General features: G+C 44.9%; 2 protein-coding genes and 1 non-coding gene across 4 annotated transcripts; 2 read left to right on the forward strand and 1 right to left on the reverse strand.

The window, feature by feature from the left end:
- The first annotated feature begins 48,625 nt into the window (after positions 1 to 48,625).
- Positions 48,626 to 48,696, forward strand: TRNAG-CCC (transfer RNA glycine (anticodon CCC)). Its single transcript has one exon. It is a non-coding gene; the product is annotated as a tRNA-Gly (tRNA).
- Positions 48,697 to 58,507: 9,811 nt separating this feature from the next.
- On the reverse strand, positions 58,508 to 83,400 carry GLRX3 (glutaredoxin 3). Its single transcript, XM_075717661.1, has 11 exons — positions 83,330 to 83,400; positions 77,496 to 77,604; positions 74,442 to 74,516; positions 73,651 to 73,852; positions 66,495 to 66,667; positions 66,338 to 66,399; positions 63,570 to 63,627; positions 61,631 to 61,683; positions 60,405 to 60,444; positions 60,230 to 60,322; positions 58,508 to 58,777 (listed from the first exon to the last, which is right to left on the reverse strand). The coding sequence occupies exons 1-11, from the start codon at positions 83,398 to 83,400 to the stop codon at positions 58,727 to 58,729; spliced, it is 987 nt and encodes a 328-aa protein (XP_075573776.1). The 3' UTR covers positions 58,508 to 58,726.
- Positions 83,401 to 93,793: 10,393 nt separating this feature from the next.
- C10H10orf143 (chromosome 10 C10orf143 homolog) lies at positions 93,794 to 104,412 on the forward strand. Of its 2 annotated transcripts, none has more exons than XM_075717505.1 (4): positions 93,794 to 93,874; positions 99,233 to 99,373; positions 99,504 to 99,569; positions 104,032 to 104,412. In XM_075717505.1, the coding sequence occupies exons 1-4, from the start codon at positions 93,794 to 93,796 to the stop codon at positions 104,059 to 104,061; spliced, it is 318 nt and encodes a 105-aa protein (XP_075573620.1). In that variant the 3' UTR covers positions 104,062 to 104,412. The 2 variants fall into 2 exon arrangements, with proteins under 2 accessions (XP_075573620.1, XP_075573621.1); XM_075717506.1 differs by lacking the exon at positions 104,032 to 104,412 and adding an exon at positions 102,854 to 102,947.
- The last annotated feature ends 39,767 nt before the right edge of the window (positions 104,413 to 144,179 follow it).

Genomic DNA, 144,179 nt, shown 5'->3' on the forward strand with positions numbered 1-144,179 from the left:
TCCTCAAGCCTTTGAGTAGGTAAGCAGGGAAAATTTAGCTCTTAGAAGGTTTTTAGATATCATTTGATAGAAGCAGCCTGGGAGACATCTGACATCAGTTAGTTTTTTCAAGTTTCAGAAAGAAGCAGCGCCGCATTACCAGTCCTGTCTAGTGAATCAATGACATGTTCAATGCTGAGAAAGGTGCTTGTCCTGTAAGTCATAGCTCATCAGATAAAATACTCCTTTGGGATCAAAATGAAATTTAGACCTGGAAAGCACATTTGAAACCTATTTCTTCGACAGGGCAAAGATTACTTGTGCAGAACTACTATCTGAAACCAGAAATTAGTGTACTATCTCGCTCTACTGCGGGGCAATATTTCAAATAATAGCAAGCTCCTGAATGGGTTGTTTTTCCTGTGTAAACATTGGAATTTTCTCCTGTTACAGACTCACTACCACAACCCAGCTTCACTCCACCAGACATCTATTTGCTCAGCCATTTGGAATTCTGGTGTCACAGGACTGACTTTCAGGAGTACCGTGCTCCCACATTTGTCGTCGCTATTTTAATTCTGGGAAAATTAAACAAAAAACCCCACCTGTTATACAGACACCCCAGACCCCACATTGCAACATTTCACTTCTGTCTGGTTTTGCAGCTGCTGCGTTTTCTGCTTTACTCGTGTCTTTCTGAGACCTACCCTTTACAGCAAGCACTGTACAAAGAAACCCTTACCAGGAATTATTGGGCTGTGTGCACGCATGTATGTGTGTGTATGTATGAGTACAGCATGTATGTGTATGTATGTATGCGTATATCTTAGAGCCCCAGGTTTCATCTAGAACAGGTTTTTCTTTATATACATTTTCTGAAAAGTCCTAATGTTCTAGGGCTTATCAAGCATAGTCCTGAAAACTCTTTCAGTCCTTCACGAGCTTTTCTTCCCATATATCTCACCAGAGATTCTGTTCTGAGTTTTGAGCGTGCTCAAGGTTTGGCACTTAAGGAACAGCTCTATGGAAAACCTCTTCTGACAAGCTGACACTTCTATGGGACGTCGGCATTCTCTTTCTCCCCCTCCTCTCCATTAGAGCTGCCAGCTGATCCAAGTTCACCTTCCAGATACCATCAGACCAGCCATGTTGGACAAACCAACACACCCATCTAACTCTAGCTGCTCAAAAATTCCCATGGATGACTTCTGATTCCAAAAGAGTGAAAAGAAAATAGCACATCCAACAGAAAGGATGCTGCCCTGAGAATTAGGAGACCTGTACTGAGGGTTTTTTTTTTTTGCTGTGCCATGTATCCCTTCTGTGGGACTTCAACAAACCACTTCAGCTGTTTGTTCCTTTTTCTGCTGCCACCTGTGGTGCAAGGAGATGGTGTTTGTTGGTAAGCCCAGACACAGGACCCCACAGACTGGGCAGGTGGACATCCATCCATGCTCATGGGTGAAATCATATCACCCCAAAGAAAACTGGCAGATCTCATGACCGACTGCCACCATGCAAACCCCGAGCAGCTCTGAGATGCAGCATACCAAAAGCAACAGGAAAACAGAATCTCACTGCATTGCCCCCAGACATCTTCCCAAAGATGAAAGGACCAGCACCGTAGCGATCACTGCTGTGTAAAGTAATGGCAAGGTCTCTTCTGAAGAGACTCCTTAATCCCCATCTACTGAACTGTGGCAGGGCCAGGCTCTGCAGCGAGAAGATGGACAGCAAGGAGACATTACCCACCCCTTCCAGTGACCTGCACATCCTGCCTTTTGCCCTATCAATACCAAGACACAGAGTTACTTCCCAACTTTGTGCTACTTAAGTTAACAATTATTACTGAAGTAATTTTCTAAGGTGTTGAGGTCAGCAAAGCACTAGGAAGAATCACGGCTAATGAGCAAGCCATCGCTACTGTAAAATGAAAAGTGCCATAAGGCAGTGGAGAGTATCATATTAAAATTGGCCATAAATTTGCAACTGCCAAATGGTATCTCTCCTTTCATTAAGGGTAGGTTTTTTGGTTTAGTAGTTTTGAAAAGACTAAAGGCATTCAGCTTTTGAATTTAGCCTAATCCCCTGCAAACACATTCTGAACTCACTGTCTTAGTAAAAAGAACAAAAGCAAAAAGAAGGGCTTATAGCTTCATTTTCCAACTTTCCTTGTACTTCTGGCTCTTAAATAATTTTGATAACTAGTTTCAGCGAGTTATGTACGTGTCTTAACTCTCAAACAATGATTTCTCAGAGAGAAATGTGTTGCACAAATAAGGGTTCAAGATAGGCAGTTTTGCAGTGCACATTCATAATTTCGCTTAAAAGCAAATTGTTACAGCCACGGCTGCTGTAATCCAAGAGTGGATCTGGACAAGGGAGAAAAGGAAAAATGTTTTTCACCGCCCGGAGACCTGGATCTGCTGGGCATTCACACCACCTCTGCAGCATTTGTGCTATTGCCTCACGAGCCCCTCGGGAGCCGTAGTCTCTCCACCCTAGCCCGGTGGTTGTGTGCTTGTCTGAATGAGGTGACGTCCCCATGGACATGCAAAAAGCAAAAAAACACCTTTTCTCCAAGTATAGTAAGTGATGATGTCAAGCAGGTGGTTCCAGTCCTTGCTCTGTTCCTACTACTTAAGTAAACACCCACAGCAGTTTACAGCCACTTCTAGAGCCAAGTCTTGAGTGCCACGAATTGAAAGCGCTTTCCTGATATTTTCAGCCCAGACTGTCTAGAGTCAATGCGCTTTAGTCCCAAAATGCTGCCCCTCTCCAACCAATATGACCCAAAACATAACCAGCCTGTTCCATGGAAAAAAATCAGCCAAGCAAGGATCTCATGATGCAGTTCGTCACTTCCATCAAAAATGCAAGTTCAGTTTGCGGCATCTAAAATGGTAAAAATAATAATAATAATACAGGCAGCAACACAACTGACATTTAAAAGAATCTGATTGATGCTAAAGCCTGGGAGGGAAAAAAATCATGGAGCTTCAGATGTGGTAGGAATGCTGCTCACTGAAATAAAGAATTTGAGACTTAAAGGTCTTAATCCTGGGGGGGGGGGGGGGAAGAGAAGAAAAAGATGAAAATACTTCCTAGGGCTTTTGTTCTACAGAACAACAACAAAAAAAAAAAAAAAAAACCAACAAAAAAAAGTAATGCTATTAAGGATGTACTTTCAACATGGTGAGAAGTCCTAAAAACCATAATACATTCTGGCTAGAAAACAAATTGTCTCCACAGTATTATAGGATTTAAAGCAAGCAGATTTTGTCAGTGGAGTTAGCATGATGAATCAGGTAAATTGGAGGCTGAATCATCACTATATCCCCAGGCATCTGCAGTGAAATAGAAAAGAAAGGAAAATAAAAAATTAGAGAAGCACCTAGAGGATGTTCAGGAAATCACAGGCACAGGCAATATTGAGTGGGGAAAAAATAACACTGATGTGGAATGTTTGCATCAGGCTTTTTAATGACAGGTAGCATTTGGGAGCTGTGCAGAGATAGAGCAGAGGGGCACCTGAACACCACGGAGCAGATGCCAAACCCAATGAGAATTGGACCACCACAAAGCAAACGCAAGAAAAACTGGAAGAACAGAAAGGACCGCTGTGTCAGCGATTAGATGGAGGTAACAAACTGAAATGTCTAGAAATTATGAAGGAGGAACCTGAACTAACGCCACCGGCAGCTGGAGGGCTGCACTTCATCGCCCCAGGCTTTAGGAGAGGTGAAGCCGTTGTTGCCTTCAGCACCAGAAAGCTTCCCAACCTGCGCAGAGGATGCTTTCATCCTGTTTGGAAACAGCCCAGCAGCAATTCCTTCTGCTGGCGTCCTCCCTCTGCCTCCAGAACACAACTCTGCTGCCGGATTTCAGGAGGCAGAAGTAAGAAACCAGCCCCACCGAGCTGGGTATCAGCCGCGCTTTTGAGGAACGGGGAAAGCTGTTCTGCTGGGCGGGTGCCGCGGGGATGTGATGGCAAACACGATGCTGTCCATGCTTGGTGTCTCTAGGAAGGCTTCTGTATTGGCAATATACACACCAAATACTCCTACTGCACTAAGTAAAGCTATGAAATTACGTGACTAAGGAGTTTACCAGTGGCTTTCATGAGCTTTCATAAATGACTTAAATTGCTTGCAACAACACGTAAAATTTAATAATAGAAAATGCCTTTTTTCCTTTTTCCTTTTTCCTTTCCTTTTTTTTTTTCCTTTTTTTTTTTCAGAAAACTTATGCCTGACCTGTATCAACCTAACAGGAAAAAAGATTTTTTTTTTTTTCCAATTGTTTATTTGTTCCCTTTTTTCCCCCCACAGACTAGCACCATCAAGATACACGTTACACTGATGGTAGAGACAAAAGCCGCTCCAGTAACGCAAACCAACAGCGCTCCCTCCTTGTGCTGCTCACCGGTCCCCTGCAGCTTCAGGCTGCTGGGGAGGGTGAAGGACAGAGAGTTGGCCAGAGCCTTTCCATCGCAGATGCCAAGAAAGCTCTCAGATCTCACTTCTGCACTTCAGCACTTGCAGGAATCATAGAATAGAATCATCGAATCATTTAGGTTGGAAAAGCCCTTTAAGATCACCCAGTCCAACCATTAACCTACACTACCAAGTCCACCACTAAACCAATTCAGGGCAGAGTAGCAATTTCATGTTTCCTGGCTTGGTGGCTGGATTATTTTTAATGAAAGTAAAAACTAGGAATCACTAAGGTTGGAAAGGAGCTCTAAGATCATCAGCCCAACCATCAACCCAACACCCCCATGCCCACTAAACCATGTCCCCAAGTGCCACCTCTGCCCGTTTTTTGAACGCTTCCTGGGATGGGGACTCCACCACCCCTCTGGGCAGCCTATTCCAATGCTTGACAACCCTTTCCATGAAGAAATGTTTCCCAATATCCAACCTAAACCTCCCCATTTCCTCTCGTCCTATCACTGGTTACTTGGGAGAAGAGCCCAACACCCCCTCCCTGCCCCCTCCTGCCAGGAGCTGCAGAGCGATCAGGTCTCCCCTCAGCCTCCTCTTCTCCAGGCTGAACACCCCCAGCTCCCTCAGCCGCTCCTCATAAGACTTGTAATTTTTTTTTTTCCTTTTGTTTCCTGACTGGGAATCGAAGCCAGGTCACAGCAGTGAGAGTGCCTGGACCACCAGGGAGTGCCGGGAAAGGCACAAGAGGACTTTTTCTTTCTGTCCATACAAAACCCAGCCTGCTAGCCGAGGAATGGATGACACCCATTGTAAAGGCTGATTGGTTTCCTCCAGCAAACTACAAAAGTCACTTTTAAGTGATATGCACGGCTCATCCTGCGCATTCTACAAGTGGCCAAACGGAAGTGCTACATGGCAGCAAGGCCCCAGGTAGCTCCCATTTTAGCTCTGACTCACTTAGCAAGTGCCTTGATATCTACTTGACAGTCACTTCAAATACTTGCCACTGGGATTTGTCATCTGCATTTTAGATCTGTACGTCCTCAATTCACCAAAACTCTTGTGCCCGGAATAGCACATCCAGGACTTCCAGTGACCCTCCGTGGGGAGGACTGCGATTGTTCCTTGCAATTCACGCGCAGCCAGGTTCACCTGTGCCTGTCCCCAGTGAGAACACGGAGCATCGGCTTCAAAAGCACCGGTCCCTAATTTCACAGATCTAACAGTCGAAGCACAGCTGCTGCGAAGCTGAAAACAAACAGAACGTAGGTTTGTGCCATTTACATAACAGAGAAAAAGCGGAGAGAAAACTTGCTCAGATCTCGTACGTTTGAAGGTGGACTTCAGCGCGACTCGCCGACAACGTGATCTAAGAGTGAAGCTGCGCTGAAGAAAGCAAAACAAGCTGAAAGCCCAAGCAGAGGTGTCCTTCGGCTTAGTCGCTAAAACAGGGTGACTGACGGGAGAGGAGACGTGTCCTCAGCCCACAGCCACCGCCCAGGTGAACTGCACGTGTCCACGGCGAAGCAGCAAAGACACACAAGCGCTTTGGTTTAAAACTTCTCCTGAGAAGCCTTTCAACCTTCAACCCAACATCAGCTCATTAGCAATAGGTCAAAGCCACATGGTATTTAACTTTGGATTAAATATCACTCTCATTCTCAGCGGGAAGCCAGGGCATTAACATATGTCTTGTCGTGTATTTTCCCTTCCTGTTACATCTGATTAATTATGCCTCTTTCTGAAGTCTTTTCTTAGATTTTATGTGAAATGAAAACCCATGTCAACGGGGAGAGGACAAGCCTCAGGACAGAGACGGCAGCAAGGGGAAAATAATTCTTCCTTCTCCCCAAAGCTCTGCCCTCTGTTTGGACTGCAGCGAAACCAAGGGAAGGATTTTCTCTTGGTTGAATGTACCTTTCATTTTCCTAAAGGCTTCACCGATTGCAAGACTCTGCTAATGCTAATACAGGCTAAAAAACACAGGTTGTTTCCGTATGGACTGGTACTGGTCTCACAGGCTGACAAAACATACCGCAGTAATGGTACATGTATATCATGACAGTGAAAATATAACGCCTATAGGTACTTCCACTTCTAACTGGCAAAATCAGTTCCCTAAATTTCCCGGTTTCTCAGCTTTGCCTCTTCCTTCTGCATTTTGCAATAAATATTGTTTTGCTTAGTGACGGGATCTTCCAAAGCTTTTAAAGCAAAACAAACTGGTTTATCATTCTTGTAGCACAGAAACAGTAAAGCTCTTTCACATTATCTTGGAAGCATTTGGACTAATATTTCAATGTTAAAGACATTGAGTTTTCTTCTAGAAAGTCAGCAATGTTGAGGCTGCAGCAGCCCATGTGCACACATGACACATTAATGGTCAACTTGATCAGAAGTTGTAACCTCAGCTTTTAAGTTGCAATAGCTTCCTAATGAAAACCTGTTGAATGATACAGATTTATGATTTAATTATTTTCATTATACCTATAGAAACATATCTGCGCGTTCAGTAATAGCTGAGTGGAGCTTTGTCGAGCAGATATAAATACTCTGTAGGTCATCCAAAAAGCACTCGGAGCTGGAGCTGTTCATTTTCATGTTAAAGTGATAAATACAGAGAGAGAAGTCAAACTCTATCCGAGAGAAACAAAAAAGCATTTCAAACAAAAAGCAAAGCAATGTCAGGAAGGTTGCAAGCAGCCACCGGCCATTCGCAAATTCACTCACATCTGCTCGCTCACATCCAGGCACAAACTGTTTCCACATTCGTATCTCCCGGAGGCTACAGAGGTTTTGCCTCCGCACCGTGCCGGTCCTTGGGGGGATGCTCCCTGTGCCACGTGCCACACAGAGCCTGCCATAAGTTATCGGAGAAATGCGTTGCGCTCACCTCCTGACTGGCAGAGCAGAGGTGTAGGGATTCGGTATGGAAAAAAAAAGAAAAAAGAAACGGAAAAAAACCACATGAAACTGGAAAAGAGCGCATGAAAATGGAATATATAATATATAAGGTAATATATATTGCTACTAATGATATGTTACTACAGTAATTAATGCTTTTCTAAATTATTATATTAGTTTAATAATATTATTATAGTATTGACAGTATGGTTTTATATATATATAAAATAATACATATTTTTATATATATATAATAATACCTATAGTATATGTATTATTGCATAAGCAAGGAGACAGAATTGGTGGCTGGCACAAAATCAGAAAAACATCGCCGGCCAAAAAAATCAATGGCAACTCTTCCACTATGCAAAGGGCGCGGTAGATTACACACCTTCACAGCCCCTTGCTCACCGTCCCCGTTCCGCCACAGGCGCCGTGCCGCCTCGCCTCGCCGTGCCCACGGCCGCTGGGTCAAAGGCTCCGTGCTGGTTGCGCGGCTGCACGCGCCGAGGCGAAGGCGGAACGCGAGACGACGGTTCCTCCGCCGTCGGTGTCGGAGGCAAGCCCTCAGCGTGGCCGCTTCCACGGGCGCAGCGATGCCCTGCCCGTGAACGTCCAGGATGTCGCGGGGGAAAGCGGTTTATGGAAGCGAAGGGTTTGTGCATTTTGCAGTGGGGCTTATTACTCCAGTAAACTGTCAAGCGCAGGAGTGCTACGGAGATAAAAGTGACTTTTAGGTTGTCAGGAAGTTATTTCAGTTTTTTTTCAAATAGCCTTTGAAGGAGTAGAGAGGTGTTCACAGCTGACTGGAGGAGGTAAGAGGGGATTTTCTCCCCACCGCACAAAATAATATTGAAATTCATAGATGTAAGAGGCTGTATTTTATACCAAGCCTCCCACAAAACCCAACTGCGCTTCAGGCTTCAAAAACATCCGAGAATGTTAAAGTTCCCCTTTTAACTTTGACTGCAAACAACCCTGGAAGTTCTCCCACTATATTAACGGCTCTCATCTATCACTGAAACAGAGTCGCTTTCTATCATTTCTGTGATCAGAGTGTAAATGATCCTGACAAAACAACTTTCTTTTTTTGATGTCTTTCTAATCATTTTGTTATTGCTGAGTTCTGGTTTCAGCGATAACTCTGTGATTTACAAGTTAAGGGTATATTATCTTACGCAGCAACCAGCGTAATTTAATGTCTATGGTGGTGCGTACACAGACACACCTATAGGTAGATGTACGTGTTTTATGAATGAGTGCTACCTGCTAAAAATGAACCTGTTCCTTAAGAAATCAGTTCCTCCAGGAAAAACACCTTTCCTTACCTGCCGGAGCCCCGGCGCCCTGGGGGGGTGCCCGCGGATCAAGGGTGTGCACAACATAAAGAGCGCAGGGGATGCTTTACAAACGTGCCTCCTTGTCCTGGTTTCGGCTGGGACAGAGTTAATTTTCTTCCCAGGAGCGGGCACAGTGCTGTGGTTTGGATTTAGGAGGAGAATAACGCTGATAACACGCTGATGGTTTAGTTGTTGCTCAGCGCTGCTTATGCCAGGCAAGGACTTTCCAGCTTCCCCTGCTCTGCCAGGGGCACAAGGAGCTGGGAGGGGGCACAGCCAGGAGAGCTGACCCCAACTGCCCCAAGGGCCATTCCATCCCATACGGCGTCATGGGCAGTATGGAAACTGGGGGGGTTGGCCGGGGAGCAGCGATCGCTGCTGGGAACTGGCTGGGCATCGGTCGGCGGGTGGGGAGCAACTGCATTGGGCAGCACTTCCTTTGGATATTATTATTATTACTATTATTATTATATTGTTATTATTATTATTTTACTTTATTTCAACTATTAAACTGTTCTTATGTCAGCCCAGGAGTGTTTCTCACTCTCACTCCTCCGATTCTCTCCCCCATCCCATGGGGGCAGGGGCAGTGAGCGATGGCCGCGTGGTGCTTAGTTGCTGGCTGGGGCTGAACCAGGACACTCCTGCACATTTCAGGCCCCTAACACACTAAAATAAAGTTATCACGAATAACGCAAAAGCCTAAAGACCAGAGGAGAAACTTTAATGACTGGGGCAAAACAGCCGACTGAGTTACAAAGCACCGCGGTATCACGGAATTGTTTAGGTGACTTTTTTCATTTTCACCTGAACTTTGCATTTCCGAAGGCGCTTCCAGGGGCAGAGACGGAAATTCTCGGTCCAGCAGCAGCTGTGCATGGGCAGCAGCAGAGCAAGCACAGCTCGGCCCCATCAGGCCTGGGTTACCTGAATAGCCAGCATTTGGCACCAGCCTGTTTTCTGCCTGCTGAAAACAAACAACATTTGTTTGAGGGAATTTTTTTTTCCCTAGCTATTAAAAGTTTCATGTGCAGAAAGCCAAAAACCACCCCCCCTCCCCACACCAAAAATAGGTTTTGAGGGCCCCTCTACAATCCAGGCTGCAGCATTTTGAGGTCTCTTCTTCCCATAACTCCCTTTTTTTTTTTTTTTTTCCTTTTTACTCATGTTTCTTAAATTCACAAGAAAATCCCTGAATTGTGAACCTCCTGGGGAATTTCATCACCACACAATTTGCGCACTGCTGCCAATACAGCCACGGAAATCACAAACTGTTGTGGAGCATAGGACGGACCAGATGGTTCCTACACCTAGATCACTCCTAGAAGATACTCATCCAAGCTGTGCTGGAAATCCCTTGCAGAGGGAAACCAGCAGGCAAGCAAAGACGACTCTCTGCTTCAGTTGCAGCTTTGTCATAAATACACAAAAATGGATCATTTTGCTCGCTACACACCAAGCCCTACGTTTCTCATCAGCTCCGGACAGCTTGCACAGCCCTCGCGCCGCCTGTGGTACCTTTCTCACCTCGCCTTGTCGGTGGGTCATCTTTGCCGCTGCCTTTCCACTGCTCGTGCACCGAGGAACCGCTCTCCCCCCAAGCCCCAGTCCTGCTGCAGGAGGGCGTCCCTGTGCAAGTCTATTTTTGAAACGCTAAAGAAGGCAGGAGAGTTGAACACGCGCCCAGCCTGCCTCAGATTGGATGCTTCTGCATCGTATATATGAGAGACAGTGGTAGCAGCTATATTATCTACGCCAGCTTTGAGTCTTACGAAGATAAATAATCTCGTCAAAAGATGATTTACTTAAAGAGAAAGATATTCCATAGGAGGAGGAAATGTCTTTTGGTTTGTGGCAGAACTATTTTGGGGGTCACTGATGTGATTTTGTAACACAGAACTAAGAAGCTTTCAACAAATAAATCGTCCTTCCCGTTCCCAAACCCACGAAACTCTGCACCCTTGAAAACATCTGCATTGAATACTGTGTGTTTTCCTGCGTTTCATTAATTATACATACACCGTAGGCAACACAGAGCCCTTTTTTCACCTTTTTTCATGGCAGTAAAACTTTCAGGACTACCACTGAACCTGGCAGCCTGGGAAAGGCTGCCTGCCCCACACAGCGGGATCCACCGCTCTCACGGATCCTCTTCTTACTGGTTTCAGCGGGAACGGGAATAACCAGCACCGCTGGCAGCCCTTCACCGCTTCTCGGCTCCTGCTCAGGTTTCTTTGCTAGAAAGAAGATGAAGTATTTGCTGAGGAGTGGGAAGCCCTGCAGCTCTTCACAGCAGCTTCCAGAGCCGTGCCCTCTGATGTGGCAGGTTACTTGGCAGCCAAGAGATTTTGGGCCATGAGGCAGCTCTGGAGCACAAGGACGATGAAAACAGCAGCTTCTCTAACTTAAATTTTGGGTTGAAGTGAGCTCTCCCCCTCTTCACTGTTTTCCAAACTGACTTCCAAGCATCTTTTTTTTTTTTCTTCTACATGCCAGCTCCTGCCCAAACAGTTTATCCAGACCCAGGAAATCTTTTCCCTAAGCTCATACTCTATATTTTCCAGAGAGCAATTTTATTTTTCACTCACATCTCCTGATTTACTCTGTATCCTCTTTAAGACCAGTTGTGCCTCATACAATGATCTCTGAATTTAAACGACCGCTTATCTCGCCCAGCGCAAGCTACAGAGATAAGTCATTTCAAAAGCCTGCTATTTTCATAGCACCCTCCAAAGCAGAGTGGCTTAAGACAGAAAGAAAATTGTTGCTGTAACTTTTTTTAGTGTCACTGCTTTCTAGATCTTCTAGATCTTTTTTTTTTTAGTTCCAAAAAAAGAAAAATGCTGTTGTGACCCTAATGCAGATTTCTCACGCAATGTTTTTACTAGGGAGATTAATGTCGACGCTCACACAGTTTCACTGCTTGTTGGAAAGTCAAGATTAGTTACTCCTCTAAAGCAACCGCATGCAACAAGTCCATCAGCATTGATACTCCACTGGCTGCAGCACTTTGGTGGGAAGACACTGACAGATTTTTCTGGATATTCTCTGTTTAACAGCTTACATAGCAGCAAACACTAAGAATTATGTAGATTTATAACATATTTTGCTACAGAGCACAACATGCTGGGTAAGTCAGCCCTGAGAAACCAGTAACCTTCCTCTACTCTCTGCACGGAGGGAAGAGCCACTGCTGTGAATGTGCTGTGTGACAGTTTATTAAAAATTAATCTCACACCTGGAGGAAGGCTATAAATGCTATTATCTCGTCACGCAAACAATTTTCAAAATTTTCTGTCAACAGTGTCAATTCTAATGACATCTTAGAAGCTGGCGGACAGCAAAGAGTAAAGTGTTGGGCTTGCTCTCATTAAAAAAAGGAAAAAAAAAAAATGCAAATCCCTGTGGGGCAATGGAAGAACCGTACCCTGTGCCACATCTGCAGATCCATGGCTGATCTTTATCAGCGTCAACGCCACACAGCCACGAGACAACCTTCCTCTGCGGGAAGCAGAGCAGCTGTCCTGGCTGCATCTGCACCAGGCTTTGGGCTGTCCCAGCGCCGTGCTGGGAGCACATCCTCGCTGATGTCGGCCCGGGGGATATGATGTTGAGCCTGGCCCAAGGAAGCAGCTGAGATGCACGTGAGAGTGCACATACACCCCTTGTAACCCTCCCGGCCCTTGAGAGGACAGCCAGCATGAGCAGAAGGTACAGCCAGGAAAATGAATTAGCACGCTGGGTTGAAAAAAAATAATAATAGTCACAGAAAGGGGATAAAAATAGAAAAAACACCAAATAATCCCCTATGTTTTTTTAAGGAATTCGAACACTCACAGTCCCTGGTGTTGCACCGCTGCTCTTCAACGCATCCCAGGACAAGGCTTCTCCATGGGGATGGCTGTTCCCCCGCTGGGCACGCTTCTCTTGGGCCTTCCACCTAAACAGAAGCTTGGAGACAGAGACCCTGCATAAAGCTGCGGGAATCTCTGGTCTCAGAGCAAAATTCCCTGAGCAGGGCCACCGCGGGCACAGCCCAGGTGTGGGTGCCACGGGGGGACGTCACCGCGGGCTGACCTGGCAGGGACGGCGTGAGGCTGGAGAGCAAAAATGGGCTTGAACTAGGCTTCTGTTCTTGGAAAGATAATAACTTCTTCCACAGATTTTCCTGAAATTAGGAACGCTCTGCCTGAGTAAACAGATGCCTTTATAGAAAAAGTAAGCAAAAAAATAAGTACTTTATCTTTTCATGGTTAGGGAAGCAATTTTATTATTGCAGGCTATTATAACTTTGAGGTTTCTATCAGAAACTTCTCTAAGGGAGATAAATATCACATTAAACTAACCACACAGTCCTAGAACTCCTACATTTTAAAATCACCCCGAAGGTCAGAGACTTACACAATCATCTCTACATCTTACACTCTCTTATGAACCTCTCTATCAAATGGGAATAGTCATTCTATTCAGGCCTGGTATGGCTTCAGGACAGACACAAAATTTTAGCAGGAAAGGTCTTGCAATAGAAATTGAGAGACAGGGATGGGGGTGTTTTGCAGATAGGAGTATCAGGGTTACATCTGATTTTTTAATGTGAATCCTATAGTTTCATATTCATCGTAAAATGCGTGTATTAGAAATACTGTTTCTATTTGTGCTAGTTGGATAGGATTAACCAAGCCTTGGTTTCAACTTAATTTATAATAAGCCACGTTAGATTGACCCCATCCTTCTTTGCGTACACAGTAAACCTTTAAGGACGAGAGAAGATGCTGAAGACTAAAGCACAGTGGGATTGCTTCTCCAAGAAGGACTTTAGGACAACAGGTAGTTAGTTGATTTACCTTCTCAAAGATCATCCAAAATAACTAGTATTTAAAAGATTCAGGAGTTACCCTCTTTTATTATGTATTATTTTAAGCAATGTAAAAATTAACTTTGTTAAAAAAAATTGGCCAAAAAAACACTTTTCCAGTTGGCTTATTCTCAAACCAAAAGTAATTTTTCCAATTACAACAAGCAGCTCCCTTCTGCTGATTTCAGTTCCCTGGAACAGCTGCAGAGCTAAGCCCATTTCTGCCAGAAGTCCTGCTTCTTTAAGATTCAACTCGTATGGGCTCACAGTGCTGGTTTTGTTGACATAACATGAATACAACGATCCTCTCATTCTCTCCTACAACAGGAGCAGAAAAATTCCACTTCTGATTGTGTAGTCTGCCATGCAAGTGTGTATAACTTGCATTTTCCCTTCATGCATATAAACAGCTTTGTGATTTGTCAGGAGTAATTGGAAAGATGATCATTCCTGTTGTTATCTCATAATTATTACACGCTCCTTGTGGTAAAGGTTCCTGACGAAATACCAGGGCACCATCTTCTGCAAACGCATTATATTTAGATCGCCCTAAAGAATGGGAGAGCTACGAGGTTTCCTTAGAAGTACGGGAGCATCCTTTTGCAGCCAAAGATGCACAGTTTATTCATTTATTCCTCCAGTATCTAATTTTCCAACATAGTAGGTGTATCTGCATGGATCCTTTGAGAGGTCTGAATTCTAGCCTGCATCATCACAATAAAGAGAAGAAAGCAGTGCAGAAATGGATTGCCTAGCCAGGTACGAGCGGCGGGCTAGGCATGAAAACAGCAAGCTAGACACAAATTAATTTATGCTTTCAGAGGGAGGAAAAAATTGCCCTCTGCAGATCTGCTGCAGTTAGACTGCCTCTAGCATCCAATTCTTTCCAGGTTTTGCTGAAGATTACAGGACAGAGTCTGGAGCTCTGGCTTCTAATTTCTGGTGGGTTTTGTTTGGGCTTGGGGTTTTTTTTTTCTTTTTTCTTCATTGAAACAATGTCCCATCTTTCAAGCCTGACATCAGCAAGTTCAGAGCATCCCCAAGTGCCGCAGCGGCCAGAGGAGGGAGAGAGCAAATGGTCCCACTGACACGGGGTCCTTATTTTTTTGACCTGTAACTCAGATTTAAATATAAAAGACAAAACACAAATAACAAAAGAATTCTTCAGTTAGCCACTGTGATCCTTATTTCACTCAGCTGAATTTCTCTGAAAAAGATTTCCCTGAAAGGGTTTTGCTCACTTTTGCAGCTGAGAGTAATTGGGAATACAAAGCTAACAACTTGCATTTGTACGAGGAGGAGTACTTTTCCTCATAATTCCAAGACTCTGCCCTACACTAGCTCATTAATTAGCACAGCTTTAGTAATCACTGCGGACACAACACCACAGATAAGAGATAAACCCAGCCCCTGCTTCCCGCAACAGGAGGTCAGCGCGCAACACACAAATACGGAACGAAGCCCTCTCTTTTTCCAGATCACTGTCGTGATCCTTTTATTAAACGCCGGTTGCTAGAACCGCCCAGGCAGGCAGGAGCCCTGGCGGGGGGCAGGGTGGAAGGGGTGTCCCCAAGCGGAGCCATGGCGAGGTTTGCGCCCAGGTCCCACCCAGAGCCCCCGGACCCGACGCCGCAGGGCAGGATGAGGGCACCTGCGCATCCCGGAGAAGCTGCTGTACGTGGAATGGACCGGCCAGGGCCAGCAGCCCCCAACGCCCCCGGTTTCAGAGGCAGCAAAGGCTCTACTGCTCCCACTCAATGCATTTTCGGTTCCCCGGGAACTAGGATTTTCGCCTACGTTTATCAACACCTGCTCAAAGACACACAGCTAAGCCAGTATCCTAGAAGCACGTATTGTTTATACACGCTTCTTTTCTTCGAAGAGCTTCAGAATTTAATTTTGCTTTTCATTCCAAGCCATACAGACGTGGTCCTGAGAGATTCATTAGCGGCACAGAGGAAGCTTTTACAGCACCCCGCTCTGCAGAAGACAGGTGGGGAATTTGTTTTTCAGTCCTGGCCCAGGGTCCATGCTCAGTGGCAACGTCTCATACAGACGCAGTGCTCCACTTGTAAGGATTATATTCAGGGGATTTGCTTATATTTTTGTTTACTCTTGCTTTACAAATTCAAAAAGCCATTTGAAATCTTAATACGATCCACTGTTAACTGCTCTTAACAATTTTTTCTATCACCAGATAGAAAATTCTCTATCACCAGATGACACACATTTCTATGCTTTTTTTTTTTCTTTTCATCGGTGTTTTCCAGGTTTAGTTTCTCATTGCATTTACAGGGGCAGTGTAATATCACACATTTCAGGGTGCACCATGGGTGCTCCTTGCACCAGTGCAGCACCAGCCCATGGTTCTCACCCATTCCACCACTGTGGGCCACTATGACAGAGCAAACTCTTCCCATCCCTTGCTCTTCATTTCTCCATCCCCAAATCTACACCTGTCTTGCAGACCTCCTGTCAGCTAAATGGAAATTCTCATCTCACTGATCGAGCACACCCTCAGTAAGTTTGCAGATGACACCAAGTTGGGCAGGAGTGTCGATCTGCTGGAGGGTAGGATGGCCCTGCAGAGGGACCTGGACAGGCTGGACCCATGGGCTGAGGCCAACTGTGTGAGGTTCAACAAGGCCAAGTGCCGGGTCCTGCACTTGGGTCACAACAACCCCATGCAACGCTGCAGGCTTGGGGAAGAGTGGCTGGAAGTTGCCTGGCCGAAAAGGACCTGGGGGTGTTGGTCAACAGCGGCTGAACATGAGCCAGCAGTGTGCCCAGGTGGCCAAGGAGGCCAACAGCATCCTGGCTTGTGTCAGGAATAGTGTGGCCAGCAGGAGCAGGGAGGTGATTGTGCCCCTGTGCTCGGCGCTGGTGAGGCCGCACCTGGAATGCTGTGTCCAGTTTTGGGCCCCTCAGCACAAGAAGGACATTGGGGTGCTGGGGCGTGTCCAGAGAAGGGCAGCGGAGCTGGGGCAGGGTCTGGAGCACAGGGCTGGTGGGGAGCGGCTGAGGGAGCTGGGGGTGTTCAGCCTGGAGAAGAGGAGGCTGAGGGGAGACCTCATCGCTCTGCAGCTCCTGGCAGGAGGGGGCAGGGAGGGGGGGGTTGGGCTCTTCTCCCAAGTAGTTAGCGATAGGACGAGAGGAAATGGGCTCAAGCTGCGCCAGGGGAGGTTTAGGTTGGAAATTAGGAAAAATTTCTTCATGGAAAGGGTGGTCAAGGATTGGAACAGGCTGCCCAGAGAGGTGGGGGAGTCCCCTTCCCTGGAAGTGTTCAAAAAACGGGCAGAGGTGGCACTTGGGGACATGGTTTAGTGGTGGACTTAGTAGTGTTAGGTTTATGGTGGGACTTGATGATTCTAAAGGTCTTTTCCAACCTAAAGAATTCTATGATTCTATGATCTCATGCAGGATTTTAAGCACATGAACTTTAATATAAAATAAGCTCACTGTAATATTAATTTTCCTGAAGTGCTTGTAGTTTTGGGGTGAGGTGCATTAGTGCTCCATACGAGCAGCAGAAAATATGAGTAACAGAACATCTCAACCACTGATTAATATATTCGCCACCAAATTTGCTAAAAAACTGAAAGCGCCTAAACCAGAGACCGGCTGCTCAGAAGCCTGGACGTGCCCACCTCGCACCAGCAGTCCCTCAGCGGGGAAGCCACCGGGTGACCAAAGGCTGCACGGGAGAGGTGTCCCCTCTGTTCAGCCATGCCCCAAGCTGTGCCTACAAGCTCTGGACCCTGACGCATGGAGGCGGGAGGGGTACAAGGGTATTTGGCTAACTAACCACCCCCCCAGCCACACACACAGCATCTTTTCCAGGGGACGGGGTACCCAGCACACACACTTTACGTGCCTGAAAGCAGATGGCATGGCAGTGCCCAAAGACATTACAATTTAAATTTTTAATTTATACTTTCAAGCCAACAGCACCCCATGCCATCTCAACAAAGATTATTTTTTATAACAAAGCTCAGCTTTTACTCAACAGATTTGCAGCAACTAAGTATCTTAACACTGGCACTTATTTTACATTTCTTACCTAGGGAAATGTCTTTTTTGACCAATATAGCGCCTGCTGTCTTATCAGATGGCCCTATAATGAAAGTGAAAAAGTATCGTTTAAATGATAAAATAATAAACTAGGTTGATTATTTACTGAGAGACTGTATTTTTCAAATTTAGTAATACTGAAAAAATATTTACATCAGAATTATAAAAACAGCAAACAGAATCACAATTTTTAAAAATTTACAAAACAGCCGTGATCTGCAATGCTATGCTGACTGTGGTACTTAAGCGATATTTTATTCTTTTATTTATCTTCTCCTGGAAGCATTAAGACATGAATCACTATGAGTTTTAGCAAAACATTGGAACACAGCAGAGACCCCCGGGGGGCTGGTAGGAGCTGGGGGGTCTCTGTCCCACCCTGCTCCCAGCAGGTCCCTCAGGGACCTCGCAGGCAGAGTTTGAGCATCTCCAAGGATGGAGATGCTACAACCTCTCAACACACATCCCTGTTTCAAGAGCTGAAGATCCTCAGAGAAATCACAGGTGATTCCAAGAACTAAACAGCAAACAGTGGGATGTAGTGCCTCACGATATCCCACTCCCACATCAGCAGTGCATTAAGCTCCATTCCTAGTAGACTGAAAATCTCCATTTTTGGAAATAGTGGTAAAATCCTGACATTTCTGTGCCTACATCCAGAATTTGTCCTGTCCCTGGAACCAGGTTCTACATTTTCAACCCAAACTAAATAAAGATTTCACAAGTACTCAGCTCCCCACAGCACAGCTCCCTCAGTTCGGTAGATGCTTACCCCACCTGTCGGTCCTTGGTGCACCTCTTTCCAGTGATCAATATTGAATATTTCATCAGCGCACAGGTGCTGGTGTTCCTTTTTTCTTTTTCTTTTAAATCTAAATCATTCCCCCTGTACTTCCACAACTCAGAAATAACAGGAACCATATGCTTGTTTGGGGTTTTCCCTTCAATTTTAAAATTACTCCTAAATTGTGACCTTGAACACCAAGATTTTGCCTAAAGCGAAGTTTTATTGCCATGTTATCAACTCCAGAAAATAAAGCCTTCACATTATAAAAAGAAACAGACCTTTAATTAACTGTAATGATAGTTCTGGGTACCATTATCACACATTTTAGCTACAATAAAAAGCTTTTAAGAGAGTTGACAGCAAGTTCAGCCCATATTTCTCTCTCCTTCCCAGCACCCAGACTTAAGGAAGGAGGCAAGCTCTCAGCTGCCTCTACAAAAAGCAAAATCCAGAAACATCTCAGACACTTAAGCAGTTGCACTGTGAGTGCTCTGTTGGACCCACGCAAGCTCATGGGCTGGGGTGATGGGACGGGCAGCTCCATGGCAAAACTGCTAAAAAACATGGAAGAGGTTGCCCAAAGGATCAAAAAAACCCAAAACCAAAAACCAAAATAATACAAAAGAACCCCAGATCAACAAAAAGCCCAACCCCTATGATAAACATTTCCCTCGGTATCCTGAAAAGAAAATGGCTTTGGGAAGGGTGGCCCCAGGCAAGCTCCTCTCCAGTTCACATCTCGGTTCTATTTTCTCTTCAATATTTTGCAATAATTCCAGTTCTTATTTCCTGTCCTTTTGGAACAAAAGGCTGGGTGGGAAGTCCCATCTCACGCCTTTCCGGTTACAACCTGAGGTGAAACAGGCAAAACTCTTGAAAGACCCTTTTCCGGAAAAGCGTTCTGACTTCAAGATTTGAGATTTTCACATAATCTGGACCGAGGGAATTTCTTGCCACTAGCTTTCAGCTTTTTAAACTCCCAGCCACGGTGGAGCTGGTTTCTCTCCTCCCTCTAACAAGACTGACTGGAAAGCATCGACCACATGGCCAAGTTACCACCTGGGAATGCAGCAGTCAGCGCGAACAATGACGGATCATCACTTTCCGCAGAATCACAGGCTGGAAGGGATCACTAGAGGTCATCTGGTCCAACCCAATTCCTTGACCGTGCAAAAGAAATTTCCTCGAAATAATTCCTGCAGAGAAGAACAACTTTTATGCACTTTAAATAAAGATTTGATACTCTCAAATTTTACTTTGATTATAGCCAACTGCATCACAGGGCGCTGGGTACCATCCCACCTATACCCACCTCAGTGGTTTTTCCAGGCATAGTACGCTGTAGTAGTAAGCATCAGCCACTTCCATACAGGAAAATCAAAATTTGCCCCGGATGGCAAAGCATTTTCTGAATTTTCTATTCTATCCTATCATCAAGATGGTTAGTATGCAAATTATAATTTGTGTCAACATTTTTGCAGGCTACAATTACATGGCACAAAATGTATTTACATGCTGTATGGAAGCAAACCGGCGGGACTAAAATTGCAGATCAGTCTCAGCATTTAATTGGACACAGTAAATTTAATGAATAAAAAGGACTAAGACGGCATCACAACGGCAACATTTAGCACATAAAAATTAGTATGCTGTGGAAAGAGAAACTGCTAGGAAGGGCTCTGTTAATGAAAAAATACTTGTTCACAAGTGAGCCATTAGAATAGCACAGGGCAGAGGAAACACCAAGTAACATAAAATAACTGTTTAGCTTTATGTCTCATTATCTGCACTTAAGATACACCAGGAATCTTTGCAGACACAAGGGAGCCAAACCCTCACCTGGAGGCCACAGCATCTGCAGAGTTATGAGCTGGACCTCACCTGGAGGCCACAGCATCTGCAGAGTTATGAGCTGGACCTCACCTGGAGGCCACATCATCTGCAGAGTTATGAGCTGGACCTCACCTGGAGACCACAGCATCTGCAGAGTTACCCAGGTTTGGGGTTCCTGCCTCGTGGGACCCACCTTTGCCGCAGCGTGCCTCCGAGGACTGCATTTTGTTGAGAGCATTTTTCCATACGTTGGTACTAGTGCGTAGTTTAAAACACAAATATTTAACAGCCAAACCCATTAAATCTCGTTTTGGTTCAAACTAATTCTTCAGCTACTTCGGCCCATAGGTAAGCAGTTTTTGCTAGGAAGTAATGTCAAAAGACCAAGGGAGAGGGAAGAAAGCCAAAAAGTCTGGTCTTCCCTGTCCCACTCCTCCATCACAGGAGGAGGTCCACGAGATTCTTCCATCTCACATGGATTTTCACCAAGTTTTCTAGATTCCTAAGGTATAGTCAAATCTTTCAGCGAGTATATTCTGGCTGAGACTGCTTCAAATTTTTACTAAACGTTGATACAGAAGCCATGTTGACTTCAAAAAGCATATCTTGTCCTTATATCCCCATTTTCTGTGATTTTGCTGGTTTGGGTAGAAGGAAACTTGCCCTTGTAGCTGATAATTAAAGGCACTAAGCAAGAAACCAATACTTGTTCTTACTGAAGCAAGAGATTCCCTACACTCTGGTAATTTGTTTTTAAATTAAAAGAAACTGTGGTTTAGAATATTGATGTATTTCTCAAGTTTGTTTTGGTTTTCCCAAGTTGCTCTATGCCATGCAATAATTATTACTTGTGTGCTTTTGTAATCAACTGGTCAAATAATCTACACAATAATCCCAGGTAGACGGTCACTGGAGGGATTTTAGCCTGGATTGCTTTGGTGCTCCCCAGACATTACAACCCCGGTCCTTGCCGTGTAACGCCTTTCACCGCGGGGCAGGACAGAGGTTACGTTACACTGTGCTGCCGCTCCTTCGGAGCTCGCCTCTCAGTTATTGCTGCCATCAGAGTAAGAAATATCAGCAGCAATTTATTTTCTTAATCTACACCAAAACCTTCCAAAACAGAAAGAATGAAATTAGATTTTTAGCACTCCAAGATTGTTCCAGCGTCAATAAGGACAAAACCCCTGCTACTCTTGGAATTAATATTTTCATTCTCTAGCAACCCCAGCGTCTCAGTTGGGGAAAATAACAGAGGCATTAATATAAAATACACTACTTGACCAGAAGGAAAGCATTTCAATATTATGTAGAAAAGTCTCTCAAAGGGTGCACTGTGATAAAATATATATATAGTTAAAAATGAATTGTACTTTAATATGTTAACCAGAAACAGAAAAATCAATAACAGCAATTTAAGTTTGCAACGAAGAGAAAAAGACATGGTTGAGTGAGTGTTCAGAATGCTCCACTTGCTGCTCAGAGTGCTTCATTAGGTATTTTCATATGCTTGATTTGAATAGATACAAGACACAGAATTTCAAATGGATGGTAAGAATCCAGAGCCATGCTGACCCCTTCGATCAACTTTGCTTAGCCCATAGCTACTCAACATCATTTTTTAAAGGTAAACAGTATACCAGACTAGGAGGTTTGGGGGTTTTTTTGTCATTTCTTTGATGTGACCTCATTTTACCACTTTTCAGAAGTGGACATGTTAAGATACTATGTTTCAGGTCTTCCTTTTTTTTTTTTAAACCAGTTAAAGAGTTTATACATATTTTTGTTTTAAATTCAGAATGGCAATAAAGGCCCTGTTCTCTTGTTTCTTGAGTACACTTAAGGTATTTCATTGCAACACAGAAATTATCAATTGCCTTCCCTCTTTTTGAGCCCTGTCACTTAAGGCAAAGAGATGCCTTCTTCATGGGAACCCCTGTCCATTTTCCTGCTGTCCCCAACCTTCAGCTCACTGTGTCTTCTTTAGACGTGTGCTGTCATTGTCACCTTCTCGCTGTATTTCATTGCCTTCCCCTGCCCTGGTTTTCACCTTGCTGTTTAATAGCGCTACTCGAGACAAATTTAGATCATGTTGCGCTGCTAGCATTTGCCTTCAACTTTTGAACCCAGACTACAGTTAGCATGTTCCATCAGAAAATAACCATAGCTTTTTCTTGATATCCAACACATCATTATTTTTTTAAACAGACTCAGAAAGCATTGCATGAAGTCAATTCTCCAAAGAGGCTGACAGGAACATAAAGATGATGTTACTTTTTCATGGGCTAGGCTGGGAAGAACTAATTCCTTTGTGACAGAAAGTTTCCAACCCTTGCAGAATATAAAGAAAGAGGTATTTCCATAATTAAACAGCACAAACACCAGCTGATACAGACACTATCCCTCAGCAGTCTGAAATAAATTCCTGCTAACCAAAGTAATCACCCCTGACTTCAGAGAAAGCCAAACACTTGGAGAAATAGCATGAAAGGTGGAGCTGATTTTCTTGTAAATGTTAATAAAACCAAGCCTCAAAGGGGAAGTTACTCACTGGGAACAATTACACTGTGTTGTTCGATTCCACAAAAAGGCACAGCAGCACTTGCAAGCTGAAAAGGCCAGATCAACAACGTGGAACAACTCAGACTACATTATTTGCTGAATATCTTAGAAGTGCACAAGAGAGAGAAGTGACAAATTCTAATACTTGCATTTCAAGGCATGAGTGGCAAGGCCATTGCTTCCTTACTCCCAGCATTTTCTAGTATCTTATAGCTTTCCTTAGCTGAAGTAAATGCTCTTCTCCAAAAGCACTAATAGAAGACGACTGAAAGCAAGTTTCTTAATACTGCTGTCACCTCATACACTTTCCAAGCCTTGTTAAAAACCAAGTGTTCCCCAAGCATCTTTGCCTAAGAGCAAAAAGAGCCGCTATTGATAGTATCTTTAATAACTTAAAACTATCCTGAAGCCCAAAAGTCGAAGCTGGAGCAGTACAAAGGAAACAGAAGTTAGCTAGGCACCATTAGCTGCGGTGAAGAAAGTTGCCATGAGTTAAAGGAGGATGGGCAGGACAAGGCTTCTGGTAATAACTTTGGCTGGCTCTGAGTCGGTAACTTATTCTGTGGGTTTTTTGGATTTATACCCGTATCACTGGCAGCTTGCAATGCCTGAAGACCTGCCTCTCAGACTTATTACATGTTATCATCTTAGCATGCTTGGTTCTGGGGTAGAGGAGCGGTCTACTCTTGCACACCTCCGTTGCTAAACACCAACGAAACAGCTTCAAAGATGCTAACTTTTTGCACTACGTGAAAACTTGCTTTCCCTTTTACTGCTGCTACAGTCAATTAGGACACAGCTAGGTCAACACGTGATCCACCGATCTCTGGCTGAAGCAGGTCTTTTCATCCAGCACTTTCTCAGCCTCACAACGCTCGTGATGAAATGCACTTCCATAAAACTCGATGGTGGAGGCCAACATTAGAAAAAGCGAAATGTCAGAAGGCCATCAGTGTGCTTTGTGAAAAATCAACAGCGTATTCCAAAGCCTGGTTTTGCAGGGAACAAGACAAACAGACATGCCAGAATGAGCTGAGCTGCCACAGAAAATAAAAGGCCAAGACAGGAGAAACAGTGCCTTTTAAATACCTTTATGAAACAGTGCTATGGGTTTTGAAATGGTATGCAGAAAAATGTTCGTAACGACTAGCTATAAAGCATTTAAGGAGATACAAAGGAAGAAAGAGCATCACGTGAAATGGAGTGGGCAGGGAGGAAACATTTAATTACTGCTGCAATAACAGAATGCACAATGATCCAAAGCATCTTCTAGGTCTACTCATTCAGCGGGGCTTTTTCATCTTTCTACTTGTATTTTGTACTTTTTTCTTTCTTTTTGTCATACCACCTGTGTTATCACAACTCCCTATGATGCATGTCTTGGTTTTAAAAAAGTCTGAGTTAAAGAATTAAGTACTACAGTACTCAAATATTCCTTCAGTAAACCTTCTTGGCAATTATGAAACAATGATCATAAGTTGAATACTTGCCTAAGTACTACCCATCTTGGGGAGAATTGCAGAATCAGCTACTAAGATTAGATTTTTAAAAGTACCCTTGCTTGGCTTTTAAAGGAGAAAACTGTCCAGAAGAACACTCTAGTAGAAATTCCCCAAAGTCACCTTACCTTCTCTTAGGAGAGGGCCAATTTCCAAACTTCTGTTTGGAACAAGTGACAGTTCTGGGATATCAATATGGGCCATTATTGCCCACAGCCTGACACGTTCCTCTTCTTCACAGTCTAAACTTCTCACAGAAGGGATCATATGTATCTCTCCTTTTGCAGAGACTCCTCATTAAAATCCTTAATTCTCTCTGTGACTTACTCATGTTACTGACAATTACTCCTGACAATTACACTTGTCCTGTTGACCTTGTGCACCAAGCAACAAGATATATTCTGCACATAAACAGCCTTCCAGTTCTCTAAGGTCATTACAAAGAGACTCTAGATAACCTGATCATGAATGGCAGACACCTCAAAGTGCCTGATCAACCCTACCAAGCTCAACGTTAAGCATTTGCCAATGTGGCAGCAGTTTTATGGCTGAAGGTGTCCCCCGGCAGCACAGCACTAGCAACGCAGTCACTTGTTCACATCTGCTGGGAGAAGAGTCCCTCAGTCACAGTCCTCTACTTTTTAGCAAATTCATTTAATCGCTGCTTTCTCTACAGATACTTTTTTCCCCAGAGATTCAAGTGAAGTTGCTGGTCAGAAGCACTGTCAATTCAAACCAAACTCTTTTCCATTCAAAACTTCCTTCTTGAGGAAATCTGTCCAGCTGAGTAATGCATCTTCCCCAACTGTCTTTACGGTAGGAACAATAAAAATGATCAGACGTCAGACATGTACTCTGTAGTACTTCACCTGCATTTCTACAGCTTTACCCAGTTTAAGAGGAAAGAAAAGCATTCAAGGACAACTCAATAGTCCTTGGTGGTACTCCAGAACCTACAAAGTCTAAAGCAAATTAAAAGTGATTTTTACATACTTGGGCACAACATGTTCTGAGCATGGTTATGTCTTACACTTGCCTGTACAGATGATCATTAAAAGAACCGAGATACTATGGTCATACAGAATTCAGTGATGTATAAAATAAGGATGGGGGTGAAACAGCGAGAGTTGTAGAGTTAAGCCTGTTCTCACTGAGCACCCATACTGCTGGGCAGTAGTAACACCTCTTTTCTGCAAACAGGCTCAACGGCAATAAGACCTGCATGTGTGGTTCACATTAATTTTATTGATGCCTTGGAGTGACAGCACATGGAAAAGTGCTCGATCCCAACCGCGGCCACCTCACACACACCCCTTTCAATCTGAGGACACCAACCTCGGTCAGGTGCCAGCTGGCAAGTACCACACTCCTCTCTATCAGCTTTTCTACGGGCACTTTTTTTTTTTTTTTAAAATAACCTTTGAAATGTTTTAAAGAAATACGTAAACACCATTTATAAAGTAACACACCCCCCGAATTTCATCTGCCTTTCATAGCAGTATTACTTACCAAAGCCTTTTGTTGCACACATCTTGACACATACACCTATGATTCAAGTATAATTAGCTTTTTTCTAAAAACAAACAGGTGTTTTTCAGTTTATTACTTCATGGCCTCCCACGCTACAGAATCTGACGTAGGAAAAGTTAGATTTATTATGTGCTCAGGAATTATTCCACTATATTAACTACCAATATAAAGTGATCTTGTTGGAGACTGTATTATCATACAAGCACATCTGCATGATGCAATGTATTCCAGGCCCTTAGAGAGGTAAATAATTGATAAGAAATGACTCGTTTTTCATCTTTGAAGCTTTTTTAAATCCTTTTTTAATGTACATCAGAGTATTCCTAGGACACCACAGTGCTAAAGGAGGCAAGTTTTGTTCAGCCAACTCACTAATCAGAGCTATGGCAAAAAACGTATCACACACTGGATATTTTGATGGGAGCTTAGCAACATGGTCACATCTAGCTTTATTATTATTATTATGGTATTTTCCAGAATTACTATGTATGCTAAAAAAGTGGGAAATTGAATATTAGGTACATATGCCAAATCGGGAAATTACTTGCAAAGCTCTTTGATGAGGGTAAGTCTACCGTCAACTAGGACACGGCATGAGTACCAAGACACGATATACAGCAAAAAGCAGGTCGTCTGGTTCGGGGCAATGTTGAGGTTCTGGAAGGCACTGAAAAACTTGCAATAATTGCAAAAAAATCAGAAAATGGTAAGATTTTCTTCTCATGCTTTCCCATTGCCTTTCTCTTTTGATGTTCTAAGCTTTGGTTAGTATGTAGCGAGTATTTGAAAGAAAAAAAAAACCAAACACAAAAAGCACAAAATAACAAACAACAAACCACTAGCACCACCACCACCCCCAACAGAAAAAGTGAAGAAAAATAAGGTAAAAGAAGAGGTAAGAGAAGAGCGAAGGCCATGTGAGAAACACAGAAGGAAGTGACTGATCAGATTTCCTTTGTGCTAGTTTTAGGGAGAGGAAAAAAAAAAGAAAAATAGTGTTGCATAAAGGATCAACCAGACTATCTGCACTTCTGATCAACCTACCCTTCAGAGAGACTGCAGAAAAAATCATGCCATTAACAATTCACTCTGTGCTCTGTAGGAAACCTAATTACATACGCTGCTCCAAAGCAAGCTCTCTCTCCACCCATCATAACCAACGAGCACTGAATCTTCTCCTTACGTGCAGCACGTTTTCTGGAAATTGGTGCGTGTGGCATGATTTACACTACACCCACAGTGACTTCCTGCGGCCCTTTGAAACGCATGTAAATCAGCTCAGCTTTCTTTCCTGTTTTCTTGCTTCAAGAGTAATAATTTAACTCCTATAAAGTTCACAAAATCTAATTGGAGGGGAAAAAAGGGCACCCACATCACCAAAATGTTGGCTTCTTGAATGGTAATTAGCGACCATTCATTAAAGTCCCATCTTGTTTACAGCCTAACACACACCTTGCCAATTAACTTGATCCGATAGAACTTTTTCATTATGGTTTCTCAGGACCCTCCTCCTGTTTCGGTTTCCATTTCTCTCCCATTTCCATTTTTTTCCTGAGTCTTTCCTGCTGCTGTGCAGCACTTTACAGGCCACTGAAGAGCCCCAGATCTCAAGGAATATTGCCTCTGTATTGCTGGTGCCATCCCAAGGCTTTGAATTGCTCAGGGTCTGACACACCACCATAATATCACTCTTGCCCAAGAGCTACTCAGCTCCCATCCAAGTATTTACAGCCCAGAAGGTATGCCCCTGCACATACACTTCCATCAGCTCTTTGCTGGGTGTTTCTGAGCAGAATGGATGCAGAAGAGTCAAACCCTTCTGACAAGTCCTCAGACCCTCCTGCCTGGTCCTACGGACAAGTTACAGCTACGGTCTCCTCCTCCAGCCCTTTCTGAGCTCCCCGGTGAGAAGGATGAGGACGTACGTACAGGTGAGGACAACTATGTTTCTTGTTACTCTGCCCTTCTCCATCCAGATAAGTAAAATGCCTTATCCCTAAAGCCCCTGGAGATCTTCAGAAGTCTCCAAGGGAGACATGCAGAGCAGTAAGAAATGGAGCAGGGGTCGAATACCAAAAAAGCCCCAAACTCACCGCTGCATGATTTTTTCATCATTCGTACCTGACACTCAGTTCCTTCACATTAAACACAAATGCGCATGGATCTCAGGAATTGCAGTAGCTCCCTGTGTCACTTTGCCTTCAACACAGAAGCTACGTAATTCTTCACTGGAAATTAAAATCAATTGAGGGACAGCAGACCATGAGGTATTTTTGTGTCTCCTTGAAGTTAGAGAGCTTAGTCCCTCTGAACAGAAATGAAGAATAAATACAACTGGAATTAAATCTCCTAGACTATTAGACAAATGAAATTCCTTTCTCTTCTGTCAGCTTCTCTGGCCTTTCATCAAGTACTGTCAAATACAGCAGCACACCTTGCATGCCTGATGCGAAGTCCCCACTGCTCAGAACGAACCTGAAGCAATGGAGAGGGGAAGCTGGGAGGTAAGGCTGGCTAGGTCTAGCTCACGGTATTCCTAGGACTTCTGTACCCTGCCATGAGGTCTAATTGCTTGTTTTCAACCCAAATGAGAAATTATACATCTGTCAGCTTTATGAATCAGAGCTACTATAGATAATTTATTTCATTCCCACAATACATCTTTCCTCTAAACAAGGAACTGTTCATCAGCCTACCTCTAAAATCAGATCTACTTCTCTCTGTATTGGAGAAAGAAGACAGATTACTCATAATGGTGTCTTGTATCCTGTTACAAAAGCCCCGGGAGACGTGAAATGAACAGAGCTATACGTAACCAAAGAATGCGTGGAGTAGGTTCACTAAGTTGAAAAGAATTATAGAGAGACTTCATGATTTATAAAATGATACGAGTGTAAGGCAAAAGAAGAAAGTTAAGGCATGAAATGAAGACACATGTACTTAGGATAAGTTTAATTTAACTTTCCCATCTTCTAATGATTGGGAATACCTAAACAGTCTTTGATACAGATGACACATCCCTCCAGCTAAGGAAAAAAGATGGGAAGGAAATGCAAAACAGAAATCAAGAGATGAAATCCAAACACACTGGGGTCAAGCACTCAGTGACAAGACATCCCCTGCCCCATAGGGCACACCCAGTTCAACCAGTGCTACCAGTTACAGGCACAGAGCAAGGCTGGCACTCACATCTCCAGATGCCTTTTTTCACCCACCTATACAGCATGAATCTGATCAAAGAATGTCAACTCATTGCCCTTCAAAAGCCAGAGGGAAAACTACTCATTTTAGTAACTGTTCCAACATTTGTAGTATGTTCAGAAATTACAAGGCTAGGATTCTTTTTAGATTTTTTTCTTTTCTGCAATAGCTTGTCCTTTGTTCTACCATTTTGCTTGCAGTTGAAAACAAACTATTGCCTATGCCTGCCCCTGCAAGGTAATAAAATACGTTTGAATCCCATTTGTGCATGTAACTGCAAACAGCAGCAGGGGTGCTTGCCGAGGCAAGGGTCCCTCTGCACCGGGGAAGGCACGAGCAGGACGTTACTGGTCAAAGTCAGGCTGTGTTTCAAGGGAGCAACAATTAAGAGCAAAAATAAAAGGAAACAGAATCAAAGCTGCGCCTCAAGAAACTGGCCTGAACAGGTTACATATACAGTATGGAATGAAAAAAAAAAGGTGGCTTTCAAGCCTGACTAAAAATAGTTTCTTCAAATGTCTTTATAATGCCTTTAAAGATAGGAAGTGACAGCGGAAATGAGAAATCAGGTTGCCCGTGCTCAAACCACAGGGCAGATGAGGCTGGAAAGGACCCGTGGAGATCACCTAGTCCAAGTCACAGCATCACAGTAATATTTTCTTCTACATCTCGGGTGAAGAGCTATTTTCTCTTTCCCTTATAATAACACTTCCAGCATCGGACTGTATCTGCAAACTGATTATTTCCCTCTACCCCCAATCCAGGCACATGTTGACTTTTCTTTACATGTTCCCCATAGGTGACTGAAGCTACGTTTGCTGTGGCATTTTAACATCTTAAGTATAGCTTAGAAACCTATACACTTCTTTTAACCGCCTCCTTCCTTTCATTGACTGTGCTTTGTTGTTCATTTATTATTGCAAGTTAAGCCTTCTCATATACATCTTATATTCATCTATTTAATAAAGTTTTGATCATGCCATTGTATCTAATAACTTCTCCCCCCCCCTCACGTTTTGGAACACTGCATTTTGGAGAGCTTCCTCAAATGTCTTTAACAACAAATGGACAGGAGATGGGTAGTATTCTGGTATCAAAGTTCAGCATTGGGGATAACTCCTGCAGCAACTCCAGCTCCATTTGCAGATCAGCATCACTCGAGACGGCAGATCCTTTTTTATGCCACGCAGGTGTGCTGGGGAGTCCCAAAGGTAAGTGGATTACAGCGAATGCCATAATCCCTATCCTGAATTAATGCAGTGTTTATCACTAGAAAGAACAGGGGGAACTCCAACTGTTTATGCGTTGCTTATCTCTAGCACGCTGCCTCGCAATATGTCAGTTTTCTTGCCAGTAAAACAAGTCATTGAACCGCGGAAGAGAATTCTGCGTCCGGGAACAACACAAACCCTCTTTGGTAGTCCACCTTCAGTCCCCACACAATGACAGTTAATTCTCACCAATAAAATGACTCTTTCTCAAGGAGGGGGTCTACCCAGGTTAAGGTTTGACAGCAGTTGCCCCAAAAAGTAAAACAAGCTCAGAAATGCTCCCCATAGTCCCAAAAGTTACATCTGACTCCAGCTGCCTCTACATTTCTGAGGAGAGGAAAAAAGACTGCTTATATTTGTCTCCGTTTTTCCAAAAGTACTGGTGTTCAGTTCCCTGCGGCCTGATCTCCACAATTACCAGATCCAGAGCCCTGCAGCTAAGCTTGCCCTGACCCTCCCCGCTCGGTGCTGGAAGGAGAAGCAAAGCACAAACCACACAGCAAGCTTGCATATGGGATCTTAGCTCTCCTCCCTCATTTCTAGGGAGATTTTGTGTCTTGGTTATTCAAATGGTAGGCGACTGTCTGTGTTTCTTGGAAACAGAAAAGTTTCTCAAAATAAGGAAGTTAAATCTTGGAGGTGGTTCTTGCCAACTGCAGAAGAAAAGCTTTCTATTGATCCTAATGCTGTCAGTGAAGGACTACTTCTTCATTGATTTCAATAGAATACCTAGAACTTACTAGAAACATACAAAAAACTTGAACTCTGCCTGAAACTTAAGACCACAACCTCTTCGAGGATCCTAGTGCATCTGAGGCGCCCAGCCCTACAGATGCACAATGTGTTAACGTTGGCCCTTGGAAAGGCTCACAGCTCCTCCCTGCTCGCCTTCCCGTGACATGCAAAGCCAACTGCTCGCAGCCTTGAAAGGCTTCTGCTGGATTTTGCTTTTCAGCAGGATTTTTACATAGGCAAGCGTTAAGCAGGGTATCCCCTCAGTTCAGTTTCCTTCTGCAGATAAAAAACGCCTAATGCCCAATATTATTTCAGTACAATATCTTCTGTTTACTTCCACTGTGAAGTATTAGCTCACTTCAACTGTAAATACGCAGCAACACAAATACGCCGAGAAACATTGCATCTTCCAGGCTAGTTTCAGTGAGTTGCCTAACAATATTGTTTCTCCTTTAAACATCTTTATGTTTTGGGAGACTGATAAAACCCCCCTTCATTTATTCAGTCATGTCGCATACATTCTGCTTTGTGCACTTCTGCATATTTGCAACTGCGCTAATCATCTCAGTCTATTCTCCTTTAGGCTTGAATGAGATGTACTACATTAATCAGTTGATTGTTATTAACCCAGTTACATTGTATCTTTGCATAATGCTGCTCCATCTCTAAATCCATAGTCTAATCAGGTATTATGACATACATTTAATTATACTACTTGTGTACTTCATAATAATCCTCTTATTAAGTGATTGGGGTTTTATGGTTTAAGCCTTATGAAATTTCAGCAAACCAAAGGATGGGAAGGCTGGTTTATGGGTCAGGATCGCGTACTAACAGATAAGGCTGCTCTGTATTGCAAAAAACCCTCATGTAGCATATTCCCAGAGGACAGACAAACACCGCTTCCTCAGTCGCTCCTATATCCAGGCCAGAAGAGGCAAATGTCCGCTTTGATTCTGCTGAAAACAAACATTCGGGGTTACTCACTTGAACAGCGGTCCAACCAACGCTGTCCCTGGTCAAAAACAAAGGCATAAACCTACACAGTCACCTGCTCAATCTACCCCTGCAACAAAAGGGACTGCGTGCCAGCGAGCCTGCCCTGCTCACGGCAAACACGTCAGGCTTTGGAGACGGAGACAAACCCCCAGGAGGGAAAGCCACCAGCAAGAGCCCAGAGCAAAGCCGTGCAAACCAGCGCGCCGCGAACTGGAAAGGGAGACGATGCAACAAGAGATCATCCTTTGAACGTAGAATGAGCGTATATTCATTCATCAACAAATGCACTTACTGCTGTCCAGAGGGGACTCCTCACCGCAATGGGACCAGAGGACAGGAGGACTCGGAGGATGCTGAAGGACCCAGGAGAGGTCCCATCGCGAGGCTGCTCTTGGCAGTCTCTCCAGGCTCACGGAGACCAGGGCAGAGACCCATGGCTGGAGAAAGGCAGATATTGCTTCATCCCCAAGCAGGGCAAAGCCCACCCCAGCCTCCGGGAAGACTGTGGATCTTCGAAGGTCCATGTGCCTGGAAATGGCATCTGCGAAAAGCAAGAAGGGAACTGGGATCACCTTACCGCGTACAAACTGTGCCCGATGCTCATCGGCTGCTGGGATGAGACGACTGGATCCACGGGCAAGGGAAAAGCAAGGTTGTCATTTACTTCGGTTTCATCAGCACTTTCAATGCAGCCTGGAGAAAAGGAGGTGAAGAAGGGATCTACCAGCTGCTGTAGAAGAGGGTCATGGAGAAAACTCATCCAAAGGTGCTCAGCGAAAGAGCAGGCAGCAGCAATGCCAAGGTGTAATGAGGCAAGCTCCACTGAGACAGAAGGGGGGAAAAAAAAAAAAAAATCGCAGTGAGGTTGGATAAGCACTGGATCAGGTTCCTCCATGCAACACACTGTGAAATCCCCATGCTTGGAGATGTCCGTGGTTCAACGAGGCAAAACCCTGAGATGTGATGATTGCGGCCACCTCCCTGACGACGAACGCAGCCTGTGGGTTATGTGGCTGCGGCTCCTGCTGCCCCTTATCCTTTTGGCAGCAGAGGAAACAAACACAGGTTTATTTTGCCGAGGTGGCAGAAAATCAGGTTTGTCTCTTCCAGGGCAAATCACTTACCGAGAGATGTTAAGAGCTAGGCTGTATCCATAAACAACAGTGCTTGCACTCGGGCAAGCTGGAACAAAAATACCAGTGCTAAAACAAATCCACGGCAAACTGGGAAGATAAGCCGTGTTGTTCACCAGCAAGCAGTGCCCTCCAGAAAGTGGCATGCCCTGGAAATGAATAAACACAAGAAAAATAATATAAACTGCAACTAAATCCTAAAGGAACAAAAAAACCCAGTTCATCCTCTTCCCACCACTGGAGTCTGGCCATAAACTACCCAGAAACACAAATAGTCCTGTTTAACTCGGCGGAGAGCTCAAATATTTGAAGACGTATAGTTGCCTAACTGCCGCCAAGATCAGGTTGTACGTGTATTATTCCTTCCCTTCTTTTATCTGCATTTTGATCTAATTATGTAAATTTTGAAGCACGTGTGCAACTGCAGTCAAATAAATGCCTCTATTGATTTGGATGGTTATTCCTCAGCACAAAGTTACGCATCCAAATATGTGTTTCTAGGGTCACAGTCTTAAATAATAAATTATTTGAGGCAAATAAACCTCCTCCTATACATCTTGCCACGGTATTCAGACATACTTGTGGAAAGCCCAAATTAAATTTGTAGTACGTTCACTTGTTTTGAAGAGCATAGCTTAAAATATGCACAGCTGTTTGCAGGATTTTGGCACATACAGACAGTCTTAATGTAGCAATATATTTTTGTATTTTATTCCTCGTACCACAGGGTAAAGTGAAAATATATTTAAACTGCCATCCCAATTTTTTTCTTTTTTTTTTTTTTTTTTAACTGTAGACATCCCACAAAGATCATTTATAGAAGCCGACTACTTTGTTAGCATGTGCTTTAAATATTTTGGTTTTCATTTTATTACCTGCAGGTCTAATCAGACTTTTCATAGTGTAGAGTCTGATAACAAATAATTTAGCTACCAGACTTCTTCAGTTCCACAAAATGATTTTAAGGAAGTGCGCAGTGTGACACATTAAAAATGTGCTTTACAGAAAAATTATCTTTATATGCTTTTTTTTTGTAAAGCATGCAGTCACTGTGAATACACAAAAAATGCGCTGTACTTGGAAAAAGGGTTTGTAGTATCTCCATGAACTTTCTTGGAATCATTAATATATTTTAATAACCACGCCCACATTAACCGTAGGCACACTATACAATGTAGATACTGCTTAATTATTAACATGTTTACAACAATTTTGCAAATAATGAGCTAATTACTACAATTATGTGTTTTTTGGTCATCTGAAATGGCTCAGCTCCACTTTAGGCAGGGAGGGGAGGTGCGCTCGCCTCGGCTGCACGCTCTGCACCTTGAGCGGGGGTTCGGCAGTGGGACCCGGGGTGCCACCCAGCCCCAGGGGCCACCGCGGGGCCACCTCGAGGGGCAGGGGGTCCCGCGACTGGGGCAGGTGGCAGGGGCTCGCTCAGACGCCCGGGAGAGCGGGCAGCTCCGCGGCGCCTTCGGGAGCAGGTCTGTGCTCACGTGCAATCCCGGCAAAAGCGGCGTCAAAGCCTCCAGTTCCCAGGCTGCCGTTTATTTTTGTTGGCTATTGATTTTATGCCAGAATTTAGTAGGATTCAATTTTACCTGGTAGCCTGGTCATTCATCCCGGCTTTAAATTATTAATGAGCACCGTGTCTCAGTCACCTGCTTGCAGTACTCCGATGCCTCGGTGACTGGCTTCAATACCTAAACACCTGAGCAGATGAACACAGGAGGTGAAATATTCCGCCGTCATGGCCCACTAAAACTTCTGCTACACCTGGAGTGTTGCAGCACGAAGAAACCCTGGGCTGCTATAAAGCAGCAAGGTACAGCACAGGTAGAGGTGGGGGGTCCCACCCTTCAAACCCTCTGCTCTTTTGTCCTGCAGGCTGCTGTGAAAAGGAGAGCGGTCACAATTTTTTTTTTGCATGGACTTAAAAATAGCAATAATAGTGTAAGGCTAGTCTGTAGCGAGCCAGGTGTAAGAGATCCTCCGCAGTCTTAAAGAGAAGCAGAAGAGAGATTTGATTCACAAATGATCATGATTACTCACTATTTACTGTTCCTTTTGCAGTGGGGGAAGAGGGTGTTAAGTCAAGCCGCTTTAGTGTAACAGCATTTACTGTCAAACCAAGCAGGAAAAATAAGCCTCAGGGATTTTGTACCAAATTTGGAATTATGTATAATTAATATAATGTGCTGAAGTCAATTATAACCGATGGCAATTGATTCTGTCCAAGTTAGTGCCTGCTTCACATTATATCCCCATGTGTATATACTACGGGCTGTATAGCGCACTATATACTATCTACATATATACACCTCCCCATAAGCTCGGTGAAGATACTCATCTAAAACTCCAAGTCTAAAACTCCAAGTCAAGAAGAGAGAGGTCCCCCGGCCTGAGGTGCTGGACTCACAAGCCTCTCCAGCTTTGGTGTTTATTTCTTCTAAGCAATCTGCTCTACTACACATCTGCTTTTCTTTCCTTTTTTTAGCTTAGGAATTAAAAAAAAAAAAAAAAATTACTCTTCATTAGCAACAGAGGGGAAGCAGGCTGTGTCAATGAAGAGAGTGACTAACGCCCATCCCTTGCAGGGTTAATGCAGTTTTAACACAGGTTCCTCACTCAGGTGTAGAGTTTACTTTAGGTCTCACCACTTGTCAGGAGCTCCTTTAGCACAAATCAAACAGAACAGAATGAAAGAGATGTGACTTTACACCCACCAAATGCTCCAAGTGGCCCTTTCCCCGTCCTGAAGCACACCAAGCCCAGACCACCCACAAGCTGCCCAAATCATCGCATCCAAGCAGAGGGGTGGGGAAAAAAAAAAAAAAAAAAAAAAATCTAAACTTTAACGTGAATCAGAACGACAACAGAAGGAACAATAGCATCTTCCTTTAGGAAGAAATGCTCATTTAAATTTAAGGAAGAAGAGTACGGCAGCACGGAAACCTGGCGTTGTCCTTTGGGCTCAGATGCCCAACAGGGCGATGACGCTGGAAGAGCACACTGCATCCAGCTGCCATCGAAATGCAGCACGGATCTCAGCTGAGAAGGTCTAGGCCTTCCAAAAACATCAACTTCAAGCATGCTGTAAGAACTACAAGCGTAAAACCAAATCCAGAGAAGGAAGAGAGCTATCACGTGCTCTTGCTCAGTAGCACAGAGCAAAAAGTCAGATCCAGCAAGTGCCAACACCTGGTGAGGACACGCTGCCCAACGCGGGCACAAAACTTGAGTGAGCTGACGCTAGGTGCTCAGGCAGAAGAAAAGATGAAAATCTCAGTAGAAAAGCATTCGTGGGACGGCCGTTAGGATTTGCTCTCAGGCTATTTCAAACTGATTCACTGAAGGAGAAGCACATTAAAAAAAAAACCTCCGGTAGATGACTCTGCTGTAAACAGCCCAGTAACATTTTATAATCTAGAACAAACTTATCAATTAAAAACCTGTAGAAATGTAGAAGATGAGGACTGTTTGAAAGCCTTACCATTAATATAAGTAGCATAGGAGACCTCTTGGACTGAGGAATCTCAAAAGATACAGAAGATGAGGTGTACTGCTTTTGGCTGGGGTAGAGTTAATTTTCTTCACAGTAGCTGCTACGGGGCTGCGTTTGGATTTGTGCTGGGAACAGCGCTGGCAAGACGGGGACGTTGGCGTCACGGCTGAGCAGTGCTGACACGCAGTCACGGCCTCTCCTGCTCCTCACCCCACCAGCGAGCAGGCGGGGGCACAAGAAGTTGGGAGAGAATGGGAGCTGATGGGAAGTAAGGAAGGAATTCCTTGGTTTGCTTTGCTTGCATGCGCAGCTTTTGCTTTCCCTGTTACACTGCCTTTCTCTCGACCCACCGGTTTTCTCACTTTTACCTTTCCCATTCTCTCCCCCATCCCACCGTGGGGGGGGAGCGAGCGGCTGCGTGGGGCTCCGTTGCCGGCTGGGGTTAAACCTTGACATGAGGTGACATTGGCCTGCTGAGGACTAAAAGATACTCTCCCATTTAACTCATTCCCATTGAGCATTTTCCAAAGAAAAGGAAGAACGAGGTAGAATACAGCACAGAAGGATAGAGGGGGTTACTGTACCAATTTATCCATGTGACCCTATAAAATCTTGTAGTAAAGTGTAAAGTAAATCTTTGCGGACCACAGGAGACGCAAAGAAACCCTCAGGTCTAAAAATTATATTTTCTTCTCGCCACTAAGATCAGTCCAGACTGACAACTTGATTTTGTCACATCCCATTCTCGATGGCTAAAGGGCCAGAAATCTTATTACAGAGATAATGACCAGGATTTTGCAAAGCTCTTGGGAAGAAAAAGGCTGGTAGATGCTGTAACTTAAAATACTGTTTGTAACAGGGGAAAAAAAACCCTTCTGTGACATAAGGATGCATCCTAATTACTGTTTACCCTTTTGAGGAAAGTAAGTAAATAAAAAGTTGGATGTAATAAACAACTTTTGCTCTCGGAACATGTAATCCGTTTTAGAAAAGCGAGCAAGGACGAGTCCAGAAGTTACTTACGTTTTCCTCCGAAACATCTGGCGCTGGCTGCTGCTGTGGGAAGGGTAAAGGGCCCAGGAGTCTGGTCCAGCAGGGTGGGACATACACACGTTCCCACTTGGGTACTTCTACATCTCCTTGGTAAGGTAACACTTGGGGAAAAAATATATTTCTATTCATTTATTGAAAAATCAGGTCTTTACGCAGTACTTATAGAGGCCACTTTTCTGTCCTGGCTCAGCCCCAGCCCCAGCTCAGCACCACGCAGCCATCGCTCACTGCCCCTGCCCCCATGGGATGGGGGAGAGAATCGGAGGGGTGAGAGTGAGAAACACTCCTGGGCTGACATAAGAACGGTTTAATCATTGAAATAAAGTAAAATAGTAATGATAATAGTAACAATACAATAATAATAATAATAACAATATCCAAAGCAAGTGCTGCCCAATGCAATTGCTCCCCACCCGCCGAGCGATGCCCAGCCAGTTCCCAGCAGCGATCGCTGCTCCCCGGCCAACCCCCCCAGTTTCTATACTGCCCATGATGCCGTATGGGATGGAATGGCCCTTGGGGCAGTTGGGGTCAGCTCTCCTGGCTGTGCCCCCTCCCAGCTCCTTGTGCCCCTGGCAGAGCAGGGGAAGCTGGAAAGTCCTTGCCTGGCATAAGCAGCGCTGAGCAACAACTAAACCATCAGCGTGTTATCAGCGTTATTCTCCTCCTAAATCCAAACCACAGCACTGTGCCTGCTCCTGCGAAGAACATTAACTCTATCCCAGCCCAAACCAGGACATTTTCCAAAAGAATTGGGATAAGGGACTTCAGAGATCAGAAATCTTTTGACCACGTTTCCAGCAGCAGCACACGATGCTGTTCCCTGCCCCCAGCCACTTAAACCTCCTTAGCCAGAAAATTTCCCAGAGCTTCCCCCCTTCCTCTCACTGCAGGAAACCGGCCCCTGCAGAAGCAACCCATCAGGAGGTCCCTGCCAGGGGCCAGGGGCGATTTGTGCCACCGGAGGTGTGGGACGTGGGGCAGCCCCAGAGCCAGCATTTAATGACAGATTACTTTCTACTGTCGAGAAGCTCATCGTGCCTTACAAGGAAACAGAATTAGCTGAGTGAGGGAAACAAATGGGAGGCATTTTCATTTCAGTGCAAGGAGATCTTAAAAACTTGGGTGGGTGGTAGGAAAAAAAAAAAAAAAAAAAAAAAAAATCAGTGGTGTGTCTCATGAAATTTAGAGATTGAATTCAAAGGGAGAACTGCTCTGGTACATGTCCGAGTCAGCTCCTATCACCAGGGCTATTTGTTAGAACACAGAATATTTAGTGGAACAGGAGTTTCAGTCTCCTTGTAGCATTGCAAGTTTCATAGCAACAGTTTGTGTCCAAAAAAAGAGCAGTAAACTGACTTCAGACCAGGAGCAGCCATTAGGAGCACGAGGTTAGGTAGTAAAAGGCTTCAGTTTTTGCATGAAAAATATCTTTACCCACAAATTGAAGTTAATAACAATGCCAAAAGCAAGAACTAGGAAGTGGGGTTTTGCCTAAGTAAATTTACTATTCTTATTGTTTTTATTAAGATGTACTGCAAAAAATATAGTTCAATCTAAAATAGGATTTTCATTAAATTCTCTGTTTCAATTGTCTTTAATGTTTAGGGCTAAATTCAGCAAATAGCCAGTAAGTAGGGTTTTTTGTCCTGTTTAAAGCCATTAAATGCAGCTTCATAAATTCCACAGAAAGCTCTAGATTTTGCTTTCAGGTGAAAAGATAAAAGCTGTCGCCACACAATTACGTTCTGTCTGGGCGCGAAAGTCAGGAAGAGAGTGAAACCACGCAGGCTGCGGTGGAGAGGGACAGACAGCAGATGCCATCCTCATGCGAGATGCAGATGGCAAATTGCCCATGAGCTGGACTTCACTGGGTGGGATGCTTTCTACACTTTTAATATATTTCACAGAAAGGGTGGTCAAGCACTGGAACAGGCTGCCCAGAGAGGTGGGGGAGTCCCCAGCCCTGGAGGGGTTCAAAAAACGGGCAGAGGTGGCACCTGGGGACATGGATTAGTGGGCATGGGGGTGTTGGGGTGATGGTTGGGCTGATGATCTTAGAGTGCCTTTCCAACCTTAGTGATTCCTGGTTTTTGCTTTCATTAAAAATAATCCAGCCACCAGGACAAGAAACATGAAATTAATTATTACTCTACCCTGAATTGGTTTAGTGATGGACTTGGTAATGTTGGGTTAATGGTTGGACTGGATGATCTTAAAGGGCTTCTCCAACCTGAACGATTCTATGATTCCATATTTAAATTGGGCTTTTCATAAATTCTTCCCGCTATGCTTGTTTGGAGCATAATAATAATAGATTATTAAATAATAAATAATAAATAAATAATAAAAGAAATAAGACTTTGACTTTGCTTAACGAACAACGGTAGTGCCAGGTTTCAAAAATGCAAACAAAGCATCCTTTGCCTTCCCTGCCTGTTTTGACACAAGGAACAGCACAGGAGGGTGAAGCCAACTCCCAGCTCTCAAGGAGAGCAGTAAACTGGCCATGCCCTTCTCTCTTAATGGACTACATGTTAAAAAAAAAAAAAACACCAAACCACATTGCCTACAGCGTTCCTATATAGGAATGAAACAGAATTTGTAGGGCCTCATCAAGCAAAGGCAACACACACAGCCTAATCTCTGACTTCTTGCAATGGGTTTCCTGCTAAGCACCAAGGAAAACAACGTTTGTGTTCGTTTCCCTAGCACATTAAATGTGCAAGCTTGAAGGGCGCTTGTGACCCCAGAAGATACTGGGAGACCTCTGGGGTCTGTTATCAGTTGGCACAGATGACACACGGCTCCGACTCGCGCTGTAAATCGCAGCGGGAAGGTGGTGGCCAGCATCCAGGGCACAGAGCGGAGCAACGTGTCCCCACATTTTGAAAGGAGACTCTTTCCATAACAAACAGTAAGGTTACTGAATATCAAATTTTAATACTAGTTCTGTGGATAGAACATGCTTACTCCTAATTCTTCACCCATCAAAGCTCAGAGTAAGCTATGAGAAGATGCAGTGTTTTCCAGGATCATCCGTCAGCAGGCGGATGGTAGATCTGCACACAGATTCTGACAGATTTGGTAAAAATATTGGGGCTTGAAATGAATGGCACCGAGCATTCTGCAAGCGTGAAGTTTATTACAGGCCCTGTAATTTTCTGGGATATTGTATTTTCCTCTGGCTAGAGAAAGTCCTGGTACATGAAGCAATTTGGCCCCAGGAACATTAATTGTTTAACATCAGATTTTAATGAGCTTTCAGCATCACAAAGAGAAAAATTCTGCCCCTAGAAGAAATAACTTTCTATTTACGGGAAATACACATTGCCAGAAGAGAGCTCTGAAGACTGAAATCATATTTCCTTAAGCCAGTAATTTCCTGAACTTTATGAACACAGTGCACAAGAGGATTTGTGGTGGTGTCTGCTATTTCGGTTTTGTGGTTGGCCAAAGCACTGACATCTACCGCCCAAACGCAGAGACCCTCCATGCCAACGCGTCAGCCCTTCTCCTGCACAAGGTACAAACTGCCAGGCAGTGACACAGGCTCCAGCGCTGTAATTAGATCACAATTACTTTGTTGCATGTGCACCAAATTTTTTTTTTTTTTTTTTAAGTATTCCAAATAATCTAAAATCTGAATTAATTCCTGTGCTTCATCTGAACATCCTAGATACGGCTGCAGTGCTGTACGGATGAGCAAGCGCAGATGACACCACCAAATTTCAGCCAAGTGGTGGGTTAGTGAAATCCAGGTCTCTATTACTTAGGGGGAAACCAAACGATACAGAGCAACATCTTTTTGACTCGAGATATAAAGATACTAAAATACCAGCTTTCCAACTAAAAGCACTGAAAAGTCTAAGGTATTACAGAAATTACCATTGCCCACTGGGTCTATAGTACCTAAGTGTCTCATTAACTAGATACACTATCCGCAATTTCAGAAGAACAGATGAAATAAGCATCCTAGTAATGCACGACAGTGATTCTCTGTGTTTAAACCCCATGTTCCTATTTCACATTTTGCTTCTCCCAAATGCCTATTGTGTTTTATTTATGTTTTAAAAATTAAGGTGAAGGTTTCGCTAATGGGAAACCACATTTTTGCCTCCTGCGGCGTTAGTTTTCTATTTCCCTGTTCTACTTCAGAAAGCCATGTCCCAAAGTTCGCAGACGCACGCTCCCAGCTTACAGCACGCCGCTCAGCAGATGCTTCAACATGCAGATCCGGTTCTTCCCTGGGGCTGGGAAAAACTTTTCAGGTGAAGAACTTTCATTTGGCAAAAGTCATTTGGGGCAGGCAAACCTGTTTAAAAATTCAAATTAGATTTTCAAATGGTTCTTAGCTAAAGAATTTGAAAACATTTCCTGAAAGACTGAAATTTTAGTGCTTGTTCTCAAAGTGACTGGAAATGAATTCTGGATAACAGTTAAGTGAGAAAAAAAAAAGACGTCTTTTAAGACAAAACTTTTTTTGAAAGTTACCATTTCAGGGGATGAAATCGTGTTGCATTTGATGTGAAACTAATGAGTTCTGCTCAGTTATTTGGCTGTCCTCTTGGACAAAACCAAGAGCTTATTCACCAAGTTCTGTCTTTGCACCATCTTCACTGAACAGCTACATTATCGTAGCAAGGTGAGGACAAAAAAGTTGTCAGAAAGCTGGTAGATGCGTGTCATCCTATATGTTTACCCTAATGGCACAGCAACCATCGCAAGCCTAAAATAGCTTTGCAAGCCGCTCTCTCTGAGAAACGGAGACCTCTGCGCACAGCGCTGCTGCCGTGCTTTGCATTGGCACCTTCGAAACACTCCAAACGCAGACCAAAAAATTGCATTACGTGTTCATGCTCCCACCCTCAGGTAGACAGAGCACAGCGCCGGCACACCACCTAAAGTTACGTATTAGTTTTACATGAGTCCTGCACAGTTCAAAAGCAGGAATATTGCCAACATTTCTACTCAATTCTTTCAGCCACCTTCCATGTTTCAGGAGTTTCAGGTGGGACTTTCCAAAGCACTACACTCATGATCCCAAATTCCTTGCTAAGCAGTGAAGGAGCTTTTGTCACGCTCTAAACTTACAATATGTTTCAGATGGAGAAGTAATTCATCTGTTGAACTAAGAGACATTACAGTAAACCTTCCCCATCCACAAGCCAACTTCTCTTTTGTTGTACTTTAAATACTTGAAGCAATTAAATCAAAATAAGGCATTTCATAAAATAAAGGAACATTATTATCAAATATATTGGATATTTGAAAGCAAACAGTGATCTACCAGTTTGTGAACTTCAGTGATTTCAGCAGCACTTTGTCACGCTCCTTATGACTAAGATAAATTGGGGCTTCCATCTCTCTGCGTAGCCTCCATGCACACGCTCCCGTCCTTGGTCCTCTTTTCCTTTCCCTGTATCCATCATGTCACAAAAAGGCTTTCTACATTTCCATTTCCAAAGCATTTTAACAGGGAACAGCAGCCCTTGTTTGTCCATTTTATTCTAAGTCACTTCCCCCCTTCACAAGTTTTCTTGTAAGGAATCTCCGCACCCCTTCTTGCCCCAATGCAGACGACTAACAGTTCCAGGAAAACCCATGTAGTTTTAGTCACAAGAGATATGAACCGATTAATGGGCGCTATTTCTTCAGTTCCTCTGCACCCTTAACAAATTAGCAGGATTTTCTATGATACCAGAACTAAGCAAAAACCCTGGACAAGTAACGCGAGCTGGTACAGCATGTGAAAAGCTGGAAATTAAAGAAGAGGCAGAAGAACACTCTGAAATTCTACATGTATAACTTAACCCAGCCAAGAAAACAGTACAACGCAACCCCCCGGATGGAAGCAAGCCCTACACAGTATTTCATCCTGTGAATGCAGTCGACACCGCAGATGAGGTTTCAGACACAAGGTCGCTGCCAGCTTGTATTCCCTTTTATCTCCTCGCAGCCCAAGCACAAGCGAGAAGACAAACCTAGGAGACCGGCTGCATGGAGCACACGGGTGGTTTCTTACTGAATAAAAGGTAGGAAAGACCGCGGTCTTTTGGTCATTCTGATAACACGTTGATTTACAGGTAGAACATGAAACGTTAATTATCTCGACTTAGGTTTCTTGCTTTGCTGAGACAGACTCAGCGACAGCCGAGACACGAGCTGTGGGGTCCCTTCGTTCTGTGTTGGCCACGACAGACTCCCCATCCATCAGCCATCAAGACCAGGGACAGAAAGCTCATCATTCCCATGGGATTTCTCCGTTTCCCCTGCTTAAATTAAAATCAAGGCGGTCAGAAGCCAGGAGATACTTTTAAATATGGACATTCAGAATGAGAACACGTGAGAAGCTGACTTCTAGGATCACACGGTATCTTCACATCCACAAATTTCCCATCCATGCTTTAAAAGCAGTACCTTGCCAGCACATCCAGAATGCAGAATTCTCAAACGATACCCCAAAACCAGCAACAACGGCGATCTGCACCTCCTTTGCTTGTTGGGAGCCTTTCACAGGGCAAAAAGAAGTAATCTAAAGGAGAACTGGGAGGTATGACCTGTTGATGTACTCCAAAGGCATTTGATAAAGTTCCTACCTAGCTAGAGGCTGCAGAAGAAACCCAGTTACCACCGGGTGAACGATAAAGTCTTGTCATGGATTAAAACAAGTTAAGAGATAGGAAAGAGAATAGAAATAAATGGCCAATTCTCAGCATGGAGAAAGGTTAATAGTGTAGTGCCCTAGGGCTCAGTCTTCGGGCTGGTGTTTTTCAATATATTCATTAACAGCCTGTGAGAGGTGGTGAATAGCAAGGCAGCAAGAGCGCCTGACAAAATTGTTTTAGGTCAGTCGCAAGGCGGGGAGGCTGGGAAGGAGCAACCACCAGTGCACAAACACACACTGAGCAACCCAGGCTCCACTCCCCAAATGCAGTGGTGGGAAAATGGCACGGAGACAGAGCGCCTGGTATTGCCAGGTAGTTGTAAACACGCAAGAAAAGCAGCCAACGGTCCTGTAAGAACTCACCTAACGCTGTATCTGATACAATGCCATGTATCTGCTAAGGTCCAGGAATAATCAAAATGGACATTGTAAAAAAAAAAAAACCCTCTAGAGACACAAAAAGCATTATACAAAACGTCTCCCCAGCCTATGACCGTTCAGAGTTTTTTTAAAAAAGATGACAAAATAAAGCTAGCAGAATCAAAACTATTTCGGAATATCACAAAATCCTTAGAATAGTCCAAGATTAGTGCATCATCCCTTCCACAGCTCTCTGACCTTTTGGCCCACTTGGTGCTCTCTGGTTCCCGCAAGCGTCTTGCAGCGTATCCAAAAGCTGTCCTTGGAAATCACCTACATTTCCAGCATTTAGAGCACATGGCATTTTCTCCTTTATCTGCATTAGCAACACCACTCTGATTAAATAAAGGCAGAACGTTATTCATAAGCATAGAAAGCGCAAGGAACGTTTGATGACAAAGACTAGAGCTTGACCTGAGCTTCACCGCTGCTCACCAAGCCTTACCTCAAGGGAAGAAGCCACCTCCCAGGTGGGAACAAAAACACCCTAAGAAACTAGTGGGAACTGGTGCAACTATGGGAACTTACCCAGCGAGGTGGTTTGCAGCAAGAGCCTCTTGGGCACTGGGGGCAGAGGAGATCAGTTCCTCCTCAATAAATCTTCATTCCTAAGAAAAAAGCATTGCAAAAAAGCACGTGAGCATGTGGCCAGACCAACGAACTATTATTATTAATACCCAGAGGGTGACTGATCTCTTCAAAACACTTGCATGCTCACCTTCAAAATATTATCAGTCCCTCAGTACGCATAGGAGGAAGAAAACTTGATCGTAGCAGATAAGAAAGAGCATGCCATGGATTTTGTTGGGAAGAAGGTGCCTGAAGAAAGGAGCCATGTATCCAAATACACACAAGTTAAAAGCCAAGCAGCTCACAAGTCAGTGCTTTCCAGAGATGTCCAAGCAGGTTGTGAATAAGCCAGTGCAGGGTCCTGGGCGTCAGGCAGCCAGGTCTGTGCTTTACCCTTACAGTAACGCCGCTCCATTTCCACAGCACCCTGGCTGGGGTTTCCCACGCCCCGGCACGCATCCCCGCGCCCTGAAGTGACGGTAAGCGACTGCTGCCTCGGACCGACAGCCCGGCCCCCGGGACAACGAGGCATTTCAAGCCAAGATGCCCCAAATGACAAATTAAGACGCCTCAAGGAACTCCCCGGCTCGTAGATGGCTTAAACATGCTCGCTGCAGCCCCAGGTGAGAACGGCCAGGCATCAGCGCTACGACTATTGCCTTGCTCCCCCTGCATGGTGCACTGGAGCGTTATCAGCATCAAGATGGAGACAGCAACGCTTCCGTCATTAACAACACGCCCCATATCACTACCAGAATCACGGGTAACTTTTTAATAGAAAGATAAATTTTATGAGCGGGCCCTACTAACACCTCTTTACTTTGCTCCACGGCACACCGACACGCGGCCGCAGGAGAAAGCGATAGCAATTTAGGGGAGAGAGGATGAACGTCAGCTTTGACAGATTACGTTTTCAATTGGTTGTAGTAATCCTTTAAAAGGCCACTGCCAAACTCTGAGCAGCACAAGAAAGTCATGCTCACTTGAAAGTTAAGGGAAAGCTACTTAATAAAAGGGGCTTGCGTATCTGATGACTTATCCCATGCCATGCAAACTTAGAAGGGCGCAGGTTAATTCAGGTGGTTTAGGAGAAATATCACTGTTCTGAATTACTTACAGAAATTCACTGGGAATTTAACACCCTGTTAGTACCGCATTTAATTTAGAAGACAAAATATTACACTGCAGATGATTGTGGTGTTGTTTTCAACTCATTCGTGTCACTTTACCGGATTAAATCCATCAACCAAAACCTTATAAAGTCTTTTTCGGTTGGTTGGTGAGCAGGGGGATTATAGGCAGTGATTATTTCTCACTGAAAAGAGACTATCAGCCCACTTCATAGACTGACTGGAAAGCCAACGGCATCCTCCCCTGTTCCTTCCCTTACCGCAATAATGCGATTAAACTCGTGTCCTACGCGGTGCGTGAGCAAGGCATGTGAAGGTAGGGAAGAACTTTAATTCTAAACTTGTCTACATTTTCCTGTTTCTAAAATATTAAGAAGCGTACGCCTATTTGCTTAAACACAAGAATTTTAAAAGTATGTCCTTACATGTAGGAGTATGCAAGTTTTAATTATCTTCCCATTTTTCCACTAAAGAGGCTGTAACGAAGCGATTCTAGTAAATTCACTGGGAACTATTCAGCTGAGCACACAATTAAAGCAGTACGCATAAATATTTGCAGAACTAGGCCATTAACCCATCGAGGATCCTTTTCTGCATGGTTTGAAAACTGTTGGCAATCCTTTGGTTGAGAGGATCTACCCTTTGCGTGGCATCGTGCGGGCCTCTGTGAGAGCTCTCTACAAGAATTTCTCTTGCAGTTATCATTCTCAGTACAAACATATGTAATTTGCCCTGTGTTTGGTTTATATTTGCATTTTCTCAGTATCCTATAGTCATTCTGGATGTCAGCAAGATGTACCGGTTGTTTATATGCAGTCTAAAATTTGCAAAGAATAATTAAGATGACAGAGTTCGTTTCACAACAATGTTGCAATTTCATCTTCTTGGAAACTGGTATTCTGTAATCTACTCTCCTGGTTGCTTTCAGAGGCTGCGTATGTGCACAGAATGCCGACGCTGCTCTGATTCTGTAAGAGCAACACTGGAAAGAGCTCCCCAACGCAACCACCACCACCGCTGGCGTCATTTAGAAAGGTCAGCAGCCGGCACCCTAGAGCACTACCACCAAAACCATAAGACAAAATAATAATCAGCTTATTAAGAAAGTGTCAAAACTCATCATATTTTGAACAATTTTCCTAAGATAGATAGACGCATGTGGTTGTAGAAAGCCAGATGTTTGAAGGACAGGAACAATTCCATGTATATCTAGATGCAGGCACACATTCTCAAAGCCACAAACATAACCCTTCCTCTACGCATACTTCAAGAACTACTTTAAAAAATTATGCGTAGGTAATCTTTAATGTTATAATCACTCTAATTCTTAGTTCTGATGTAGTTTTCATGCAAAGGGAAACACTGCTTGATTTTTGCCCTCTGCAGGTGTAAGAAAGAATTTCCCACCGTGTTTTTCCCATTAAATGGCATCCTTATTGCCAGCGCTGCTTGCATGAACACATTTTACAAGACACTGCTGGAAGTGAAGAACGCTGCTCTGCACTCTTCAAACTCCTCTGCCTCTCCAGTGCACAGAAGGCTCCATCTAGTGTTACACACGTACAATCCCAGGGAAAAGGAAAAGGGGGGGAAAAAAGCCAGTTGATAATAATTGCTATAGAATTTTAAGTTGTCCTAGCAAAATAACTGGGCTTTCCTGCCCGTGCTTTCCCATGCTTGCTTTGCTGCCCACCTGGAGGCTTAGAGTCCAGGCTGAAAAGCAGTGAAACCAAGCAAGAATATGGAGCAGACTTCACTACACAGAGCTCTTCAGTCCCCCGTCGAAATGCCTCACACACGTACAAACAATCACATTTAATAATACAATAACGGGAAAGGAGCTAGAATTCATACCAAGCGGGAACGGTGCCAGGAATCGGCTTTTCACCCGTTTTTGGCAGAACGGCCACGCTGTTGCTGCTCTCTCGCATCACATATTAGGAGTTCCCCCTTCACCCAGCGGCCACAGGGGTGTTAAGGATCACAGGTCTCCATCCATAACAGTGGATATCGTACCTTCAGCCTGGACATCACATTGTGGATAAAACGCAACGCAGCATCTCCAGCCCAAACCAAACCAGCTGAGGACCGGCTCTTCCATCCCGGCCCCCATGCAATGCCACAGCCGAGGCGCCGCTGGTGTAGTGGTATCATGCAAGATTCCCATTCTTGCGACCCGGGTTCGATTCCCGGGCGGCGCAGAAGTCCTCCTTTCTGACAGCCAACGCGGCTTCTCCGGGGCCAAGTCCTGCCTGACCAACCTGGTGGCTTTCTATGAAGGAGTGGCTGTGTTAGCAGGTCAGGGAAAAGCGATGGATGCCATCTATTTGGGCTTCTGTAAAGCATTCCACACAGTCCTCCACAACATCCTTTTCTCTAAATTGGGGAGATACGGATTCGACGGGTGGACTGTTTGGTGGATAAGGAATTGGCTGGGTGGTCACACTCAAAGAGTTGCGGTCAACGGCTCGATGTCCAAATGGAAACCCGTGACAAGTGGAGTCCCTCAGGGGTCTGTACTGGGACCAGTGTTGTTTAATATCTTCATCATGACATAGACAGCGCGATCGAGGGCACCCTCAGCAAGTTTGCAGATGACACCAAGCTGAGTGGTGCGGTTGACACGCCAGAAGGACGAGATGTCATCCAGAGGGACCTGGGCAAGCTGGAGAGGTGGGGCTGTGTGACCCTCATGAGGTGCAACAAGGCCAAGGGCAAGGTGCTGCACCTGGGACGGGGCAGCCCCCGGTATCAGCACAGGCTGGGGGATGGAGGGATGGAGAGCAGCCCTGAGGAGAAGGACTTGGGGGTGCTGGGGGTGAAAAGCCGGACATGAGGCGGCAATGTGCGCTGGCAGCCCAGAAAGCCAACCCCATCCTGGGCTGCATCCCCAGCAGCGTGGGCAGCGGGGCGAGGGAGGGGATTCTGCCCCTCTGCCCCGCTCTGGGCAGACCCCCCCTGCAGCCCTGCGCCCAGCTTGGGGCCCTCAGCACAAGGACACGGATTTAAACTACAGAAGAATAGATTCAGACTGGCCATAAGAAAGAAATGTTTTACAGTGAGGGCGGTGAGGCACTGGAAGGGGTTGCCCAGAGAGGCGGTGGAGGCCCCATCCCCAGAACCATCCCAGGCCAGGCTGGACGGGGCTCTGAGCACCCTGGGCTGGTTAAAGCTGTCCCTGGCACTGCAGGGGCTGGGCTGGGTGGGCTCTGAAGGGCCCTGCCCACCCAAACCATTCCATGGTTCCATGGTTCTAATTCTGTTACCATCACTTAATTACACTGAAAGTTGTGCCGTAACCAGCAGTGGTTTGGAATACAAGAGCAGTCTGCACAAAAGCAAGTTCTCGGAGCACCGTGCTGGCAGGCAGACCGGCATCCCAAAAAGCACGGGCCAGGGTTAAGCCAGCTCAGCTGACGGACCGTCCCAGGCGCTGAGCGGGCAGAAGTGCCAGACTGATTCTGCTGGGCACCTGAACATCTCTCGGCTCATTTAAGGGTTTCAGTCTTCATGACAGCTTCAGCCAGCCTAACGTTTGCATTCTTCATTTCTGCCAAATCTTCCGAGCTGCAAGGAAACCTTGCCTGCCTGTCCTTCCTCGGGAGGCACGCGTGACACTGCCGGGCTCTCAGGGCCACTCCATCAGCTGTGACCCCGCTTCCACGCGGGCTGGCGTCACCCCTCGCCCGGGCCATGCGTGGGGTCTGGGAACCCCCTCTTCAGGAGGCTCAGCAGGGGCCCCCCGTTCCCCCCACCACCTCGGTTTCCATTGCATCTGCTCCCCGGCCCCCCAGCCACGCAGCTCTCTGCCCTGGCCCTGGGGACGTCCTTTCTGTCCCCCTCGGCCCCAGCTTTCCCCGCTTGCCTCCCTCCGTACCCCACCACGCGCTGCCGCTTCATGTGCCACCCCCCAAGCTAGGACTGCCCCATTGATCACTGACATCTTCCTTTCCAATACAACCGGGCATCGCGCAGTGCTCCCCAAGAACAGCCAGTTGGGGGATTTACCAGCAACCGTGGGTCTCATTGCTATTACTACCCAACATGTAAGCTTAAAAAAAAAAAGCTGAAGAGTCCAAGTTTGCCTTTGTAAACAGCTACCTACAATTTTAGCTTTAAACTTTAAAAAAAAAAAAAGAAAAAAAACAATACAGCAACATGCGAGAGAGCTCGCTGCGAACCTGCTAGCCACAGCGGGTGAGCCGCAGAGCTACGAACTCATGAGCACCGGTGGCCACCAGCTCCTGGGCAATGAGGACCCGCGAGCCATGCTGCAGGAACCCAGCACTGGGGCAGGGTCTGGAGCACAGGGCTGGTGGGGAGCGGCTGAGGGAGCTGGGGGTGTTCAGCCTGGAGAAGAGGAGGCTGAGGGGAGACCTGATCGCTCTGCAGCTCCTGGCAGGAGGGGGCAGGGAGGGGGGTGTTGGGCTCCTCTCCCAAGTAACAGACGATAAGACAAGAGGAAATGGCCTCAAGTTGTGCCAAGGAAGGTTTGAATTGGGTATTGGGAAAAATTTCTTCACCAAAAGGGTTGTCAAGCCCTGGGAGAGGCTGCCCAGGGAAGTGGTGGAGTCCCCATCCCTGGGGGTATTTAGAAGATGTGCAGATGTGGCGCTTAGGGACATGGTTCAGTGGTGGACTTGGTAGTGTTAGGTTTATGGTTGAACTCGATGATTCTGAAGGCCTTTTCCAACCTAAACAATTCTATGATTCTATCACGCTGCACTTTGTTCTCTTCCCCCCACACCACCCTCCCCGGCCATGGAGGTCCCACCGATCTGGGACCCTGCTGCAGCCCCGACAGGGCCCGCTCTGCACCCCTCCATGGGCACTGCTGCTGGCGCTCTCGTAGCAGAACACTTTAGGGTTGGGTTGGTTTTTGGTTTTTTTTGGTTTTTTTTTTTTTTTTACCCAAAGCCCGTGCTTTTCAATACACTGACCATGATGCTCAGCCTCTGCACTCGCAGCTCCAGATTCACCTTTACAGTGTGGCCTTACTAGACATGGACAAGGTGGTTTTCCTTCCAGAGCACCAAGGACACACATCAACGTGCATTACATTTAACCACTCACCATTGTACAAGTTTTAACTGTTCTTCTCCAGATGATTACGCTGCAGAAGAACGTGCTGACTGAAGGTGCACCCTCCATCAGGTCTCAAAACCAGCAATGCGCGGCAGTGGCTTCCATAGATTTTGTCTTCAAGGTAAACCTTGACTGTTGCTAAAAATAACACAGCAAGCTTAATTCTAAAGTAGGCACGGCACTGGCAAGGAAAGGCTCTGTACTGCCGTAGCCTCTATTCAATGAAATGACTTGGTAGAGGCAAAAGTTGGTGGCTTTTTTTGAAAACTCATCTCAAGAAACTGTCTAGAGCCTGTGGAATTTGTCGCACTTATCACGGACACGGGAGCACACGGGAAGGGACCAGCGCTGAGGTGATGATGAACCCAGCCTTTCTGCAGCCCCCCAGGGCCAGCCCATGCCCCGCCCTCACACCTCGCTGGGTCGGCTTTACCGTGTGTGCCGCTGCGAGCCAGAGCCGGGGACTTGGGCACAGCCCACCTGAGGGGCGGCTGACCACACAACCAGACCCACCGCTGCCTCACCTCACGTTCAGGGCTCCTGCAGGTCATGGAGGAAGCATCTTCCCTCAGAAACACATTTTTCTTTCATGGAGGAGAACCTGACCAGTTAGAACTGGTCAACCTGTACCCTTTCAACATGTGAACTCAGGCTGCACCTTCCTCCTCCAATTTTACAGGATGTCTTTGTAGATTTGAAGGGAAGAGGCTGCAAGTCTCTGAACCATCCTTCCCCCTTCCTTCACATCTTCTGAGGAAGACAGGCACTTACATAGATCTCAATTTAAGATAGGAAAATAAGATGGGAAATGGGTCAGCGGGAGAAGCATTTTGAGAGTAAAAGGCTACGAAGCACAGCAACCTGCTTACCTGCTCCGATGAACCATGAACTGTGTCCTACCAGCCTCTGCTCATCTCTGATCACGAGTGCTAGCAACACCTTCACCTCTCGCTTGCACCTCACTTTTGCCCAAGACTGCCGAGACCAGAGCAACCAGCCAAATCAAAGCTTGTTCTGCATCTCGGCCACGTGTGCCAAGGCCCGGGAGCCCACCTGAACCCGGGCTGCCCAGGCACACCGAGGCGCCGGGCACTCGAAGAGCCCTTGTAGGGACAGTGCCTGGTGGGACCCAACGTGAGGGGGCACTGCCAGCCTTTCTTTCAATGAGCCCAAGGCAGAATTGCACACGCTGGATGTCATCCCTCCCTGTTTAGGCTTTCAGGAAACTAGAAGCTCAGCTGAAGCTCGGAGTCCCACCAAGGCATCGGTCCTGTTACACCCAAGGTCTTCAGCACATGCAGAAAGGGGAGGTCTTTTTCTCCAGTACACACCAGGAACCCCCTTATTCAAGTTTTTAAACATTTCTGTACACAAGCAATAATGTCAGGGGAAATACGACTGCTGGTGTGGCTGGGCATAAACAGTTTTGTACAGGTGTCATGGGTTAGCCCCAGCCCCAGCTCAGCACCACGCAGCCATCGCTCACTGCCCCTGCCCCCATGGGATGGGGGAGAGAATCGGAGGAGTGAGAGTGAGAAACACTCCTGGGCTGACATAAGAACAGTTTAATAGTTGAAATAAAATAAAGTAAAATAATAATAACAATATAATAATGATAATAACAATAACAATATCCAAAGCAAGTGCTGCCCAATGCAGTTGCTCCCCACCCGCCGACCGATGCCCAGCCAGTTCCCAGCAGCGATCGCTGCTCCCCGGCCAACCCCCCCAGTTTCTATACTGCCCATGACGCCGTATGGGATGGAATGGCCCTTGGGGCAGTTGGGGTCAGCTCTCCTGGCTGTGCCCCCTCCCAGCTCCTTGTGCCCCTGGCAGAGCAGGGGAAGCTGGAAAGTCCTTGCCTGGCATAAGCAGCACTGAGCAACAACTAAACCATCAGCATGTTATCAGCGTTATTCTCCTCCTAAATCCAAACCACAGCACTGTGCCTGCTCCTGGGAAGAACATTAACTCTATCCCAGCCCAAACCAGGACAACAGGGCGAAATACTTCACACCCGCACAGATCACAGCGACAGAGAACACTAAAATCACAACTACAGCGCGACAGAGAACAGTAAACGCTTGCCATGTGGCCGAAGGACTTACAGACCCTGAATCAACAGTGCGATGCAAGTTCTCCTGCGACGGAGGAGCTAAGGACTGCACCAACATCTGTCTCCTCTCCGCTGAATTTTATTAGCCCACTCCCACATGTTTGCCTGGCTTGGGAAGGGACTCTGCCCCCCGAGCACACACATCAGCGCAGAGCAGGTAAACATGGGCAGGAGAAGACCGCGACTTCCCCTGAGCGAAGCTGCACAGCACTCACGACGCTCTTCACTCCTGCTGCGGCAGAGCGGGATGCACTCGCTTCGGGAAGATGAGGGAAGTCACGGTCAGGCATGAGCCAAAACCAGGCTCCTTAGACCCATGTTCATCGATTGCTTTTGGGGAGCTCGACAGTCTCATCTGAATCAGCTGCCTGGAACCACAGCTTGAAGGAAAAAACCAAAAAAAGTCACTGCTTTCCTCGCCTCAGCGCTATGGAATAAGACACTGTATCTTGGTGACGACTTTCCGAGAAATACTTCCGTAATTAAAATCGTTAACCACATCAAATTTCTCCTTGGACTGTCAGAAGCCTTTAACCAATGTTCACATATTGCCAGATTAATTTTTAATTTAAAAACGATACTGCATTACCTCTCTCAGCTCTGCGGCACTCGGCTTTAAAAACCAGAATACTTCATAGTGTTTCCAAAGTATTTCTTACTCAGGCACAGCGGTGACAGGCGGGTGGCAGTTACCTGGTTAGGCAAAATTATTCAATATCATTAAAACCATACAGCAGCTCATCACTGCAGGACTCTCATTTTGGCCACTCGGAGGGAGCCGTAGGTGCTGTTCTGCGCTCCGTTCACTGCACTTTTCACTATCCGCTAGCACTCCACTACCATCATTCAAAAGCAGAGACTAATGACAGGACAGACCTCTGCGTGTCACCTAGCCCAACCTGTTGCTAAAAGCAGCTCAGATCAGGTCAGGTTGCTCCGAGATTAGTTAGTTGAGTCCTGAACACCTCCAAGGATGGAGAGCCCCAACCTCTCAAGGCAACCTGTTCCTATTTGGCCATCTTCATGGTTAATTTTTTTTTTTCCTTATACCCTAAAATATAGGAAAAAAGAATCTAATTGAAATCTTGGGACAAGCAAGGAAAAGAAAGCAAAAGAAAAATACAAACAAGCAGAATATAAGTCACATTACATTCATTGCACACAAACACCGATGTGAAATACCTCTCCACCAGTAAGAAGTGACATGCCACCTTGCAGCAGCCAAAAAAGCTCAAGCCCGCACTTACCTCCTCCCCTGGCAGGCTGTAGCTCCGACACTTCATGGCCTTTTTCCCCTTCTGTGCAAAACACACATTTTTTCCTTGGATGTCTCCCAGCGACCCCAGGCCTCCCCACATTCAACTTCAGAGGTCTGGGAACACCACCTAACAGCACTGCCCAAGTCATTCTAATTTACAGAAAGAGTTAAGGAAGTCAGTCTGTGCTTTTCCATTAGCAGGAAAGAGGAGCAACTTTGGGAAGAGCACCAAGAAAACGTATTTGTAGAGGGCAACGTGCGTGTGTGAGCGTGCATACAGAAAGCTGAAATAAGAACCAGCATCTGCGCTGGTTACAGGTATCCACCACGTAACTTCCACCAGCACTTATCATCCCTTGCCTACTTCATCCCTCGATGAATTTACCGACCTCATCTTCATCTCTTTACGAGAACTGGCTGGGTATCGGTCTGCGGGTGGGGAGCAATTGCATTGTGCAGCACTTGCTTTGGATATTATTATTATTATTATATTGTTACTATTATCACTACTATTTTACTTTATTTCAATTCTTAAACTGTTCTTATCTCAGCCCAGGAGTGTTTCTCACTCTCACTCCTCCGATTCTCTCCCCCATCCCACTGGGGCAGGGGCAGCGAGCGAGCGGCCGCGTGGTGCTGAGCTGCTGCCTGGGGCTGAACCACGACAGTTGGTAAACTACGCGCCCACTGTGTCTCTTCCGTTCCATATAAAGCCAAACCATTTTTCCTCCCCCCCAGTAGCAGCAGTCTATTCCAGAGGCAGAGGCACCACGTATTCCTACAGAAGGGCGAGAGTTATCCCTGCAAGGCAGCAGCAGCATACAAGGCACGCTCCCTAGCAGTCCCTGGAATTAAGGTTGTGGCCATATGGCTGAAATCATTTCCAAGCATGTTTTATGTAGTTGCAGATTTCCCAGCTCGCTCCCGTTGAGCCGGGAGGGGACGGCAGGCCAGCCCCGCTTGTGCAGTGTTCGCTCTCCTGCCACAGAGAGGCAGCCTCCACCCACGCATCCTTCCCTTTGCCGAGGCAGCTCCGAGCTCACAGCTCCGCAGCTCCTTAGACACAAACCAGCCCTAACCAAGATTACAGCTACGGGACAGCAAAGCCCATCTACAAACTCAGTACAAATTCTTAAGCGACACAGCCGCAGGGGCGTACCTACACCGCGCCGCAGCGCGAGCCCTGTGCAGAAGCAGGCCACTTGCAAAAGCATTTTACCAGCGTGAAATTCAGATGCGTCGCCCCGTTCACACCCTTCAACTGCTGGAGGTTGGTGTTGCAAGCTGCCACGTTAACGCCCCGGTCTGCAGGGGCCTCCCCGTGTTGCGTGGGCATCCCCCCCCAAGCAGCGCAAACCCAGCGCAGGCTCCGCTCACGGCCAGAGCGTGGGGGCTGAACCCGCAGACAAACCGCTTTTAAAAGTGCTTGCTCCCAGACAGTCTGGTTTTGTCCAAAGAAACACCACAGTGCCATTTTAACTTACACGGAGTGGGTTTACAATGAATTCTGACAAAAGAATGAGTACTAACGATACCAAGCATTGCTAATTACCAAAGCTGGAGACCCTCAGGTGGGCACCATGAAAAGTTAAGAGAACAGTCACCAGACATGAACAGCAGCACAGTAGTTTCACTTCAAGAATAAATTCCGTACTGGTGTTAAGAAGTGTAGCACTGGAATATATGGAATGTAAAAATACATAAATTGTTAGAGAAAGAACCGTTATTCACTGGTGGTCTTCTGCACTTCTATAAATATATTAGCAGGACTCTATAAAACTCCATAAATTCCACTATAGTGAGTTTTGAAGGAAAACCATTGCAGAAGAAATAGCATTTTGTATTTAATCTTGTTTTAATTAAAGCTTCTAATTCCTAATTTGACCACAGGGATGTTACTTTTTGGTATATTTCTTTTTTTCCTTTTCTTTTTTTTTTTTAAATGAAGTAGGTTACAATTACTACTGACAACTGCCTGGATGCATCTGCAATTCACTTTGAGAGATTAATTAAGGCTTGTTTTCATGATAGGGACAAGATTTTTTGATAGCAATTAAAATTGGTTTTAAAGTTACATACTGTTTTATAGTAATTACTAAAAATTATTCCTAGAAAACTAATACTTGGACTAAGTTAGATATCAATCACTAAGAATTCTGTAACACATGTAAGTACCTTTTTCTCCGCAGTCAACCTTTACTAGTCTGGGGCTGAAGTCCAATAAACAGCCTTCCTTCGGGTTCCAGTGTACTTTGATTACATTTAGAATTTAAGCAACAAAGCCCCAGACTTGCTTCCCAAACCTTACTTCTCAGCTGCTGCCTAAAACCTCGCACCACCCAACTCCTCGGGCACCTCGTCTTCCAGGCACATTCTGAAGCGCCGGCAGTCAGTCCTGACCTCTCCTAACAAGGGAGCAACTCCTCAGAAGAGTTTCTGGCCATGACTCTTGAGCAGACACAGGTGTTTCTCTGCAAGCACAACCAACACAAAAATCAGCAAAGAAAAGGCATTCAGCAATAGCTCTCTCCTCAAGGTGTGTTACTGGTGAGGTTCAGGCACTTTTCTGCTCACCAGTGGTTCATTTTCTGGGTTTCATAAAGGGAGCTTGCCCCTCTTCAGGTTCTAGACATAAGAATACTGCGTCCTTGTCCCATTTACTGTGTATAGCCAAAGCACTCAAAACAGTTTCAACCAGTATTTCACAGCTAGAAACCAGCAGCAGCTGATATTGCCATCGCACGCAGCAGTCTATACATAATTAACCAGAAATATTTCAGTATTTCACAGACACAAAAACACCTTCCAAAATAAAAAACTTGTTAGTCTCAGCACAGATGCTAAGAACTCAAAAGACCTGAAAGCAAAAAACGTTTCTCTTGAAGAGAAATAACCCTCCTGCACACGCTTGCAAGTACACCCGTGCTGTAGCTGGTCTGATGGTCAGCCCAGGATTAGAGCCTGTTATATTTGAGAGCATTACAGGTATTGAAAGAAGGATTAAAACCAGATTAAATCCCTTGAATACAGAAGTGAAGGATTCACATATTAACACAATGATTTAAATTGCCAAAGTCATAGCCCAGAAAGCAAACCTTGCCATCTACCTGAAGGAGCACTGGATACACCAAAAGACTGGCCTAATCACTGTGTTTATCGGCTCATTTCTACCGTAATTCAAGTATGTCCAAAAAGCTATGTTAAAATAGGTCGAACATCTGAAATTAACAATGACTGTACCTACTTTGATAACAAAGATGCATAGTATACAGCTGAAACTCATTAACAACAACTTCCTGGATTAAGGTTTCAATAGTATTTTTCTCACTCACTAGACATGAAAAAAGTTATTAACAGGGACAGAAAGTTATTATGCTCCATACCACAGAGGTATACCCATTAACATTCTCCTAATGGGACCTGAGCCTAAAAAAGATGCAATTTAGTCCTGTATAGTACTGCGATGGATAGTGGTGTCCTTACTCAACTCTTAAAACATCTAGATGCAATGAATACACAGAAAGAATGTAATAACAAACCCACAGTTCTTTAGCACTATATTTTAATTGAATTTCAAGATCTTGACATGTTTGTATCTTCAGTGGAAACACATTTTCATATGTACCATGGTCTTGTGAAATACACAGAGTACATAAGCTGTCTTTATTTACTCCTGATCGGTTCCACAAGGCTAAGTTGTATATTGCTCCAATATCATCTATAAATGAATAATCGTTCAAAGTGTTTCTGTTCCCACTGATGTCCTTTTCCATTAATTTTCTCCCTTCAGAATAGGCAACAGTTCACCACTTTCTTTTAGTTCCTGTAAAGAAATATATACAGCAATTATTCGCTATGTACATTTTGTGATTAGGCTAACAAGATTTCAACAGGGACGGTTGATGGGTAAGGAAATCAATTCCTGGGCTATTAAGGGAAGGCAGTAGCTGACCCACTAGAGGTCCCTCTTGACCAAGACATTGAACCTCATAACGTTGTATTTAAGTTCTATTTCGTGTCTATTTAGTAAGAGAGGAAACTTATTTAGTGAATAGATACACCTTCAAAAGAATTGGTTGTTATCAACTTTACCAAGTAAATCCCCCGGTATATCTCCTCCTAGATGTAATTCAAGATATATTTTAGGCATACATAGAATTCTACGACATCCGAAATGCCTCCCACAAAATGAAAAAAATGACCATCCACTGATAAGATTTTGTTACTACCACACATTAAAACAAACAAGACAGTAAGAGATTTGTAAGACGTCTAAATAAGAGGTGCTTACACATATTATCTTGATGATTTAAATTCAAATCTTAAGAGCTAGATAACACCAGGAAATAGTTTTAAAATAACATGTTGTAGAGTATATATTCTTTTCCCACATCTCAAGAGAAACAACTGCAATTTCATTACATAGTATGCTACATTACGGAATGCATTTTAAAATACTGACAACATTCATCTACCCATACAAGTTAGTCAGCGTGAACTGAAAACAGTCCAACAATGCAAACAGACAAATTACATTTAAATACCAGAGAGAAGTATTTTGCAGCATCTCTGCAATGCCCGAGACTATACTTACTGATCACTGAAATAACCCACTCACTTGTTAAATAAATAAAAGTAATCTATATAATTTAAGTAATACCAGTATTTTTAGAACTAAATGAGATTTATTGATTGTATCTTCCCAGGAGTTACAATGTCTGAGGAATTGGCTATAAAACATTCAGACAAGAATGGGCTCAAGAGTATTTGGGGTTTAGAACACTGTGCCTGCTCTGTTACAAAAATCAAAAACCACAGTAAGAGATGCAGATCTATTTTTGTTGCTTCAGGGTCTGTTCAAACAACTACAATAAACCTTACTTTCTTCCAGGAATGAGACTGTTTGCTAGGGAAAAAAGTGTCTCGCCCACCTTATTTGAGAAAAGCAATGTCAGAAGTAAAACTAGGAAGAGAAACCTGTAAAAATGCACCCACAGGGTAAAAATGGTCTTTACAGTAACAGTAACTGACTGCTGTCAAGAAAATACATTTCACTGCTAAATCTTGGCATATGAGAATGCTAGAGATTTAGAGCTCCTTTCAGCTGTGTGTTGAGCTAATAGAGTCACAGTAAAAGCAACCAAGTCATTCAGTTTCAAGATCTAGGGCCACACAGAGGAATTTCTGTATGTTGTGGGCAGAAAACATTTCTACAGTTTTAAACAAACAGTCAATTTACATCTCAACATTTACAACAAGATTCTCTCATTCCTACCTTAACAATATCCACCCCTCCAACAAGTTCACCTTTCACATATAATTGAGGATACGTTGGCCAGTTTGAATAGGTTTTTAATCCTTGCCGCACCTAAGAAAAATAATGTTAAATGTAAACTTCAACTTTAGTAAAAGCAACAACGAAATCCTCTACAATGGAGAAGCTTAGTTACCTCTTCATCTTCCAGTATGTCAAATGTCTCATAATCAACGCTAGGAAAAAAGAAAAAAAAAAAGAAAAAACTAAAATCATCTACTGTGGAGTTTTGCAATGCAAGACCCTCAAAAATTCAAAATGGGTACATTTACAAGCTAGCTTGCAAATCACTCAGAATTAACAGGTAATAGGAGGAAAAAAGTCAACACATTATGCACCAAGAACTGTAATGTAAAACATGTCTAGTTTCATGGGAAACTCCTCATAATGCACAGATTACAACACAACACTAAAAGATTAAGCCATGTAGCTTGGGCTCTAATTGGCCAAAATGTTTTCAAAGTAATTCTGTTCACTATTAGCTTAAAGGAGGGAAGGGGGGGCAGGAAAACACAGACACATACTTTGGAGGTTTTTATTAGGGAATCAGCCAGCTGCAGCTATTTCACCATCTTCACATACTACTTGTGTAAAAACACAAAATAAAATGCTTGCGTAAATTTGATTTCTGGTTGATTCACATATGAGTTTTGGTATGTAATTCCTAGCATTCTAAGAACTGGCACTCTTCAATAACCAGTGAGTATGTAGATTCTTGCAAGTGGACTAGGGCCAGTGACAAGGAACAACGATTTGAGTAACTGCTACTTATTTCCAAGTTGTATATTGATATATAGTTGTCTATTATCTCAAGAAGCCCATTCTAATATCTACTAATCAAGACAACTGCTTAACCTCTAACTAGCAGTACAAGTGAAACAGGAGTTTATTCAAAGGAAGATGATACTAATCTCTCTCACTACAGAACGAACTGCCTTGAAGAGGAAAACTGAGGCTAGATAACATGAGAGGCTCCAAGATTAAGGAAACAGATCAAGAGGGACCTCTCTAAGACAAGCTGCTTATCGGAGTGGAAGGATTTCTTTCATGTCAACAATCACAGAAAAAAAAAAAATCACTGTTGCAATAAACTCCTCAATCCACGCAAGACAGTCATTATGTAGTAGCGCTAAAGCAGCGTAATATCTGACACACCACATTTGACTTGGTACCAAATGAGTAGAGTAGCGATTTACACTATGGGCTTTTACATAAAGATACTTTAAAATACTCTTAAAGAAAATTACGTTTGGGGAAGTCTTCCACTAATGTTTTCCAAACTCTTTATTCACAAAATGTAGCTTTTAAAACAGAACTGGCTTCCCAAATTCAATAAAAAACACACACCAAATACTTACGTACCCAGTATTATTTATGATTTCTATAATTTGCTTGCTGAATCCACATTTTGCCGTCTAGAATGCAAAACACACGTATGTTAAAACACTTATCTGCTATATTTAATCCACAAAATTCCAAGTCCTCAAGCTACACTAAAGCTATTACCAATTTATTGCCAGCTATGACCTTACTGGATAAGCAATATTGCTAATCCCTTTTTTATTCTTCTTTATGCTCTTTGAGCTTTAAACAGTAATGAGTGTCTCTTTCTTTATATACTCTGCTGAAATAAATGAAAACATTGAGAATATTAAACACTTCCCTCAGTTGTGGTGTGGAATGATACAAGGTGAATCTGTTTTCCAGATTTGGCAATACTATCTTGAAAACTAGTTAGGCTTGATTATTTTCTGAACATTCAAAAAGCCAAAGCTACAGGTATGACAGGTATAAATGCCTCATATGTGTCTGTAAAATAGATGTATTTATTTTGAGACATATGCTACCCTTTGCTTACCATTCTGGAAAGAGTAGCAACCTATGTCAACCGATAAATAGGTTGCATGTAAAGCAACTCCCAATCAAAATTAGTAATTAAAAGTATCTACTGCAAACTCTTCATATTGACAGTATAAGGGCATAAAACACCCACCATTTTTTAGACATGGAATATTTAATCCAGACTATCCCTCCTTACTGGTGATTTTACTTCACCAGTAGCTCAAGCAAAATCAAAAGCTGTTAAGCAACCTGCCCAAACTCCTGCTTTCTGTAGGCAAGACAGAGGTTTTAAAGGAGACAAGTGCATCTCTTTAGAAGACCTAAGCCCAGCGAGCTCATCGCCACTGCTTCAGTGAGTCAGCATAACCCGCAGGGTTCCAGTGGCTATGAAACGGCTTAGTAAAACAGCCTGCATCACTCTTAAAAGTACCGGTTGTTAGTACACAGAGAAGGCTCACGAACAAGCGAGAAAATGAAACGGAAAGACAAGTCACATGAACGAGCTCAGTCCCCTACCTCTGTATCCCTTAAAAAATACCATATAAACAACTCTTGTAATAATTGTAGTTAGCAATTGCATGTTGTTTAGGGTACACCACTCCCATGAAAAGCCTGAGCTAGGTGCCGTTCAAGCAACTTTGACAGGAAGAATTGCAGTGCCTTGCTGTTCAAAAGGGAATCATTTATCCCCTGGTTACTTTGTTTGAGTATGCAACACAAAGCAAGAGGCTGACCTTTTGGTTTACAGTCATTTGTTATTATTTTAATCCTAACTGTTAGCAGTTGTCTGTCTTCAGTCACTATCTTTATTTCAGTCAGCAAGATAATTAAGTGAAGCTTAAAGACACCAGGCATAGACCATTCTATGTGCATGTGAGAAAACAAGAGTGGATCATTTATGGTATGTGGCATTATACTTTAGCCTTAAAAACATCTAGCGGCTTCTTTTTTTTTAAACGCAGTTGTGAAAGCATAAGAAAGTCAGAGAAATTAAAAAGGACAGGACACCCAATCCAATTAGGTCAAAGGGAAATTTCAAGAAACATGCATCCAGAGATAAAGTTTTGGGCAACACTCAAAGTGTACGCCTCGAGTAGGATAGCCATCGGGGCAAGCACTCAGAACATCAGAAGAAAATCCATTATCTGCAAAGACAATCAATAACTAAGACCAAAAGGACAAGCACAGTTCTTCCATTCGTTCCCAAACTGTAGATCAATTGACATACATCACTGCAGGGCATCAAATTCCCTGATTTTACTGTAACACAGCTATCAGCATTTTAGCAATAGATATCCATCAGGTAAAATAGGGACTTATCTTCCAGGGCTTATAAAGCACCGAATAAAAAGACATAGAATTAACTTCCCAGCACCATTAATTTTCACTAAGCAAGGAAAAAAAAGGCAACTGACACTGTTTAAAAAACTGTTTAATATATTCTGCAACACAATCTTACCTGTTTGCTTCCCTTCATAAAAAGCATCACAGGAGCTTTGTTTATCAAGAATTTAAGCCTACAGAAAGCATGAAAAAGACAGACATAAAATGGCTCAGTTATTATTCCATGCTTTGTTTCGACAGGAAAACAAAATGCAAAAGTGGAAAGATAACAACTTGCAGCTTTACCAAATGCATTTAAAGCATTATTATAAGGAACTCTATTCATTTAAATTGCTTACATTAACTCTAGTGAATGAATTTGAACCATCCTGTTACTTTTAGAGCAACAATTTACTTTTCTAGATTGACCTTTAAGTATCAAGCAGCAGTAAGTTTAAGGAGAAACATCATTTTAGGATATTTTAGATGCAATGTCTGTATTTCGTGACATACTGCTTTTTCACATACTGAATATAACAATTAGCATTTCTCATTCGCCATGTGAGAATGTCTTTTGCAGAGTAAGAGCCACACCTATTGTCCATCAGTCATAAGATCTATGGACTTTGGACTAAGGACTAACCACTACTGAAATTCAGGAAGTTCCAACTGTTTTGCCCTGTCCACTATCTGGTCTACCCGCACAACCCCCAGACACTCCCCTGCTTTCCCTCTCCTTTTAGGAAAGGCTTTCTGTGGCAATTCATGGAAAAAGTTAGCAAAGACTCCTGTCCTGCTAAGGGCAAACTAGCCTCTATAAAATGCGTAACAGGTGATCGTTTTCTGTGAAAGGTCACTTTGCATGACTCGCACAATACAAAAAGATTCTAGACTGGGGAATCCAGGGTCTTTGCACAATAAAACTAAGTGAAGTTTTTTTTGTTGGTGACCTACAGCCTTTGCACATGTAAATCTCAAAACAATTTTTCCAGCCAAGTTGTCTCTAGGTTAAAAAGCAACAGCAAAACTAACAGCTACAGCAAGGGTGAGCTACAGTACTCTGAGCTGGTTCCCCTGCTGCCAGATCCATTTCGTGAAACCAAGCTGATTTCCAGAGTCCATTTTCAAGGACTATTTTGAAGTGAAGAAACCGCAGTTAATTGATGGGAAGAGATCAAACAATGAGTAAAGGAACACAATCTAGCATTAAATAGATTCTACTACTGATATTCCTTCATTTTATCAAGTCTTAACATGCTTGAATAACTACCTCATAGGGTTTTTCATATGAGTGACTGATAAAGTGAATATAGTTTGAAAGAGGTATCAGTTGCTCAGAAGTTAAGTATGAGGTTAGCTATGAAGAAAAACTAATCTGTGTCATGGAAAAAGAACTTCCCAGCTGTCGCCAGAAAACAGACCTCAGCTAAACGTCACATATTAATTGAAGAAACAAACACCTACTAAAAGATGAAGAACAAACTAGGCAACAAGAAGCTACTTGTGACTTGTCTGGTGACTTTTTAGCCAGTTTGCCTTCAGGCCACTTCTACATCAAAATTTGATAAAATTGATAAAAGCTTCACACACCTGTTCAAAAGATGCTGCTGCTGCTCCTCTAGGGAGACATTTAGCTATACCAACAATTTTAACCTATTAAAACACATTAGGTAAGCAGAGGACATTTCCCATTACCTTCTTTCCCCAAAAAGATAAGCAAAGCAAAAAACTACGTATAAATTCAATGAAGTTGCAATTTACGCAAGTTTGCAAAAAGGAAGGAAGAGATTAAAGGAAACTTTCTAAAATAAGTTTCTAGAAGGCTACACTGAGACAATCTCATCTTTACCTATAATTTAATTTCAAACTGCAAAAGGTAGTGATTGTATTTTGGGGCCTTGGTCAAACAACTTACAAGCTACCCTACTAGAGTAACAAAAGGTAAACCTCAGCCATAGAACAAATTAAAAAGGAATTAATAAAAATAAGTATACTTTGTCACCATATTGAAACAGCTTGCATTAAATTATTTCTCCACTGTGCTGAGGGGGCAAAAGAACCAGAACCAGTCACACCTAGAGCACTGTAAAACTTGCTCTTACCATCCTTAGAGAGGGAATCCACACTAACATATTTGCCTTCAAGGTACAGGCCACCTTCTTGGTAAACCAGCCCCCCTTTGCATGTCTTAATGGCACTATTCACATAAAAACTAGGAAAAAATAGCCACATCTACTAGCAACTTCTCAAACAGAATGACTTGCCAGGTATCTGGAGCTTCACTACCTGGGGCATGTCAGAATTTCAAACAAGAGCAAATCTTCAAATGGGAAGGTTAAGGGAGGGCAAATTGGTTTCTAGATATGACATCTGATTTGGGAAGCAACACGCTGCAGCATATATTCATGTTGCCAAGGTGAAAGAAAACAGGAACTGAAGGATATGAGTAATCAAGAAAAACAAGGAGACAAGCCTAGGTATTCTCCAGTGACATCATAGTTATGAAGTCTATGCCAAATGAGGCTAACAAAAGCTACTAATGTTTAAAGATGATTTTCCCAGTTATCTTTAAAGAGTAAATTCTTTACAGAGAGACAGGAAGGAATCCATATATTCCTGCTATAATTAAAAGTTAACAAACTACAAATATTCTAAGTAAAGCCTGTTGGAACAGTATAGCTTAATACATATATAACAGTATAGCTTAATATTAAGCGATGCTTACTGTATAGAAAACGGAACATATTAAACAACTGCAGGAGTTCTGTAATTATCAGAAGTGCATCAAGTTTTTCTTTAGAGTCAAAGAACAGGAATTTAAATAGGGCATTCCCCCTATATAAACGAACATACAGGAAACCTCCAAAACAGACACCCTTAAAATAGTGGCATAACACATCACACCTGTCCTCCAACTTCTGTGCCTTCGGACAGACTGTGTCCAGTTCTCCAGATGCCTCAAGTTCCTAGGGAGATTGGGGAGAAGTAAAATCAGATGTAAAAAGCAAGAAAAAACACACTTCAGACAACCAACAAGATTAAGAATGTCTCAGTTTCTAACCTTGACAATATCAAGTCCACCTATAAGCTCTCCAGCTACATACAACTGCGGATAAGTTGGCCAGTTAGAGTATGTTTTCAGCCCCTGACGAACTTCTTCATCAGAAAAAATATCAAAACTGCTAAATGAAATACCGTGTTTGTTCAGTATCTCCACCATTTGTTTGCTGAAACCTGCAAACACAAAAAGAGGAATCACATATAATTTTAAACAAAGCACTCCCATGTCTGTACGAAACATTACTCATTAAAAAAATGCAATTCTTCTAGATAGCAAGTTCAAAACAGCTCTAGTGTGCTATCCTTTGTTCTATCAATATCCTCAAATATTATAAAGGGGCAAACCCCATATTTATTACTGGGATTACAAAACCAAAGTATGTGGACAGCTTGGTAAGTCTGGTGCTTCTCTATTTAGAGCTACACAGTAAGTCACCTTCATATAAGCATGTCTGTTGTTCCAACATACAATTAAAGCAAAGTTAAACGCATTCCCTTATTCTGTCTTTTCCAGCTCTTCTTCACTGAGCATTCACAGAGAACAAAAGCTTCTCAATGACCGTAAGAGCATCTTCAGTAGCTTTCTTTTCATTCCTCTAACTGCACATCACTTTCTCTACCCGTCATTTCTTCCTCCAGCTACTACTGAACTTCTACACCAAATGTGGATGAAGTTGACACACAAAGTGGGAACCAGGATTTAAACCCATGACTATGTCACTAGTTTATCTTAGAAACTTGGCTTTTATAATGTTTTCTACTACTTTTGCTTTAAGAGCATGTCCTTTCCTACTTCATGGTAAAAGGCAGATTCAGCTTCATTTTTTTTTAGACTCTCTATGTTCATGGAAGTACTTAATATTATTTCACTACCCTTGCGACACTTTCATACCATGTTTTGTTTTCCTTTACAACAGATCTTCATCACATCCTACTCTGACAACACTCTCAGCAGGATATTAAGCACTGAATATTACGATGTAAACATCCAGACTTTCTAAGTTTATTACGTTGGCCAATTTGAGAAGGGAAGTTTCTCCCTTCTGTAACTAAGCATCTTTTTCCTAAGAAAATCGTCCCATTATTTGTAAAAAGCTGTATGTATGAAAATGTTAATATTATAGAATTTACAGTCTATAATCACCTAAATCTTCCTACACTAGAGGAAAAACACACACAAAAGTTCACTTGCAAACAACCCTCCTTCTAGTCTATTTAAAGTCACCATTCTCATTGAAGTGAAACATTAAATTGTTTTTTTCAAAAGAAGAGAAATTGTTTTTTAAATCATTAGTCTCTACAGAAACTCTTCAAAATCACTGTAAAAAAAAAAAAAAAAAACCACAACGCACACATACACACCACCCACACCTAGGCTGTACCCTTTCTCAGTTAAGTCCATCCTTTATGGGGTAACCTGAAAAGAAACCTTAGGCTGATGTTCAAAGTCATCTTCATCCACTTAACGCTCCCCCTGACACAGAAGCATGAATGGTCCTCCAGAGAAAACATCCAGCAGGCCGATGTCTGACAGCGTATCGCAGACAATTTGCTCCGTAAGAAAACGGATGAGGTCTGCTGTACTTTACAACAAGGAAGCCAACGACTTGATCTTTAGGGCTGATGATCAAATCTCGATTCGCAACTCCACTGTTCCTCCACAACCTATTTGCTCTGCTATGAAAGTTACGCTAATCAGGAAAAAACACAGAGTACGTTGCAACACACTGAAAGATTTTGGAATTCTGCTTCATTTCTAACACGTGGTCTTTATCCTAAAGTATTTCAACACCTGCCACTGTTGCTTGCATGCACATCCCTTCTAAGGGAGCCGAAGCCTCCAAGGCAACGCTATCATATGGTTTGCGAAAAGGATCATGAGAATTTGTCCATAAATCAATGCGATAATAGTGTGTGTTTTATATCTTTGCCAACTTGTTCTGATTTGGATTCAAATGCCCTTGCAATCCTACCAATTCCCTCAAAGAATTCCAACAAATGCTGTGCAGACAAATGAAAACCTCTATACAAATATTAAAAAGAAAAAAAAAAAAAAAACCCGAGACAGACAATGCTTAAAGGCTTTAATAAAGGAATAAAAAATAAAGAAGCTCTAAACGGGAAAAAGAATCAAAGTGCCATAGAAGAATAACCTTTGATTTCAGCTTGCAAGACCACCTATTAGTTTTTGAAATATGGATTTTTTTTACTACAGCTTTCTGCAGTTTTCATGTTCTGCAATTTATTGAGATATGAAGTAGCAGTATTTATATGTGTGGAATCTAAGTTGCTTTTCTTTCTACAACTGAAGTGTTAAGTTCATGTACAGCCTGAAGTAAAACACAGATTCTGAAATTCTTCATACATCTGGGAGTTCATTAGTAAACAGCTAAAGGCTGATTGCTGATGGTTATTCCATCGCCAATATATTAACTCATTTCTACTGTAAGGAACTGGGCGGGGGGAAGCTTTATTTTAGCTGTAGGCAATTACATGCAAACTAGAAAGATTGATTAGTTGCGTTTCATTTTGAACGGTTATGGTAGCAGTCTGGAAGTGTTATGCTTAGGGATAAAGTGCCAGAACAGCTTTATTTTCATAACAAAAGATTTAGGTTGAATTTCTGAAGAAATGCCATACATGCATTACAAGGAATAATTAAACTGCTAACAAAATGTTTTAAGCAGTTATCTAGACAAATCACAAATGCCACTCCAGATTCTACACCAATAAAAACATCCTAAATAAATTATGGTATTGATGAAGCAAATAAACAAACACTACCACAGTCCAAATGAATTTGCTGAAATAATACAGTGTACGTAGTGACCACATACAATTGCCAGTAAACACACAGCCGAGGGGACAAACCTTACTTTATGCTACGCTTAGCTGGCTTTTCCAATTAAGAAATTATGAACTACAAGAAGATCCCAAAATATACTGCTGGATAGGGTTCCCTCTACTTGCCAACTGCACTGAAGTCTCGAGTGCAAGTCTATTATTTGTATCAAAATAGATACAATTCAAAAATATCTTCACCTTTAAACAAGCATGGCTCCTTTTATTTAATTCTATTTTTACTACTTCTACTACTGTTATAACAGATCCATGCCATCTTTGACAAAATGTTAAACTGCCTTCACCTTGAAAGACTTTGTCTATTCTAGGAAGTTTAATGGACCCAACTTCCTAACATCTCCCAGCTACTGCCAGAAACTATCACAGCAGTCTAAAGCAGGCGCTGTGTTTAACTGCAAAATTAAGAGCTGTAAATTCGGATTATTTCATGTGTTGCACTACGTTTTCATACTTCCAATTTTAATACATACCTCTCTCTATTTAGGTAAGTACCTCCTGTGCACTTTTCATGGGGTACCAGGGATCAACTGCAAGAACTGAAAGCTTGAGGAAATATCTACTTTATCATATTAAGACATGCAAATGAATCTGTGTTATACTTTTAAATCGCTTTCCATATTGAGTTTATGATGAAGTAGCTAACTATCCTTAACCTTGATGCCTCAATGTCTTTTGGGGGGCGAGGGGGTTGTGTTTTTTTTAAATAGCCTCACAATTCTCTCCCATCAAAAATTCAAACACATAAGAAACAGTAAGGGGTCTTTTCTCTACATAACTTTAAACTCTGCCCAGCGTTCTGCTCGATACCCTTTAGAAAGCCAGCTCTCTGCTGAGCACCCACAGAAATCCAAAGGAGAGACGCTGTGCCTGCGCCGTCAACCGATCATGCCAATGCAGAGCACGTATATCTGAATAACCTAAACCATAGACACCCCAAACGTACTCACAAATATTAGGAGCTCATCACAGCAGTGCTCTATTACATACAGGTAGACTTCACGAGTCTACTTCAGAATAAGCCAAAATTTCCATTCCTACAAAATCATCTATAAATTCCCATGACGATACGCAACTTTCACGCACCTATCACTGTATTGTTACATAATACAGAATTATCTACACATAAATAGATGGAACTTCATCAGCTCTCCATAGGAGCAACTGCCCATGCACAAACTGCTAGAATCCCAGGCCAATACACAACAGCACAATGAACGTGAAAGTTCTGAAATCTGTGGTTATTTCTAAAACTATTTCTACTAAAGTGACTCTGGGACCTATTAGTGCATTGAAATGAAACGGCAGCCTTGAAATTAGAAAGGGAAAAAGAAGGAGAAAAATAGAGCGTGCAGGTATCAACACAGCAGAAGCCCAGTACAGTATGGGAAGCCTCAGCACATGCAGGACTTTGCACTTCCCCCCCTACCCTTTCACAGCAACATCTGAAAAAGCAGATTGTAAAGTGGCATGCAAATGTTTTAAAAGCAGACGAAAGTACACTTAGGTACGGCAGGCAGAGGCAATAAGAAAAGCTGCACACAAGCCGTAAGCAAGTGCTTCACCAACATGAAGTAGCCCGGACCAAGCTGCAAGACTCCTCTCGCTCTGCCAGAGCGGGATTACCCTCGACAGCACGTGGCCCAGACTGACACGCATGTTTGATGCGCTTTAACCACTGCTTCTCTTTCAAATATCGTTTCATGACTTTTACATACAAGCCTTCCTTCTCGAAACGGGCAGCGTGCACGATACTAAACTCCCTCCAATTAGCAGTGCTTGACAGACACTCTCTCCTCCCTTCCTGCCCAGTATATACGGGATCAGTCCAAAGCTGCTCTTGAATTCAACCCAGACAGGCCCACCCAGCATCTTCCCCGCTGTTACCGCTCTGCTCAGCTCCCTCGCTCATCAAGCACTGGTCCTGACCCAAAACTACCTGAAGTTAATGAAAAGATTCTTATTTACTCTGTGGACCCAATTCTCAGTTTCAATAACTAGAGCTATACAGAACCACATAAACAGCTCTCCTGTAATAGAATGCCTTCACGGATACAACACAAAATAGCAGAGGCTGTTTGGCAAGTCACATATCACAAATCTGCATTATTCTCACTCCACCAAATCAATGTGTTCCATATCATTATCCTCCCCTTTCCCCCCTTTTAACAGTATCTGGTGATACTACAATTTGAGTCCTTCCAGATTAAAATAAATGGACAGAACATGTAAAATCAGTTTCTTTTAGGTCCTTTTACACTATTTCATCCATTTTCCTTTACATGGTTCTCCCCTCAATTTCTTTTGGAAACTTCCTGGCCGCCCTCCAACAGAAAGCACAAGAAGCAGCTACATGGGGATGTCTGCACTTGAAACTGTTAACTGAACTTAATACTTAAACCCGTGGTGAGATATTCCACGCTGGAACATCAGCAGTGCATGCGCACCACAAAGATATTTGGCAATTATGTGAATAGAGCATCGATAAAGCGCCACACCACGCCAACAGTTCGAACCAAGCACTCGTGGATTCCTGACCAGACATGAGCAGCATTGCTCTGTCTCTAGGCTGCACCAGCTGAGCCCTTACAAGAAGGGGGTCAAAACCAGGAGTTCCACGAGTCCTCATTTCCCTCCTCAAAGTGCTTTAAACACATGTAGTTCACATGCACCTCTGCCATGATACAGAAACATTTATGAGGAATCTTTCAAGCCTGCGCATGCTACTGTAACTCATGCACAGATGGACACAACAGGCATTTTCACTGTTTGTTTTCAGACACAAATAACTGAGGTTTTGCACGACAACTTAACTTTTTGAGCTGTTACTTTTATTGGTTCCATAAATATGCCGCAGGCCTTTCTCCAGGAGCTTGGCTGTAAGGAGCTAGCTATTGCTAATTGTTATTCTCCCGTTATGTTTCACAATTCCTTTGCCTCTCTGGCCCAGCAATGCAGTTGATATGATCTGCCCCACAGGATACATGGTTTGCTAAGTAAAGGGACCCAATCTTAGTCATCTGGGTGTCAGCTACTGCAGAAAAGTAACTGTAGAAGTTGCAACTTTTGATCTCTAGACCAATTTGGGGAGAGAAAGGAGGTTAAAAAGTCAATGCAACTTTTTTCCCCCTCACTGCCTTTCCTCCCCACAGTTTTAGAATTTTATAACTATATCTTATTGCCACCGTTCCCAGAATAAGACCTCTTCAGTCTTCCCATTCCAAGTGAACCTCTGGCGATGAGGAATGATTGTTTTTCCACACTGTGTTTTGCTCCTTGTTTTTTCAGGATTGGACATGGCCTTAGGGAGCAAACGTTTGTGAAAACAACAGCACAGAAACTAGCAGCTCAATGTTGACTTCTGTAAGGTATCAACAGAAAAAGACTGGTGGGTTAGAAGCACAATGACAACTGAAGATAAACTTCACCAAAGGCAGGCTAGGATTACACTCAAAGGAGACAGCCTGGAAAGTGTTGTGTTGTTCATTGCCAAAACGCTGTGTCCAGAGCTCCAGGGGATCAAGAGGGAGCCACAACCAAACAAGAGCTGCCAAGAGTGCTGTTTGGTCAAGCAGTCCCCACCCTACATCAGCATTACTCTTCTATTTACCTCCTGCAGCTCACCACAGATGGCCCTACAAAACCAGTTCTGCAAAGCAACTTCTTGAGACTGCGTGAGCAGGATGGCAGCTTCGCAGTACTGAAAAATCTGGGGTTTTAACATTTGTTCATGTGCTTTCCGTATAGATTGACACTTCAAGTTAGCTAGGAACCAGGCACTGTAAACAGTGAGCAAGGGTTAAGAGCGCTGCATTTAAGAAAAGGCATTTCCACTGTAGCAGAAACACATGCAACTGGTCTTTCAATTTTACCAGCTAGGATAGTTTTATTTTCTTTTTCCAAATGGCAACAGTAATCCCAGATGTTAGTCAGTTTTGTTATTCCTTGAACTGAAACATTCTCTTCATGCTGTTTTACAGTTTCAACATGTGTAACTTGACACACCAAATGCCATGAATAAACACTGACCTACCTCAGGAAAAGCATCCTAGTTCAAGGATAGCATTGCACATCACATATTCTTTAGAAAGCCCCTAATCTCTGTAATTCCATTTCCAAAATTTAACTAAGGGAATAGCCATTCTCTAGCTGCATACAAGCAATGTGAAAATATTTGCATTAATGTTTCTAGGTCTACGAGACACTGTTGGGATGTATCTCCCCAAAACTGAGTGAATCTGACAACTAGCCCAAAGCAAGTGCTGTCACACTGAACACAAACTTTAGAAAATCCTTACCACAGCGAGGTTCTTTTGGAGACCCTTTCATAAACAGCATGCAAGGGGCAGCATTGATGAGTTTCTTTAGACGCACATTCAGATCTTCTTTTGAACTGTCATTAGAGCCAGCAGAAACGGAACTGCTGGACGCATGGCGCTGGACTTTTTTGGTCAGCTCTGGGGCATGTGCACCATCTAATCTGTCAACTTTCTGAGAATTCTAAGGAAGACAAAACACAGGTTTGTGTTAAAAGATCAAATTCAGAATTTGTACTGTAATAAAAAAAATAGTAAACCCACCATATAAAGTATAGATTTTCAGATGCAGAGTGGATTAGTGTATTGATCTTTTAGCCAGTCTTTAGTTCCAAGACTCATACCATTCTGTTGGCTGGCTACTGTTAATGCTAGTGAATTTGCTATTAGAAGAATTAAAGACAATATTTTGGATTTTATTATCACAGGCAAACATGACCCAGACTTGTCATTTATACTTGGGTTTTTGCCATGTTGTAGAACTATAGCTAGACAAGGAAACATTACTGAAAGTTTTTTGACCCACTACAAGGTGTGACAACTAAAATAAAAACTATGTAAGAATCCCAAAGCAATTAAGGAAGCTCTGATGTATTACATACAAAGCCTAAGAACCACTTCTATCTACTTTTTTAGGTTCCACTGAATAGACTTTGATACAGAAGCGTTGAAAGTTCTTAAGGTTCTGCTCTTCTGGTAGTAGCATTAAAAACAAGTATACATATTAAGAGTCCGTATGGAATCCATTTTCTCTTAAATCCACTTTCTTTTACCTTAAAGAATAAGAACGTTGGAACAGAACTAATTCCGTATTTTTCAGATACTTCAGGCACAGCTTCAGCTTCCAGCTAAAAAAACAAAAACCAAAACAAAAAAACACAGAGAAAAAGATTATTTTCATAATCTTCTTTAAAGTTTGACTGTGGATGTCAATCCTGTCTAGAATGTTCTTCTAGGCATTTTATACATTTTAAAAGGATTCGACGCACAAGTTTGTGACACATTTGCATTTAAATGAGACTCACTGGGTTGGCGTGTCATCCACTGAGCCTACACAGTGTCAAAACAGGTTCAGAGGTTTTTATTTTGTTGCACATTTCAAAAGATGCCCGGAGGCTGCGAATAAAATTTTTGGTGCACTAGTGACCTAGTAAATTTTCAATCATATGCAGCTACTACTATATTGAAATCCATAAATCATTGACCCCAGTTATGTCATGATTACAGTGCTTATTTTCTGCCCACAGCAATTCTTGCTGTTTGCTCTATTGACTAATTTCAAGGGGCAGTACATCATGACTGACATTTGCAGCCTTCTGCAAATTATGGAAAAAAAAAAAAAAAGGAATGTTTCTTCAATAACCTATTGATGTCTACTAAATTTCATTTTTAACTCCTGCATGGCTACTGAGTACTGAGTGGCAAGCTTGTTAAGATTATTGGTTCTCATTTTATTTGGCATTCAACTGCATACCTTGAAGTTATATAATGTAGTAACGTGCCAAGAAAATACCTTTGAATTAACTCAAATCTGTGATTTTCTGTGCATAGGCTAAAAGCTTACTTGAGTGACAGAAGATCCAGTAGAAGCTTAAGACACTAGCTCTGTAACAACTGCAGAGTTAATGGTTAAGAGCTAAATGTTTCCAACAGAAACCTGCAATCCAGTCTACAAAGAAAAAGCCTTTCAAATTCTCACTCCACAAACCATACAGTGTATGAACAAGCATTAAGAGAGCTACTTAACAGTCTACTGCTGCCCACCCTGACCATCCTTATGTATTTCAGAAAAAACTGATTGTTCTTACTATTAACCAAAAGGTAGCGAAGCTCTGAATATTTCAGTAGTACAGCATGCTTTGACTTGTTCCTACACAGGCTCTTAATGAACTCATTAAATACAAAAGCAACACAGCAGAGTAAGTCAAAACTGAGAGTCCAAGCTTCACCTCTGTTTCTGTAAATCAATGCTCCAACAGGATCAACTGAGAAACTAAAGCTGTAAGTTGAAAGCTGTAAATAGATTCCAATTATCTATTCTCTTTCAAATGGCAAATGATTATATGACTTCTCCCTGTATTATTAATTTTCTTTTCCAGTAAAGCTTCCTACCTACTTGGATACTTATGTTCCACTCTGGTGAGGTTCACACATACAGAACAGATTTAATTTCGTATTTCAGTAATTTGCTCTTATTGGTACAACTTCCCAAAACACTGTTTCTAACCGTTTCTGGATATAGACACACTTTCATTTTAACCAAGCCAAGGATCTTCAAGTTAGGCTATGCAACAACTAAAATGAGAAACTGCATTTAGAACGACTTCACGATTTATTGACAGTTTTGAAGTTCGTTTCACTATTACTTAGCTCTGTTCTAGAATGTAACTGTTTATGATTTGCAAGGCAGTACACTGGTCTCCGTCAGTCATCTGTAACCATCTGATGGGCTAACAGGCTCTTGCCAATTCAAGGCAGACTGGCTCTTCTGGAATACACCAAAACCCCACAAAGAACTTCCAAAATCAAACACATTCCCCATGAGGAACACTCCCCCACGCAAAGAATCAAGAAAATTCACCCAAGTCTTTCAGCAGCTTATTTTCTCTAAATAAGTACACCAGTAATATTGAGGGGAGGGGGAGGAGGTGCCATTATCTTAGTTTTGCAACACTTGATCACTTCAGAACTTTGTTATTAAAAAATAAGTTACAGCTGAATAATAAGGGTTATAAATAATATATGACTAGGAATAATAAAGAGGCAACTGAGAGTTTTCAAACTTTCTTGGGCCTACTAAAAGCTTTAGCAACTCTACATAAATTTAAGCATCTTGAATTTTCATAATGTTGAAAATTAGTCTTTTGAAGCTCTAAGTAATAAAATACTACCATTAAAATAGTTCTGTCCTTCTGTTTCACAGAGAGAAATACCAACTGAGAGAGGAATCATTAAAAAAACCAACACAAAACCTAAAGACTGTAAGAAATCAAATTAAAATACTCACACACAGCTGGCTGCTCCATTACTCCCTGCCCTCATAATCACAGAAGTGTCTCATTAACAAGAGAAAGTTGGTTTAAAAGGAACAGCATGTTGATGAAGTGCATTCATTTTTTTCCTACACACTGGGTCTCTTACTAGGACGTGCAGACTATCTCACAAAAATACAGCATCTCACTTGTGTTTATACCATCCAGCACTATATGACTGCCACCTTAGAGTGACAATGTTGCACAGACTTAAATTTATCTTCCCTTAACCTTCATGAAGATTACTGTTCATCTTTAGTATCAGATAGAAGATCTCTACGAGTTCTGAGAGTTATTTAGCTAACCAATAACATCACAGGAACAGATAAAATCTTCAGCATACTTAAAAAGAACAGCGTTGCCAAATTAATCTCAAATCCAGGGATAAAAATCATGCTTTAAAAATATGGCTATCTACAGAACTGAAGGATTGAGACTTTGCAGGCACCAAGAAATTTGTTTGTTAGGTGGAGTAGCTAGTGGAAAAAAAAAAAATCCTTCATTGTATTTTAGTAGACTGATCTCTTTTTTTTCCCCCTCTCTTCCCCCTTTAAACAGCATGATAAAATAAAGGTGTTATTTAAGCTTGCAATATCAAGTTTGGAAAGATGAACCTAGAACTTTCATCCCACAGGTTTTTGATGCATCTCTTGCATATGTTCAACTCACATCCTTAAACGCAAAGCTGTAAGGGAACTTCAAAAACAACTTTACCCGTATTTTGTAATACCGTACTTATACTCTGTAATAATGGCGCTCTCCTCTGTTTAAAACAAGCTCAACTGCCTGACTTACCTTCACAAACGTAACCTGCGTGTGTTCCTTTGCTAGTGCCGCCATAACCTCATTCATTTGAGCACACTGAGGAGCCCATGGTGCCCAGAAGTGGACAACTACAAGGGACCTATTGAAAAAAAAAAACAAAAACCCAGCATTTATTTTTAACAAAGAATCATGCAATATAAAAGTCTGATATGCCATGCCAAAAAAAACCCCACAAACAAACAAAAAAAAAAGTGAAAAAACCCACCGCCCACACCATCTTCCAGGGAAGGGGAGGGGGGCAGAATCAAACAAGTGAAACCAGGAACGTTTTCCATGACTTGCACAGAGGAGGACTTCAATACTTTTTCAGGAAACATTCCAAAGCCCAGCCAGCACTGTTAAGGTAATGCGACACAAAGAAAAACACCATCCTGTATTTTGATAGGAAAAGATCATTCCATATGAGCGTCAGACAGGAAGAAGAAGCAGAAACACTGAAGATGAAATCATACGCTACAGGACACAGGTTTTGAAGCGCCTGTAGGCCAAGCACTCGGAATCGCACTTGGGCATCCCGCATCTCTTCCCAAGCAAGCTTTCCACCTTCAGAAGCTCTGGGAGCTCCAGAGCATAACAGCTTCGTGCCGGAGGCTGCACCATTGCCTTCCTCCTCAGTGCCGCTACTGCCTCTTTACTACTTATCCAGGAAATAAGGTAGTAACTTTTCAAGTCTACCAGGACTTTTCTAAAAATACAGTATTCTTATGCTGAAATGTTGTTTTCTGCTTCTATTAACTTCAACTTCTTATTCCTCTTCCAGCTTCAGTGAGGTTTCCTTGAATGTTTGGTATTGATTACACACAGCATTTAAAGATGAGAAGTCACGTGTGCGAACAGAAATCCCAAACTGGGTACCAGGAGGTAGCTCTCATGAGCTTGAACAAACACCCTTTGATGACAACAGCAACAAGATATTTGCATCTAATTTTCAATTCTGTTTTCCCGGTTTGCTGAAGCCAGAGCTGCTAGATAACAGGGGATAAAGAATAAAAGACATATAATGTACTACTTTTAATCTACTTAGATGCAGAAATCAATGCAACCATACTGTAGAAGCTATTTAGTGCCTTTTATTACTAAATAATGGAACTTCAGTATAAATTTTAATAGCTATGCAGGCAGCATGACATTCACATTGGAACAGAAGCTGTGTTATCTGACCACATACCCTGAATACAGCACTAAACCCAATTGGGACAAGAAGTTAAAAATTCATAAACTTGATTTTCCAAAGCAGTTCTAGACAATTTTGGTAGAAATATAATAGGATAGCCTCTTTTTTTTTTTTCTTCCTACCATGCCATCAGTCAGAGCATAGTTCTGCTTTGAAAGTTGATTAAAAATGGCAGAGTTTACAGACTAGTAAAAACTGGAATTACGGAACAAGGCAGTTCTATTTTTCTGCAAGTGCCAGCCTTGCAATTTTAGACCTGAGCTCAGGAACAGTTCAAGACATCTTCTCCAGGACTGCCATCTGTATAGATTCTTCCAACACTCTTCTATACGAGCCACCAAGAGCAATGATCCCAAAGGCAAACCATCTCTCTTTAATTACAACAAAATAGCTGTACGCTTCTTTGAACCGGTTTCACTGCTCACAGTTGACACCAGCATTTAAACCCTAGTAAAGGCTCATTTAAGTGGTTTACTCTTTACGTATAAATGGGCTTTGATATGGACTTCTTGAGAAACCCGAGACCATATCTCAGCGATCAGAGTAAAACCTTAACGGCAAAACTCCGTTTCAGCATGTAAACTTTTACAGCAGTGCTCTTTGTGGAGCCCAGCTAGAGAGCAAGGGAAGATGCAGATTACAGCACAGGTAGCTGGTGCGGGAGCGTCATCTGCCCTCACAGCAGACAGGTCTTCAGCACATCACTACAGCTGTCAGCTCACACAGACACATCTTAATTAAGACTTTCGAGCCAACGGGGACAAGCACGTGGAAGTGCTGTTCCCATGCTGCAACCAACATTTTTTGCCACAAAGTAATGAGGTGAAAATAATTAAGTAGGATGGGAGACAGGGGGGAGTCATGTATATGTATGAGAATACCCAGTCAGAACAGACAGAAAATTTTAAAATGAAAAAAGCAGCAGCATTTCACTATTTCAAAAGACAGACCAAGCTCTGATACAGAGAATTATCAAAAGCTTTGCTCCAGGATTGGTTTCCCTGTACTTGTTCCTCACATCCTTCATTTGAAATACCAATTTTGAGACCTCCTCCAGTATTACGCTTAACGTATGCACTGTTTACTGACACCGTTAAGAGCTCAGAGAAGTTGTTAAAAACGGATCAAGGACGAACAAAAATACTTTTTTTTTAAATCAGGTTTTATGACAAAACAGTCTAATCTATTTAGATCCACTACAGCTTTTACAATTACAGAGAACAAAGTTGTCAAGCTGTCATTGCAATCGTACAATGCCTGTACATTTAAAAAAAATAATTTTTACACCTGTTAGACTGCAAGTAGGACAAGAGAATACTTCCACTGGCTAAAAACAAATAGTGGAAGAAAGGAGAACAGAGAACACAGAAATAGTATAGCGGCTACGCATCAGGCCAAAGCACTAATAGATAACTTGATGCTCTTTCCCTCCATGAACTGAACGCTGAAATGCCTACTCTTCCCCTGCTACCACGAAATATTTCACAAGTGTTCAATTTAATTTAGTATGCATAGCGGGACACATCTGATCACATGAATGTCAGCTCACGACAAGTAGAGGAATAGCCACATGGTTACTTAATCCACATTCCATCAGAGCCTTTTCTTTCCATACCAACTTGTAGCTGCAGTACACTTAATTTTTATTTTCAGGAAGAACATAGCTTAATTGAATTTGCACCAAGGGTTTGGCAGGGGTGGACAATGGACACAGATGGACAACACACAACACTGACACAAATACATTTACAGAACAAGTCTAATTTTGTAATTAGACTGCCCTCTTGGTATCTGAGCACTTTAAACTTGAAAAATAACAAGAGTAATTCAAAACATTAAGAAAGGAAGAAAACAGAGTTAGCAGAATGAAGCACATAAGTGATTCTAAACAAAGTATTTCTTACATTCAACCAAGATACTTCTAAAAACTCTATTACCTATAAAAGAGAATTGTAACAAAGATTATGACAAGTCCCAAAGTTTCTCTTCCTGTATCATTTTATATTTCACATTTTGGAGGAAAAGCTGAGGGCCCCAAAATAAAATGAATATAACTTTTTTTAAAACTTCAGGAGAAGGAGAAGAATCAGAAGGACATATCACACATTTTCTGTGGAGAAACAAAAAGTCTTGTTTCTATAGTGTATTTAAAAAAAAAGAAAACCACCTTGGTTGAGACAGACTCACAAAGTATACCTTTAAAACAAAGAGTCTATTGACTGTAGAGCCAAAAATCACAAGACATTGTCCGATAGAGATATCCAGAAAATAATTACTCCATAGGTCAGCCTCCTCTTGGGCCAAGATACAAGTATTTGGTAAGTATTTATAACCTTTCTGACAGGCAACCCAAGTTACCTGGTTTTATAAACTGATTATTCTAAAACATAGTCCAAGTAAAACAACAGATAACAGAGCAATAATACAAGTGGTTCAATAATTTTGAAGACATTGGCTCAGTTCATCTTTTGCAATCATAAAATCTAGAGGCATTTTGAAAAAGATTAAAGCTTGAAATTTATGCTTGTTCCATAACACAAAGCTTACTAATAACTTGATGTTAGAAAGATTAATTTTCTTAAACAAGAACTCCTATGAAATCAAGTGTCAACATGAAACGCTGGCAGTTGCAGCTGATTAGTAGCAATTCTATTAGTTTGGAAAAATCACAAAGTCCATTTGGAAAAAAAAACCAAAACAAAACAAAAAACCCCACACTAAAATAGCATTAGCCCTAGCCTTAAAAATTCCGCACATTTTTTGTCTTAAGCTTTATCTTTCAAGAGTAAAATACTTCCTTGAAGAAACTTTCTCCTTTCCCACTTTATTAAGTGAATGTTTAAAACTACTTTTTTTACACTATTAATTTTCAGATTCACTTGATGATCTAAACATAGAAGGTACCTTAAGCCAGCCAATGTATATTTTTGAAGTTTACCACCATCCAGAAACAGGGAGATCATTTAAAAAAAAAAAAATCCATGATATGAAGGATTTGTTATGCTCTGGAGTGCAGGTTTGTTTGGTTTCTTAGCCATAACAACAAACAAAGCCAAATATTTTGAAAGGAAGCAGAGGAAGAGAGTTATCAGTATTATCAATTCATCTTAGGATCAAAAAAATATGCCTAAAACAATCAAGTCCATTAAAGAGAAAACTGAATCATGTTCTGTGGACAAAGGGAATGAGAATTATTGAGGGTCTTGTTGAAAATTACTTCAAAATATTGCATTTGTTCCTGAAGCCATTTTCATTTCAATATGTCTCAGTGAGCGCGACTTTCCTCTGGGACGTTCCCACACAACAATTCAGTTGAAGAATAGTTCCAGAAAAGAACACCGAAAGTCACGCAGCAAGTTTCAAAGAATCTAGTTTCTTCTTCCCATAATCAAAACTTTTCTATGTTTCCTCATGTTGCCTTTAAGAATGCGATGCTGGCCTTGTCATCATCCTTTTTAAGCCAACCATTTCATCAGTTTTCTCTCCTTACGCATTTAAAGGCCACTTGCTAATGCGGCAGTTAAACAACAAGGAAATGTTTTTGAACCAGCACCTTATGTTAATGTGCCTTACAAGACCCACTTAAAGACACACTCAGCTAGTGGATTAAGAGATATAATAAGAGTTATTACGCCTTTGATTCAACAAGACAAACAAGCAAAGCTCATAACCAAACCTGTCTTTCCTCATTAAGGCACCTGAGTACCTGTTCATCTTGAATTGCAGCAGCAGTTATTGCGACTCTTTCCTACCAAAGCGAAACGTGCACAGTTTTCCCCAAAACCAGCAGTGCCCAAGACTTCCAACAGCAGGCCAAAAGCCACTGCCCAGCGGCTACAGAAAATCAGCAGTCCATGCTGCATGCTACCAATGGAGAGAGCCCTTTCACTCATTGTTAGAGCATAAAAGCTGATTAATGAGAAACCAGCCCTGTTACATGAGAGATGAACAACTTAGTTTCACACTGTTTCTCAATGAACAACCTAACACTGCCATTTTCACTGAAAACACTGGACAGCAACTGTTTGTTTTGTTGACACCTTATGGTTCAGGGAAAAAGAAAATTCTCGGCTTGCACGAAAGTCCTGCTGTGCATAACTTTCCTCCCAGCCTGCCCATTTAGGCTTCCCCTCCCCTACAGAAGGTGCTGCAGCAGCCCTGCCCACCTGAGCTTTCCCAGAGCCTCACAAGCTGTGCCCGAGGAAACGGGCGCTTAAAAAATCATCTGCCAAAAAGAACCTCGAAGTCCTTTGTCAGTCCATGTGGGGTTTGAGGGTTGGTTGTTTGGGTTTTTTTTTTCCCGCGAAGGTTTTGTTCAGCCCTGAGGCAGCACCGGGCCCACTCCCCTCAGCAGACACCGGCCTTTCGCCCAGCTCGGGCCAAACGCGCCAAGGAGCCACATTTTGGGGGAGGCCGGGACAAACCCAAGAGCGCCCCTTCCCCGCAGGGCCTGGCGCTTCGGGACCCGCTGCAGCTACCGCCCGGGGAGCGGCGCGGCGGGAAGGCAGCGCCTGAGGCGGCGAGTCGGGCCGCCCCCGCCGCGGGGCCTCTGTCCGGCGGCGGGCCCCGCTCCCCCAGCGCCCGGCGGGCCTCACCCCGCCGCCGCAGACCCGCACCCCCGCCGCCTCACCTGTCCTTCTGCTGCAGGAGCTGCTGGAACTGCTCGGCGGAGCCCGCCGCCGCCACCTCCCCCGCCGCCATGGCCCGGCCGCCGCCGCCGCCGCAGGAAGGGGAGGGGGGGAAAGAGGCGCCGGGTCACGTGGGGCGGCACCGCGCATGCGCCTCAGCGGCCGCGCCCACTGCGCATGCGGCCCGCGGGGGGCGGCGGCCATCTTAGGGCGGGCGGGGTCGGCGCCGGGCGGTCATCTTGGGGGCCCGCTGTCCGTCAGTGGGCTGTCCCGTCGTCCGTCCGTGGGCTGTCCTGCCGTCCGTCCGTGGGCCGTCCCCCCGTCTGTCCTCCCCCGCCTCCCGGCCACTGCGGGCAGCGGCTGTTGGGTTGCGCTCCGTCTGGTGCTGCATCCATTCAGCCCTCCGAAAGGAGGTTATTTGGCAGGCTGTGGCTTTGGGGGTGCCGCTCCCCTGCCCCTTCGCAGCCTCGGGTGCCCCCGCGGCATGCGGTCGGGCTGTGTGAATGTAAATCTGAAGATAACACGCTTGTGTACGGTGATGAAGGCGTTTCGCTAATGAGGCTGGTGTTTCCTTATCTGTACCTGCTGCTGTTGTTAATGGCTCTACGTGGCAGTAACCTACATCTGCTAACATCAGCTGCAAGTAAAACTTCGACCTGCTTTACAGTTTGTGAACAAGGAAAACGGCCCCGCAGTTTGCACGTCTTTGAGACATTTTTGAAGTCAAATCAAAAAGCTTAGCCAGTGCTCTAACTTAATATAGAGATAACTCTGTTATTCGTAACAGCTCCCTGTTCATGATACGACTGCCAAACTTGAAGACTGCTTTAATTCTGGATGAAAATACCCATAAAAGGTTTTAATGTTATATAGAAAATCTGTATCTTGAATAATTTCGTTAGGTTTCTGGAACTTATTCAAGCAAGACCTCAGGTTTGTCTTCACCATTGACAAATCATTATTAATCAACGCTTCCTACCAAAATAATGCGGCTTCTGTTTCTAGTGAAGAAAAGACATAAAGATTACAAACTAATGTAATTGACATAATAAAGGAACCCATAAGTCTACAAGACTTTATGTATTAGAACATAAAGGTGGAAAAAAACCTGATCTGGGTGTAAGAGGACTCAAAGGCTTGCACCCACAGTCGGCTCTAGAATGGATTCAGTGCATGGAATGGGAAGGCAGGCGGGCAGCGTACTCTGTTCCTGCGACGTCATCTTTTGCTTCAAAAGCAGCATCAAGGCAGTAATTTCTGCAACGAGCTTGACACAGGCGTGCTCACACTTGAATGTAATAGCAGGTCACTTAAACTATACACTTAAAAAAGAAATAAAAGGTACGATAGGACAGGTTGGTTGTAGTTCTTACCATTCATATCAGGTTGCTGTTCAGGACCGACATATTACCATTTTCCTTCATATTTGCCAAGATAGCCTATTGAAAAGAATCAGATATAATGTCAACCTGAAATTAGATTTTCACTCCTCAAGCGTGCTGCCCATAAATATGTTACAACTCATGCCACTGGAACCAGGATTACCACTGGTGATGGGGAATCACATTGTGAAGAAATGGAACAGGATAAGAAGAGTGAATATTTTATTTTGTTTTGTCTAATAATACTTATGTACTTCTGATGTGGAAAGAGAAAAAAAAATTAATCCAAAATACTGTCTTATCTCTGTGCTGTTAAAAAGATGGTCATAAAACATCCTGAAGAATGTTTACTGTTCCTACAAAGTTAATGTAAAATTTTGACACATTAATCATCGATAATATTTTATCTGAAATCTCAAAAAGCACAGGAGAAATTAATCCAAAATAAAATATTAATAACTCCATTGAGTTACTGTTTTTTCTCAAAGAATATTTCCAAGAAAACAAAAGCATATAAGTACTTTTGAATAAAAAGAAAAAAAGATGTAAAAATACGTGCTTTGTATAAACAAATCCTAGTTGACCTAAAGTACGTTGCTACCACGTTGCACTACTGGCCACTCAAGGGAAAGACCTGAAGCCAGTGTGTGACACCATAGTAAAGTAACAGGCCAACTGAAAATAGATTCAACTTTAAGATTGTTCTCAGACCACCCTAAATCTTCATTGTTCAACAATGCGGGGTTTTTTTGATTACTTTTGAAAAGCAGCAAGTGGAGGATGTAGCTGAAAATTTTGATAAAGTCTTCTCCACTGTTTATCTGTTCAATACTTATTAATTGACTACATTACCAGAGAGAAAAAAATAGTTTAGAAGCAAACTTTTGGAATAAATTAGAAGTATTTTAACAAAATTCTAAACAAAGTGTATGAATCATGAAGCGACATCAGGACAATTTGTTCATCCTAACAGTTACAGGTTCATCTTAATCGGTGTCATGATAAAAGCAGCAATTCAAAAACATTTCACAGGCATCACAAGTGTGAGAACCTCAGCTCTGTTCACTGATTGCTACATCTCTCAGATTATTTGGGATGAGTGGAGGGAAGAAAGTCTAGTTCTATATATTTTCTCAGACATTTTAACCTGACGTAAAACCAGTGGCATAATCAGAAATTTGTAAGAACAGCAAATCTTTGGGGAAAGCATATTTGGGATTTTCTATGATATTTTGCTGAGTTTCAGAGCTTTTAAAAATTACTCTTCCTTTCAGTCGCGAAACAAGGAAAAAACAGTCATTTTTTTCCCCATAAAACATTTGTTTCAAAGAAAGTAATTTTGCTTAAATTCCCAATTCTTGTGTTAGATAAGTCCCACGGATTGCCCAGTTTTATTTTCGATGTCAGATCATTAAAAAAATCTCATGTTAAATAATCTAGAACGTTGAGCGAATAGCCTATACCCTCCTCCCGCAGCTCTTTCATGACTGACGAAAAGCATTAGACTGTGTAGAGTGGCACAGGACACAGCGTTGTGCCACTAGTAAGGCTAAAATACGTAATTCCACAAACAGATCTATTTTCTAACGGTAAATTCTTTTGCCTTTTAAGCTCCCTAGTACCACACAAAATTGGCACTCCGATCGCAGCGCTCTCTTTGATTAGAGACAGGCTTACATTTGCGGAAAAGACTGTAATTTTGGCGATAAGAAAACGCGCTGTTGCAGTCTGATTGACTCCCGTGTTATTATTTATCGTCCATACTGCAGGTCCCGCTGCCTGGCCCTTTTTCAACAGACGGAGCTGCTTTTCCGCTGCGGAGTTCAGCGCAGATCATGGCCTACACGCTGCTCAGGTCAAGGCAATGCGGGATGGAGGGCGTAAGTACTCTCTAGTCTGCGGGCCAAAGCTCAATGAGACGAGTGCACTTTCGGAATGACGCGCCCTACTTCAGCTGTAGGGCAGATGTAACTTCTGGAAATGAATGTCTTGCTCCGTAGCCTATGTCAACTGCAGCTATGTCGCATAATTTAAAACCTCACTCTTTAATAAGGTTCACAAGACCTTTTCAAGGTTCATTTGGAAGGTAAAAACAAGGATTGCTGTTAAAAATGTATAGGCCCATTGAGACGCAGGAGAACTAAATCTCCCTAACATTAGGCTATATTTCTGGGCATCCCATATGGAGTATTTGGCAGCACGGTCCCAGGGAAACCCGGGGCTTCAATGACTCCAGATTGAACAACAGGCAGCGGGCCAAATTAATCTGGCAAGCCTCCCATGGTGCCCAGTTGATCTACTGCTCACCTCAAGTTGCAAAGAACTTGACTGCAGAGGCGATATCCAAATGGGGATGAAAGAAAGCCTGAAGACGCAGCACGCCGCAGTGGCGTGGGCGGTCACTCCCGAGTGCCACTCGTATTTTGCAGCCCTGCCTGAATAAGTCAGCTTGCAAAAGAATTGTGTCTTGGTTTGCATTTGCTAATTACCATACTGTAGCGCTGAAGTATTGAAAAGCATATTCCTTACAGACACGGGTTTTATTCTGTTATATTCAAGCTGGGAATTCCCCGTAAAATATTGATGTGTTTTAACATAATTCTTGTTCTAGCCAGTCCCTGAACCCACAGCTTTATGTGTGGCAGAAAAGTTACTGCTGCTTAATACCATTTTCCTGAGCCGTGCTTAGACAAAGACGTGACAGTATAGAGACTATGGAAAGAAATTAATATAGCTGGAAGTTACTAAGTACTCGGGGTATGTATAAGCTGTGTTTTCATACAGAAATAGTATTTATTAGTACATGTACAGTGTAAAATAAAAATTAATACCTTCAGAATATATAATATTCTGATATATATTCTGATATAATAATAACCTAAGCAACACCTTTTCTTGTTTTATCTGGTTACATCCTTTCTCTGTTCTGATGTATCATCAGCTGTACTTTTGGGAATTTAGTCTGTCCTTTGCTACAAAAGACTTCTTACTGTGCATCGATTTGGCATCTTATTTATACAGAGTGATTAAGAATAGCGTATTTTTGTTGATTCTTGCAAAACCAGCTGCTTGGGCATCAGAACTGGTGAGATTTACTAGACTGTACATATTAAGATTGATCCTAGAAAAAAAAAAAACTCTGGTTAAAGAAAATGGTTGCATTCAAAGTCAAAATAAAATTTATATTAAACCAGATTATTTTTCTTGATAAAATTCTTTTGAGTATTGGTTTTTCCCTAGGGGCCTTGACTGTGACTAGCGGATGATATGATTAACACGTAAGGTTCTCTCCCTCCTTAAAAAATCATTGTAAATCAAGGCAGAATTGTTAGCTGTGTAGCAAGAGATACCCAAAGGTGACAACCTGCTTTCACCGAAGCAAAGCTGAGATTCATTACATGTGTGCAACCACACGTTCGCACCATTCTTGTTGGTTCGTGGAAGGAGTCTTTATTGTGCCCTTTTATTCTAGGGGGTTCAGAGAGCCTTGAACATGAACAGAAAAAAAAAAGCTTGGATGTGATAAGAATGTGTGATGTGATTATAAAGGGTGAAAATGACAGATTCAGAAGATGAGCGTAGAAAACTCGTAATAATTAGAGGGTAGGAGCCAGGAAGAGGGCACCAACAATGGTAAGAATGCATAATAGAGTTCCGAAAAAAACCTTTCGTCATAAGCAAAAATGTGATCTGGTATTATATTTTTGACTTTTGGATGCATGACGTAAGACAAAATGAAAAACACTTTGGTCTGGAAGAACATATAGGTTTGGGAGGTGAAGAGATTGTGTAGTACGAACACTGCAAAACAAAGAGGAGATATTCTGAAACAAGACAGAAATTCACTTTAAGACATGTCAGGTCTTAGTATAATAGCAGTGGGAAAAGGCTATGACAGGTCACTAGTTTTCTTGATTAAATGTCAGAGTTGTATACCCAGAATAAGAGAAAATTAGGGGAAATTTAACAGGAAATCAAATACAGCAAACATGGAAATACTGACATTTTCATCTAGGAAAATGGTAAAATTAAGGTCCCAGTTGAAGACCTAAAGATAACGGTTCGCTTCGGACCAAGGAGGTAAAAAAGAACGAACACGTCTGTAATTGCAGCGTTCCCGCAGTCGTGAGCATTTCTCTAACAGCACTCCACAAGTGTGAGAAGAAACAGGTTGGAAGGTGTGACAGGTTTGTGACTGCTAAATCTACTTACTCAGGGTAAACATGAACACAAGGAAACAGTTTTTTTACCGTGAGGGTGGCCAAACTCTGGAGCAGGCTGCCCAGAGAGGCTGTGGAGGCCCCATCCTTGGAGATTCTCAGAACCCCAGAGTCCTGGGCACCCTGCTTGAGCAGCGGGGTGGACTAGGTCATCTCAAGAGGTCCCTTCCAACCCGAATGATTCTGTGAAATTATCCTCCTTTTACGTTACCTGGTACTCCACGAAATGATGGCGCTAACAGCAGAGAAGGCATGGAGACGTTTAGCAAATGAGCTTGGTGGAGGAAAGGGGGGGAAATGAGCAAATGGACAGAAGAGTGAGAAGACTTGCGAGTCCTCAGTTTCTCAGCATACAAGAACGCTGAATCTAAGGATGGGATTTTGGGGTGGCACAAAGTAATTTCTCTGCAAAAAAAGGGCAAACGACTTCAGATGAAAGTCAGAAAAGCCCCAAGAGGCAAAAGGGTCTATGAATTTAGCGAGTGCAAATGCAGTTGATGATGTGGCGATGCCAACGAGCTACCTCTGACGACCAAAGTAAATCTCCATTCCTTTGCTGGAGGGTGGGAGGGGTTTTTTGTCTCACCTGCAGAAGACAAGGTGCATCCTGCATTGAAAACATAAGACCTTGCATTTGGAGGTGTATTCATGTAAATATCGGCATGTCTTTTCTTTCTAGCCTCTTAGTTCCCAAGATGTCTTGAAAAGGTTTGTAAATTATATATCCTCTGCCTTTGTTACTGAACTCTTAAAATCTGGTGATTGTAGCATTTGCATTTTTACTTCAGGCCATGCAGCCTTCACAGCGTAAGGAATTAATCACAAGAACACCCTTTCGGATTTGCGTGACTATTCTTTGCAACTTACTGAAGTGAGCTTTCATATTCTTTATCATACTCTTTACAAAGCTAAGCTTTTTCTTGTTCGGAAAAATATCCATGGAGGGAGAGAACTGCTGCTCATTCTGTTCACGCAGGTACCACTGAACTCCGCAGTTTGTACGTCAGATGAGCCTTCTCTAACGGAACTGCCATTTCCAAACCTTGCACCTGCAGAAAAGGATCCCCTGCCGCATGCTGACACATTTAGATGGATGTGTCACAAAATGCACGTTTTTTATAGTGCGTCCTATTGTTCTAAACACGAGAATGTAAACGGGAAGCCAGTCCACAATGCTAGCTATGCTGGCAAGGCGCATAAATAGGCTCTGGGGGTGGGATTGGAAGGTAACTTTGAAATAATTAAATAAATCTGATTTGATGTGAATGGATTTGGGTTTGATTCAAACTCTGAAATGACTTATGCTTCAGATGTTCTGCAAACTGGATTACCCAGATTTAGGGTTATTTTTTTCTATCAGGCATGTCAAATGCTAAATTAAAAAAAAAAAAAAAAGAATCTGTGGATTATTTTTTCATGATACGCCCTCAGGCTCAAAGAATGTGACAGAGCATATACTGTAAGTACAACCGGATCCCTAGTGAAGAATAAGCTCTAGAAGGAATGAATGCCAGGGACAGCTTGACAATATGTGTTCTCTCCTGCAAAATACCTGGATTTGGCAGAGCAGAAAAGACAAGCAGTATATTTCACCCTCCTGACTGAGGATATCATCCCGTGCTGTCACAAGACCCAGCAAAAGTAAAATGAAGGACTCTGATTTTATCCGTGATATACAGTGCCAGCAAGTGCTGAGCACTGTTGAATTCTGCTCAGTCACACCGCCTCCCTTGCATTTTGTTTTCTCCCTTTTGGTAGGAGATGGAGGGTGCAGAAGACACCTCGGCTTCTTTAAAGAAGGGCGTCATCCTCTAGGGAAGAATCTTCTGTTGATCTTTTCAGAATTCATCTAAAATAAGTATGTGCCCGTTCTGGATCACCGTGCAGGTTGTGCGGCCAGCTCTCAGGTCCAAGCCTGTGCAAATAATTTTGGTCTTCTGCTGCCAAGGGGGGGAATTTGCAGATGATCCTTGGAAGCTTCTGAATGATTCTGCTTGGAAATTGGACATTTCTGTATTGAAACTCAGGTACTTTCCTGTGACTTGATCTGAAATAATGATGGGCAGCTCATTGCCTGTCATCCCAACGGGAGGAGTGACTTGGACTAGGGAGTAATAGAACAATACTGAACAGTACAACAGTGTTGGAACAGGCTGCCCAGAGAGGTGGGGGAGTCCCCAGCCCTGGAGGTGTTCAAAAAACAGGCAGACGTGGCACTTGGGGCCATGGTTTAGTGGGCATGAGGTTGTTGGGTTGATGGTTGGACTGATGATCTTAGAGATCCCTTCCAACCTTAGTGATTCTATTCTAGTTTTATTTTCATTAAAAAATAATCCAGCCACCAAGCCAGGAAACATGAAATTATTACTCTGCCCTGAATTGGTTTAGTGGTGGACTTGGTAGTGTTGGGTTAATGGTTGGACTGGATGATCTTAAAGGGCTTTTCCAACCTAAACGATTCTATGATTCTATAACATGCAGCAGCGAGGGAGGAGGACGCCAGGTCAGTGCAAGCCCCTGTAATGGTCAGTCGCTTCCCTGAATGTCTGTATGTAGACTGAGGTACCTGATTTTGGGTCCCCAAACCTAAAAGTCAAAATCATTACACTCAGTGCTGCTCAAATTTGCAACTGCTTCCTAATACAGAGTTCTTTGGTGCGCCATCACACGGCGTTTAAATGTTTCTTTGAGAGAAAGGCAACTTCTGCAAAAAAAGTAGGAGCCAAGCCAAGGTGTTCTCATCAATTCTGCATTCAGTCCTTACTCCTCAGCACAGCGGGTCGTATTTGAGAAGTGAACCGCTTGTTCCCTGGCTTTGGGAACGCACACGATGCTGGGCACGTGTCATTTTCTAGTTGTCATTTACACTTGGCTTCTGATCTTTCCTGGGACTCTAAAGGAGGTTTAGTTCTTTGGGTGAGACCTAATTACAAAATTCGCTCCACTCACTGATGGCAAGGGCTTTGATCACACCATTACGTGCGGGGATGAACCCTTACTGCAGGCCACAACCAGCTCACTGACACAGACGGAACGGGCAAAACCAACTTAATGGGTTTTCTGACCCTTGCTTCAGGCGGCACACAGACGGAGCAAGCCCCGTTACTCTTCCCTAGGAAGTATTTTTTTTTTTTATTCCCATCTACTATGTCAACTTTAAAGCTCTCCATTTATTTCCAGCCCACACACCAGCGCAGCCTCAGTCACACTTCCACGTGGGTTTTGTTCTTTGATGTGTTGGCATTCCTACAGCCTGGAGGCACAGAAACAAGACGGTAAATTACATAAAGTCACACACGCAAAGGTCTCAGTGTCCTGGTTTGGGCTGGGATAGAGTTAATGTTCTTCCCAGGAGCAGGCACAGTGCTGTGGTTTGGATTTAGGAGGAGAATAACGCTGATCACACGCTGATGGTTTAGTTGTTGCTCAGCGCTGCTTATGCCAGGCAAGGGCTTTCCAGCTTCCCCTGCTCTGCCAGGGGCACAAGGAGCTGGGAGGGGGCACAGCCAGGAGAGCTGACCCCAACTGCCCCAAGGGCCATTCCATACCATACGGCGTCATGGGCAGTATAGAAACTGGGGGGGTTGGCCGGGGAGCAGCGATCGCTGCTGGGAACTGGCTGGGCATCGCTCGGCGGGTGGGGAGCAATTGCATTGGGCAGCACTTCCTTTGGATATTATTATTGTTATTATCATTATTATATTGTTATTATTATCATTACCATTTTACTTTATTTCAATGATTAAACTGTTCTTATGTCAGCCCAGGAGTGTTTCTCACTCTCACTCCTCCGATTCTCTCCCCCATCCCATGGGGGCAGGGGCAGTGAGCGATGGCCGCGTGGTGCTGAGCTGGGGCTGGGGCTGAGCCCCCACACTCAATGATATTTTCTTGTTGCCTTTAATGCCACCAAACCCCAAAGGAATTCAAAGGGAAGAATAAAGCCCGTCCCGCATCCGCTGCCATCCCTGCCCTGCGCGGGGTTTAGGGTAAGCTGAGCGCGTATTTAAAGCTTCAGGCTGTTGCCCAGCTTATAATTCTTCTGTTACCGACTGAGTCATAGAATCCTAGAATCGTTTAGGTTGGAAAAGCCCTTTGAGATCACCCAGTCCAACCATTGACCTACACTACCAAGTCCACACTGAGCCAATTCAGGGGAGAGCAGCAGCCCCACACCTCCTGGCTTGGTGGCTGGATCATTTATAATGAAAGCAAAAACCAGGAATCACTAAGGTTGGAAAGGAGCTCTAAGATCATCAGCCCAACCATCACCCCAACACCCCCATGCCCACTAATCCATGTCCCCCAGTGCCACCTCTGCCCGTGTTTTGAACCCCTCCAGGGCTGGGGACTCCCCCACCTCTCTGGGCAGCCTGGTCCAGTGCTTGGCCACTCTTTCTGTGAAGAATTTTTTTCTAATTTCCGATCCAAGAAACGCTTGAAGAAACGCTCCGGCAGTTAATCAAAGGCGGACGGGTAAAGCTGACCCTGATGACGCAACACCCCCATGATGTCACGTCGTCCCGCCCCTCCGCAGGAGCCAACCTTGCGTCAGAGGGGGGGGTGCTGACGCAAGCCGGCGGCGCTGCGCGGGACCTCGCTGCCCCCCTCCCCCCCCGCCCTCGCCGCCTGCGCAAGAAACGCGGAGCCGCGGCGCGAAGGCTCCTGCGTGACGTCGGCCGCCGGCGGCTGTAAGGCCTTGCTTACGTCACGCAGCCGGGCTTGGCGGGGCGGGAGCGGGGGGCGGCCTGCCGCCGGGGGCTCGGCCCGCGGCCGGGGCAGCGGGGCGCTCCGTGGGTCGGTCCGCCCGTGGGTCCGCCCGTGGGTCGGTCCGCCCGTGGGTCCGCCCGTCGCTCCTCCCGCCATGGCGGCGCTGCCGTTGCCCGCGCGGGGGCGGCGGGGGCCGTTGGGCGCGCGCGAGCCGGCGGCGGGGGAGCCGGAGCGCGTGAGTTGGGGGCGGCGGGAGGCGGCGGTTCGGCCTGGGGCACGGCACCGGCGGGGGGGCGGCCCCGGGGAGCGCCCCGCAAGCTCCTCAGTGCCGGCGGCAGCGGCCTCTCGGCACGGCCCGGCCCGGCGTGGCCGCGGCGGCTCCCGGCGCGCAGCCTGCGCCGCCTTAGCGGGCTCGGCAGGTCCCGCGGACAGCCCTGCGCCGGGCCGGGGGCGGCTGCGGGCCACGGGGCCGGGCGGGGACCGTGAGGGTGCGGCGGGTCCTGGGGCCGGGAGGGGACCGTGAGGGTACAGCGGGCCCCGGGACCGGGAGGGGACCGTGAGGGTGCGGCGGGTCCTGGGGCCGGGAGGGGACCGTGAGGGTACAGCGGGCCCCGGGACCGGGAGGGGACCGTGAGGGTGCGGCGGGTCCTGGGGCCGGGAGGGGACGGTGAGGCGGCAGTTGACCCCGGGACCGTGAGGGGTCTGTGGGCCCCGGGACCGTGAGGCGGCAGTTGACCCCGGGGCCGTGAGGGGACGGTGAGGGGACCGCGGGCCCCGGGGCCGGGAGGGGACCGTGAGGCGGCAGTTGACCCCGGGGCCGTGAAGGGATCGTGAGGGGACCGCGGGCCCCGGGGCCGGGGGGGGCACGGTGAGGGTGCGGCGGGCCCCGGGACCGTGAGGGGACCGTGAGGCGGCAGTTGACCGGGGACCGTGAGGGGACCGCGGGCCCCGGGACCCTGAGGCGATCGTGAGGCGACCGCGGGCCTCAGGGCCGTGAGGTGACCGTGGGGCGGCTGTGGGTCCCGGGACCGTGAGGGGACGGTGAGGGGACCGCGACCCTGAGGGGACCATGGGGCGGCCATGAGGGGACCGCGGGCCCCGGGCCGTGAGGCAGCAGTTGACCCCGGGACCGTGAGGGGACGGTGAGGGGACCGCGGGCCCGGGGCCCTGAGGCAGCAGTTGACTCCGGGACCGTGCGGCGGCCGGTGCCCCCTGGCGGCGGCGCGGCGGCAGTGCCGGGGGCGGCCCGGAGCGGAGCGGGGCCGGGCGGGAGCAGCCGGGGTGCGGGGTGCCGGGGTGCGGGAGCAGCGGGGGTGCCAGGGTGCGGGAGGGGCCGGGGATGCCGGGCTGCGGGGGTGCCGGGGTGCGGGGGGAGGTAGCGGTGCCCCTCGGGCCCCCCGGCCGTCGGTAACGTGGCTCCGTGCGGGTCGCGCCCGCCCGCGGGGGGAGCGGTTCCGCTGTTGGAAGTTTGTGCTGTGTGGGTGCCACCGAGCTTTTGGTCTGCCCGGAGAGAGGCAGTCTGCGCGCACGCTCTCATAACTTTAAGTGGAATTTCACTAAACAAGCTTTTTTCTTTTTTTTTTTTTTTTTTTGTTTTTGCTGATGCCCCGTTTACCAGGTGCCATTATTAATGCTCTCCATTCTCTGCTGTCCTGGCTGCAGGATTAGCCTCACAAGAACGGCGTGTTTAGCATTTATGTGCTCCGCTTCTGCACTAGTTTTCCATTTCAGCTAAGCTTGCGTGTGTATTTCTCCAAGCGGATTCGTTCCGACAAGGTGTCTCTCATCCACCACCTTGTAAGCAGCTTTCTTCCTAATAAGTGCCCAGCTGTTAACTTTGCAAAAGTTAACAGGAGTTCCAAGAAAAACCAATCCTGGCAGTTGCACTGTCCCTGGCTGTTACTTGATCGTCCCTGCTCATGGGTGACTTGAGCAAAAACTTGTGTAGGTAGGGACTAACCTCATTTATCAGAGAAATCCCGTTCTCGGAGAGGAGGAGGAACATCTGCTCAGTGACTGACAAGGTTACACAGGAAAGAAGGAATTTCTCCTGTTCTCGAGGTTAGAGAGGCAAATGACAGATTTCTCCAGGGTCATGAATTGCAGTTTGTCCACTAACGAAGGCATTGATGAGCCGGTTGTCTGGAGACCAGATAAAATTCTTCTCAAACTTCTATGAGAGAGTGCCATTCAGAATTGCTGTCGCCACCTCTGTAGATAGCAGAATACGTGAGTCAAGCTCTGCAAGGTAGTTTTAAAAGGCAACTTTTCTCATTACAGTTCAGAACATTTTCGATGTAGCCTAGGCAAGACATCAGAGGTTGGGGTTTTTTCTGTAACAGCGGTTCTTATGGTCCAGATTACAACTGAATCATCACGGCTTAATGAGTTTAAGTGAACGGCTGAACGTAGTCGGTCACAGACACAAGGTGGAACGCCTGCGCTTAACCTTCCTGCCTGCTTAGGTGATGCGTACTCATCACGTTGCGCTCTCCGTCTTCTAGTACCCACTCGCTGTGGTGCAGGGGCTTTTTAACCAAATAATTGACAACTATTTTCTATTTTAGATTTTAGCTAACAGCATGAGCCCTAGTGGCAATGCAGACGACGTGCTTTACTTTGCAACTTGTACAGCTGTGACGCTGTACACAGTTTTGTACGTTTTAGGTCTAATATCAGAACGCTTGTCGGTCTTCTCCTTGGGATTCTGTCCTGTTTGGTTTTAAGCCGTTGCCAGGACTGGGGTTGGAAGTCATTAGGAATGCTGTAGCCGACCTTTGCAGAGATGTCACCGCAGAATCAGCCGCTCGGGGATGGGAGCTCCGAACTCAGGTCTACTAAATGAAGACTGATCCCTGGGTTTGGGGAGACAACTGTTTGGAAGTCTTAACCATCCTCTTATTTGATGCTGCTATCGTGCAGTGTCCTGTGTTAGTGGCTGTTGCAACTGGGGAAGAGTCCCTACGTTTTTTTCTGCTCTCCCTCAGCTCCTACTCTATGTTATATATATGTACATATGATTTCCTTTTGCCTTTTGTACCTTGACATAGCTTTTTGCATGTATTTCAGAAACTTGCTTTAGGATGGAGCTCGTTGATGTTGTCCTGGATTTAAGGCCTTTGGATTTAGAGACCAGTAAAGAATAACAGATTTTCAAGGCTAGAACTATTCGCATAGTTCTTGTTTGGACTGGACTGCAAGCAAAGTTTCCCAGAACAAGGTCCTGCATGGCCCTCACATTCCTTCTGCTCTCCCAAACTGAGCCGTCTGAACCTTTCAGTAGGGAGCTGGGCCCGGATAACGGGGAGCATCTACGCACGGCCATCGCTGTCCCTTCCACAAAGGCATCCTGTGAGGCTAAACTAAGGAAAGCTGGACTGGAAGGAGGACTGTTTTATATCTACAGGACAGCTACCCATGAAGCACAAAACAGAAGCTAGCCTGGCTTTTAAAAACGTGGTAAACAAAATAGAAATCGCTTGTGATGAACATACTAAATTTATAGGAGATCTTTCAAATCTTACAGCTAAATTTAAAAGGAAACAAAAAAAAGCAAGTGGTAGTTTGTCTTAAAAATGTTTTCTGTTGCATTTAGGTTAGTTATTTCGATGTAGCTAATTTTTGCACCAGCTTCGTTTCACTGTTTATGAAAAGCAGCGTCTGCGAGGCCTTCATCCTTTCAGCATCAGTGAAAACACAGGTGTTTTTCCAGGACTTCCCAGCTGGAAAAGAGAGTTACAGAACATCTTCTCTGCGGAGAGAGCTGTTTTCTGCCTGTTGTAGGACAGCATGTGATTTGCTGTTGCTTGTCTTAAACTATGTTCCCAAGCTGGATGTGGCACAACCATTCCCTACCAAAAGCAGTCGTTTTGATGGAATCCTTGCTTGCCGTTTGAATAGCTAGCTCGTTGATCCATATTAATCACAGGCTCTTTGAATCCTGCACTGTGTGTTCTGTGCGCAGGCAGGACTGATGTATTGATTGTTTCTTTCCTGAGAGAAAGAATTCCAGAGAGTGAAGCCTTCCTTGAAGCCAGCCTCTGCTAGCACCTTCCACAAATTGTCTTGGCATCAGTGTGATAAGTTTGCCAGCCATCTGCTCTGTATGCTGAATTCCTGTCACTGATGCTAAGCATCTTAACACCCCCAAAAAACAATACCTTGAATTTATTTTTAATAAGCCAAATTTCTTCTGATGTATGGCAGTAAATCATCTTTTCCCTTTTCTCCTTCATCTCGCACGTCTTGCTAGTTACGCTGCTCTGCCACTATGCCGTACCTTTTAATAAAGGACGAGCTCTGCAGCAACAAAGGGAAGAGAATCTTTTCCCAGTGGAAGGTGGTCTATCTTTAGAGGACCTTCTCAGACTTTTTGTTATTATTCACTTTCTTAGTACAATACATATTTCACTTTTTGATTTACTTTCCATCCAAATATCCTGTATTCCTTGATAGTGTTCTCGTTTCAACTGTTTTCCACTGAGGTTCCTGTTGTATTGATCCATTCCATTTTTGCATAACATACTCAAATTTTAAATTTAGTTTCCGTGCTTCAATAGTCTGTTAGTTCTGTGGCAACACATCTTCTGCCTGTGAAATCGTATGCTTGTGAAAGAGATTGAATATTGGTATTCCTTAAACAAAGTTTGTTCAGAAAGGCATCAGAAAAAAATTTCAAAAGCTCGTGTATCTCTTTGGAATTCGGAGTCAGACCCTGAAACGTCGGTGTCAGTTTTGACATTTCCCGTTTTTCTGTTAATTTGCTGTTAGAATTTCAAGGAGCCCCTGGGATTTAGGTAGTCCTCCCGTTGCCTGGAATAGCAGTCACCGGCCAAGGATGTTCTTCTTAAGGTTTCCAGTCGGTGTCTTCCCACAGAGTTGCGTCTTAACCACACCAGTTCCTGCCCTGGTTCTGGCAGAGCAGGAAAGCAGTATTTCGGGGGACCTCTGGTCTTGCGTTGGGTTGCTCAGTGCGGTCAGAAAGTCATCGCTGGTTGGGCCAGCTCTTCTCTGGCGGTGGAATGCCTTGGTTCGCAGGACATCCTCATGTTGTTCGGTACGAGATAACAGCTCAGGTTAGAGCTTCAGAGGCGGGAAGTTAATGGGTTATATAGCAACGGAAAGCTGTAAAAAGGTGCCAGTGTTCAGAGAAAGATACAAAAATTATTACAAAATATGTCTTCATAGCTGTCTGACTTGGCTTCAGGGTTTTCCTTCTTTTTCCTTGATGTAATTAGTCATTTCACACAACTTCCCCCGATCCGCTCCTTTGATAAACGCCATCCTAAATTATACGCTAATGGAGGGTGAAGTATGCTCTTTTCCCAGTGGCATTTTATCCCTGGTTTATGAAACTGAGGCACAGAGACATTTAGTGAGATCTGCAGATATCCCCGCTCACCCAGCGCGAGATGCAGTGTTAAATACAAAATTTTGGTGTTGTGGCCTAGTGCCTGGTAGTCTGTTACTAACTTACTGTTCTTCCAAAGGAGTGCAAGATCCTTATCGGTCATAAACAATAAAATCCTGAAAACTTGTATTAAATGGCCTGTGCCTTGCAAAGACATGTAAATATTGCTTTTGGTTCTTTCAGAAACGAGTATGCAAGCTGTTAGAAACCATTCCAAATGAGACCGATGCTCGCCTCATTGATTGTGCCATGGAGCTGGATTCTAAACAGAAAATCTCCACTGACTGTGGTCCTTGGGCTGCAAAGACAAAGCAAAATTCAATGGTATGTTTACACTGTCAGCAACATCTATTTTTTACAAGAACATATTTAAAATACGTTTTATAATAAAATTGCAAATAATTGCCCCCCCCCCTTTTTTTTTGATGGCTTTGTATATGTTTTTGTTCATTAGATTTCTGAAAACCATGGAAGCAGAGGTACTGCCCAGCCTTGCCCAAGATGTATTGCTGGAGAATCTGTAAGTATATTAACCTGCTTTCTGTGACATAAAAGATAGACTTGTTCTTAAGTATTAGATCCATAAAACATAAAGTTAATAAAAACCGCAATTACATTTCTCAGGAATAAAGCATGTAAATAAAAGAAAGCAGATTGATTTAGCATTTCTGAGGTACGCCAGCAGAGCGCAAACTAATATGTTTCTAGCAGCAGTTGGAAAATATGGAGACTGTGAACACATTTTTCAAATTCACTCCAAAAAGCAGAGTTTAGAAAGTAACTGAAGCAAACAGTAACATACAACTTCCTCTACCCCGTTTTTATATCTTTCTTGATTTACTGGATCATAATGAAATATTCAGGAATCCCATTCTATCTCCTATTTTTTTTCTTCTAATTAGATACTTCTTTTCCAAAGAGTAGACAGCCTAAAAATATGACACTGTAGACATACCAGAGCTAGTTTTAAACGAGCTAGCTGAAGAACCAACTGGAGTTCTGCACAACTTGACTTTTCTGAAAAACAGTGCAAGTATTTGGACAGCTGAATAAGGCTGACTTCTGAGCTGATTCGGATGGGCTCCTCTTGGCGTCCAAAGCAAGCTGTTTAAAACCTGTATTTTTCTATTTATGTAGGCTGTAGTCGCAGCTACAGTTCGGCACCGTGTCGTATGCCATAACACTGCAGCAGTAACACTGCAGCAGCAGCACTAGAGTCTCCCACTAACAGATGACACTGATCTTAACCACTCTCTTTTTTTCCCCTGTACAGCAGGCCAGATCCCTCAAGAGATAATGGCTGGTAATAGTGAAAGAGGTTATGCTATTCCTTCGTTTCCATTTTTCATGCAAATTGTCTAACCGAAGTTTAGGAAGTTTCTTAAATGTATGGGAGCTACCCTTGACTTTTGTTTGCATCTGCTGCGTCCTTTTGAACCATCGCACAGGATTCCTTAGAGAGCCAAAAAAGAGGAGAGGCCTGGGGGAATGCCATGCATTTCGTCAGAAAGGCTGAATGTTTATAGCAAAATCTTTGATTTGATGGAATTAATGGCAAAGTTGCTGTTGAATGCTATGAGACTGAGGATGCTTTCGTAAGTCAGGAGCTGTGACTGAAAAGACATTTACCATGTCTCCTGTGAAAGAGAACACATCTCCTGCGGGGCCAGGCTGGGGGGGCTGGGGGTGCTCAGCCTGGAGAGGAGGGGGCTGCGGGGAGGCCTGAGTGCGGCCTGGCAGTGCTGACAGGGGCTGCAGGAAGGGGGGGCAAGCTTTTTAGCAAGGCCTGTTGGGACAGGACAGGGAGTGATGGGTTTAAACTACAGAAGAATAGATTTAGACTGGCCATAAGGAAGAAATGTTTTACAGTGAGGGCGGTGAGGCACTGGAAGGGGTTGCCCAGAGAGGCGGTGGAGGCCCCATCCCCAGAACCATCCCAGGCCAGGCTGGACGGGGCTCTGAGCACCCTGGGCTGGTTAAAGCTGTCCCTGGCACTGCAGGGGCTGGGCTGGGGGGGCTCTGAAGGGCCCTGCCCACCCAAAGCATTCTGTGATTCTATGTTAACTTATTTCTTCTCATCTTTAAAAATAGAATAGAAACCAGATCCAGGGCTGAGTTTAGGAATATAGAAACCAGTATGACCATGTACGTGGATTACCAAGTTTGAACTTTCCAGATGTGTTACCGTCTTTGGGGGCATGGAGAATGTCTCAGGGGTTAAAACCCAAAAAAGAAAATAACATTTTGGGATTAAAACCCAAATTGGGACATTAGGAAGTCAGTTTTGTTGTATTCTGGAATTACAGTGACAACACTGGAGTTTGTAAAATTCTTCTGTATCAGTGACCACTTAATTTTGGAAAATTATAACTGCTTTTAAGTAACATGAGTACAAATACTGTAATTCTAAATAATACCATTTCTATGTCAAGTCAGATTAGCTTGATGTTTTTTTCCTATGGCCTAGTAATGAACTTGAGATAAAAAACAGGTAACTTGAGGGGGTAACTTTCACTTCCTCCACAAACATTTATGTATTGAAGTTTGGTTATAATGGATGACTTATTCTCATAGAATCATAGAATCATTTAGGTTGGAAAAGACCTTTAAGATCATCCAGTCCAACCATTAACCTAACACTACCGAGTCCACCACTAAACTAAGTAAGGGTAGAGTAATAATTTTGTGTTTCCTGGCTTGGTGGGCTGGATTATTTTTTAATGAAAGTAAACTCTGAATCATTAAGGTTGGAAGGGACCTCTAAGATCATCAGTCCAACCACCAACCCAACACCCCCATGCCCACTAAACCCTGTCCCAGAGTGCCGCATCTGCACGTTTTTTGAATACAAAAAACTTTCTATTCACTTTCAAATGCTTTTCAGCTACAGCTGTAAGAAACAAGGAAGACAACTTGCTAACTTTACTCAGTGAGAACTGGAATCTCAAAACTAAACATTTTTTCTACTTGACTGTCCTGTGCTTTCAATGTAGAAACTCAAGGTAGTGTTATAAAAATCTGGAGCCCTTGTAGAGCTACTCGCTACACTTCTTGCTAAATGAGCCTCATATTGTTGAGTGGAAATGGAAAACGCTTTGCTCAAAGCAGGGTGATTTTAAGTATGAGTGATTTTAAATATGCTTCTGATTTCCATGATGTACGCCTGTAGTGGAGGAAAAGGTTTACCCGTGTGTGTTGCAAAATGTCAAATATAAATTAAAGGAGTAACATAGAATGTTTGGTAATGGAATAATGAAGTTAGCGTATATATTCAGTTCTCTATTATTTGAGTCGTGGGGCTGGAACAATCTGGGTGAAAGAAAAAGATGACTGCTTTCGCACTGATAGGTTGCTCTTGCAGAGAGGAGGGACTCTCTTTGGCTCCCAGTTCCTGCTAGGAGAGTTTCCTAGGTTGGACATAATGCCACGCAAAGACAGGCCTAGAGCAGCCAGAATTGTGTTCCGGTGTAGCTGAATTCATGTCATGGTGAGCTAACATGACTGCCCTGATAGAAACTGGCTGTGTGAGCGTCCTTGTGTTCACAGCATGATTCGTCTATAACCCCTCTACCTGTGGATGATGAACTGATCATATAGATATGTTAATTGTGTTCTCTCCAGGTGATCGGTTATTTGTCACCAGTGACATAACAGATACAGTTACACTTCAATAAATTTGGTAGGAATTATATTAGTAAACTATTTTTGTTCTTAAAATAATAAAAAGCTTATATTTAGAGTATAATGTCTAGCAAGCCGGTAATAGCTCAGATAACTTTCTTCACAGTTAAAATTTCACTTCAGGGAAATCGGAGACTGTCGCGGTGATTAACATGCATCATAGAAGTCCTTCAGAACAGCCAAAATGAACAGAAGGGAGGAGCCTACAGACAGCAAGATAAAGAATGTAATGCTTTTCATAATCGATAGTAATGTTAGAATCCTGTTAGAAGCTTTATTCTACTGATGGTAGGGAAATTCAAATAAATTAAAACATCCAAACTGGAACAAGTCAGACACAAAGCATATTGGGCTGAGACAATTTTTCATTGTTGTGGGTGGTCTTACCAGGATTGTATTTTGCATCAAGAAATCCTAATATTTATGGAGCTAATCAGCCATGTGAGGAACTTCACTAACATCAGCTTTCCTCAACACCTTTATTTCTGTGTTACTACCATAAGTGCTGTGAACTTCAACATGTATTTAAAGGCATTATCACTGTTAAGTTTGCTCTCTTAACTTTTAGACCTCTTTTTCTACATTTAATGATAACGACATGTTTCAGAAGGAATAAGAAGGGTATTAAACCACAATTTGAGAAAAGTACTGCTTTAGTTGCACTTTTTGTGAGCTTTCTTTGGACTAATGTGTTACTATTTAGGCAGGGACTTGGAAGAAGAGGAAGAAGTGGTGTTAACTAGAAGGAAACTAGGTAGGATTTCAGGGCAGGGAGGACACCACCGTTGTTCTTGAGATTTCGCTGTGACCTGGTAACAGAGATAACACTTCTTTTGTTCTAAAAGTATTGCTGTGAATACCTTCTTTAAACAAATACAACGTGATATAAACAAATGCAGACTAGAGTTTAAAATATAAGTTGCCAACTAGAAAGTAAATTTCTGTTCTATCCTCAAAATCTTTAAACATGTAATGGTTACATAGAATAAGGTATCTGGTGTTACAGGTACAAGTATGATGGTAAAATTGTCTGTATTCTGTATGAGTATATTTTAACTTCATGTGCTATACAAGTATCAAAACTCAGTCATGCTGCTTATACAGTTTACACTGAACATTCCCTTTGCTGTCCAGACTTCTTAGTTGTCCCCTAGGCCTTCAGGAAAAAAAGGGAACATTCATGATGCAGTTAGAGGAACTGTCGGTTTCTTTTAAAGTTAAGTTTGAAAAAAATATACTGAGGAAAAGGCTTCAGTTTTTGATGAGATAATTTTTAGTGACATGAAATTTTGTCATTTCAGGGACACTTCAACCATATCCTGGGCCTCTAGAAATTAAGAGACAGCAGATCAGCAACGCAGCGTTTCTTTTTAAATTCTAAAGATGCACCTGTGAACCCTGTACAGCTGGATATCTGTACATTCACTCACGGCGTGGATTTGCGTGTGGGATTCAGCATATCACACTTTGCTGTATGTGTTACTCTCTCAGTGCACAAGTATGGACATCATTGGTTTTACACTTGAAAAAATGCTTCTGCTTTTAAGGTAGCTTGGTATATGGTAAAAAAAAAAAGAAAGCAAGCTGATTTAACATTTTAGAGTAGTTAAGTTGATCTGGCCCAGTCGTCGCCTTGTTGATACAAGAGATTTTCCTGTCTCTCTTGGGCACTTTCTCCGATATTTTTGGAAAGCAGTCCTTGCTTGTACGTGGGTACAGGGCCTGCAGTTTTATAAATAAAGGCAGAAATGGGAGGACAGAAATGTCTTCATTTTTAGATGGCTATTGAGCTGTGAAGGCCAGTAAAAATCCTATTGAAACTTATGCTTATATCCAAAATATGCATCCAGTTCAGGTATCTTACGTACTAAACTTCTAGTTTGTTTATAACAAGCAGAGTTTGTGAATGTGGCAGGTAAATATCTAACAGAAAAAGCAGTATTATTTGAACAACCCTTGTAAAGGGAAGATGAATAGTAATTCAGCTCTGTGGAGTTCTCACAAAGTTAAGATACCATCTGGCACTCCCTGACTGTCTTTCCGGTTATTGTGATACTAGAACAAATCTGTTCAAAAAGTCTTAAACTTGTCATCCAACGTGATTTTATTGGCTTGTCACAAATAATTTCATCTACATTTTGCCAGTATAAGGGACTATATAATTTTTAAAGACATTCAGATTTTTAGACTCCAGGATAGCCCCGAGCTGTGCTGTTTGGGTGTGACGCTGCAGTGGCTGCTCTGGCTTAGGCAGAAGGGTCCTGCGAGCTCAGAACTGAGTGGCAGTACGTTAACCCTCCGCATTGGAGGGACATTGCTGCGACCTGCCAAAGCTCACGAAGAAAGCAGTCCTCTCCACTGCCTGGAGAACTGCTGAGCTATAGCTGTGCCCTGCTGCCGCGCTGCTTGCGGGCAGAGTTCAACCCGAAATGTATGGCAGGCGTGACAGCATTTGGCCTCTCTTGTTCGAGAGCAGCCAGTAGCCAGTTCAGATTAAAACGGTAGCTCCAAAGTTGCAAAAATCTAGTGACAGGCTTTTAAAGGTTGGTTTCCCAGTGGGGTTTATCAGGCCACAAAATCCTTAGACAAAGGCTTTTCAGAGTCCTAGAGTGCTTCCCATACTCTTGTGTGGAGTTGTAGCTAGAGATATCTGTATATTTAAGAAGAATATCATAGACATACCGGATTCAATTAAGTAATAGGTAAGGAAATAAGTCTATAAAGCAGAGCTGCAGTGAACTGGCATACAGACTGCTTGGTTAGGAAAGAATAAGTTTCCTCCAAGCCAATGTAAATTTTAGTTACATGGAAAATAAATATTTTCAAAGTGCAAAATTTTCCAGACGCTTCAAAATTTCCTTCAATCACAAGAACAGTACAAGCCATTAAAAGATCAAATCTCCAAGAGACAACAGTGGGTTTAGAAATTGTATTGTCCCTGTTACTTGGAAGATCTGAAACTCTTCTTGAATCCTCCTGCTCCTGATACAGGGTGATGTAAGCAATAGTATCTGTCCAGGCTGGGGAGGAACATATCCCCACTTGGAACGGTAGTGTGATGAGCAAATTCCCGTACACTGATACCACAGTTTATCGGCTAGTGCAAAGTAATAATACAGAACGTTTTCTAAACACTGAAATGACATATTTGTTACCAAGAGAACTAGATCGTATTTTGCAGGCAGTTCATTTTTACAGCATTTTCCAAGCCTTGTTTTTTTAAAAATCCTGGTAATAATAGCAGCCAAAAAAACCCCCGCAATGCTAAGCATCAGTTCCTGTGCTGTAGAAGTTGAAATGGCTGCTTGAAGGTAAAAAGCATCTGAAAGTTTCGCTACTGCCAAATGACTCAAACCTGTTATGTTTCAGGAAGTAAAATGTATGACAAGTAATGATTAGTAGAACAGTCTACAGTCAAAATTTAGAGTATCCAAAGAACAGAATATCAAAAGTAGACTGGGACTCCACGATGGTACAGTTTTCTGCTGCAGTGTATTAGAGCAGAGAAGTATGCCGTCATGTTCAAAATGCGGGGGATATGTCTGTGGATTATCAAATGCAAAGGGTGCTTTTCATTTAAGTAACTCAAATTTTATCATGCTAAGAATTCACAGATACCAGTGCACATAATACTTCTGTTTGCTTTAAACTGAACTGTATTTTAATCTGGTATGGAATATGGGAAAAACGGGAACCACCTGGTTTTCCTTACGGTCCTCATAGATTTTGTGCCATGTTCTTTTTAATTCTTCTCCTTTCAGAGTAACCATTACTTTTTGTAAAATCTGACCGTACATAAATCACAGGGCCGGTCATAGTTCGTGGCTGCATTACAGAGGCTGATGAAGTCATACTAGTGTTCGATTTTAATGTGATTTTTTCCTATCAGTCTTCCCACTGTTACTGTGCACTCTGCAGGTATTTCATTACACTGCCCACCCTGACTCTCAAGACTCCTTGGAGATTACAGCATCTGTACGGCTGAACAAAACAGGAGAACTTTATCCTAATTTTCACTCTGTAGCCTGCAGTATGAACACGGGCCTGTTGTGCTCTCTTTACACTGTTAGAAAGGCAATGCTGCAGCTCACATCAAGTCCCAGGGAGCAGTGGTTGTGTTACTCACGTGTACGTGTTGAACACCTCGGCGCTGCGCTATAGAAACGAAACGCCTGAAACGCGCACAAGGAGGGTTCTCTTTGTTTGTTGTTAGCTGTAGCCTTTGGCCTTCTCCAGGAACACAACATAGGATATGTCAGATCAATTCTATAATAATATTTGAATAAAAACCCTCTCCGTTCCCCTGCCAATTTAATCTGGTTTGAGAATGAACTCCAGAAAGGGGTTAATCATAGGTTAGCTATAGCAGGTGAACTCCCCTCACTTTCAGCCTATCCCAGTTACCACTTCCATGTCGTTTCACTGTTGTCAATAAAATACATTAGAATAGAAAAGGAATGAAAAACACTTGGCAGTTACCATCTCTGCTGCATCATAATGCAATTTGTAATGAAAGAGTATTTAAAAAAAAAAAAAGATTTTGATACAGAAATGCAATGCCTTTCTTCCTCAGCAAAGATTTCTACGACAACCCGCCTGTATCTTTCTATTCCTTCAGAGTTGATCAGTATTTTAATTTTTGCATCCCAACGTTTCGGCGTGCAGGATAATCTTCCCCAGTTATTTAACTGCAAAAGCACGGGGCTGGGTCAAATGGGAACACCTGGTTCGGTGTCTGGCATGCTCTAGTGGCGAGTAGCAGGGGGACGCCTGGGAAGAGTCCCAGAGGCAGGACACGTATCAAATGAAAGACTTTTTACAAACACAAACCCAGTATTTTATATCAGGTTTTGTTGTGGGCATCCTTTCTTGCCTCGTAGCTGAGGCCTGAACATCAAATATCGCAGAAATTATGAAAACGTCAATAGTTTCCAACAGTATTTTCTTCTTTGCTATTGTGTTGATATAAAAAAAAAATGTATTGGCTATCAGGAGAATGTTAAACTTGACTTTGCTCTTTTTATTAAGCATTGGTGTCTTCAATATTTAAGCAGCAGTTCCTGCATGCCTGGAATTCAAGTCAATACTTCATTTGCGCAGCGTAAGGACGCTCTTCCTAGTATTTGTTAAAACCAGCAGCTCCCTCCTTTCTGTTTTGCTTGAGTTGGCTTAAAATATAAAAAAAAACACGAAGGAGCCTTTGGGAGGTGCATTCTGAGGCAGAAGGGTAATTGCGCTGTCCCTTTTTATTAGCACTCTGCATTCTTCCTTGTGGCAGGAGGCCGTAAGTCCCGGCAAAACCTGGAAGTCCTAACAAAAACTTGAACAGGTTTTCACTTGCGTTTCTGGGACAGCTACTGCCGCTAACTGAAGTGTTGCGGAGAGGTGTGCATTTCACTTACATTGCGTGTAAAGTATCCCAAAGCGAAGCCGCTGCGCCCACCTGCCGCGGTCCTCGCCCAAGCGATCTGAAGTGTTAATTAACCGCCCTCCCCAGCTGACCAGAAACGTGTAGCTGTCGAGGAGCAGCATCCTTTCCGATTTTTTCACAAACAAGAACGCATACGCGTCTGGGTACAAAGCGGATCTTTCGGCTGGGAAGTGATTCCTTACTCCGTGCTTTCTAATGGGCTACGGCATGCATTCATAAATCAGCCGGTACGAAAACAAATTCTAGTTGAATATATTGAAGGTTTATAATCGTGGTATTTTTTTAAATGGATGTACTGTGTTTGTCATTTGTTTCAGGATTTGTCAGTCAGAATCATAAAGCTGTTGTAATCGGTGCAGAGATGAATGCCGCACAGGTTGGGACAGGTGAATATTTCTTTAAAGCAGATTTGTGTCAAATCTGCGGTAGAACCACAAAATTATTTTTGTAAGACTTTTCTTCGCCTTGTATAACTATGAAATTTTGTTTTATCGGTAAAAATCATACACACTCTTTGTATTTCCTAACACTGTGGTTTGTACACAAAATAACCGGAGTGATGCTTTATTTACATGTATATAGTGAAAGAGGCGTTTGGTCGGGTTTTAACTCAGGTTAAAATGATACAATCTTATATTTTTAACTTTGTATTTTGTACTTTGTTACTTGAGAAAGCAGAAGCATTAAACACCACTTTGGCTACAGGAGGCATCGGACTGCTTTTGTTGCTCCGTTAGTAATTGAATTGCGTTCCGCCGGCGCTGCGGTGTGAGGGTAAATGAGACTTTGTGGTCTGTGCCCTGTGCAACTTCGTTTGGGCGGCGTGGCCCACACCGTGTTGCCCCCTCCCGGGCCAGATGTACGGACGATACGCAGAATCAATATTTCGGAACGGTAATTCCTTTACAGGGTTGGTTTAACAGAGTTCAACATTAATAGTTTTCAACTGATCCCTCTCCACCTGTGTCTCCCGATTCTGTTTTTAGTTGGAACACCTGGGGGTCAGGCTGAAGTTCCTGTGGATGCCGGTCGAAATGCAGGTGCTGGATGCCTTCCTGAATCTAAACTGTGATCTCCTTAGCCTGTGATGTACTCGGATTATCCTTTTGCTTCATAGCAGGGTGCTTTCGAAGCAAACCCCCTGAGCGCTGCCGCGCGCCACTGCAGCCGGCCGCGCCGTTTCGCTGCAGGCGAAGTGGCTTCTTCCAGACCGAGTCCGCGTCGGGGTCTCCCCGCGGGCGTCCGAGCCGAGGGCTGCGCCTTCGGGGCAGCTTCTGCTCCGCGCTCCAAAGGGCGTGCGGCGCGGGCCGGGGGCCTCAGCGGCAGCCTGCCCACCTTATGCGTCCTGTTGCTCGCGTCGGCGTGGTCGTTGGCCTCTTCCCATCCCGACAGAGAGTCCCTTGCCTCGTGCCGCCGAGGCGGCCATCCGCATGCCTTCCCGAGGAGCTGCCAGTCTGACGCGGGTGTTGGACCACGTGCAGGCTGCACGCTGCCCATTAGAGCCCTTCCCTTAGCTTGCCGTTCCTGCAAAAATCTTCCAAAAAATAAAATGAGACTTGTTGGAGAAATAAGTACACGTTAACTTAATTGATTGCATTTATTCCTTTCTGGAGAAAACGGCTGTTGGGGTTCAGCCCCAGCTCAGCACCACGCGGCCATCGCTCACTGCCCCTGCCCCCATGGGATGGGGGAGAGAATCGGAGGGGTGAGAGTGAGAAACACTCCTGGGCTGACATAAGAACAGTTTAATAATTGAAATAAAGTAAAATAGTAATGATAATAGTAACAATATAATAATAATAATAGCAATATCCAAAGCAGGTGATGCCCAATGCAGTTGCTCCCCACCCGCCGAGCGATGCCCAGCCAGTTCCCAGCAGCGATCGCTGCTCCCCGGCCAACCCCCCCAGTTTCTATACTGCCCATGACGCCGGATGGTATGGAATGGCCCTTGGGGCAGTTGGGGTCAGCTCTCCTGGCTGTGCCCCCTCCCAGCTCCTTGTGCCCCTGGCAGAGCAGGGGAAGCTGGAAAGTCCTTGCCTGGCATAAGCAGCGCTGAGCAACAACTAAACCATCAGCGTGTGATCAGCGTTATTCTCCTCCTAAATCCAAACCACAGCACTGTGCCTGCTCCTGGGAAGAAAATTAACTCTATCCCAACCCAAACCAGGACAGCGGGTTTTAACCATCTGCCTTGGAAAAGTCGAACCTCAGCCACACGGTACAGGCTGACAGTCCTGGAAAAGGAAGAGCTGGCCTCAGGAACGGCAATACCCGAACCGAGGGGAGGGGGGGACAAAGGCGTAATTTTTTGCCACCTACTCTTGCGTGTATGGAGGGTGAAGTAACTGTCTGGTGATAGACGAACGGGATTTTGGCCGGATAGCGGGCGTACATTCTGTATGAAGATAAGCAGCTGAAGCACGAGGCGAGACTTAATCCCGGTTTGATGTGCGAAGTAGCAAGAAGCACAAGAGCGCATGTGAGTGGGGTAGAATAAATGTAATATTGATGAAAAAATATATGAGCTATGTTCTGTAAAATTTTTGTGCTAGGTTTAGTTGCTTTAGACTACAGTACTAGCGTTCGCTTAACTATTCATTTGATGATAATTACACGTCAACTTCTCATCTTGGCCACCAAAAAAAAGACAGAAAAACAAAATTTGGAATTTAGTATGTGGGGTTTAAAGCAGTCGGTATATGACTAGCCACGAAGACAAGAAATTTACACTTGTGCAACATAATATGTTGAAAAGAATATCTTTAAAATGAATGGTGTTTATGCCTAAATTAGTTGGGAAAACTGTATGCATATTAAAACTTCAGCATCTCTCCTGAGAACACCGTACGGTGGTTCCTGAGAACATAACGTGATACCCTGTATTAGCAGATTAATATTCACACGGTAGTAATGTTATTTTTTGCCTCGATTACTGGCAGTAAATTAAGAGTTAGCACCTTGACATATTATCACAGTTCCATGCAGGATAACTGCATATAAACACTGCGTATGCGAAACTGTATGTGCTGCTCTGAGAAGCACAGAGACCTTGTGCTGGGGAGACAGACAGTTGCCTAAAACAAGTGTTACTGAAAAATAAACTGCACAGGTGTAGTGGGAAACGTCCCGCAGCGCCAAGGCTCATCTGTTGCTGTGTCTTCCTGAGCTCTTCCCAACTTTCTCAAGCGAGCAAGAAAAACATTGGCCATCTTGTTTTCTTTTTAAACAGACACAAAAGGGAAAAAAAAAAAAAAATCCCGGGAAGATGAAATGGGCATTAATTGATCTGCACCTCATCCGCTATCAAATGATACGTCCCCAGCAACGTTACAGACCCCACTCGCCATCCACGCCAACGGCTGCGCGAGGCCCCTAAACCGCGCCGCGGGGCTTGCGCGTGGTGTGTTTGCTCTTTGCCGGCACGGGTGGGGTTTGGTCAAACGATGGCTTTCGGAAACCCGAACAGCAACTTGTGCAGCTGCCCGGGTTTCGGCTGGGATGGAGTTAATTTTCTTCCCAGGAGCAGGCACAGTGCTGTGGTTTGGATTTAGGAGGAGAATAACGCTGATAACACGCTGATGGTTTAGTTGTTGCTCAGCGCTGCTTATGCCAGGCAAGGACTTTCCAGCTTCCCCTGCTCTGCCAGGGGCACAAGGAGCTGGGAGGGGGCACAGCCAGGAGAGCTGACCCCAACTGCCCCAAGGGCCATTCCATCCCATACGGCGTCATGGGCAGTATAGAAACTGGGGGGGTTGGCCAGGGAGCAGCGATCGCTGCTGGGAACTGGCTGGGCATCGGTCGGCGGGTGGGGAGCAACTGCATTGGGCATCACCTGCTTTGGATATTGTTATTGTTATTATCATTATTGTATTGTTACTATTATCATTACTATTTTACTTTATTTCGACTATTAAACCGTTCTTATGTCAGCCCAGGAGTGTTTCTCACTCTCACCCCTCCGACTCTCTCCCCCATCCCACGGGGCAGGGCAGTGAGCGATGGCCGCGTGGTGCTGAGCTGCTGGGGCTGAGCCCCGCCAGCGGCGTTCGGCTGCCTCCTGGGGCACGGCCCCTGCCAACGTGAACGCGCTCGTGTTCAATACGCGGCGGCTCTGAGCACCGGCTATATATTGCATTCCCTTCTGAAATCCCTACTGTTCCATGCCGATTGCTTCCTAGAATCAGGTGTAGTGGTGTTTGTGTACGGTTATAGTGTTGTTACTGAAACAATCTAGAAATCACTGCATGATATTTGCTTGCAACACAGGGTGTCATTCATGAGTTATACATAAATGGCAGCTTTACATATTTAAAAGGAACATGGACTGCTTCATATCTGAAGTATGTTTCCCAGGAGGTAACACCGCCATTTGATCTATTTTTGATTAAAATGTAAAAATTAAAAATTAAATCAAATGGTAGTATAATTCCTTTGGGAAAACATACTTCAGTTATGAAGTATTCCCCATAGTAACCTTGAGAATCTTACAGCTGTATTGTCTCATCCGTAGGTGGTCTTTTTATGTCTCACATAATTAAAATGAATTGCTGTTAGAGAGCCCGTACTACTGCATACAGATTTATGAACCTTGAGGCACCTCCATTCACAGACAAACAGCGATATCAAAAGCTAACTGTGCAGCTACGCCGCGTCAAGGCAGGTACTGGTAAGCGAGATGTTTACTGGGCAGCGTTACTCAGCTCTGCCTCGAAAGGGCACACAAGGAGCGTACTGGAAAACGCTGGCGCGTTCCCCGTGAAGAATGGTGGCTACGGAGAGGGCGCATACGGTGCAACCGCATTATGCTACGTGCTGGGGTAGAACACGGCAGCTGAAATATTCAAAGCACTTTTTATATACTAAGGAATGGCTAATATGTCACCAGCAAAAGATTGTGAAATTGGATTTACTGGGAAAATGCGCTCTGCAAAATCTAATGCCACTTGTTTATGGCAAGCTGCTTTATCAGACTGACTCAGAATATGGGAATGTATATTTGATAAGATTAGAGAATAGCGGGGATCAGAAAAAAAAATGGGACTATAGAATTTGCATTCACATTTTCACAGATCTGAAGGACAGAAATGTCATTTAATTTTTTGTTTGGTTTTGACTCTCTTAGTCCTGTTAATGCTGTCCATAACGACGACTTGTGACTGGGCATTCTGTTCGGGCTGTAATTAAAAGTTCCTTAATGTACATTTCAGTAAAAAAAAAAAAGAGGTGGAAGTGAAACGCTCAGATTTAATGCTTAAATAGAGAGAAGAAAAAAATTCTAACAATGAAAATGTAAAGTCTAAGAGCTCCATAGTGCCTTGTGGAAACATTTTGTAATAAGCAGCAGGAGTGTTCAAATTTCAATGTAATACTTAAAAGAAAATGTCTCTGATCTTTGAATTTTTTCATAGAGGGGAGTTTTTAATGTATAATCAGACTAAAATCCCCCTGTAATTGCACAGTGAGAGGCCTGTGAAGTTTCAGGAAGGCTGCAGATGGAATACAGACCTACAGAAGCAGGAAGATTTTTCCTAATCTCCGCAGCCAGCAACGCGGAATCAGCCGGAGGTTTCCCCACGCGCGCGTTCAGCTCGGGCTCTGGCTCCGCCGGCTGTGTTGCCACCTAGTGATGGCCAGCAATGGCTCCAAGTAGGCACGGCGGTTAAATATTAAGAGCGATTCCAGTGAAATCGCCTGGCTCAGAACATTAAGGCACGGTTAAGCAGGCGCTTCGCGGTGTACTTTCTCCCCCTTTCAAATCGTTCAAGCTGGCGGGGCTCAGCCCCAGCCCCAGCTCAGCACCACGCAGCCGCTCACTGCCCTGCCCCATGGGATGGGGGAGAGAATCGGAGGGGTGAGAGTGAGAAACACTCCTGGGCTGACATAAGAACAGTTTAATAGTTGAAATAAAGTAAAATAGTAATGATAATAGTAACAATATAATAATACTAGTAATAATAATATCCAAAGCAAGTGCTGCCCAATGCCATTGCTCCCCACCCGCCGACCGATGCCCAGCCAGTTCCCAGCAGCGATCGCTGCTCCCCGGCCAACCCCCCCAGTTTCTATACTGCCCATGACGCCGGATGGGATGGAATGGCCCTTGGGGCAGTTGGGGTCAGCTCTCCTGGCTGTGCCCCCTCCCAGCTCCTTGTGCCCCTGGCAGAGCAGGGGAAGCTGGAAAGCCCTTGCCTGGCATAAGCAGCGCTGAGCAACAACTAAACCATCAGCGTGTTATCAGCGTTATTCTCCTCCTAAATCCAAACCACAGCACTGTGCCTGCTCCTGGGAAGAACATTAACTCTATCCCAGCCCAAACCAGGACAAAGCTCTGCAAGCCTGTCTGTGCTGGAGAACCCCTCCGGCTCCGTGTGAAAGTGTCATCCCCCCCAGACTGAAGCCGTGCTCTTCACATTGACCCCTGAATTGCATTACCAGAAGCATCCACACGCCGAGCGGCGAAAGCTTTGCGCTGCGTGGAATCCCTCTTGCATCCTTGCACTTCGCCAGAAGTTTCCACCTCTGCTGCTGCAGCAGCGAAGCAAACTGGAAACGCGCGGCGTGGTCCCACGCGTCCTCGGGTGCACGGGGAAAAGCCGTCTGCTGTGCAGCCACGTCTGCAGGAGCACGGCGCCGTGCCCCCCGCCGCCCCAGAGCTGCCCCTTGGCCAAGCGCAAATGAAGGGGAGGAGGAAGAAAATGTCTGTGTGATCTTCCATAGTTCCAAAACAAAATAGCGCTCAGAGCCGCTCTGCGGGACAGCGGCAAATAAAAACCTACGGAAATAAGGAAATGGATGGAAAGTTTGAGCGAACTCAAAGCAGAAGAATTAAAACTGCAGGGCTGGCTTTTGGATTTCTGCATCTACGAAGGACAGGACGCCAGTTGGGTGAGAAAGTGGAACCCTCTCAACTGAAACCATTAAAAACAGATCACCCAAAATGCTGGCAAGACCTTGATTCTGCAAGTTACCTCCCAAGCGTGAGATTTCTGTCCACCCGGTTGCTTGGCTGAACCCGCGTTGTTACGAATTCAGCCTTAATTAACAAAGAGATGTCAACACCATCTCTCCCTCCCTCACTAGCGTCCTAAGCCGGGCTTGTCCGTGCCCCGGGCAAAAAACAAGACGCGAGTTCAGCGGAATGTGGGTATTACCTTACATTTCACAACGCTGATGGCGGCAGCCTCCCTGCAAGGCGGGGCACTGCTAAAATCCTTCGTGTGCCTCCCAGCTCGCACCAAAAGGCTCCCTCTGCCTTCCGACACCTCCCCGAGCATTGGCCTCCGTCCCCCCACCCTCATCTTCAGCAAGGAGAGGACTCAGGGATCCAGCCCAAATTCCTCAGCGCTCGCTGCACCCAGGGCTGCCTCCAGCACCCTGCCGAATGCTGCTTGCTTCAAGTCTTGAGCAAAGGTATTTTTTTATCAACGCAATAAGAAGCCTTTACATAAAAGGAAGTTTTCCGGACTCCACACCTCTGTCTGCAGAACGCCCAGGGAGTGAAAGGTGTCCTGAGTCCATGATTCAGTAGCTCGCAAAGGAAAGAGTCTATGAAGCTTTAAAACATTTACTTCTGAGCAAAGGCCAAGAAGGAGAAGAATTCAGAAGAGTAATTTTACAAGGCGTTTGTAAGAAAAGGGAAATAGCTATTTTGAGCTATTGAGTAAAGAGATGCTGTTTCATTGAAGATCAGATAATTTAGAATAGTAAACGATATTCTGAATTTTCTGTCTACTCTAATTGCCAGGGTGACATCCATTTGGCAACTTTGCTGACGATCATGTTGAAGCCATTCCAATCCTGTGCAAAGTTGAGTCACAAAATCCTGCTTTTCATAGACTAACACTTGCTCAGTCTTTCTTTTACGTGCAACAAATCACTTTCCCGGATCAGAGGCTGTGACAGTTAGTTTAGAAAAGGGGCTAACAGTTTCCTTCCCCCATTTCTTGACAAAAATCTTGCTATATATGTTGAAAACCAGTTGGGTAGTTCGGTTTTAGTGCTGGCCATATGACAAAGAATTTGGGGTTCTTATTTTTACTGCTTTGGGCACAGCTGCTGTGGGTATGCTCCTGGAATAGCCTGTGGGTTGAGGACCTGATTTACTTGGGTGGATCCTTCGGAACCCTTGCTGCCCGCTGAGGACCACGCACGCACAGGACACAGGTGTGATGGAAAAACCTCCTTGGTGTTGTAGGGGTGGGAAAACTACTGCGCCTGGGAACGGGCAGCTGGCTTTAAATAAAACTCCCATGTGTGAGAGATGCTTGTTTCAAAATGAGCAAAACAATGAGTACATATTAATTAGAACCATAGAATCATAGAATCGTTTAGGTTGGAAAAGACCTTTAAGATCATCCAGTCCAACCATTAACCTAACATTACCAAGTCCACCACTAAACCAATTCAGGGGAGAGTAGCAAGTTCATGTTTCCTGTCTTGGTGGCTGGATCATTTATAATGAAAGTAAAAACTGGGAATCATTAAGGTTGGAAAGGCCCTCTAAGATCATCAGCCCAACCATCAACCCAACACCCCCATGCCCACTAAACCATGTCCCCAAGTGCCACCTCTGCCCGTTTTTTGAACACTTCCAGGGATTGGGACTCCCCCACCTCTCTGGGCAGCCTGTTCCAATGCTTGACCACCCTTTCCATGAAGAAATTTTTCCTAATATCCAATCTAAATTAATAGCAATCATTCAGGGCACTGCCACAAACATGGTACTAGAGTAGAAAGGGGTCGATATTTTCCATGGGTTTATGCTGAAAATCACTAGCGAATGGCTGGGTTTGCCACCACTGAGCTGGCAGTAACTCAGGCGTACCGCATGTCTAAACACGAAGGGAAAGCCAAACAGCAGAAATCCTGTGGAACTGCAGAATAACTAGGTCCGAGCAAAATGATCTGTTTGGAGTTCACCTCTTGGTGCAATTTGGACAGACGCAAACGCAGAGTTTAGTTGAACTTTCCTGTAGAATCACAGCGGCAGGTAAAGCAAGCTCTGTGGCTTCGCAGGTTTGAGGAGCAGATGATTCAACAGCGGTATGAATAAATAATGAAAGGAACCGAGATTATAAATTGTACTTCCTTATTTGAAAGGACTTGTCTCCTGGTTCGTGATTATAAATGCGTTACAAACTTCGGGTCATTTACAAAATAATAGAACACTTTAAGATTACCCTTAGCTTTATGTAAATGTAATTTTAATATTCTATCTTCATTAATTAGCTAATCTTGGGAGCAAATAAACTACTGACACAATTCTGTAGCTATTTTGCCAGCGGGATTTCCTTTGAAGTCGGTGGCGGTTGTAAGAGGAAGCGGGTGACAGGACCGAGCCGCACCATCACTTTGAGGAGAAACTGAGACAGCAGCTGAAAATCCAGACTTCGCACCCGCGCAGAGCTGCGTCCCGTGTTCGTTAGCGCAAGAAAATAGGTGGCATTTGATCCCTGCTGCTCGGCTGCTGGGCTCCTGTTCCAGGAGCACGGGAGGGCTTTGCTTGCAGCTCCATGCAGCGCGGCGGTCGCCCCGCTGCTCCCGGTGCGGCGCGCAGCCCCGAAGGCAGACCCTGCGGGGTTCCGAGGTGTCCTGGTTTGGGCTGGGATAGAGTTAATTTTCTTCCCAGGAGCAGGCACAGTGCTGTGGTTTGGATTTAGGAGGAGAATAACGCTGATAACACGCTGATGGTTTAGTTGTTGCTCAGCGCTGCTTATGCCAGGCAAGGACTTTCCAGCTTCCCCTGCTCTGCCAGGGGCACAAGGAGCTGGGAGGGGGCACAGCCAGGAGAGCTGACCCCAACTGCCCCAAGGGCCATTCCATCCCATACGGCGTCATGGGCAGTATAGAAACTGGGGGGGTTGGCCGGGGAGCAGCGATCGCTGCTGGGAACTGGCTGGGCATCGGTCGGCGGGTGGGGAGCAACTGCATTGGGCAGCACTTGCTTTGGATATTATTATTATTATTATCATTATTATATTGTTGTTATTATCATTACTATTTTACTTTATTTCAATTATTAGACTGTTGTTATGTCAGCCCAGGAGTGTTTCTCACTCTCACTCCTCCGATTCTCTCCCCCATCCCCTCGGGGCAGGGCAGTGAGCGATGGCCGCGTGGTGCTGAGCTGGGGCTGGGGCTGAACCCCGACACGAGGGCTGGCTGCCTGCCTGGCGCCTGGCATCCCTCCATATACTGTGTTTTGGTGGTTAATTTGGGCAGCTGGGTCTAGGCACGACTGCGCTCCGTGCCGCGACGTACCCCAGGTGAACGTAACCCACAGCCCAGACCCGTGACCGCCGGGGCAGCCTGTGCAGGCTCCCACTCACAGCCCGGCTCGGCTTCCCCTTCCCGATCCTATGTTAATAGAGGCAAATTAGCCCTGGATGTTTTCCACCTTATTTTGAATTTTACCCAGCTATATGCATATAAATGCTTATATTAAAAGGAATTCATGAATAACTCATACTTAGTTTCTTTAGTGTAAAAAGAGCAAAATCAGTACATCAGATAGAAAGAGTAGAGTTCAAAATTACCATCTACAGCCCAATCAGCAGTAGGTCTGCTAATACTCCCCTTAGAGCTCATCAGCTGAGACAACAGATTTCAAAGTACGAATTCTGGCATTGCACAACCCCAGGGCTATTCATTACATTATACAGTTTCCCGTCTGTTTCATGAAAGGTAGAGATGTATATTACAGTAGTTTGCAGGCTATAATTTTCATTAATAATCTGATCCATGTCTTTAGATTATTTTAGTAATTACTTCACATAAAAAAGACTACTGAGTATGATTACAAATATGTCTTTGTTTTGATTGTCTGCTTTTGTGGTGAATACCAGATGTCTGAAGTTCTTGACTTTGTTTAAAAATATAAATGATGTTCGCTGCGGTTTCCAAATGCCTCGCTCTGACCCCAGGAGTATACAACTTAATAATACAACACTCTAATAAACTAATCTGCAAACTGTTCAAAGTTCAGAAATTAAACCTTATTTGCATACAAAAAATACATCAAAAGAACATTAAGGGCCAAATTCTGTTCTTTTGAAGATCTGCGTGCACGACTTGCAAATTACCGCTGCTTTCCGTGCGGCGAGAGGAGCCGGCAGGACCCGCGGCTCTGCCCTCGGCCTCCGGCTGCCGGGGCCGGCCGGGCTTGGCAGGGTCTCCCCGGAGCAAACCTGCACCCAGCGCCAGGCGCCTGCGCCGCTTCACCTTCCCTCGCTCCCGTTTTCCATCCCGAGACAAACGATTTGAGCGTTCCTACTCGGGAAAAACAACGTGCGACTGCAGTAAGAAAATAGCGTTATAGACGGAATATAGCGTGAGCGACCACAGGGCTGGCCAAGAGCTGCTCTACTACGCAACGGGATGGCACTACCATGCAACTCAACTCCTAGTAGCCTACATCGCGTAAGGGAGCAGACGGCTGCCGGCCAAGAGCTGCTCTACTACACAATGGGTTGGCACTACCACGCAACTCAACTCCTAGTAGCCTACATTGCATAAGGGAGCAAACGGCTGCCAGCCAAGAGCTGCTCTACTACACAGCCTGGTAGCCTACGTAGCGTAAGGGAGCAGCCAGCTGCCGGCCAAGAGCTGCTCTACTACACAGCGGGTTGGCACTACCACGCAACTCAACTCCTGGTAGCCTACGTAGCGTAAGGGAGCAGTCAGCTGCTGGCAGGTCGCACCGCCCTTCTCCCCAGCTGCTGCAGAGCCGCTGGCATTGCCGGGCTGTTGTTCTCCTGGCAATGGTCTGGCTGGAGACGAACGGAGGGTGACTTGCCGGGCAGATGGATGCTCAGGCTGATCTCCCGAGGCGTGGCTGGTGGTACACCGCAAGTAACTCATCATTGCCACCACAGGAAGGAGCTCAAGCACCGCTCCTGGAGCATCGCTCGCTCTGCTCCCTGCTACCTGGGCTCTCCTGTGCACGTACAGCTCTATTTTCTCCACTCTGTTTTAATTCTTCTCCCCAGCACTGCCTGTCTGCAGTTCAAACACTGCCCGTAGCTGAGGGTCCTCGAGGAAGCCGGCGGGTCCTCGGAGCTCTGTCCTCTCCTCACTCCAGCGAGGGGAAGCTATGGGGCCGCACCTCGGGACCGCCGGCGTTTGTCTGTGCCTTGCTTCTGCTGGAAACCAGCCCTGCCTGATGATGGCAAAGCTGCCTACAAGCATCTCACTGTATCTCACTTCCAGGAGCGGGCGATTTGCAATTCTGAAAAGAGTTCAGAGAAGACATTATGTTCTGTTTGATCTAGAGGGGAAGCGCAAAAGTGTGACCTTTGCCGGGTGCTGTCGGCTGCAACAAAAGATAGGCTCAAATATTGATCAGCCCTTCGTAAAATTAGCCAGCGCTCCCGACGCCGGCCTCCTTCCACATCTGGTGAAACGCAGCGTGGCCGGGTCCTTGGCAGGCAGCGCCAGCCCCGGGTCCAACCAGACCTCTGCCACGGGAGAGGGAGCAGAGGACCGGCTGGAGAAGGCGCAGCAGCACTGGTTTGATCTGAAGGAGCCCTCACCCCCGTGCCTCAGCCATAACCATTCGGCCGTGCCAAGAACTCAACCACCCACTCGCCAGCCCCAATATTCAAAGGCAAATGCCCGCATCCCCGGGGCTCCGTGCAAAGGGACCCCCCGCCCTGGCCGGGCAGACCCCCAGTCGGGGGCCAGGTGAGCTGGTGCAGCCTTTTTATCATTGTTCCAAAAACCAGGGTGCCCACCCAAACCCATCCCAGTGCCGGCTCCGGCAGAAGAGCCTTCTCAGAAGCGCAGGGGCCTCGGTGGAAAACCATAGCAGTTAAACCACTTGGGTGGGTAAATTAACAACCTCTGGGTGCTACAAAGGGGTCCCCCTGTGCTTTCTCCTCCCTGTCGCTCACGGTTTCCCATTTTGCCTTCTTCCAGGGGCCTAAACCCTGCGGAGAGGAGCGGGATGGTTTGTTCAGGGCGTTCCCGGCAAGGTGGGCACCAGGCGAGGGGCTCCGCTCCTCCCGGGCAGGGGAGCGGGCACCGGGGCCGAGGCAGCGTCTCCGCTCCTCTGGACCCCTTAAATTCCAGGCTTTGAACCTAAGGGCCAGTGCCACCAGGAAAAGCAGCCCGGAGGAGGAGGGACAGTGCTCCCGGTGCTGTGTCCCGGGGCCATCGCTCCGCTGCAGCCCCCCTAGTTACCCTTTCTTTTTTAAGAGCCGATCTTTCCAAACACAATAAAGCAGGAAGCCAGTGAGGAGGCAGCAAATGCACATAAATTTGATGTCAGTGCATCGTTAGCAGGAACGAATAAATCCCAGGCCAGTGGCACTGCACCCCTCCTGGATACGCAATTATGTGGGGGACGAGAACCTGAAGCAGAAAAACAACCAGAAAGTGGTCCAAGTTGATAATTTATGAATGGAGAGAGCATTTTGTGGGGAAGCTCTCCTGCTTCCCCAGCAGCAAAAGCTCTGTCTTTCCTGGATTTTTCTCTCCACCTGCGTTTCCTCAATTTGATGCTGGCTTCCTCAGCCAGGCAGCAGCAGCAGCCGTGCTGATTACGAGTCGGAAACGACAGCGCGCGTCTATCCTCACCAGGAATTAGGTCCGTCGAGTTTCAACATTTTTTCCGACGAGCTGCGTATAAATATTCAGCAGAACACGCGAGGGAATAAAACCCACAACATTCCCCTCCTGGTGGGTCTGGCGGCAAAGGTGGAGCTGAGCATCGCTGCTCTCCCGCCCGGTAATGAAAGGGTTTCCAGCCGCTCGCGCTAACTCACAGCCAGAGCACTGTCCTCTCACAATTTACGTAATACATTTATATGCAGGTTGCATTCCTTCTCCAGCGCTGATAAGAAATAAATTTAGAAAGTCTACATTATATGCATCACAGGCGGGTCAGGACCACTTGAAAGTACAAATACCTGGGCTTCAAGTGACTGTAACCTGTTAAACCTACGAAGCCACGCAAACCTGGCAACCCACAAAATGCAAGTGCCATGAGGTGCCAAGGGAACGCGGGCGCTCGAAGCGAAAGGGTGACGCTGTGCCGAGGCGGGGGGACGGAGCCCAGCTCGGGCAGGCGCCGCAGTCCCTGTTTGTCGCAGCAGAGCCCCAGGCTCTCGGCACAGCCCGCACCGGTGCAGGGTGCAAATCGACACGCTGGTCTCCGCTCTGCTGGAAAACTTTGGCACGCATTCCTTGCGCTTTTGGACTGCCTGGAAGCGCGAAAAGGCTTTCTTTAGCTTGGCTAGTTCCCCCAAAATGGAGAAAATAATTGGCATTTAAAAATACCGCTTCTTTCCTTCGCTCAGAAATGTATACGTGCGCGAGAGGACGATGCCTCCTCATTCCGCAAAGCCAAGGGCGAGGGGGGCGGTCGCGGTGGGCCCTGCGCCCGCGCCCGTCGCCGGGTGCAGGTCAGCACTCCCAAAAGGCGTCCCCAGAACGGGCTGTGCTGCGCTCGGCCTCGCGTCCTCCTGCCAAATTTATTTGAGCATCTTTTCTCAGGTACACGTCTAATGGAAAACAGGATTTGCAAGAAAAAACGCCGCTCCGTCCCTTTGCTGTGTGCCCGTCACCTCTCCCGCTGCAGCTTGATGCAATGAAGCGTAAAACACGTGCAACAAGAAAGGAATAAAAATAAAGCAGAGAAACGGGTTTTATGTAAAAATAAAATCTGAATAAAAGTGTGCTCACAAAATACATAAGCAGATACTATGTAGTGTTTGGCAAAAAAAAAAAAATCACCCGATTTGTTACAAAGAGAATTTTAGTTCCAGAATGTTGCCAAAGGGGACAGACTTTTATTTAGGAAACTGAAAAAATACAAATGCAAAGCAAATTAAAAAATCAATTACTTAAACCAAGGTTTCTCAGTTTTTGATTTAAATCACAGTTAAAAGCAGTTACTTGACTCACTGATTTAAATCAATCCACGCCACCTCGCTCAGATGATCTCAAGCAGTTGAATAAGACAAGAGAATATCATCAATAACCCATCTGTGTCACAGATGAGAAAGCAGCCCCGCAGGACTGCTTCCCCCCATTTTTCATGCGGTGCTCCCTAGATTTTCGAGGAGCGGCACAAGCCCCGGGAAGCCACAAAAATGCAAGAGTTTGTACCTGCAAGTCCGCTACAGGGAAAGAAGTGGCGAGGGCTGGGGCAGCCAGGGTGCACAAAAGGCTGAAATCGAATCGAAAGCATCCTTAAGTGACACAGGCGTAAATGATGTGTTTCACAAAAAGTATTTTTTCTGAGGGTGCTGCCCCTGCTTTGGAAAAATTTGCACACCAATAAGGGACGGGGATGAGGCCGATGCTCCCGAGGATGGGGAAAACGGGGAGGTCACAAATCCCCCATCAGCGCCGCTCTCCCCGGCTCAAATTCGCCGCTCCATCAGCCGCGCTGCTCCGCCGAGCCGGGCAAAGAGGGGCAGCACCGGGAGCTCCCCGGCAGCCGCCAGCACGCAGCGATGGCCAACGGGTTCCTTTAAGGAGGTGAGAAAGAGGAGCGGGGGGAAAAAACCCGCACCTGAGGGAGAAGGGAAGGCAGAGAAGCCAAGTGAGGGCGGTTGGGCGCGCCGGGCGAGCGCCGGGGCTCCGTCGGTGCCGGAGCCACCGTGCAGGGCTGCTTGCCGTGCTTGGGCATGTTCCCTTTAGGTTGCGGTTCCCAAGTCATCTAATTGTCCTTGTATCTGCTCTCCCCCAGGAACGCCAGCCAGACCTAGCAGCTCCAGATGTCTGAATATTATGCAGGAAGCCGGTAAACAAATTCCTCCTATTTTTCCTGCTGGCAATTAGAAATGTGGGAACAGCACATCGCTTCACAGGCAAGGAATCCACCAAAGATATTTCGTATGCATTTCTAGCTGCTTAACGTCTCTGAAATAGGTGATAAACACTGAATATTGTAAGCCTTTTAGATTACCCCTTGTCACTACAAAATCAGGCTTCCTGAAAAAGTAAAAATAAGGGGAGAAAGCAAGAGCTGAAATAGGAGTTAAAGTTGGGACAAACTTGTGATTACAACTGCTTCCAGAGTAACCACCAAGCGCTGAGGTAGCGGAGCAGCTCTGCCTAAAACAGCTGTTTCAAGCAGTTTCAACTTTTTCACCCAACTTTAGTCGCAGAGTAGGTCCCTGCCTGGTTCCCGCGCCTTCCCTCCCCATTAATTTCTTTGCATGCTTGAGCAATCCTGCCCTAGCAGGAGGGACGGCTTAGGTGGCTTCAGGAGTCTTTTCCAGCATTAATTGTTATGATTTTAGAGCCCCACGGGGTGAAGACTTTGAAAAGGAGAATTTGTTCCGAAGGTTGGGAGGAAAATGAAAAAAATCCAGCGCTGCGGCCGCGCACAGCGCCTGCACAGAGACGGTGCCAGGAAACCCGCACTCCGGGTCTCGGTGCCAGGACAGAGAATTAAATCGCTCCAGCTCACGGACCGAAGGCGCGGTGCTCGTGGAAAGCACAAGCCACGCGGCCGCATGAAGTTTACAAGTTGCAGGAGTCCAGGAGCAACTGAACAAATAACCAAAATTTCACAGGTGATCTGCAGAAGAACCTGCTCTGGCTTGGTGTTTGCTAGAAAAATGAGCTTTATTTGGCCCAGCCTGGCTGCCCTAGAGTTATCGGCACCGCGGCGCTTTCTGGGAGAACTACGTTTGTCTTTCAAACCAAGGGCTGAGCTGAGATTTCTTTTCAATGCTCAGAAGAAAAAACTGTAGCATTTTCATGAATAAATAGCTGTCCCAGCGTTGATTTACCATCTCTTTAGGCTGCTTTTTGCTCTTATGACAGACACAAGAGATGTATTGCCCTGAAGTAGTGGGAAAACCTAGAATGAGAGAGAAGCAGGTCCTCCTTTCCACCTTTGGGGAATTTGGCAATGGCACCTCACCGGCCATGCGGTATCGGTGCACCTCTCTGAGCGTCCCCCCTCCACAGGCACCGGCTCTCGGCTTACTCGGCTCTTTCCCTGTCCCATCGCGGTGCACCAGTGTCGGGGCTCAGCCCCAGCCCCAGCTCAGCACCACGCGGCCATCGCTCACTGCCCCTGCCCCCATGGGATGGGGGAGAGAATCGGAGGGGTGAGAGTGAGAAACACTCCTGGGCTGACATAACAACAGTTTAATCATTGAAATACAGTAAAATAGTAATGATAATAACAACAATATAATAATAATAGTAATAATGATATCCAAAGCAAGTGATGCCCAATGCAGTTGCTCCCCACCCGCCGACCGATGCCCAGCCAGTTCCCAGCAGCGATCGCTGCTCCCCGGCCAACCCCCCCAGTTTCCATACTGCCCATGACGCCGGATGGGATGGAATGGCCCTTGGGGCAGTTGGGGTCAGCTCTCCTGGCTGTGCCCCCTCCCAGCTCCTTGTGCACCTGGCAGAGCAGGGGAAGCTGGAAAGTCCTTGCCTGGCATAAGCAGCGCTGAGCAACAACTAAACCATCAGCGTGTTATCAATGTTATTCTCCTCCTAAATCCAAACCACAGCACTGTGCCTGCTCCTGGGAAGAACATTAACTCTATCCCAGCCCAAACCAGGACAACCAGCGAGCACTGGCCAGCCCCGCTTTGCTCAAGTCCCTCTCACCTGCTGTCCATCCCCGGCCACGTGTGCACCCGTGCAGGCACCGCACACCCACCTGCTTGCACCGGCACCCCGACTCTGCCCAGCCCTCGCTCCCCAAGAAACCCGGTGCCCCAGAGCTGCAGAGGGGCTGCGGGCACCGCGTGACCCCCGCTGCCAAGGACACGGGGACAGTGGCCGTCACCCTCATCGCTCCAGCCCAGCTCACGGTCTCGCGATGTCAACCCCAAAGCAAATCTGAACGCGCTAAATTACATCGCGTCCCGTTTGCGAATCTGAACGCGCTGAATGACATTGCGCCCCGTTTTCCTACACCACTCCAAAACGCGGTTGTGGTAACCGTGAAGAAATTCTCCTTTTTGGCATCGCCCTCAGCAGGGACCCTGGCGTCGCCCTGCCCGAGCAACGAGCTGCCACCACTCCTGCAGACCACGTGCAAAAACCGAGGCGGGCAGGAGCTGATGCTGCAGTTTCACACTTCAGCTGTTTCCATTACATCTTTACTGATCGCTCTGTGGCAGTTTAGCAATCTTCCACAAGTATCCCAGGCCCCAGGCAGTGTTACGGGAAGTCGAGGATCTTGGCCATATTCCCCTAACTGCAGTGCAAAGGCAAGCGCTGCATTTTACAAGGAGTCTTTTCATCCAATTTTTTTCCCCTAAACACACAAGTTGCTGAGCACCTAGATTGCCCAGCGCCTTAGTGACCGCCCAGGTTTCCCTTTGCCGGAGCCGCGAGCGGGGCAGAAAGCACTCGGTCCCACCAGTGCTTAGGGAAAGGGTGCGGGAAACCTGACACGGGATCCTTGCATCTTTTTCAAGCCTTCTCAAATGAAGGTTTAAAATAGAAGCAGTGACACGATGATTGCATTGTTAGCGACCGCAGCAGCTTAACGAGTTGCCTCAAACCGTGAACTGACTGAGAGGACCACGAGCATGAAGTTCCCGTGCAAAACATCTACATCAAGCGGCATTTACAGGTGAGGCTCACAACCATCCGTGCAGCAACCCCTAATGCCAGCTCTGCAAGGGGTATTTAAAGATGCCTTTCAAACTCGTTATTCTTAAGCAGAAATAAACCATGAACATGCAAAATAAGCGTGTCCATTTGCTATTTTCATCGTCTCTTCCACCGCGCTTCCTCTGGCTCAGGTGCGTGTCGAGTATGTACCTGTTGGAGGACTAAGATCATTCCTGCTTCTTACTGCAATGAAGGAATTAAATACAAAATCTTCTGTAGGAAGCAATTGTGAAGTGTGGAAGTTTCTAGTCAGGCAAATAAATTGGATTTAAGTATATTACAGTCATAATCTTTTTCTGCCTCTCTCCAGACAGCCTTTGTACATGGAGAAATGAGAATGTATTCTCAGACAAATCTTGACCTGAGGGAGAAGGCTGCGGGAATCTGGATTTTCAATAACATAAGACAATAAAGCTCAGACTTCTAACCTGCCGCAATATGGTAAAAGTATAAAGAGCTTAGCAACTAATAAAAGAAAAGGGTCTTCCAACTCATATTTGAAGATCTAGACCCCCAAAAGGACACTTCATAAAGATCATAATGGGTTAGTCAGTATCTAACAGATACCATGTACCTTGTTGACCAATTGTCTGACAGTTGTCTTCTGCAGGCCTGGATATTAATAAGCCTTGTGTTGATTTCCTTGGGGTATTTTGTCTTCGTAATTGTACATCTACTTGTTGTGACACTGCAGCTTGCTATATATTTATTTAATGCGATTCCTATAGCGCACAAATGTATGTATGCTATTGTTTTCCTTAGATGATATGCATACACTGCAAATTTCATCTCCCTCTAAGGTATAGTGAATCAAAGCCCGTACAGTGGAAGGGAGAGCACACGGTCTTGGGGCAAAGAGGAAATCCAGATGTGTTTTCCCCTTAGGTGTGAATATGTCTTACTCCTTGCATTACACAGGGAATATAAAGGGATTCAATTATCGCTGCATTTTTATTTCTAATAATAACAAAAACTTGTTCTAGGAGGTATTCCAGTTAAATAATATTTTGACAGATAATGCTAGTGTAAAGTAGCTGTCACTCACGCGGCAAGATCAAGGGAAAACATATGCATAAGAAAGATCACAGAGTGGCTTATGTAGTGAAAATGAAGCCTGTTAAAAACTCCTCTCGCTAACAAAACAAAGACTGTCTGCGCCTTGATCCCGCTCTCACCATTTTCTGTACGGCTCCAGAATAAAATGCAAATATTTAGAGATTGCATGCTATGTATAAATTGCAGTTTTCCATAGATTCCTAAAGACAGGCATATTTAAAAGCGCTCTCTGCACAGCTCCCTCGGTCGTACCAGTCTTGGCCCAACAACCATAAAACATTGGAGGCAGAGCGAGCCAGGGTGGGTTCAAGTCTCTGCCGGCTTCTGCAGCCCTTGGCCAGGCGATCCTTCTCCCGCTGCACCGGACACCGCAGGGCACGGCGAGCAGACCTTCCTCGGCTGTAAGAGAGGCTGGTCGTTTGGGTGCAGATCTGAAAATAGCACATTTGCCCATATATCAGCACCTTTACTCATCCACTGAAACAAGACTCAGCCCCTGTTTGTTATTTGGCCCGTCGCTCCTATGGCTTGGAGCGATCTGCGCCCTTATTTTCAGCTAAATGGGAACGCCCTTCATTGCGCCCACCTTGTGCGTTTCCAGCTACGTTCACCTACCACAGTTTTACCCTGTGAATAGGTGTTTTCCTTTTGTTCCAAATCCTGCACGAAACTCCACACAAATGCTTTATCACAACCCTCTTTCTTCCCCTAACTCACAGCACCCGCGCCCTGGCTGTGCTAATCCCAAATCCCAGCCGCCACGAACCCCTCGTGCAGCCTCGGAGCAGCCCTGGGGTCGATTCCCCCTGCTATTGCTCCTTTCCTGCTGTTTTCCATGTTCTGCCTCGGATGTGGGAACCACCACAAAGGGGAGAACACAGCAGAGGGAATCTGTGCTGGAAGAGTCGTAGGACAGTACCAAGGAGAACATTAAAATTAAGACTATAATGATGTGTAATAGCATCAAAAGTTGTAGTGAAGCGACATGTAAATAGCTGTGTGCTGCAAAGGGTCCCGCGAGTAATGGCCCTGCTCACAGGTTGCTCCATACCTGATCCTGGCACAACACCAGGATGAGAAAAATTGTGGGGAATGAGAGGAGTAACACAGATCTGTTTAGAGGCATTTGCGTAGGGGGTAGATTAAATTACAGCTAAGTACAATATTTAAGAATAAATCTCCAAACTTTCTATGCAAGTTCTGAAAGAGCTCATTGAAGACTATTAATTATAAACTATATTTAAAAACTATTCAGCTTCTAAAAACACAGATTGTTTGGGTTTTTTTTCCCCCAAGAGCTGAACTTCTGCAGGAAAGTGAGCACAAAGCTTAAATATGGGATCAAGAAAGAAGATACACATGCATGCATTCAGAAGAGTCACTACCATTGTGCCCGGGAGCTCACGGGTCAGACACAGCAAATCCCTGCTCCTTCTCCCAAAACAGCCCCTCTGCCCAAGGGAGCCCATGGGTGCTGTGCCTGGGTGCCAGGGGAGGGGTGGTCCAAGTCACAGCACGACACCCAGGAGATGTCTTAACCCCCCCAGGAGCAGCGCTGTTGTCTTCAACCAAAGTGTTTTAACCTAAAACTTCATGTTTCTAGGTAAAATTTCAGCTGGGGAGGAAAAAACTGAAAGTAGTCAAAGTTTCCAGAAGGAAGAAGTGAAGCAAGGAAAACATCGGAGCCACCACCTCGACATTCCTCCAGTACCTTCCCCAGCAGCAGGTGATAGGGGTAAAGACACAAACATCCATGGGAGCAAAATAGCCCAGGAGGTTGGGGGGGATTTATTATAGGGTGCTGTGCTTCTGGGAAAGTGCTGCAAATCATGGGATAAGCATAAGGAATAATCTCACTGGACAGTCCCTACAATAACTGCTTCAGGGCTGTGCAAGAGTAGCAAGATAAAAAGGGAATACTTCTTGTTAAATCATAGAATGGTTTAGGTTGGAAAAGCCCTTTAAGATCATCCAGTCCAACCAGTAACCTAACATTACCAAGTCCACCGCTACACCAGTTCAGGGTAGAGTAATAATTTCATGTTTCCTGGCTTGGTGGCTGGATTGTTTTTTAATGAAAGTAAAAACTAGGAATCACTAAGGTTGGAAAGGATCTCTAAGATCATCAGTCCACCATCAAATGCATTATTAATATACAGTGGTCTAAAGCTCAAGTCATTGTCAGTGCTTGAGGTGGGTTCAGTGAAACTGCACTGTTAAGACAGGTGATATTAAGAAACTCTTTTTCCCCTTTAAGCACTCAGTACCAGTGACAGAAGCAGCCAGGGCAGAAGGATGCGCTGTCCCAGGAACCGCAGCATCTGCAGCGGGTGGCATCGGTCACCTGTGAGCCGGTTTTTCATTTGTCTTTTTTTAAACCCTCATACGGATTTACAAGATCAGGCAAGTGTAACTGAAGTTAACGAGCATCTAATTTTATCCTTTGTTTTGCCTGGTAAACATTAACTTACAAAGTCATAGCTGAGAGCTGCAGCTACACTTGGGAAGGAAATAATAGAATTATTTACTACAGAGCGTACTGTATTTTAGTAATTTTGCAGTGGCTTTATGAAACTGTCACTGAAAAGTTTGGTTTCATTCCCCCTCTTTACCTGAAGTTCTTTAAATAAATTCCCATAAATACATTTCTCCAAACAAAATATAAAATTGGTTTTACTTTCCCCCGACTCATTAAAATAGTCCAAAATCCATTTAGTACTAACGCTGTGGCCATTTTTTGATTCCTGTGAGAGATCTCACGATAACTTCAAAATAGAACAGCCATGATGGTGACATTTACTATAGAAATAAAAAAAGTACATAATGCAAATCACCCATCCAGAACTTTTTAACTTTTCCTCCAGGCTTCCCTTTTTGGGAAGCAGCAGAAAGAATCTAGATTTGGCACTGAAATTTGTGCTATTCACTTTCTTGCTTGCTTATGGGTATGCTTCACGTCTAAGAAACTAGAACCGCTGGAGAATGGATTCCGTCCATCTAACATGGAAGTTACCACAACCGCACCTGACCGCTGCCGGGACGAGCTCCCAGCCCACCTCCAGCCCCTGGGCAGGTTGTTGATGCCATTTCAGAGCCATTTAATTGTTCAGAAAAACACTTGGGGGGTATAAATGTGGTCATTCTGTCACTGGAGTACACGCACGTGGAGCTGCTCGTCCTCGGTGCACAACAGGGATGCGGGGACCTTCCTGCATGCCCCCCGTGAGACCTGGCAGAGCCCCAGGGCTGGACCTGCTCCCGTCACACGCAGTCTTATACCGGTCCTGCCTTGGAGATAATCTGGAAGAAAACACTAAAATAAATGCTCTGAATGGGGTGTCTGCGTTGCAAGTATATGCATCTGTGATCCTCAGCATTCCCTAACGCAGGCTCTGCGGGTCTGTTGCCAAGAAAAAAAATGGATCTCCTGCTCCTCCCTGCCAGGCAGCCGCTGGAGGAGACGCGTGATGGTCCACGAGCAGCCACCACACCGCAGGGAGCAGGGCTGCGCACGCACGGGCTTTCAAGCAAAACTCTGACGAAGCATGGATTTTAATGTCACAAGTGTGCAGAACGTTGCTCGTTTCCAGCACAAGCATTTCACCCGTGGAGCCCAGGATGGGATCAAACCTCATGTGACTGAACTAGAGGGAATTTGGGGAAAACGCTAAGTTTGATCACCTCAAAACCATCAGCAGCTTCATCCAAAAGGTAGCGGATTGAATTTGGCGTGCCACAACACTCGGAGCGCTGCAGGCTGCGGCACAGGCGTAGACAAGCACGTGCCAATGCCCCAATGAATATTGCATTTTAAGCACCACATTTCAGCAGGAGTGCTGGCTCCCGCATGCCACTCATCATGTCTTACGGTGTTTCATTGATCTACAACTTTGACATGTATATTTTCAAGCTGATATTTAACTTCGGCGATCAAAAGCAGTATTTGCTGGCTGGCTCCGATCATATGAAACCAGACCACGACCCCACGATGGGAAGTGGGCAGTCATAGCTCCTTTTCCTTCTGTATTTAATCACTAAAGGTGCAGGTAGCAACCAAATGCAACGACTTGTGGTCCAGCAGCTAATAACTCCCCAGCACTTGCTAGAGGAGGCAGAGTAAACCAGCCTAATGTGATCTTGCCATGTGGTAATTTTCCAGATAAATGGACAGTTGCTTCAGCAGTTCCACTGTTGAAGGTCAATGATCCATATAATACGGGCAATTACAGAAGTATTTCCATTGCAGACTCTGTGACAAATTTTTAGTGCAAGACAACAGATAAACTGCAGCAAAAGGTACCAAGATGAGCGTACCAGACTCGAAACCCTGCACCCCAGCTCCTGTCGGGCGTCTGCCGGAAGAACCAACTCTCCCTCCTCCCTGGCTCATCTGACCAAGTGTCCATGCCCATCGTACTGCCCCTATTTCTTCTTATTTTGACATTTCTTAATCCTCTTTTAATACTGAGCCTAAATTACCAACTCATCGCTTCCACGCAGTCTGCTGTTTTCCTGCCTTCTAGTTCAAAGTTAAGCACTTGGCTATTTTATAAAGATTCTCTAGGGCTGAAGAAAAGAAAAAAAGTCAAATAAGGGAAATCTCCTCAGCAATTTGAAAACTTGGACTCCCGGTGGATACACAAACATAACCATTCCTAATTGCATTTCAAAGAAAAGGCAGAAAGCATTCTCGCGGAGTATGTACCGCTGATACACTTACAAACGCTACACACAGAGCTAGCTGAAATCACCGCTTACATGCTAACAGTTTATTCATTGGAAAGAAGATTCTGAGCGATACATGGATTGAAATAAATAATTGGTTTGTGTAATGAAGTGTGCATGAGGAAATAACCACTTGTACCGCGGCACAGATTGTTTTAGCGTTACTTGCATCCTCAAAAAGCGCAGACGCTTGCTGTGCAGTATTACAACCTGCCACGAGAAAGTAATACCAAAACCTCTGAAAATATTTAAGAACATGCCAGAGTCGCTCCCCAGCAACACCAACATTTCCTGCTCTGAGCTTGTAAAAGCAAAGAGGTTCTTGCAGTTTCAGCACCTGCTTATAAAACGTCTACATGCAACAACAAAATGTAAAATATACAGGTGCCCTCAGTCATCCAAGTGCTGTAGAAGTTTAACGATAAACACATAAGACCCTGAAAGACTCTTGTGATTTCTGATGGGAATACATTAAACCTGTAGTAGTGCTTCCCTTGTGAATTGTACTTCTGTTTCAGTTTCAGTTTACTGCGGCTTTTACCCATCATGTGAGAGACAGACTGCCATTTCATTCCACCAAAATGAACGGGAAACATCAGTAAAGAGCAGCCTTAATGGTGGAGGAATTCACCGGGGACGGACTTTGGAGTTGTTCAAGGACCTATTTCAAAATTTAAGCAGATTTTGCTAAAAAGGAAAGAGAGAGAAGAAAGGCAGAGACTTGAAATGCTAGAGTTTAACCTTCATGTAGGAAATGAAAAAACACGATCAGCGCTACCCACCCCAGGCAGAAGGCATCCCTCCCTTCCCCGCAAGCAGGAGCACGAGCCCCGTTTGCAGAAGCCAGGACGAAGAGACAAGCACTCTTGCTTATGCAAATAAACAATTTTGTATGCGATTAATTAGTAGAGGGCTGCTTTTGGATACCTTGTGAGGACAGCGGTTCATTTATGAACTGCGTATCAACCACCCACAGCCGCATAAGAGCTGGGTGTGTCAGATGCCAGCAGATATTGCAAAATTAACAAAAACTTGCGTTTCCAAGGAGATCTGCAGGGATGGGGACAGGACAGCCCAAGGGCTGAGCCCCTCGGCGGTCCTGCCCTTGGGTCCCTCCTGCCCACCAGCACCAGATTTAGACATGCAGGAAAGAGCTCTCCCTACTACACCACCCCAATTAAGAAATTAATGAGTTACCTAGCTGCCTTCTCAGAAGTGTCACCATGTTGGGCTCCGGAGGCACTTCTGTGACGTACGGTTAAATATGTGATATCTAATCCAGCAAAATAAGGAAGCTGGTTATTTGGTGAGGTTGTCATTAGGAGAGTCGGGTTTGAATAGAATTAAATGCCAACATTTCTAACATAGAATCATAGAATCATTTAGGTTGGAAAAGCCCTTTAAGATCACCCAGTCCAACCATTAACCTAACATTACCAAGTCCACACTAAAACAATCAAGGGTAGACTAAACCATGTCCCCAAGTGCCACCTCTGCCCGTTTTTTGAACGCTTCCAGGGATGGGGACTCCCCCACCTCTCTGGGCAGCCTGTTCTAATGCTTGACTACCCTTTCTGTGAACATTTTAAAAAAATCATTGATCTGTTGTTGCTGTGCAGAGCAGCTCCCGTGACAAAGTCCCACTTGTTTGCCCCAAACTTTTCTGGGAGACACATCCCAGCCAGCAACATGGGAAGGATAGATTTATTCTCTTTAACCTGAGCTGAGGTTCCTAACAGGAACTAAATACATTGCTTTTCCCTGTCCTGGGCAGCAGCTCGTTGGACGCAGTAACACTCCTGCAATGTAGGCAAAACAAGCTCCTTCCCTAAACCATCCCCCAACCCTGTTTTCCCTTGTAAAAATTATGTAAGTGCATGCTATCTCAGAAAATTGCATGAAAGTCGACTCTATTATGATTAATTGTCCCCACGGCTTCTTGTAAAATTTTCAAAGTTCCAGCTGGTCACACAGGGTTTAGTTTACAAAAGTGTTGCACATTATTAGATTTTTCTGATAAAGTGTGCTCTTTTGTGATTCAGAAAACCGCTTCTCCTCCAGACAACTGGCATCCTCTTTGTTATTCACCCCAGAGATACGCCAGCCAAAATGGAGTGCACTCAGATGAAAAAAAAAAAGGTATTCCCAATCAGACATGCAGATTAAGCATTACTTATGCAGTGTAAACAAAACATTACCAAAGTTTCAGCACGAGCTCTCCCCGTGACACGTGCGGGCTGAAGGGACTCCTCGGCAGTTTGGTGGGGGTTTGCTGCCCATCCTCTCACCCAGAGCACGACAGCTCAACGCCGCAGCCACTGACGCTGCCTGGTGCGGTCCCAGGGAAGGTCCCGACTCTGAATCCTGCTCCAAGAATTTTGTCGCTCGTCATATTTAACTTCTGATAAACACTGACCGAGGAAGGATGAACAGAGGGGATGCAACACACTACCCACACCACCACCCTTCCACTCTCCTCCATATACCCCGACCTTCACAACCGATAGGATGAGAGGGAACGGCCCCAAGTTGCATCAGGGGAGGTTTAGATTGGATATTACGAAAAATTTCTTCACAGAAAGGGTGGTCAAGCATTGGAACAGGCTGCCCAGAGAGGTGGGGGAGTCCCCATCCCTGGAAGTGTTCAAAAAACGGGCAGAGGTGGCACTTGGGGACATGGTTTAGAGGGCATGGTGGTGTTGGGTTGATGGTTGGACTGATGATCTTAGAGCTCCTTTCCCACCTTAATGATTCCTAGTTTTTACTTTCATTAAAAAATAATCCAGCCACCAAGCCAGGAAACATGAAATTATTACTCTGCCCTTAACTGGTTTAGTGGTGGACTTGGTAGTTTTAGATTAATGGTTGGACTGGATGATCTGAAAGGTTTTTTCCAACCTAAACGATTCTATGATTCATGCCACCACCTCCCCTCCAGCACACCTGCGCACAACCCAACGCTGCAGAGGGCTGAGAAGAAACCTAGAGACACTCTCCAAGAAACAACACAAGCAGAGAACTTTTCCACCTGCACCACGTCATTGTAGCAGCATGAAAAAGCAAGTGCCACAGCAGCTAACGTGATATCCAGAAGAAGCAATAGCGAGGAAGGCTGAACCAAGGGGAACACAAGACCTCTGTACTCATCTCTGTTCTGCCAAAAATAAGGGCCAGACTGAAAAATGTATTGAAATACAGGGTGCAGATCAGAAGGTAACTTTACTGAGAACAACAAGGAAGCAAACATGCGCAAAAGCGTGTTTTCAAGAACAGGGTTCTGTTGGTCTACCAATATTGCAATTCTTCCGACTTCTCCATCACCACCATGTGTACGTGTCCCTTAACACTAACCTGGGACGCAAACAAAAATCCAAGCCCAGAAATGAAGCCATAAGACAAGTACCTACAGTTTTCTGAAGGAACAACTGCACGTGAGGACAGGGATGATCCAACGGACAGAGTCCTCTCATGTCAGAGGCACGCCCAGGAAGGTCCCACACCCGCAGCTGGACGGGAGCTAAGCTCAGCCGATGGGAAAGGCGATTCCCACGCGAGTAACTGCTCCAAAAAGCCATGGATGGAGGGGGAGATGCCAGTGGAGTCCCAGACAGACCTATACCAACCTACCAAGCTGCAAAACTAAAAGCAGTTATTTTGCAATATCAGAGCGACTGGCTGATAAAAATGGTAGTAAATGTTAAGTTATACACAAAGAGGGGGATGACGGTCCTAACTTTATGTTATAACCATGGTTTCTGACCTATGACCATTTACAAAAAAAAAAAAAAAGAAATTCTATGAAGAATTGAGCTCAGTAGCAAACGGAGCATTGAGGGTTACAAGGAAAGAAATTGAAATGAAAACAGAACGCACTGCAATTGCATAGAGCCAGGGTGCACCTGCCCTTTGAGCACCACCTGCAACTCCAGTTCCCTCCAGTCTCAAAGTCAATATAAAAAAGCCAGAAAAAAAAGTACAAAAACAGTAAAAACAAAAGAACTTTCATGGTTAGAGCAATTCAACAAGTTCAGGGGATGTTTCTTCAGGATGGAGTGTACAACAAGCATGAACAAGTTCAGCAAATCCATTTGGGGCTAGCACCCTCAGAAGCTTCCCAACTTATCACTGCAAACACCTCGGGTCTCATACAAGTACCAGGATACTTATCCACAGCAACAGAAGAGTTTAAGGGTAAAAAAACTGCATGTGAGCCACTTTTCCATCCGCCAAGAGATGTCACTGTCAAAGGCACAAGCATTTATTGGTATCTAAACTCACAGAACCACGGCTCTTCCTGAGGATGCTAATAAATAATCCAAGTCTCCTCATCTCCTGCTGCCCGTTTTCCCCTCACTTTGTATTATGCAAAACAGAAAAATATTATCATCCTTATAGCATCCTTCTTGAAAGGCATGCATTTCAAATATCACAAAGAAGTATTGTCATAATGAGGTTAATGACAATAGGGTTTCCAATATCAAAGAGCCAACATGCAGCTGCTTTATAGTATGAAGCGATATAGCACGGAGCTCCATAATGAGAGTAGAGAGTTTTTGGGTTACGCATTTTAATGAGTTTGTAATAAGCAAACTACTACGGAAGTGGTAATTTGCATTTCACAGGACTATTTAGATAGAATACTTTGTTAACACTCACTACGTTGAGGCAGAAAAGTTAGCCCAACTTCATACAGATTTAAGGTCTGAACATGCACAGGCCATTGCGCAGAGCCGAAAGAGAAGTGTTGGTGATACGCATGGGGAGAGGAATGCAATACCTGGGCCTCTTTTGACCTACAGAATAAGCAGAAATAACCGCTGCGTGTTTCACATTGCATATGCCCCGTTTGATGTCTCCATTTGCACCTCGCGGTAGCGAAGCACATCAATGCCTCTTTTTGAAAGGAAGATCTTCAATACCGAGCGCAAACTAGTTCTGCCGTAGCTGCGTGTCGGCGTGTGTAAGGGCTTGGTTTGCGCCCTAAACCCGGCAGCCACCAGCGATACTGCTCAGCCCTGCTGCCTCAGACGCTCGACTCCTTCCCCATCTCTTGCAGCCCAGAGGTCAAAAGATAAAAACGCCCGAGGTACGTGGTGTGTGTATAGCACCGTGCGCCCCGTGCTCTGCGGAGCACCGTGCTGCGCTCATTACAGCTCATTCAATAAAGAGATGTACCTTAAGAACAATGCATTCATCTATTAATGTTCCTTATGGGAGACATAATCAGCTTCATTAGAAGTCATTATTATGGTAAAACCCTGGAAAAAACATCATGTACAAGGAGGCAGCGTGATCAATTAAAAACCTAGAATATGTGACTAATATTGACAGATGTTTACAGGAATTGCCGCGGGAGGTCAGGCACTCCAGCTGGGCGGCAGCTCCCGTGGGCACAGCCCACCCCGTGCCCGCAGCCTTCCCGGCGCTGGCCGGCCCCGCCGCGGAGCCAGACACGGCGAGGAGGGCGCTTGCATTCGCTAGGAGCAAGCAGCACAAAATACGGGTGCAGCCACCAGACTACCACAAGCTGGCGAACGCATGCACAGACACCCCACCGCAGCCCGAGACGCCGCGCCCGGTGGCAGCCCCCCATCCATGCACCCTAGCTCCCACCGCTCCGGTCTGCACAGAGCTTTCACAGCAAACCCTGCAGAAAATATTGTCTGAAGCCAAAAAATTTTAACATTTGAAGTTGAAAGCTACTAAATTTTCTGAACTGACAAATTTTTTTTTTTTTTTTTTTTTGCTTACTCTGAAAGCTCCTATCACTAACCAACACCATTTTTCCACTGTCCTACCAGCCCTAATTTCCTATGAAAGAGGGCAGAACAGGTAGATTGGGGTAGATATACCTTTCCCAGGTCACAAAACTTCTACCAGTAAAGACCACACCAGCTCTGCTATCTGCCAGCAGAGACAGCCAAGAGAGCAGGAGCAGCAATGGGGGAAGCCCCGCCATGAGGCCCCTCCAAATGCCCAGCACCAGGGCAGGGCACAGCTCCGGTTGGTGCCAGCAGCCCCGTGCAGGGTGCAGGACACCTTTGGGTTGATGCTTTTACGCTTTAAAGCGGTTTGCAGGCAGCGCTCCGTGGCAAACGCAGGGCCAAGCTCTGAGGGCACTGTTGCCTTTCTCAAGGTTGAGCATCCTCACCCATAAGGCCCAGGAAACTACAGCTTGTGCTTGGCAAAATCTTATTTTTAAGCCTTAACAAACACAGGCTTGATCTTCTTAAACAGTTTGGATCTGCTTTGCCATACGCATTCACAGCTCAATGGCTGACTGGGTTTTGGGCGTGTATCTGGCACAATGAAACAAGAGCGGGCTCAAGCAGGAATTCAGCTTGTGGTAGCCACTAAAAGCTTTTTCCATGGCATATATCAGTGTAAAAGTTGAGAGCTGGTGTTCAACAGGACTAATACATCAGCTGCTGTGGAGTCAATAGCATTGATTTCGGTAGGACCAGGGTTTCACTCAGTTGCAAATAGTTGTTCCAGTAAGAGCGGGTAACGGAGCACTCCAGGAGCCGACGGCTCCCGGGGAAGGCTTTCCCACGAGGAACCCAGTGGTGCCAAGACTACAGGGACCAGGGAGAAGGCACTGAAATGTTGTTCATTTTTAAGCATACTCCATCTTTGACCTCCCAGGAATTTTCCCCACAAGCCAACATCCAGGAAAAAAGGCACAGGAACCACAGAGATCTCCTCAGTGCCCAGAAGTTTAACAAACACCTACAGCTGCAAGAAGGGGCTATTAAAATGCATTCACTTGCAGCAGCTATTACTTGATAATTCATTACTTAAGCAGAAGTGAGGGAAACAAGGTACACAGTAATATGTGGTCTTCAGGAGGAAGGGAGTGAAAAGGAAGCAGAGTCCGATGCCCCGCAAGGGGCGGCTGCAGGGTCGGACCATCCCCTGCCGCCGCACTGCGACCCAGCTCTGCTTCCTACCTGCAAACCTTAATCGCTGCGTAACGACCCTGCACCCACACCAACGCTCACAAGCGCGCAACGCCAGCCCACCACCCCGTGCACCGTCCTGCTCGGCCCCGGCGGCTGCCGCTACCGCCCCGAGCAGCTCTCAGCCTCCTACTCGGCAGCTGCGGTGCAACAGAAGGCTCCAGTTGTCATTAAGCCTTCACAGAGCCGTTAGCTACATGATCAAATAAAGAGATACAGTAATTTACAGCAGTGCGCTATAATCTCTTTTAAATAAAGAATTATTGCTTCCTCCTTCAGCAAGGACTTCAGCTCGCTGGGCTGGCTCTTCCTTGAAGCACCGTGGTATCTCACTTGGGACTACGCAGAAGCGTGTCAAAAGCAGAGGGTGCGTTCAAGAAAACGCTCGAGGAGGGGACGGCACACCTGGGCGCGTTGTGCAGATGCTCGCCGCAGAGCGCAGTGCGGTTTCCTCTGCCGTAAAACTCTTTTTCTATAAATCGCATCGCAACCTGGTGGGATCTTTGCTCTTGCAAAGCAGCCACTGAGTTCAGCGAGTCCTAGCGCGGCTGCACCTGTGAAACAGCGCGGGGAAGACCGACATTCCCAATCATTGGAAAAAAAAATAGTAATAAAAGTCAGAAAAGGGGGAATAGCAGCCACGCTACATGCCGAGAAGCTCCTGATGGCAAGCTGGAAGCATAACCTTTACAGCTTCATCTCCAGCCTGCTGCGTGCGGGTATTATCTGTCACTGCTGCGTTTTGCACGGGGCCAGTCACGAGCGCGAGGCAGCCGCGCTCGGCAGATCTGAGGGAGCGCTCGCTAAGCCCACTGTCCGCGCAGGTTTAAAAATAGTCCAAGAGAACAACTGTTCCCTGCACGGCCGGGGCGGGGGAAAGGAGGGGGAGAGCCATGCGAGCGCAGGGCTTTTCTCCTGGTCAGCTAGACCGCTCTCGAGGCTCGTGCGTGCGTGCCGTACATCCGACGTCTCAGCTGTATGACGCCCAAAAAGCCCAGAAATAAGGCAAACCCTGGCTGGTGCAAGCCTTGATGCTGGGAGTGAGCCCCGCCTGGCACGCACACGGGCTGTAGCCTCTGTCCCCCGCAGCATTGTGAGCCCTGGAGCCAGTAGCTCAATTAAAGAAGTTTAAACCATTTCTCTAAAGAGTTTGAAGAAATGAGGCCCCACAAACCGCCTTACAAAAAAATAACCAGTAGATGGCAGGCCTGCAAAGCCTGATAAGATCACACAAGTTCATTTTACTTCAGTAAGAAGAGACAGAATGATATTTTAAAGACAAATGTTTTTATACTTTAACTACCCTAACAGGATCTATTAGTACATCTGTAGAGATATTTTAAAGAGTTATGGCTACAGGGTTACAATTAGTGCACCAAACAACCCAGATCAGGAAGATCCATTCAAGTCAACGTTGTTTTTCAAAACCAAATAAAGTAGAGCATCTAATAAAGTGCAGATAATTTCTCTACAGCAATATCCAGCTCATTTTAGGCATAAGCCAAGTCAATTTAGGACTACTGCCATCAACATGGTTGTTAGATAGTAAAGACATATCAGAAGCACAAGCATGTACCAGTGCCTGCTTCCAGCCCCTGCAGAAAATAAATATCCTATTCCTTCTTTTCATTATTTTTTCCAAGATGATAAATCCCGCATCTTGCCCAAATCGGTTAGGCACCATCTCCGGAGTTATGCACTACCATGCAGTATGGACCCCACCATAACGCTCGCCATACAAAACACCATTTTTAAACTTATCAGGAATTTAAAAATATCAGCTTACACGAGGAATAGTCTGAGCTGCTCGCTCTCGGTGGAGCAAACTCGGTGCTGAGCAGCACCAGGCCATGCTCCTGTGTGTGAGGGAGCAGACGGGGAAGGACTGGTCCCACATCAGCAGGGGCCTGAGGACACACGGACGCTTCTCTCCAGGACCCCTCTCAAATGTTGCAGGACAGGACTTCCGTCCACAGGCAGCTTTGCTCAGTGTACTTTTACATTTTCTTGATTCTAAGAGCTTTATGGAAATCTTATTTTGAATGTAATGGCATTTAGAAGGCTACTTTTAAGTCAATAGAGTTGATTCTTGTATCAACTCATTTCATCTTAGCACAGCAATTTATTTTGCTTTCCTCTTGCTAACTTCCGAGTCAAAGCAGCTCCTTTCCTCCGTTTCCCAGCACACCCAAAGGATCTGCAGGAAGGGTTTGCTGCCGAGAGCCTGGCCAGGGCTGGCGGTGGAGGCTGTGACACCAGTGGTGTCCCAGGCTGCTGTCGATCAAAGCGGCTTGGGGTATCTGCGCTCCCGGGCGCTGCCAAGAGAGAGCCATAATGGGTAGTTTGGTTTTCTTACAATGCCCAGAAAAGATATTTCTTGACTTTGGCCTCATCACCATGAAATTACAGCCCTAAGATTACAGCCCTGAGGCATTCCAGCTGTAACGAGCAGATACCGATCTGCATTTGTGGACACAGACTAGAACAAAACCATTAAGAGAGCTGTCATTAGACGGTCAGCTCCAAAGTGTCTGAGACACTCTCCCCATAGCACAGCTCCACACATGGGCTCCTACAAACAAGCCTTGTTAAGAAACTTTTTTCCCCCCTCTTTTTTGCACTGAAGAGGAAAAAAGTAGCAGAAATTTGTTTTCTGATTTCCCTGCCCATCTTGCCTTTTTTGTGTGCATCAGTCCACATTTAACCTCTGGACTTGGGCAATCTTTAAGTTTCTGCAATGGGTAAGAATGATGGCACCAGCAGGTTTTTACCCCCTTTCCTGCAGACCCCCTTCAGGAGGGCTGGCGGTGGGCAGTGGGGCTGCTCTGCATCACGGGGCACCAGCCAGAATCAGGCACCCAGAAATCCTCGCCTGGCTTTCTAGCAACACCCTCCCAGCTTTGTATCACCCTCAAAGCAGTAACCTGGAGCAAATTAATTCAAACATGGTACATTATTGTATGCACATGGGCTGTTTTCCCTCAGAGAACACAACATAAGCCTACACATGGTCTCACTGTCCAATATACTAATACTATATATATACACACAACATACTAACACAATACTACACTGGGCAAGAGACTTTTCATGCTCTGATATTTACTCTCAGGCACACACATCAAGCTGTCCACCTCAACTGCTGCATGATCCCACAGGTGCTCTGCATGGTGAGGCACCCACAGCTCCCAACAGAAGCATGTCCCCCACCCCTGAGCACCCAAAAGTTCAGGCTGCCCTTTGTAAGGGAACGGACAAGTTGTCACCAGCTTCAGCAAGGAGATTTCACCACAAGGCTGGTGTGTTTGAGCCATTCTGCCAAATTACACCCCCCACCCCCCCAAAAACAAATCCAAAAATCAGAGTTCCTGCACACATGTAGTATCCCAAAGCTTGGAGACTACTGTGCTCTTAAAACTTCCAAGATTGATGTTCCAACACTTCCTCAGTTTACTTACCATGGGGAGTGCAACAGACCCCCACCCATCCCACCAGAACAGGCAAACTCCTCTTGCCACCACGACTGGATCACTCACCCACACACTTCTTGTGCACAAGGGAGAAACCACCACAAGCAACCCTCAGCTGGAGCAATCCCAAGGGGCCCCTAAGCATGTGGGAGCCACCCAATAAATCCTCGTCAGGATTATCACACCCACCTGAGCAAACCCTCCTCTTCCTGATGAAGTGACCAGCAGCACCTGGCACAGCACATGCAGCCCCAGCCTCCCTGCCCAGCCTCACTGGGAAGTGAAGGAAACCAAACCTCCCATTATTTCTTTTTGGTTGTAGTGAGGTGGGTGTTGGGCTCTTCTCCCAAGTAGTTAGTGATAGGACGAGAGGAAAGGGCCTCAAGTTGCATCAGGGGATGTTTAGATTGGATATTAGGAGAAATTTCTTCACGGAAAGAATGGTCAAGCATTGGAACAGGCTGCCCAGAGAGGTGGGGGAGTCACCATCCCTGGAGGGGTTCAAAAAATGGGTAGAGTTGGCACTTGGGGACATGGTTTAGTGGGCATGGGGGTGTTGGGTTGATGGTTGGACTGATGATCTTAGAGGTCCTTTCCAATCTTAATGAGTCCTAGTTTTTACTTTCATTAAAAAATAATCCAGCCACCAAGCCAGGAAACATGAAATTATTCCTCTCCCCTGAATTGGTTTAGTGTGGACTTGGTGGTGATAGGTTACTCGTTGGACTGGGTGATCTTAAAGGTCTTTTCCAACCTGAACGATTCTGTGATTCTGTGATTCTTACCCAGTCTACCCCTCCACACCCAAGCAGTGCATGAGTTTGGGGGGAGCTCTATGAGTCCTGCAGAGCTGGGGACACATTGTCCCTTCCTACGCACGATGCTTCAATGCAGCGCCCAGCGCCGCAGCGGGGGAGCTCCTCCAGGACTGGCCACATGCTGTGGGCGTTCACTGAATCTACAGACCAAAATCTCGTCCAGTGACAAAGGAGGAATTACTTGCCCGGCTCACTTCTAAAAATCCCAAAGAAAGGACCATTCTGCATGCACAAAACCCACCACACTGCGCTGCTGGAGTGACCCTGGCGCTGCTGGAAATGCGCTGGCCCCGGTGCGTGTGCTGCTGCAGGCAATCCGCAGGCACGCAGTGACACCATCGTGCCCGGGGCTTGTGGTGCACACATGGCCGAGCCTGCACAGCC

This window comes from Pelecanus crispus, chromosome 10 (assembly GCF_030463565.1).
Source record: "Pelecanus crispus isolate bPelCri1 chromosome 10, bPelCri1.pri, whole genome shotgun sequence".
Taxonomy (NCBI): Eukaryota; Metazoa; Chordata; class Aves; order Pelecaniformes; family Pelecanidae; genus Pelecanus; species Pelecanus crispus.

What these genes read in the sequence shown, in the direction of transcription:
- GLRX3 (XM_075717661.1), bottom strand. Translation starts at nt 83,400, where the DNA reads ATGGCGGCGGGGGAGGTGGCGGCGGCGGGCTCCGCCGAGCAGTTCCAG. An exon ending in TCCAAAAGAACCTCGCTGTG is followed by an intron (nt 66,668 to 73,650) that starts GTAAGGATTTTC and finishes TTGTGTTTGCAG; the next exon opens with GTTTCAGCAAACAAATGGTG. An exon ending in GTGGACTTGATATTGTCAAG is followed by an intron (nt 66,400 to 66,494) that starts GTTAGAAACTGA and finishes CAATCTCCCTAG; the next exon opens with GAACTTGAGGCATCTGGAGA.
- C10H10orf143 (XM_075717505.1), top strand. Translation starts at nt 93,794, where the DNA reads ATGGCGGCGCTGCCGTTGCCCGCGCGGGGGCGGCGGGGGCCGTTGGGC. An exon ending in CGGCGGGGGAGCCGGAGCGC is followed by an intron (nt 93,875 to 99,232) that starts GTGAGTTGGGGG and finishes TGGTTCTTTCAG; the next exon opens with AAACGAGTATGCAAGCTGTT. An exon ending in GATGTATTGCTGGAGAATCT is followed by an intron (nt 99,570 to 104,031) that starts GTAAGTATATTA and finishes TTGTCATTTCAG; the next exon opens with GGACACTTCAACCATATCCT.